Source organism: Ctenopharyngodon idella, chromosome 18 (genome assembly GCF_019924925.1).
Source record: "Ctenopharyngodon idella isolate HZGC_01 chromosome 18, HZGC01, whole genome shotgun sequence".
NCBI classification, from domain to species: Eukaryota; Metazoa; Chordata; class Actinopteri; order Cypriniformes; family Xenocyprididae; genus Ctenopharyngodon; species Ctenopharyngodon idella.
Genome location: NC_067237.1, coordinates 22655681 through 22783934, shown reverse-complemented (window position 1 = coordinate 22783934; position 128254 = coordinate 22655681). Strand labels below are relative to the sequence as shown.

General features: G+C 36.6%; 6 protein-coding genes across 27 annotated transcripts; all 6 read left to right on the top strand.

Moving 5' to 3' along the window:
- The first annotated feature begins 51244 nt into the window (after window positions 1-51244).
- Window positions 51245-59323, top strand: skor1b (SKI family transcriptional corepressor 1b). Of its 5 annotated transcripts, none has more exons than XR_007926212.1 (8): window positions 51245-52619; window positions 53491-55240; window positions 55840-55927; window positions 56029-56139; window positions 56220-56294; window positions 56537-56611; window positions 57913-57983; window positions 58696-59323. XR_007926212.1 is itself a non-coding variant. In XM_051870505.1 (8 exons), exons 2-8 carry the CDS (start codon window positions 53501-53503, stop codon window positions 58788-58790), a joined length of 2262 nt encoding a protein of 753 aa, XP_051726465.1. In that variant the 5' UTR covers window positions 51249-52619; window positions 53491-53500; the 3' UTR covers window positions 58791-59323. The 5 variants fall into 5 exon arrangements, 3 of the variants coding, with proteins under 3 accessions (XP_051726465.1, XP_051726466.1, XP_051726467.1); XR_007926211.1 differs by having other exon boundaries at window positions 58693-59323; XM_051870505.1 differs by having other exon boundaries at window positions 51249-52619; window positions 57909-57983; window positions 58693-59323.
- A 2921-nt stretch (window positions 59324-62244) lies between these two features.
- pias1b (protein inhibitor of activated STAT, 1b) lies at window positions 62245-81112 on the top strand. 2 transcript variants are annotated; one of them, XM_051870509.1, is made up of 15 exons: window positions 62297-62480; window positions 68739-68783; window positions 68878-69322; window positions 72342-72426; window positions 72742-72789; window positions 73163-73253; window positions 73647-73781; window positions 73894-73999; window positions 75571-75644; window positions 75985-76145; window positions 76522-76652; window positions 76802-76976; window positions 77226-77365; window positions 78436-78476; window positions 78673-81112. In XM_051870509.1, exons 1-15 carry the CDS (start codon window positions 62457-62459, stop codon window positions 78988-78990), a joined length of 2019 nt encoding a protein of 672 aa, XP_051726469.1. In that variant the 5' UTR covers window positions 62297-62456; the 3' UTR covers window positions 78991-81112. The 2 variants fall into 2 exon arrangements, with proteins under 2 accessions (XP_051726470.1, XP_051726469.1); XM_051870510.1 differs by lacking the exon at window positions 68739-68783 and having other exon boundaries at window positions 62245-62480.
- A 1566-nt stretch (window positions 81113-82678) lies between these two features.
- Window positions 82679-85624, top strand: LOC127499867 (relaxin-3 receptor 1-like). The gene has a single exon (XM_051870514.1). The coding sequence runs from the start codon at window positions 84397-84399 to the stop codon at window positions 85438-85440; it is 1044 nt and encodes a 347-aa protein (XP_051726474.1). The 5' UTR covers window positions 82679-84396; the 3' UTR covers window positions 85441-85624.
- A 2833-nt stretch (window positions 85625-88457) lies between these two features.
- morf4l1 (mortality factor 4 like 1) lies at window positions 88458-104244 on the top strand. Of its 14 annotated transcripts, none has more exons than XM_051870518.1 (12): window positions 88458-88642; window positions 89567-89613; window positions 90058-90125; window positions 99903-99989; window positions 100156-100236; window positions 100378-100403; window positions 100647-100735; window positions 100854-100955; window positions 102612-102700; window positions 102817-102989; window positions 103653-103737; window positions 103816-104244. In XM_051870518.1, exons 1-12 carry the CDS (start codon window positions 88603-88605, stop codon window positions 103898-103900), a joined length of 972 nt encoding a protein of 323 aa, XP_051726478.1. In that variant the 5' UTR covers window positions 88458-88602; the 3' UTR covers window positions 103901-104244. The 14 variants fall into 14 exon arrangements, with proteins under 14 accessions (XP_051726478.1, XP_051726481.1, XP_051726479.1 ...); XM_051870521.1 differs by lacking the exon at window positions 99903-99989 and adding an exon at window positions 90265-90351; XM_051870519.1 differs by lacking the exons at window positions 99903-99989; window positions 100156-100236 and adding exons at window positions 90265-90351; window positions 90518-90598.
- rxfp3.3a3 (relaxin family peptide receptor 3.3a3) lies at window positions 92264-95463 on the top strand. Its single transcript, XM_051870513.1, has one exon. The coding sequence runs from the start codon at window positions 93996-93998 to the stop codon at window positions 95037-95039; it is 1044 nt and encodes a 347-aa protein (XP_051726473.1). The 5' UTR covers window positions 92264-93995; the 3' UTR covers window positions 95040-95463.
- Window positions 104245-106640: 2396 nt separating the features above from the next.
- uacaa (uveal autoantigen with coiled-coil domains and ankyrin repeats a) lies at window positions 106641-124985 on the top strand. 4 transcript variants are annotated; one of them, XR_007926210.1, is made up of 16 exons: window positions 106644-106938; window positions 107855-107982; window positions 113420-113508; window positions 113666-113730; window positions 114426-114483; window positions 116315-116385; window positions 116528-116634; window positions 118204-118385; window positions 119049-119086; window positions 119651-119713; window positions 119862-119889; window positions 120030-120070; window positions 120994-121956; window positions 122063-122181; window positions 122841-122969; window positions 123841-123860. XR_007926210.1 is itself a non-coding variant. In XM_051870503.1 (16 exons), the coding sequence occupies exons 1-16, from the start codon at window positions 106903-106905 to the stop codon at window positions 124093-124095; spliced, it is 2361 nt and encodes a 786-aa protein (XP_051726463.1). In that variant the 5' UTR covers window positions 106649-106902; the 3' UTR covers window positions 124096-124985. The 4 variants fall into 4 exon arrangements, 2 of the variants coding, with proteins under 2 accessions (XP_051726464.1, XP_051726463.1); XR_007926209.1 differs by having other exon boundaries at window positions 120994-121962; XM_051870503.1 differs by adding an exon at window positions 124024-124985 and having other exon boundaries at window positions 106649-106938; window positions 120994-122181; window positions 123841-123906.
- The last annotated feature ends 3269 nt before the right edge of the window (window positions 124986-128254 follow it).

The following is a 128254-nucleotide window of genomic DNA, read 5'->3' as shown; positions in this document are numbered from 1 at the left end:
TAGGCAACGAGGTACGCATTTATACAACATCCTTGTTTAGTTATTGTCCAACAAAGGGGGAATTCACTTAACACAACCTGCAGAGATTAGTGGGTAATTGTTGCCATAATCGATAAGTCACCAGAGCGTAAAATAAAAGGTGAGGTTGTGTGTGAGAGGGGATCTGAAATGGGTTTGTGTGTTATGGCAGCTATAGATTGCATATGTTCATTTCATATCAGTGCACTAGCCATGTGTCCCTTAATGCAAGCCTGCATTTTGAGTTGAAGCCTGATTTTGGCATATGTATAAGAAAGAGAGTCTATGTATATGTTTGTGCTTGTGTGGGTTCAAACAGTGGGGCTAGGTCTGCTTGGATGAGCCTCATTGTTCCTGTGCGGCCTAGTGACAACGCTGGCGGGCAGATAGGGATGAAACCTGAGCAGGGTGACAGTGATAAATAGCCCTTTTAATAACAGCTGCCCCACTTGGCCAGCCACTCACAGCCTGTGTCCTCTGTGTATTTATTTCTATGTTTATTTATGCATCTATAGCAAGAAGGAAATCACAACCGTAGGGCTCCAATATGTCTTTTTTGGGGGGACTGGAGGGGAGGGGATCTGGTGATTTCACAGATTTGGATTTTTAGAGGGTGTTGTTTCTCAACCCAACCAAATCATTCATCTCTTCTCAGGTCTCCAATGACTTTGTGTTTCTGCATCAAAGCTCTTTGCAGATCCATGTTCTTGCATATTCAGCGTGAATATTGCCTGTGCTTTTCTTTGTATTTCTACAGAATGACTGATAAATTAGTGATTTTTTCTTCATCGTTCTATCGTTCTCTCTTTCATTCTATCTGTCGTTCTTTCTATCTATCGTTCTATCTATCTATCTATCTATCTATCTATCTATCTATCTATCTATCAATCGTTCTATCTTTCATTCTATCTGTCGTTCTATCTGTCGTTCTATCTATCTATCTTATCTATCTATCTATCTATCGCTCTATCTATCGTTCTATCATTCTATCATCTATCTATCTATCTATCTATTGGTCATTCTATCTATCTTTCTATAAATCTATCTATCTATCTATCTGTTGTTCTGTCTATCGTTCTATCTATCTATCATTCTATCTGTTGTTCTATTGTTCTATCTGTCATTCTATCTATTTATCTGTCTATCTATTATCATTCTATCTGTCGTTCTATCTATCTGTTGTTCTATCTATCGTTCTATCACTCTATCGGTCGTTCTATCTATCGTTCTATCATTCTATCTTTCGTTCTGTCTGTCTGTAGTTCTATCTATCTATTTATCTATCTATCGTTCTATCTGTTGTTCTATTGTTCTATCTGTCGTTCTACCTATTTATCTGTCGATCTATTATCATACTATCTGTCGTTCTATCTATCGTTCTATCTGTCGTTCTGTTATCATTCTATCTATTGTTCCATCTGTCGTTCTATCTATCGTTCTATCTGTTGTTCTATTGTTCTATCTGTCGTTCTATCTATCGTTCTATCTGTTGTTCTATTGTTCCATCTGTCGTTCTATCTATCGTTCTATCTGTTGTTCTATCGTTCTATCTGTCGTTCTATCTATTTATCTGTCGATCTATTATCATACTATCTGTCGTTCTGTTATCATTCTATCTATCATTCTATCAGTTGTTCTATCTATCGTTCTATCATTCTATCGTTCTGTCTGTCTGTAGTTCTATCTATCTCTCTACCTATCGTTCTATCTATCGTTCTATCTATCGTTCTATCTATCTATCGTTCTATTGTTCTATCATTCTATCATTCTATCGTTCTGTCTGTCTGTAGTTCTATCTATCTACCTATCATTCTATCTGTTGTTCTATCTATCTATCTATCTATCTATCTATCTGTCATTCTATTACCGTTCTATCGTTCTATCTGTCGTTCTGTTATCGTTCTATCTATCGTTCTATCTATCGTTCTATCTGTTGTTCTATCTATCATTCTATCATTCTATCTGTCATTCTATCTGTCGTTCTATCTGTCTATCTATCTATCTATCGTTCTATCGGTCATTCTATCTATCGTTCTATCTATTTATCTATTATTCTATTGGTCGTTCTATCTATTTATCTGTTGTTCTGTCTATCATTCTATCTGTCTATCATTCTGTCTGTCTGTCGTTCTATCTATCTATCATTCTATCTATCTATCTATCTATCTATCTATGACTCTCTGCTCTATCTATCAAGACAATCTGCTTTTACACCATTTATGTCTCTTCAGCTCATAGTGCATGTGTGTGGCCTGAAGAAGTTCTCTCTTGTATTTAAAGTCATGCTGCTTGCTTTTATGTTGATTTTAACCAAGCCATTAGATGGAGGGCAAGTTCTTTTGTCTGCCGAAATATGACCTGAGGCTTGAATGACTGACTAGCGAAAGTCACGGCAGTATATCAGAGATGTCAGAGCGGGTTCCTTTAGGGCACTGTCTCCCCTGCTCTCATTCAAACCAATTCTCCCGCCTTAATTGGCTCAATTAGTTAAGTATCCATGTACATTATCATCTATGCATTTTTCATGATCCATTTTAAAACCTTGGCAGCATAGAACAGGGCAACTTTCGGCTATGATTTAGCATTTGGTGAAATGTTAATGTCAAAGCTGGTAACTGATTGGGATAATTAAGTAATTATAGGCAGATGTTGGAACAAATGCCAAAACAGGCTTTGCCCTGCAGAAACTTTTCTCTGCGCTGATTTTGACACCCCTGTTGTGTGGGGATATCCCAGAGGTACCTGTAAAATAGTTACAGTTTCACCCTTGTGATTATTCGGTTGGAGTCTTTGATATTGAACAAAAATGGTCTTTTATGTTATTGTGTGGAGAGGAAATGGGCTGTAAAGAGAGCGCGATCGGAATAGCAAATCACAGCACCTAATAGCCACGGCCAGCGAACCACAGCTCTGTCCTGGAGTTAACACTGAAACAAATACAAACACAGTTTTTTTCTTCACAAATTTTACTCTAGATGGATTTCTGATAAAGCCAATATGTATTAATAAACACTCTTAGAAATAAAGGTTCCAGCAATGCCATAGAAGAACCTTTTTTTGGTTCTCCAAAGAGCCTTTCAGTGAACAGTTCTTTAAAGAACCATCTTTTTTCTTAGGGTACGTTTACATGACAATGATGTACTAAAAACGAAAAAGCCGTGTACAGTCGACAGCTTTGTTAAAGTGATCCCTGTTCGCACAGATCCGCAAAAAAGACTTAAAACGCTGTATCATGCATGCTAGGTCAGTAGTTGGCGTTGTCACTTTGTAAAGAAACACTACACGCCTATAGACTGAACACGTAATATGCATGCTCATTATGTCACCTTTTTCAGGCCCCCAAAATGTCGTTGACGTGTAAATAAATGGCCAAAACGCATAAAAAAGTTTTCTGTTTTTAGTTGAAAATGGTGTTGTGTAAACACCCCCCTTAGTATGAAGAACGTTTTAATAATCTAAAGAACCTTTTAAAGAACCTTTTGTGCATTTGAAAGTTTCCATGGATGTTAAAGATTCTTCATGTAACTATTAATGCAAAAAAAAAATCTTTATTTTTGAAAGTGTAGTAGTATAACAGCAAAATTAACAGATCAGACGATCTCTAGTAAGTAAACAGTGTGCCATGACTTCACATCAGGTGTATGGAGAGCCCTTGAATGCTTTTGACAGCTGTCATAATTGGAGTGTGGCTGGCAGGCATTGCAAAGTGTAGATCGATAAGCAGCAAATTTTCCATTAAAGAAAGATTACGTGAACATTGCTGTAAATAGCCAGGGGTGGCTCCATCACTGATAGACTTAAATTGGTCAACATTTTCAACGCTGGAGTGACACGCTAGGTACTAGTGTGTAGGGGAGTAACCAATAAAAGTAGCAATGATTTTCAAAGTAGTACATGACTGTTTTTAATGTCTGAGCTGAAGGAGTAATCAGACACACCTAAATGGTCCTCTTTCTCTCTCTTTGAAATTCATTCTACTGAATCGATTGTTTTTGGATGCTTCATGTAAATGAACAGATTAAAAAATGATTGACTGCTTCGAGTTCCTACTATGTTTTCAACTTGGTTGTGTACAGTAACCTGGGATGTTTTGTAGTATTTAGCATAAATTTACATGTTCAATATTAATACTGTTATGCTGATTGAGAAAAAAAAAACATCTCTAAATTATAAAATTCTGTCATTGAATAGTTGGATAGTATTGAATAAATATGAATTGGTTTGTTCGGATGGTCCTCTCTCATATGTAGCATTGGAAATTCCAATTAAAGGGTTAGTTCACCCAAAAATGAAAATTATGTCATTAATTACTCACCCTCATGTTGTTCCACACACATAAGACCTTTGTTCATCTTCGGAACACAAATTAAGATATTTTTGATAAAATCCGATGGCTCAGTGAGGCCTCCATTGCCAGCAAGAAAATTAACACTTTCAATGCCCAGAAAGGTACTAAAGACATATTTAAAACAGTTCATATGACTACAGTGGTTCAACCTTAATGTTATGAAGCGACGAGAATACTTTTTGTGTGCCAAAAAAACAAAAAAACGACTTTTTTCAACAATATCTAGTGATGGGCGATTTCAAAACACTGCTTCATGAAGCTTCGAAGCTTAATGAATCTTTTGTTTCGAATCAGTGGTTCGGAGTGTGTATCAAACTGCCAAAGTCACGTGATTTCAGTAAACGAGGCTTTGTTACTTCATAAGTGTTTCGAAATTTCAGTGGTTCACCACTGGGGGGGCGTGACTTTGGCAGTTTGATACACGCTCCGAACCACTGATTCGAAACAAAAGATTCGTAAAGCTTCGAAGCTTCATGAAGCAGTGTTTTGAAATCGCCCATCACTAGATATTGTTGAAAAAAGTCGTTATTTTGTTTTTTGGCACACAAAAAGTATTCTCGCCGCTTCATAACATTAAGGTTGAACCACTGTAGTCACATGAATTGTTTTAAATACGTCTTTAGTAGCTTTCTGGGCAGTGACTTGCTGTCAATGGAGGCCTCACTGAGTCATCAGATTTTATGAAAAATATCTTAATTTGTGTTCCGAAGGTTAACGAACGCCATACAGGTGTGGAACGACATGAGGGCAATTAATAACATAATTTTCATTTTTGGGTGAACTAACCCTTTAAATCTAGTGAATTGTTTTCAAACTCAGAAATTAGGAGTGTTGATATATTAAATTAATTAAATGGGATTCATTTTGTGATTCTGTATGAGTTTAGTTTAAATCTCTTCTCTCTTTTTTGGTGTTAAATATTTTAATCAAGCTTTAATTAATTTTTTTTAAATATATAATTTAATGATGGCCCCCTTGTGGAGAACCACTGGTTTAGATGATTCATGGAAATTAACTGATGGAAAAAACACTTTTTTAGTCCCTGTTCAACCATGTTTGTGATTCTGTTGTGTAAATTTGAGTGTTTTCTTGTAGTATACATTTACCTGTTCCAGTTTGTTATTTTCACCCTAATTGAGGAAAATACATCTCTAAATATTATACATTTTATCCTTGTATAGTATATATATAAATCCTCTTTAATAACTCCTATGTCATTAGCTTTATATTTATAGCTTGTAGCACTTTTTCAAAACAAAAGCGTGGTTGTAGTTAAACTACTTCAAATTATGATTAGCTTGTACCTCTCAAGCTACAGTTTCAAAGTAGCTTCCTAGATAGGGTAACACTGTCTCTTTTAGATCAGTCCCTGCTCTATGTATTAGATCTGTATAGCTACATGTACAGTTGTGTATGTATCTATACATGTAGATTAATGTGCATTTATGTTTACCATGAACCACCTAGGGATAACCATAATGAGACAGTAGTTTCATCTGGCTAGCAGTCCAAAATGCCAGAGTGCTCATCATAAACACATCATTACACATAGATCTACAGGCCACCAAGGAGCACAAATCTACAGTTAATTGGCAGAGAACTGTGAGGGATGATTAAGAAATAAAGAACGCTGGGAGCTGGGAAAAAAAAAGACACAAGAAGCAAAAATCAACACTGGCTGCAGGACAATCAATCAAATCTGTCAGCGCCTTTACCACAGTGTGTAATTTATTGGAATTGTTCTTAGGAAATGGGTACACTCTGTAATGTGTAGCTAAGATCACTTTGTAACACCTCGCAGCAGTTGACATTGAAACCAATCTTGGGCTGTGTCCTTTGATCTGTGACTCTGCCCTTTGTTGTCGTTGCCGGTTTTTTAAAACGAGTAGGTGAAATATCTCGGGTGCTGGTAAGTGTTTTAGGTAGCGGTCTCTCCCCATCCAGTAGAAATTATGCACAAATTAAGTATTAGCAAGAACTGACAAGGTGTCATGGGATTGGCAGTTATGATTGAGGTCAAATGCATTATTGTTTTAGACAGAAAAAATGTGAGTCGGGGTCAAATGCAAGTTTGACAGCAGATGATTAGGCTTGTGGAATACATTTCAGAATCTATCAATCCAGTCTAAGCTGACAGTGCACTCACTAGATGATTATCATGATGGTGTATTGCTTAAGCACAGGTCAGGTTTGTGTGTAGGTGCAGTGTTTAAATACGAGTCAGACCCGTGTGGTGTGTAAAACGGCCCACTCTAAGTCTCTCTCTCTCTTTCTCACACACACACACACACACACACACACAGGCTCTAGCAGACCTCTAAATCATGTTTCCTAATTCCCTGAGCCACATCTCAATCATTTTCCCTGCTAATTTGAGAGTCACCCTCATTTCTTTTTAAACGATTCATTTTCAGCACATTTGTACAGTAAATGGCCCCAATGTGTTCTACAATTTAGTCAATTACTGTTTCAGCCACTGGGGCTCCAGGGAGGCCGAGCACACATGGCCTGAAGGTACCATCTCAATAATTGTTTCAGGAAAGTTGGGAATGGATCGGTAACACTGTGTTCTACTTATTGAAATGTCAATTGGAGCCAGGACTTCACACTTACCATTCTCTATTTATACATTTCTATGTTCTATTAAAAATGTATAGATCTCCTTTCCTCTTTATGTGTCTGACCTGAAGCAAGGAGAGTGCAACAGATGTTTGGTTTGTGTTGTTCACATTTGCTTTTCGGTTTAAACCTGCTTTTTTCATTCTGTACTCATATTGAAGGGAAAGGAATGTGCTTTTGTATGGGTATCATAAGCTAAGTGATCATAACATTGTATGACATTGTCTTTCTGAATTTTTCATTTATAGGAATTGCTGCGTTGTGCTTCAGCTGAAGTGAAGTGCTTCAGTGCATACAGTACTTGACTCTTTGATACCTCTCACAAGGTAATTCTTGATTATTTGCATGTACTGGTAACACTTTACAATTTGATTCAGTTTGTTAACATTCAGTTAATGCATTTGGTATCATTAAGTAATGAACAACAATCTTCCACAACATTTAATAATCTAGATAAATCCTGATTTGTAAATATACTATTGCCCATTTATGTACATAATAACTTAATGTTAATTTATACAACTTGAAATGTAAAGGTATGTGTATATTGTGTAGGCTGTTTACATGACACCATTTTCAACTTTTTATGCATTTTGGCCGTTCATTTACATGACAACGGCTTTTTTGTGACCTGAAAATGCAAACTTTTGAAAACGCATTTCAAAGTGCAAGTTTTTGAAAACGATACTGTTGTCATCTCCGCGTAAACTGCAAAAACCCGAATCTGTAAAAAACCGGTAACGGCATGCACATGTGTATTACGTGTTTCATCTATCCACCTTATTTGTTGACAGGAATTAAGGTATTTCTGTAAATGTGTGAGACTTCCGATTTATTAGCCGCTATAGGGAAATAATGAGAAGTATATCAAAGTGCTGTAAACTATAAAAATAAGGTGGATAGGCATGCGTGTTTGGCGCGAATGCTCTGTATAAGAATGTGCAGGTGCGTAGTCTTTCTTTACAAAGTGACATCTCCAACTACTTGTCTGGCATGTGTAATACGTTTAGCGTTTTTAGTCATTTTTGCAGATCCGTGTGAACGGGGATAGTTTTGACAATGTTGTCATCTGTACAAAGAAAAACCTTTTCTGTTTTTAGTACATCATTGTCGTGTAAACGTACCCTAAATTAACACTAACCAAGATTAAATGCTGTAAAAGTATTGATTGTAGGCTACATGTTCATATGTATTTTTGGTATATAATGATTTTTAAATAACAAACCTTATAGGTATTTGATGTTATTTTCTGCTCCGCTCTCTTTCTATTTTGTACTTTCCATCAGTGCACAATTTTTCATTCGTATTATAACTCAGGGACTCTCACTCTGCCTACATGTAATTTTACAAAGGGCCATAAAATTTGCAGAACTTCTCCTGAGGTCCTCTTTAATTACAAATTAATTAAACCAGAATCAATTAAAAAATTAGATCCCCTTAAATGAGGTCTTAATGGGTGTTAATGAGGGGGAGAATGTGTAACTGGACCAAACAGTGTGACCTGCAGACCCCAATTAACAAGCTAATTTTTTACCATTTATCTTCTGTTTGGACAAACGTCATTAAAATTAGATTTCATAATGGCAGCTTGGAGATCTAGTTGCTCTGTGTTGCTTTAGAGGTCAACCTGTAGGCTGTAAGGTCTTATTGAAATTGATCAAGGTATAAGGATGCGATAAACAACAGGCTCCGATCTGATCACTGAATTTTGTTCCCTATATATATATATATATATATATATATATATGGGAACAAAATTCTATATATATATGCGTATTGAAGAAGCACCAAATTACCCTTTTGTTTACACCTTTTGCACTTTCAGGAGGGTGCCCTTAATCTAAAATGCATGTCTTTTGTTCATTCTCTCTTAATGCTGGCCTATTAAACAAGCCTGTTTATTAGATGCTAAGGCTGGTGTGGCATTAAGCAGTCAGTCTATCAGTATGTATTAAGTTGTCACTATGCGGTGATGGAGGGGGACGCAGTGAGCCTGAGCCGGGCCAGTCTGCTGAGATGGACCCAGGCCTATTAACTCCTATTGACAGTGACACACATGTGGCCTCCTCAATGAGTGGTTCCTCATTGATTTTTCTCTCTAGCGCTTTTCACTTCCCCTTTCATGCAGCTGAGGGGAGATCTTTATCTTGACTGATTGGTGATGGTGAATTGTCTCACACATGCACACGAGCTAGGCCCGCATAAAGGGTCTTGTATGACCCAGAGGTTTTGCATATAAGTCTGTTTATATGCTATTAATGTTTATACTAATACAGTAAGGCCAATAGACAGTTTTATTATGTTGTTGCTGAACCCACGCATCAAATAAATCCTGTAAAACATTGGATAAGGCTCGTCACTACTCTCCCAAGCCACAATGTTTCCAGCCTCTGTTGCCAAAATGAACTCTGACAGCAGATATCGACTTAATATCAGGTCAGGCCACTGGGAGAAAAAAATGATTATCCTCTGGTAAAATCAGCTATCGATGGGCAAGCAAGTAGCTTCCACCTCACACCTTGAAGAGATTTATTGATATAGGTTATTTGATACATCTGACACACAGGGGAGGGTACGGCAGTACGTACGAGAACACGGTGGCGTATTGGGTTTGTTATTGGCTGTCTGTGGTCATGTAATATGTCAAACCCTCTTATATTTCACTTAGCTGTGATGTAGAAGGCATTTTCTTTGCATTTGACTCTGTTGTTCTGTCTGGATATGTGGTCTGCAAGAGCTAGATGAATTTGCTATTTCCAACTCCACAAAGGCCTAAACGGTAATCTGTATTCTAAACCGTAAAAAGGCTTAAAATTATAGTACAGGTACCCCCGGTTTCACAGACAAAGCTTAAAGGGGACCTATTATGCAAAATTCACTTTTATAAGGTGTTTGAACAGATGTGCGTCCACAGTGTGTGTAAACAACCAGCCTATAATAGTAAAAATCCACCCACTACTTTTTTTTATAATCTCCATAAATCATAAACAGTCTCTCCAAACGAGCTGTTCCAGATTTCCCCATACTCCTACATAAGAGGAGTCCCGCCCATAACTGGAGATGGAATCTGCCCTATTTGCTTAGCTCCTCCCCTGAGTGAGCTATATACAGTCTGCCATGTTTATCTCCTCGCCAGAGCAAAGAAATATATTCTTATTAAAGCTACTAAAGTTATTTGATCCAGAGCAGTGAGTGAGTCTTTTGTTGTTTGGTTCATATTAACAGCATATACTGCAGTAGGTAGCTTACTCTATCTACAGATCTAATATACACATACAATTTCTTTACACGCTGTTTACGTTCACAGACATAACCGACTGTTTTTGTGAACTTTGTGTTTTTGACATAACCTTGTGTGTGTTTGTCAGTTTAAGTGCAATAAGACTTCTAAGAGAAATCAGTTTAATACTCACAGGATGGCCGTCTGACAGCCAGCTTTCTGTGCGCGTGCTTTGGATGTGTGCGCTCAGAAAACCATCAGAAGTTTAAACTGTTTAAACGCATGCAAATAATTAACTTTCATGATGACGAAGAAATGCAATGTCACATGAGCGTGGCCACGATAGAGATGATAATCAAAACCAAACAGATGTTTTGTTAGTTTTTGGCAGAGTGTCCGAGGCACGAATTGTACAGGCTCCGCCCTCTTCTGGAAAGCTGGTGGGGAGCAGCAGTTCATTTGCATTTAAAGAAATATGCACGAAAATGGCATGTTTTTCCTTACACTCAAAATTGGCCATTTACAACATGGTGTAATAAATGATCTGTGGGGTATTTTGAGCTGAAACTTCACAGACACATTATGGGGACTTATATTACATCTTGTAAAAAGGGGCATAGTAGGTCCCCTTTAAAGGATTAGTTCACTTTTAAATAAACTTTTGCTGATAATTTACTCACCCCCATGTCATCCAAGATGTCCATGTCTTTCTTTCTTCAATCGAAAAGAAATGAAGGTTTTTGATGAAAACATTCCAGGATTTTTCTCCATATAATGGACTTCAATGGACACCAAACGGTTCAAGGTCCAAATGACAGTTTCAGTGCTGCTTCAAAGGGCTTTAAACGATACCAGACGAAGAATAAGGGTCTTATCTAACGAAACGATCGGTCATTTTCGAAAAAAAATGTAAATGTATATGCTTTATATAAACAAATGTTCGCCTTCTAAGTGCTTCCGCCAAAACCGTATTCTCCAAAAAGTTTACACTGTATGTCCTACGCCTTCCCTATTCAACTTACGGAAAAAATGTAACTGTCGCTGCGTTCGTTCCGTAAGTAGAATAGGGAAGGCGTAGGACAAACAGCGTAAACTTTTTGGAGAATACGGAAATGCGGTTTTGGCGGAAGCACTTAGAAGGCGAACATTTGTTTATATAAAGCATATACATTTACATTTTTTTCGAAAATGACCGATCGTTTCGCTAGATAAGACCCTTATTCCTCGTCTGGTATCGTTTAAAGCCCTTTGAAGCTGCACTGAAACTGTAATTTTGACCTTCAACCGTTTGGAGGCCATTGAAGTCCACTATAAGTAGAATAATCCTGGAATGTTTTCGTCAAAAACCTTCATTTCTTTTCGACTGAAGAAAGAAAGACATGAACATCTTGGATGACATGGGGGTGAGTAAATTATCAGAAAATTTTCATTTAAAAGTGGACTAATCCTTTAAGCCTAGTTCCAGACTAATATGCATATTTGAGCTGTCTTAACTGGAAGCAACTTGCACTGACATCAGGATTTCAGGATGCACACCAGTTGTTTTTTTTTCTAAGGAATGTTTATAAAAGCTACTTAAATATCCTAATTGAACTAAGGCCTAATCCTGGCTTAATCTAAGCCCTGTTTTGTAAAACCAGACCTATATGTCCTTTCTTATGGTGACCATCCATCATCTGGAGCAAATAAGGAAGTGGACATTTATTTAGTTTTTTTTTTTTTTTTTTTTTTTTTTACACGATAGGATTTTTGAATATGCAGAAAAAAATAGCTTAATGCAGTAAAGTTACAGTCCTCCAATGACTGCTATGTTTTTTCTTATGGACCGTATGTCTGTAGTCATTGCAACATACACAGCAATGCATTGTTGCTTTAATAAAATTGTTACTTTGATATTTTCACCCGTTTTTATGCAAGAAAAAAAATCACTCAAATTATGTGCTTTGTTTGCTTTGCTTTTTCTTTGCAATTTTATCCAAAAAAAAAAAAAAAAACTATGCATACCCTGTAAGTGAAATGCTTATCAAATTCTCTCTCTGATTTCCAAGCATGAGAGCCTTTCTTATATTGATTTTGATTTTGAGTAATGAGCACATTTCCTGACATGCACAGATTTAGTTTGGTCAGATCATCCTTCTCTATTATCAACAGTGTCCACACCCTAATAACTTTATATGTCATGTTTGGCCCTGTCATCTGGATCTTGGCAATCTCAAGCGCTTTATTCCGATTAAAATTATTGATTACCCTGCTTACCATGAACAATATCAGAGCAATCTTAAGACATGACGTCTATTAATGAAAAAATAACCTTGAGGGATTTCTGCTTGCTGCTTAATGTCATAGACCTGCCACTATAGCTCACTATTGCACTGTGGTCTTTTTATGACAGCATAATTGGAGATGAGCAGAAGCACCTGACTAGCCTGCATTCAGAGAAAGTCAATACTGCAAGCCAAACAACTTCTCACTCAATTGAACTCTACAGAAAATCCATACAGCACAGCACTATCCCTTTATGGCAGTGAGAAATAGCCTTGTCTCATTTAAAGCTGCAATGCCTTGCTTTCCAAGCACTGATTTTATTATTGTTATTTTTTTTTCATTAAAACATTTGCCCCCGGTTTCACAGACAAGGCTTAAGCCTAGTCCCAGACTAAAATGCATGTTTGAGCTGTTTTAACTGAAAGCAACTTGCGCTGGCATATCTTAAAATATGTCAATCCCATTGTTTTGTCACAAGATGCACACCAGTAATGTTTTTTTTTTTTTCTAAGGCACGTTTATAAAAGCTACATAAATTTTTATTTATTTATTTATTTTTATTTAGCCTTTTTTTTTTTTTTTTTTAACCAGGAGAGAACCTCACTGAGATTAAAAATCTCTTTTACAGGAGTGTCCTGGACAAGATATACAAATACACATATAACAAACAACAATACAGCACACAATAAAATATCATTAAAAGTACAGCCGTAGAAGTATTTGCAAATCACTAAATCATTTTCTAGTGCACGCATAAGTGTTTTTGACATGTTAAATCTGTTAAATGCCCTAATTGAACTAAGTCCTAATTCTGGCTTAATCTAAGCCCTGTCTGTGAAACCGGGCCATGATGTAATTCAATTTTACAGATTTCATATGAAAATAATGGTGCTGAAAAGGGGTCATGAATTGCATTGTTTTATTGTTTTATAATGTTTCCTGGGGTGCACTTATAATGTTAGTATGCTTTTTACATCAAAAAATGTCATAATTTAGAAATAAAAGGCATTTTTCCTATCCTGATTTTAGCCCTCTGATTTGAACGCTCTGTTTTAAGGAGCGTGTCTGCAGTGAGACTTCAGTGTAAACGGCCACTGCTGTGATTGGCTGACATCTTTCCATTTGAAATAGCTAAGTATTACTCTCTCAAAAACTTTTAGCATGTTTTTACTATTACAGCTCTATTACTATTACACTATTACAAGGTCAACTAATCGTGAAAAGTGTTGCATACATTTAGATCTATGGCATTATATTTAGATTGTGGCATGAAAGGTTGCAGTGATGTAACTATAACTAGAGTATATAACTAGAGATATAACTAGAGATTTGTTGAATAAAATGGGAGTTTTGGCGCGAGTCCAGAAACTCAGTCACTGATAAACTCATGCTGTTTGATTGACAGCTCCAGCGATTCCAAAGAGAGCGTTCTTTGATCACTTTCTATATATAATTTAATCACCATTTAAATAACAGATTATTTTCATCCTACTAAGAGAAACAACGTGAAGTTGACCTTTTAGTCACTGGTTTGATTTACTGACACATAGACAAAGAACGTCTGACTGTACATGAATCATATCACATCAGGTATTAGAATTAACACAGTTACTTACATGTTGTTGCATTGCTGTCGAGACTATATTGTAAAATTCTGTTTGCAAAGCCTGTGCCGAAATGCGATTGATTTACCAAAGAATCCACAGTGAAATACCGAATACAAATAAATAATGCTCAACTGAGATATTCACATTGTTGAAAATAAATAAACATATTCCTAGCATTAGGGTCTTTTGAAAAGGGAATGTTATTTTTCCATTCCAAAATCAGTCGTTCACTGAGCCTGTTGTCAATAAAAGCTTTTATTGGACTAACAAGGAAGTTTTCAGTTCTGAAACTTACAGGATATTCTTAGAGTATGATGACCTCTTATATATCAAAAGCTCAAGGAAAAGTTGATATTTCCAGATTTAATAGTTAATCTCAAATGACAGCATTTGTGGCAAAATGTTTATTACTACAAATAAGAATTTTGACTCAAACATTGTTTTCTTTATATAAAAAAAATGAATAATCATATAATCATTTTAAAGGGATAGTCCACCCAAAAATGAAAATTCTGTCATTTTCTAACCCTCATGTCATTCTAAACCTCTATGACTTTCTTTCTTCTGTGAAATATAAAGGCATATATTTTGAAGAATGTTGGTAACCAAACTGTTTCAGTTCCCATTGACTTCAATTGTATGGACAAAAAATACAATGGAAGTCAATGGGACGACCCGAAACTGTTTGATTGCCAGCATTCTTCATACCATGCTTCTTTTGTGTTCTTTTTGTGTTTGGAACGACTATTCCTTTAATATTATTATAAATGTATATATTTAAATGTTATTATATGTGCATGGTAATAATTCTGCTAGATCTGTGACTGTGTGTGAGTTTATTTCTGTATTCATACGTTCCTCCAGAGAGTGGCATACCTGAGTAGGTCAGACCTTGACATCGAGCCAGATGTACTGTATTTTCTCTGACGCTGGCTGAGCTCACCCCTGTTGCCATTTGACTGGGCTATAATTTGTTTTTGTACCCCAGTGCTTGTTGCCTGTGATGTAAAACACAAAGCACTCTGAGGGTTGTGCTTGCATGCAGTTATTTGTATCAGAATAGGGCATCTGGGATATGGCCCTATATTGCCTTTTTGGAATATAATTCAACCCACTGGTCTATGGGGCTTTAAACCTGCATTTTTCCTGGCCGTGTCATTACAAGGCCATAACAAGTGTGCATTTTTTTCCTTTTATTTTGACACGCGCCTACACTCACACACGTACTATTTGCGCACTACCTTTTCAAGACAAAGATATTTTGAAGCCTGACACTTCTGTTGTTGGTGATGTGGCTGTTTAATCACTTTCTTACTCTGTAATTAAAGCCCAAGAGTAGCCGTGAAAAGGTAAAAGGAAAGAAGCATTTAGACATAGCCAACGTTATGGCCTTGCTGTAATTGAAACTGCGGATGTTCCTCCGTGCTTATTGTCTTTGGAGTGCTCCTTAAAAGTACCTCATACTGAATACTTTATATAAGCGAAGCCCAGCCGTAGATTCAGAGCTGTGCTCTGACCTGATCGTGGTGGCCGATTTGATACCTGAGGCCAAATGGTATCATACCCTGATGGTGAGCTGATCTGCCTCTCTCTCTCTTTCTCTGAGCTTTTGAGAGTGCAGTAAAGGGTCTTTTAGAGTGGACCATGAATAGTGCATGGCCAAGCTTTCATTACAGGCCAGACTAGATTGTAAATAAGATACAGGAAGACCAGGATAGTGGAGCGCCGTCGCAGGGGTCAGACGAGCCTGGATAGGTAGGAGCTGTCAGTCAAATCTGCATTGCACAAGTCTATTCATTCCCCAAGGTTACCAGGTATACACAGCGGCATGGGTCATTTTCTTCAGATTTCATAAGAAGATGGCTCTATTTAACCAGAAAAGTGGGCTGAAAAAAAATTGCATCCGTGTCCTTTGACTCCTAGTTATTATACATTGCTTTGAATAACTCAGTCGATACAGAAAGTGCTCAAACATGCCATATGATGTTGGAAAAATTGAGAAAATCCATACAAGAGTGGTGTGCCGGCAACACAATCACAAAAAATAACTGCGAAAAAGAGTCAGTAGGCCATCGTAGAAAGGCGGAAGTGCTTAACAGCGTAGTTGCTCAAAGGCTGTATCGGTTTGGCTCAGGAAAAACATCTTGTGCTGACAGAAGTCTAATTACCTTTGTGCTTGCATACATGGAAGAGGGTAATCACTATAAACTGTCAGACACCATAAGGCTCCTTACGCTTCAAAATTAATATCTCTCTCCTCATTTAATTAAGAAATGAAAGTGTTGCTTAACAGGTATTGATTGTGGCTCATAGGAAATGTAACCCATCAGTGCTAAAAGGCCCTTGACTAGAAGTTCAAGAGATAATGCGGAGAGCCCTGTGAGAGGTGGAGGTAAACCTAACCTCACACTGACAGCTTTCATCACTGATGGTCTCCCTGCCATCTTCTCAATAGAATAAGGTGAATAGATCTGATAGGGGTCTCATACAGGACCACTTTAAAGTGATAGTTCACCCAAAAATGAAACTTCTGTTATTGTTTACTTACCCTCGTGCTGTTTAAGACTCGTAGGACTGACTTTCTTTCATAGAGCGTGAATTTTTGAAGAGTATCCTGGCTATTCTTTTCTGTATATTGAAAGTGAATGAGGATTGGGGCTGTTAAGCTCCAAAATGTGTCATAAAGGATCATAAAGGCCTTCTGAAGCAAAGCGATGTGTTTTTGGAAAAATGTATTTATTTTATTTAAAACATTATTAACTGTAATGACTAGCTTCCTGCAGGCAACCATACATAACGATTTGCGGTGGAAGAGTAACCCCTGACCTGACACATGACATAATGATGACTTTCTTTCTTTCTTTCTTTCAGTCATTATATTCATCATTTAAAAAATAAAGTTTAAATTCATGTATTCATTATTTAATTAATTAATCTCAAGTTTAAGTTCAAGTTTATGAGAGAAGTATAAACTTGAGAAAGATGTCAGATTTGTGAACATTCTTTTAAATCTGTTCTTTTCAATGTATCCAGTTCTCAAAATCAGTTGGAATGATTCGTTCACAAATTTGACTGATCCGTTTCTTGAGTTCAACTCACTTAATGCGATCAGAGCAGCATGATTTTCACTGAATAACCATTTAGATTTCATTCTGTTCCTCATAAAAACATATCATGTGGTTTCAGAAGACTTTAATTCACAAGTCATCTGCACCATTTTCATGATACGGTTCTCATTCTCTTTCATTTTACAGAAACGAGTGACTAGTGTAATTTAAATTATAATGCAAATGATGTCAGAATTGTCATTTTAGTTTAGTTTTTTAGTTTAGTTTTTAGAACTATATTCTTTTAATCAGTTGTCTGGAGAAGCCCATCTTTAAATACAGGGAGAGTTGGGTCAGTAATAAAGTTTTTTTTTTTTTTTTTTTAAAGGCCCACTGAAGTGTCTTGGAACGCAAAGCATTATTCAATGTGTTGATGTAATTTCAGCTAAAACAGAAAGACAGGGCAGGATATATCGAACAGCACCGCCCCTTTTTAAAAAATAGCCAATCGCGTTTCATTTATATCACAGCTCGGCCAGAGCCGCTGAGCTCGGTAAAGCTTTGGTTTCCTTCTAATCTCTAACCATTTCTCCTCCTAATCTCCTCCATATCGCTTCAAAACACAGCATTCTGTGCTGAATTCAAATGTGTCCGAACGTTTTGTGGTCTGCGCCGACTCGCGCATATGATCCGCTCTGTGCTCTCATGTCTCTGGACCGGAGCAGACTGCTCGCGCTGCGGTGGTTCACGTGACACTAACGCGAAAACGGACTTCATTCGCATCAATGGAAAGCATATTTACACTGTCTTAATCGTTCCCTATCCTCCATGTAGTTCACTATGCGCCATTCACCATATAAAAACTAGTAAATGTGTGAACAAGTGATCGATTTCAACCGCAGCTTTAGCGTCTGTTTATAGTGTAGGAGGGGCGGGACTTCAGATTCTAGAGAGCATTTGATTGGACAGAAGATTTAATGAGAAGCTAAAGATGTCATGAAAATCTGTGATCCATTTTAGCGGAAGTGAGAGACTGTAAGTTTTGAATGCTTATATCTCCTAAATGCAAATTTTGTCATTGTTTTGGAACACACCGGCTTATTCATAACCTTAAAGCTAACATATTAATACTAAAAGCTAAAAAAAGAAGAATATAGTTTCAGTGAGACATGATGTCCTGTCTGGTGTATTCCACTCCCCAATGCTTGTTAAATGTTAAATGATCATCCTGAATTCTGTAAATGTCTGTGTAGCGTTTCTCCCTCTCTCTCCCCCTCTGTGTGTCACTCTTTGTACTCTATCAGACATCTGATCTGAGAGTCTGAATGAGCCAGCATTATAATTAAATCATCAGCCCCTCTCTTTTAATCTGCTTGTAACCTGATGCACTCTGGGATCTTGTAAGAGAACACTGAGTGAGGCCCGTGTGCTGACAAACTGATGGGCCCATGTTGCCCTCTGAATAGATAAGCGAAGCTTGCCCATAGACCCAAGCTGGCCCACCTAACACCCGACCAGTGCTTATCTGAACATCTCTGAACCGTGATGCTTACTTACTGCTGGAGCACCTTTATTTACTGCCTTATTTACTGCTTCTCACTCACGTTCATTCTCGTAAGCTGTGTCTGGCTACAATAATTCTGCACAATATACTATCATATACTACATAGGCAGTCAACATTTTGGACAAACCTATTCATTTTTGATGATTACTATTATTCTGAATGTTTTGATAAAAATAAAGTGATCAAAGCACAAAATAACACAAACTTGTGTGTATTATGTAGTCAGAATATCTTACACAAATATCCTATACGGTATTAAATTATTTAATAATATTTTTTTATTTTCATATTCATTTTAGTTTAAGTAATTTTGCTATGCTATACTGTCATTTTTATTATTTTTTTTTATTTATATTTATATTCAGCTTTAATTTATTTTTTATTTTTATTTCCATTTTATTTTTACAGATTTTTATGGAAGCTTGTTTCCACCATGAAATAAAACAATTTCAAAGATAATTGTTACTTTTTATCTCACAATTCTGACTTTTTTCTCTGAATTGTGAGATAGAAACTCGCAATTGCGAGTAATAAAGTCAGAATTGTGGGATATAAACTCGCAATTCTGATATTTTTCTTGCAATTACAAGTTTATATATGCAAGTTTATATATAAAGTCACAATTGTGAGTTATAAAGTCAGAATTGCAAAATATAAACTCGCAATTGCAAGAAAAAATTCAGAATTGTGAGATAAAAAGTCGCAATTACCTTTAATATTTTTTATTCAGTGGCAGAAACAAGCTTCCATAGATTTTAGCACTTCAACTTAATGTAATATTTATATTTTATTTTAATTACCAGAAATATTTAAAATAGTTTTAGTTTTAATTTTAGTTAATGATAACAATACTGAATTTATACATACATATTATATTTATTTATTTATTAATTTATTTGGTTAGTTATTCTACCAATTTGAAGTATTTAATCATAAGTAAAAATGGGTAAAAATACAATGAGAAACAAAATTTCAGTCAAGTAACCATTTTGTAACCATTACCAGTAAAGATAGACAACATTTAACTGTAACAGCAATATATTCTTGTGTGTAATTTTAGTACATTTTCGCAACCACAGACAAGTGCAGCAGTTCCACACATATCGCTCTGGAAAGCTTGAAAGCAGTTTATAGAAGCAGAGTCAGCTCTGCGGGGTTGTAGTGGCCGGTGATGGTCATCGTGCCCCTGGTGACTTTTGGTCCACTGGGGGAGAGAGATACAGCAGAGTGTGGGTGATGAATGACTGTGTTTAGTGGGGGGGATTGTAATTGTCCTTCTCTAATTGTTAGGTGAGCACAAAAGGCACATTTTGTAATTGAACTGTTTAACTGTTGGTACTGAGCTAAGAGAGAGCTATTCTGTCCCTAGAATGACCTCTGTACCTTACCGTCTTTCTGCCTCTCTCTGACTCAGTCCGTTGTTTCTCCTACTCTATTGCTTTTTGCGCTGTCCATGGTGCTGACACAGTTCACATTTACCTTTTCAGGCCAAGGACCCTTTAGTAGATAAATAGACTGAGCTGGGATCCCTTGTTGTATATTGCATAATACAAACTCCAATGAGAGAAAGTTTGTTTCTCATATCAAATTTGATAGCTCTGTCTGGAAATGATTGCATGAAATATAATATCTGTACTTCACAAGGTCAGTCATAAATATTTTTCTACTTCATAATTATTTATTAAGTAGTATTTTCAGGCAAGGTATTGCCAAGCCAACTGACAGCATTTGTGTGTGTTTAACTTTTCTGTCTGCCTTTTTAAATCTTTTTTTTTTTTTTCTTTAGCACAAGGATAAGGTCAGTCTGAATGTGAAACGGCTTCACAAATCCACATGCATCCATCCATTCACACCTCTCGGCTTGAACATGTCTGTGTAAAGAGCTGTTAGATGTACCGTTGGTCAGTTTGTGTGTGTTAAAAGCTACATGGGCAGATGCAGTCTGCTTTTAATGAGTGGGGAACCAGGGGAATGGCAGTAGTTAACATCGAGAAATGCTGGGATCATTTAGTCCCCTGTGGCTCCTGACAGTGACTTAATAGTTGCACATTTTTGAGTGCAACCAAATTGCCTTTTTGCCTTACTAATGCATTGGCTGACTCTCCATCTATAAAGACTGCTTAAGACCTCTGACACCTCTCTCCTCTGTTGTTTTCCGAAGAATAGGATGTTTGCATTAACTGAAGTGGAGTAAAGCCAGTAACAGCTAATGGCTCTCACAGTCGTAGTAACAATGTTGACTTATTATAGTGAACTATCATACTGTTGGAAATTATAAATTGGATAGTTCAAGTCCAGCTCTAGGCTTCTGATTGGTCAAAACAGCATTACATCTGTTTTATTATTATTATTAGTAGAAGTAGTAGTAGTAGTAATAGTAGCATTAATAATAATAATTAATCATTCAAAAATATTATTATATATAAATATATATTTATTTATTAACCATTTTATAAAACCAGTTTTCAACACTCATAATTAGGATTGGGAATTGAATACTTAAGGTCAAGAATCGGATACTTGTTATAAAATTAAAAATTTGATTCCTTTTATCGATTCCTTTGTGTGCATTTTAAAATGACTTTAAACCATTCAAGCACAAAAAGACTTACGCACTGTTTTCTGTATATGAGAGAACTGTACTGTACTGTTCTTCTCTGCATCTTTTTGCACTTGAACGGACAAATATACATAATAATATGTCAAAATACCCTTATAAACACAGTCGGTTATGTCTTTACTAAACATAAACAGTTGACAAATAAAACACGTGTAACAGTATATTGGATCCGTGCAGCTCTTAAAGTGACAGCAGTCTAATATTCCTTCTGCCGTCTCTGTAATAACATTTAATAACAAGGAAATTGACTCACTTGATTCACTCGCTGTTCTTGACTGAATAACTTTTGTAACTATATTTTATTTATAAAGTGCAGTGTTATTTTACATTTGATTACAAATTTGTGTACACTATAAACCCGTATAAGTTGGGCTAACTCAAAAAATTTGAGGTAATCAGTTACATCAAATTTTTCGAGTTATGATGTTGAGTTATGATGATTTTAAGTAAGCAGAACTATCAAGTTTTGAGTTTGTAGTACTCATGCATGTTAATTCCTCCTAACTTGAAGTACTGAGTTAGCTAACTCATACATTTTGATGGCAATTAACATAAAATTTTTAGTTAATTAACTTTTTTATTTTGAGTTCAAATCAAATTAGTTATTTACTTCACTGTAAACCCTAAGAAAATACAGAAAATGCCAACTTGCTAATTTGCTAACATGTTAACAATAGCATGGTATAGCACTTACTGAATAAGTACAGCAACTTAAAACATGTAACTTATCTGTTCTCAAACCAAGCCGCATGTGCTACTTGTCACCATGATGGTAACTCTCCAAAGACCCACATTAACAGAAACTCTTCTAAATTAGCATGACAAAACATTAATCACTACTAAATCTCCCTTACCATTAATCTTGCACAAAAAAACATTACATAACACTTAATTTTAGCATTTACTCTCCCTTTTAAGTGCCGTGGGCAAAGCATGCTGGGAAATAGAAATCCCAGAAATCCCATTCAGTTAAACTTAAGTTAGTCTAAATTAAAATAAATGTGTTCACACAACTCAAAACAATAAAACAGTTCAGTTTACTTGAAGTATGTCAGTGCTGTGAACTCAAAAGAAAAAGAAAGTTCTAAATACTCATAGCAGTTAATTTAACTGAACTAATTTGTTCAATTTAAGTTTGTCCTACTCAAACCAATTAAGTATTTTGAGCGTTCGTGTTTACAGTGTACTTGAATATCTGATAATCTTAAAACACTGTTTATTTCAATCATATCTTTGTTCAGTTGTATTTATTTGCACGATTGCTAATTTGTTTACTTGTCTTTAATAATGCTTGAAAATTATATTAGTTAGGCTAGTTGTTTTTGCTATGGTATTTTTAAACCATATAGACAAAAGTTGCTTGTGTAAGTGTTCTTTAGCCTGTTTTTGTTCATGGTATTCAGCTACAATGAAATGTTTTGCAATAAAACGTGTGAATGAAAATAAATGTGAATGATATCAGGAAATTAGGAATCGATAAGAATCGGAATCAATAAGCAGAATCGGAATCGAATCGTTAAAGTTTGAACGATACCCAACTCTAGTCATAATATAGTATCGTCTTCTTGTTTATTTATAAATGTAGCAAGGTTTGAGTTATTATTTGGTAGGTTATGATTAGTAATGCCTTGTTTAATAGTAGTAGTAGTTTTATTAATAATAATAATTAATAGTATAAAAATTGTATATATTAGTGCTGTCAATATAACATAAAAGTTTGTAAATATATATATCTACTGTATACATATAAATATTTATTATTAACAATAATAATAATACTTTTTGTTTTTATTTATATTTATACATTTTATAAAATCAATTCTCAGTATTTATTGCTGAAGGGGTTGCACGCCATGATTATACTCATAATATAGTATCGCCACCTTATTGCTTAATTATAAGTGTAGCATGGTTTGAGTTATTATTTGGTACGATTAGGATTAGTAACGCCTTGTTTTTACAGCATTACTGCGTATCCTCCCATTCTAGCTCACCAAGAGACCTTCCTCTCTATTCTTTTCCCTGCCCTCTGTGGTCCCATCAGTCCTGCAGTCATTAGGACTCCACACTGCATCACCCTGCTTTCCCTCATGGCCGCCCACCCATTGTCTCTCAGCACAAAACTGCCCATGTTGTAATTACCATTAGCACAAACAGGAGAGCAACTTCATTGATATGCTGTTGGTGGCTGGGCAAGTGGCGGGCTGGCACACAATAGCCTGGGCGTAGTGTTTGCACCAGGGACACGGGGCAGAGCTGCCTTCTTTCTGAATGCACCAGGGCTGCCCGAGCCACGCGTCATTCACTACACGCACCAACTTTAATTAATTTTCATCCTTCTTTCTCCTGGTGCTGCTGACCCCCACATCTCAGTCTGAATGGAGCCATCTACCCATCTAGGGCTGTCAGAAGGGCTGGTTCTGGTTCTCCATTTCAAGAAACCGGGCCCCTGAGACTGCACATTGTCTTTAGCATGAGTGAATGTGTGTTTCAATGCAGGTACATGATAATCACTGCAGTTGAGACACTAGTGACAGGCTACTTTTTGAAATAACAGTCTCGTTTTACACTTCAATATGGCAGCCGTGTTCAGCTGATTAAGACTATTGATTCTACATCTGCTCTGTATGGACTTCCTGTGGTGACCGCAAATGGCTTTGCATCCCTCCCATTGCTGTTTATTGATAGTTTGAGACATAATCTTAATTTTATTGGTAATTGATAGAACCATTTGAGAAAAATTCCACACGGCTTGATTTTGCGCTGATTAAGCCGCGTTGCTCTTGGCAACATTTGCGGCCGCTTTGATTCCTAGACATCTGTGGATAAGCCAGATCGTGAGGCTTATAAAATTGCTGTGGTCTTGAACTTTGCCCGACTCAGATTAAGCCCCAGGAAGAAGTGTATCCTCTTGGTGAGTAAGTCTTTTGTCCTTCATGCTGTTTGGGTGTTTGATGGACTGAAATGGCCTGCTGGGTCTTTGTAGGATGAAACAGGGCTTGAACTGTATGTTGTCTCTGAAGTGGTCCGTTGCTCATGATAGCTTTAATATATATAGTGCTCGACCAATGCTCATTGTAGTCACTGCGTTGAGTCGCACCACAGGAGGCCGTAAGGAGGTGATTAACTAATGGTGGTGGTGCTTTAAGAAGAGAAATCCGGTCGTGGGAGCAGAGGTCCCTTCAAAGCCATTGGACGCCTATTAGGAGATTAAACCAGCTGCCCTTCTTCATGAATCTGAGCCAGTCTGCCCAGCAGCAGGTAGCCTGACACCCAGCAGAGTACGGTCAACACCATCATACCTCCCAGGATGGGAAGCTGAGGTGCAACCTCACGAAATCATCAGAGCTGAGTTAAGGCTGGAATACACTACACGACTTTTAAAATCAGAACAGATTTGAAAACACTAGGCATCATACACCTGCTGACTTTGTTAATGGTTACTGAAGGGTTTTCAAACTTTTTGATGCCATGGACCCCTAAACATGATGTTCACTTTATGAGAGACCCCTTTCTTAAAGGGATAGTTCACCCAAAAATGAACATTTTGTCATCACTTACTCACCCTCAAGTTGTTCCAAACCTGGATGAGTTTCTTTCTTCTCTTGTACATAAAAGAGGATATTTTAAATAATGTTGGTAATCAAACAGTTGACAGTAGCCATTGATTTCCCTAGTAGGAAAAAAAATACTATAGAAGTCAATGGCTACCGTCAACTGTCTGGTTACCAGCATTCTTTAAAATATCTTTTGTGTTCAACAGAAGAAAGAACAACATGAGGGTAAGTAAATGATGACAAAAATTTGACAAAAAAACCAAACAACTAGTTGTAAATGAAGTATTTAAACACGTATCAGAGATGTGTCTCTTCTGTATACACAAGAAAATCACAGAGACCTTGCTAGAAAAAAAACAAGCCCAAAATAAAAAAATCAATCCAAATGCTTTAAATTGAAAATAACATCAAAATATTGTGACCCACACCTGCCCACTTTAATAATTTTATATACTTGATCACTTTATGAGCCAAGCCCAAAGACACTTATAGTAAGTGGACATGGCAACACTGCAAAAGCAGCGTTGAGAACATAAAACGTGGCACCTCTGTGGTTTAGTTAAAAATGCAGAACATGTTGGTGATGATAGCCTTGTGGGCAGCGCGCCAAGATATAGCGCCGAGTTCCTTTCCAATTCCCACCCCCCCCCACCTCACTTCCTGTCCACTCTATACTATCCTATCACAATAAAGGCAAAAATAGAAGAAAAAAAAATTTGGGGTACCAAACATGAACTTTGTCAATCATCCCAATTTTCCAGAGGGAGTCGTGTTCCGTACGTACACACACCAAACGATAATTTAGGGAATTCACTCCTGTATTTAAATGCGGATGTCACTTCCCAAACTTTGCAATGTGCATGTGGACTATGAGTTGTTAAATCGCCTTAAAATATCAAACATGTTTAATATCCTCAGACTGGATAGGATCATAGTCTGAACCTAAAAAAAAAAATTGGCCATCATAAACTATGCGATTTCCTGTGAAATCTGTTGACTTTGACTGACCATTTTGACTGATTTGCAGCGATACCTCTTCTCTTCTCTGATGACGTGTTTTTCGGTGCGAGGGCGGGACAACCTGTCACTCACATGAGATTCACAGCAATAGCGAACAACAAAAAATCATTGCATCACCTGCATTTTTTCTTGTTTGAGAAGCCATTTCAATTGGATATGCGTCACAATAAGGAACATCTGTTTCATGCCGACTTTAATCTATACATTTAGTTATTTACCTTAGAAAACTCTGTGGCAAATCACACTGTTGCCACAGAATACCTTCCATCCTGAATGTATAAGTGATAGTTGTTGACTTGCCCGCATTAACATCTTCTCCCCCGCGGCCCATAGCCCGTGGCAGAGTGAAAGCACTGTGCCTGCCTCAGGGAAAACAGATGAAGTGGCTCCACACTCTGTCACTCATAGTCGTAGTGATGGCGTTGAGGCCTGTGCGACTGGCTATTCCCAGTTGCGGTGTGCGTGTGTGTACGTGCGCGCTCTGCCCCCGGCATGTCTCGTTTCAGAGTGCTGTCACTCCCTGCATCCCAGCATCTATTAACACTGCCATTATCATGCTAATCTACATTGTATGATTACATAAAGTAATTTATGCACACTTTTATTGCAAGGCTACACACAGAGAAGCTTCTCTACTGCAGAAACATGTAAGAAAGTGCCTCTGTTAGCTGTCCACATCTTTTTATCACCCAGTTCACTCACTGCTTATAGTTTAATTGTGGACAGAGCTAACTTTAATGTTAAAGTGTGTCTTTTATTGTGCTGAGAAATTTATATATATACAGTCAAACCAAAATGTATTCAGACACCTTGGACATTTCATTCATTAATACAGTTTATTTACTATAGTTTAAAAAAATGGTAATAAAAGATCTCAGAGTTAAACTGTGTCACAAAAAAATAATCTTAATTATGTCAGATAACACTTAAGGAAAACATGGTCAGGTCAAAGTGTCTGAATAATTTTGGGTTCCAATTTTTTATCAATTTTACTGGTAGTCCACTATAAGAAGAAAAATATTTGGGTATAATATGTCTGAATTTTTTTTTTTTTTTTTTGACTGTATATATATATGTGTATATATATATATATATATATATATAAATGTAATTATGTATAATGTAATTATATATAAGTGTGTATATATATATATATATATATATATATATATACACTTCACAAAAATGTAAATTGAAAAAAAATATATATATACATATATATATATATATATATATATAAATGATATTTATATTAATTATATATTTTAAGTATTTATTATTTTGTTTAAATATTAATATATATAGTTCTATATATATTAACATTTTTATATATATATATATATATATATATATATATATAAATGTAATTATGTATAATGTAATTATATATATATATATATATATATATATATATAAATTATATTTATATTAATTATATATTTTAAGTATTTATTATTTTGTTTAAATATTCATCTCTCATGTGCTATATAAAAGTGCACTTCACAAAAATTACCTAAAATTTTACCTAAAGGAAATATGTTCCAAGTAATGTTTTTAATTTGTTTTGGCTTAAGTATTATGACAAGTAAAAGTCAATAATTTAATTTTGGAAGCAACGTGTATTTATAATATCATACATATTAAAGTGGAATCATCATATTTAGGGGTCATTGGCAAGTTTGAAAACTCCTAGTTTACTAGTAAACAGAGTTCTAAACGTCATTTTGTACTAAAAATTTAAACAACAAACAGAAGCATAACAAACTGTAGCCTGAGTGTAAGAAGCCACAGATTCTCTCTATTTCTCATTTAGTCACAGACACTGATCTAATTAGAAATGCAGAAGGCTGTTAAATTAAAATTGTATCACACTTATTAACATTTTAACTAGCAACCCCACCTTCCTCCGGTGCCAAACAAGGACACTCTCACCACCAACACGTGGCAGTCGTACCCCCGAGATGAGAGGCCGATTGTCAGTCGGCCGCCGTCGTGCTTTACGCAGATTATGCTTTACATTGTTTACACACTTTATGCAGGTCGCCCCACGCAAATGGCCTCCTCCTCTATCCGGGAGCATAAAGTGCAGCTTTTTCCCCATTTCTTGGCTCTACGGAAACACTAGTTGTTAATGGAATCCTATTTGTGCTCCTATTGGATGGGCTAATGGTCTCCCTTTGAGGGGAACGCTCCAAATTAAATAGCACAGATTCACATCTGTCAGACAAAACCAGGAGGCTCTTTGTAATCAATGACCCAGACCGGGAGAGGCTCCATGGGGGACTTTTCCTCCATGATGGTATCAAACATGAGGACACACCAGGGACAATGGAATCTCCCCCAGCATGATCTGCCTGCGTTCAGGACTATCTACCGGAGGTAGAGGGGGGCAAATGGGGTTAATGTACATTTATAAAACAGGGGCGTAAAATACTTAAGCCAGGGTCTGATTTATAATACCACAATATGACCGAACTGTAAGAAGAAATCTCTCTCTCTCGTTTTTTTTTTTCATTCTGTGCAAATATTGCCGCCGGTGTTGTGTTAAAGTGTTGAACCCCATTAATTTTATCACCCCCCTCCTTCTCTCTCTCTCTCTCTCTCTCTCTACATCTTTGAATTTTGTTTGGAGGAGAGGTAGAGCAGAGAGCCAAAGCGTGAGAGAGGGTATAGAGGCCTCCTGCTGCTGTGGAGATTTTCTCCTCGTTGTTAATTTTCCTCGCTCCATATGGCGCCACAGACTCCTCACCTGCAGGCTGTAGCAGGCTGGCAGTGGGAAGCGGGTGGAGAGGACCGGAAAAGAGAGAAGAGGCAGGCTGGAGCGGGAAACGCCAACAGACGTCCTCGGGCCCAGCCTGTCATTTATACAGCCCTGTGCATCTGTGTGCGTACCGACCGGCCTCCCCTGTGCGCAAACATACTCACACATGGTGTAAACGTACGTTTGAGTACAGCAGATTCTGAAATGTTTTGGAGGGGGGGTCAGGGGTCAGCAGAGGGGACGGTTTGAGCTATGTTGTCCCTGCACCCCGTTTGGCAGGTGACACTAGCGTTGCACAGGATCTGAGGCTCAGTGTGTGTTTGTGTGCCCTGTGGCAGAGGGACGGATACATAGGGAAGATGTGGGAAGCTTTTCTTTGTTACTGGAGAGTAGAGGAATGGATGGGAGGGTTTCATCCTGGCTTGTCATTGATTAGAGAAGGCTCTTTAATTCCCTCTCACCCCATGGTGTGATTCATTTGCATGCTCTGGCAGGAGGTAATGGAGTTTTGTTTTACGATTCGCTCTGAAAATCCTTGAAGACATGAGACATGATCTGATGCATATGCAGCCGCCAGCGAATTGCCTTCTGATTGATTGTTTCTTTCGCTCTCTCTCTTTGCCTTTCCTCTTCTCCCTCATTTTTTTTTTCTTTATGTTTGAAAGTATTTGTCATAGTATGATACAACTTTGAAAGCGTTATGCTCGTGCTATCTGCGTATACCAATATTGTTTTGATGTTGCATATGCTGTACAAATATGAAGATGTGTTTGGAAAGAGTGACACCTTTACATATGTTGTATGTAAATCATCTGAAAGAGCTGAGAACAAGAAGTTCAGCTCTTGTCTGCAGTATATATACTGTATATATACAACTGCAGGTGTGCGTGTGTGTGTGTGTGTGTGTGTGTGCTCACCAAGGCTAAATTTATTTTATTAAAATACACAAAAAACAGTAATACTGTGAAAAAATATTACAATATAAAATAACTTCTTTATTTTAATATATTTTAAATTGTAATTATTGGCAAAGCTACATTTTCAGCATCTTTACTCCAGTCTTCAGTGTCACATGATCCTTCAGAAATCATTCTAATATCCTGCTTTGGTGTTCAAGTAACATTTCTTATTATAATCAATACTAAAAATGAGCTGCTTTTTGTGGAAACTCTGAGGCATTTTTTCAGGATTCTTTGATGAATTTGAAAGTTCAGCTGAACAGCATTTATTTATAGTTAATATAGAAATATTTTGTATCAATATAATGCATTTTTGCTGATTAAAAGTTTTTATTAATTTTAAATTAAAAGGATTTGTGTAATTGAACTGAGATATAGCCTAGCGCATGTGTCAACATCCCCATGTGACAACTAGCCCCTTTCTCCTTATTAGATGTATTGTATAATAATATTGCAGATATGTTTGTATAATGATCAGTAAAGTTTTAATTGATTGTCTCAGGCAACCACTTTGCTATATGGCTATAGTTTCATGTCTCTCATATCACTCCACTGTCTTTTTTTTTTTTTCAGAGAGAAAAAAATTTGGTAACACTTTAGAATGGGGAACAATTCTCACTTTTAACTAGTTACTTATTAGCTTAAATATTAGCTTGCATATTGGCTGTTTATTAGTGCTTATAAAGCACATATTAATGCATTATTCTGCATGACCATATTCTACATCCCTTAATCCTACCCAATACCTCAACTTAAACGCTACAACAACTACCTTACTAACTATTAATAAGCAGTAAATTAGGAGTTTATTGAGGCAAAAGTCATAGTTAATATGTGTTCCCCATGGCTGATGAGAAAGAACTTTTTCATATCCATATATTTGTAACTATAAAAGGCCCCTATTTTTTTAATTAAAAACATGCTGCACTTAGTAATGAGGCCTGAAGTAATATTCAGCATAGTATAAAAACTGCATCAACAAGATCTTTTACTGTGATTAACAAGTAAAAACACTCTGTACTTACTCTCAGGGACACTGCCATATTATCATCTTATCTGTTGAGTTTGTTTGACTAAAATGTTCATTCAAACTCATATAAATGTTCTGCCATGAAAGACATGTGATATGGGGGACAGTAAGAATGGGAATATTTCACAGCCAAAGAACTTAGTGGTTAGTGGCATTTTGGGGACATTTTTTGGTCCCCATGAGGAAAACAACTTATAAATCATACTAAATTATGTTTATTGAAAATTTAAAAATGCAGAAAGTTTTCTGTGGTGGGTAAGTTTAGGGTCAGGAGATAGAATATACAGTTTGTGCAGTATAAGGGTATGTTTACATGACAACAATGTACTAAAAACAGGAAAGTTTTTTTTCTTTGTACAGATGACAACTTTATCAAAACTATCCCCGTTCACACAAAAAACGCTGTATTACACATGCCAGACAAGTAGTTGGCGATGTCACTTTGTAAAGAAAGACTACACATCTGCGCACATTCTTTTACAGAGCTCTCGCACCAAACGCGCATGCCTATCCACCTTATTTTTACAGTTTACTGCACTTTGATATTCTTCTCGTTATTTCCCTATATACATTCACAGAAAACACCTTACATTCACATTGAAAAATAAGGTGGATAGACTAAACACATAACACGCATGTGCATGATGTCACCGTTTTCACAGATTCAGGTTTTTGCAGTTGACAATGGAGATGACAATGGTAGCGTTTTCAAAAAAGTACAATTTGAAACCCGTTTTCAAAAGTTTGCGTTTTCAGGCCACCAAAACGGCGTTGTCGTGTAAATGAACGGCCAAAACGCATAAAAAGTTTTCCATTTTTAGTTGAAAAATCACCTGCCAAAAATCATTGACGATAGAAAGTCCCCATAAAACATGGAAACCCAGCCTCTGTGTGTCTGTGTGGTCCTGGTAAACCTATATGTTATGGGGACAAGATGTCCCCACAAAAATGGAAATATCCAAAATCCTTGTCCTTGTGGGGACATTTTTTTGTATCCATGAGGAAGCTTAGAAATCATACTAAGTGATGATTTTTGAAAATGTTTGAAAGTTTTCTGTGTTGCTTAGGGTTAGGGATATAATATACAGTTTGTACAGTATAAAAATCATTGTATCTATGGAAAATCCCCATAAAACATGGAAACCCAACTTGTATGTGTATGTGTGTGTCTTGGCATTTAACTCTGTGTGACAGTGTGTGTGTGCCAGAGGCTGGGGTTTCGGGTAGGGTCCTCGGAAAGTGGGCGTGATAAAAAATGTGTCCGCTGCTGAGAGAGGCCATGTCTGAGGTCACAGCTAAACCCATGTGCCGCGGGCGCCGGGCCGGCCCATAATTCCCACACAGATGAACGGAGTGCTAACCTCTGTCCAGACTGAGCTAACTCGCCTGGATTTCATTTCACCCACAGGACTGTCATTTTGATAACAATGGGGCAGAGTAAAGAGAGACACGGAGGGCTTTCCTCTCCCCCTCTCTCATCTTACGTCCTCCTTTACTCTTATCTCCATGGAGACCAAAGCCAAATGCCCTTGCTCAGCACCCAACGTCCTCCCTCAGCTTATTCTCTTCTGAAGTGAATTAGGAGCTCAAAAGCAGCTGTTGATCACAGGTAGTCGCTCAGTTTTTTCAGAAACTCCAAGGTCTGTCAAATAGATGGGTCTTGAGGTTGAATTTGCCTATTTTGGATGGCTGTTTGTGGATTATTTGAAAAGGGAACCAAGACAACATCTGTTGTTTTTCAAGTTTAGCTTAACACACATTGTAGAGTTGGTAAAAGTAATGTATCTATAACTTTTTACATGCAGCACACAAAATAATGCAAAGAATCATTTATTAGAACCAAAGTGTCGAAATGGGCCAATATGGCTGATGAGAAATGATGCGATGAGGAGGAAATATGCGCTTTTATGATTACTTTCAAACTCTACTCTGGAACCTTACCCATAAAGATAATAAATATGCAAATTAAACTGTACCATTCATTCCAGAAACATCTCATTTGAATTTTAACATGAAAAAGCATTGTAATGTGATAAGTAATCAGTCTGCAAAATGTGCTAAATGCAAGTTTGAATTCCCTGTGAGATAAATAAGCAGGCGAAATGTGAGTTTTATTGCCGCTTTTAATGACAGTTCTTATTGACTTGGACAAATGGATAATACACCTAGCAAATGCGCATTAATATTATTTTCCAATTGCTCCGGCATGTGGTTGGCAATTAGAGTTATTTTAGCAATGCAGGAAGAATTCATTATCCACGTCGACTGATACTTCATTTTCCGGCAGCAGAATGGATATTGTGTCAGGTAGGGGGTCTCTAGGTATTAACGTGGGGGGGGGGGGAGTAAAGCCTTATTTGATTTGGAGAATGAATCAATAAATGCATTGTGGCTTTGTCAAAGAGGCCCTGTAAAATGAGCATGTAATTTACTGTGTCCCGTCCAGGAAATAGGGCATTGAAGAGAGCCACAAGGGGGGAGAGAGGGTGCTCAGTGGCATCTCAGGCCTGTCCTCTGATTGATTGAGTCAAGACACAACAAAAGTTTCCGAATTCCTACCCTTTATAACTCTGTTGAAAGTTGTTTTCTGTATTCTTACGTAATCATGCGTTCTCAGTCACACAATTTTTATTCCTCAGTAGTCCAAGATTTGATTGCCAGTTTGCAAAAGGACAGCTTGTCTTCTGCTGGCCTGCTGATTTTCATGTTTTTATGTTTGTTTTATACATACTAAGGACAGTTTAATAGGAAATGTGCTTATCGTTATTCGCTAATGTCTCCCATTAATGTTTTTAGCAGGAAATGCACCAGATATGTGTTTTCGGACTCCTGTCTGATGTGTAGTATTTTCTGGAGATTTTATTTTATTTTATTTACAATTTATTTTATTTTTGATTTTATTTTACAATTTATTTTACAATTTATTATTACTATTATTACCGAACGTTTTGAAGATTTTGACATGTCCTCCTTAACTTTCATTTATAAACATTTTACATATACATAGTCATACATAGTCATAGCCAATACAAAGTAAAGGGCAGAGGAGAGTGATTCAGCATGCACAAACCTCGACTTCTTAAAGATAATATATTGTTAATTTAACCATATCTATTCTTTGAGGAAGAAACAAATTGGATATAGTCGTCATCTCATTTTTTGTGTCTTTTAACCCTGAGGAAACATGTCATTGTGTTATTGCATTTGCACTCTTTCCTCTGCCTGTCTTATGTTGCCTTGATACTCCATTTGAGCATGATCATTGGACATGCAAATGATTGTTTGTTGTGAATTTAAAAAGAGTTGTTCAATCCTAAAAAAAAACAACAACAAAAAAAAAACTTGCCAGGACTTGTTACTTTTTGTTTGTGTTGAGAAAGAAAGCTGTTCTCATCAATCATTGCCATTCTGAAGTAAATGGATAGAGCTAAAATCAATTCTTAAAGTAAAATATACAACATACACTTTGGCACGCTCCCAAATATGCTAATTCCCATTTATGGTTTCATGTCAACTTCAAATTAAATGAGATTTTAATTGAAAATGAGAATTTTTGTGTGGGGCCTCTCTGGAAAAGTGTGGCATGGGAGCGACGCCGAGTTTTTTTTTCAGCCTGAGAAGAACGTCGTCGTAAGAGAGAAATCAGAAAAACAACATTTGCGAATGGTTTGAGCGTATATGTGTGTTTCTTCAACCCTGCAATTCTCCAACAACCTAAGGGCTAGTGAAAGTGCAGTGTGAAATTAACGTTCTTTTCCGTATTCCCCCTCCAAATCAAGGCGCGGGCTATTAACATTTGTGTATTTTCATTATGGAAATGGTGTTAACACATGCCCACAGATTGCCACTAGCGATGCAATAATTTCCTCCCTGTGATCATAATGTGTCCGAATGAGTCGTTTTGATTATGACATGCTAATTACATATTGCCTCTCATCTTTTGTTTTTTTTTTCAGCTTTTCAAATGCACTCCATCCAGGGATCTTTAATAGTGAGCTTTTATGAGTTTGAAGGAAAGGGGAGAGAGAGAGAGAAAAAAATATATCATCATGCCCCATGTTCCTGTCGGCAGTGTGAGACCCACGCTTCACTGGCTCCCTTTAAACTTCCCAAATTGCATTTCACAATGAAGAAATACCCAAGCCCTTAACTGCCTGTATTAGATTAGACACCATTAGACGTAATAGAACATTTCTACCCCTGTGATATTTTCATAAGAGTTTGATGCGTTTGATTAATCTGGGCACATTTTATTGCATTAATGATTTTTCCTCGCTGTTCCACTGTAAAGACATCATATGTAGGCTAATGCTGTTTTCTGCCCCCGCTCTCCCTCCTCTTTCTCTCTCTCTCTCACTCTCTCCCTGCCTCTGTAGCCTGTTCAAGCCTGCGCGTTTATTGCAATGCATTGCTGATGAGGTGAGTCGCCGTCTTATGTGCTTTCACTCCTAAAGTCATTGGTAATGGAGTGGAAAGCTTATATTTTGTTTCCTAATGAAGCACGGTGGAGTTGCAGGCAGAGCGACTCCATCTCGCTCAGTAACACCAGACTCAACTGCCCCCAGCCATCCTGCTCTGAGCTTGAACCGGACAGGCCAGGCAGAACCGCACAGCCGGCCTAAGGAGAAGGGGAGCTCGGCGGGCAGTACGCAGCATGTTACCCGGAAGGGTTATGGCGAGGCACTTTCAGACAAGACAAAACGTGCAGACAAATAGTAACAAGGTAGAATCTTTCATTTGTGGCTTAACGTAAATATTTAACAGCTGATTTTATGAATTGGTCATTACATGCAGCTGTGGTTCTCAACTGGTTTTGTTTTAGGACCAATAAAGATCCTACAATTTACAAAAAGTATTTAATGTAAGTGTGACTGGTCTGTTGTCTGCGTTGTGTGTTTTGTGCGTTGTGTAGTTAGACATGGGACAGCAAGCGGCAGACCAGTTACACTTGGTGGTGTGACCCGGATTCGAGTCCCGCTTAGAGCGGGGCGGTTTGAACAGGAGGGGTTACATTGGTGCCGTGACCCGGATGGTGAGTATAACAGACATAGGCTAGTAAGAGCTGTGTGTGTAAAACCTCACTTCCCTGAACTCAAGAGGTGCTCTAGCGACTGACGCTAGAGACTGCGGTCTTTAGCCTCCTTGTTAGAGGGCCCGATTCCCATGCCAGCGCACCCGGGTTCGAGTCCCTCCTTCGAACAGGAGGGGTTACATAAGCTGAGTCATTCTCTTTTATATTGTGTATTTTTTGCAGGGTTTTCAAGGATGTCACGCAGCTTGTCCATATTGACATCTACCTGATTTGGCTGGCTTTTTCCATGTAACATGAAGTTGTGCCGAAATAACATAGAGTTTCACAACAAAGGATATGGGAAGTGTTTTCACCTTCCTTTTAAAAGTTAATTCTACTTTATTACATGGTTAGTTGTATTTTATTATTTGCATTTATCATTGTTTTTTCCAACAGGCCTGCGACCTGCTTTCTTGGGTTGTGACCCCTCAGTTGCCTTAAAGCTTAAGTTTACAGCTCATAAGTCATCTCCATAACAAATAATTCTCGGTTATGAGCCAGCTTTTACTCAGCGACATTTCATGCAGTGTAACACTTACAGAAAAGACAGTCCGTGGCCTGCCCTGAGACGATAATATTTTTGCAATGCACATAATTTTGCTAGGTGAGAGGAAAAAGATACAGCATTTGAACATTATTACTCTCATATGCCCTGAGTGTCTAAGAGAAGAGTTATTCTGAGTTATTCTGAGCCCAGCTTCAAGAGCAAGGTCATTTTTAAAACACAATCTTTCTGACATTAACTAGGTCACCATTCACTCGTGTTTCTCTCTCTCTTTCTCTCTCTCTCTCTCACTGACTTTCTCCTAAACTAACTTCATGCCACAGCTGATAATTAAACACACTCAATTATCCCAAATTTAATGGGATTTCGGCACCAGTGTTGTATTTAAAAGGTAATGAATAATATTTTAATTGCATACAGTAACTGTGTGAGCCAAGTGTGGTTTTCCGTCACCACGTGTAATTATTAAGTTAAATCCGTCTCTTATCATGTAGCTCTTGTTGAACATGGAACATTTCTACATGGTATTACTCTAAACTATTAGTTTAGAGTTTTAGAGTGTCTCTATTCTTTAAGTTTTAGAATATCTCAGTGATTTGTATGTCGCCCTATTAACAGCAGCACTGAAGCTGCATGATCTTCACAAGTTTGTGACAAATCTGATGATCTCCAGTATGATTTGAGAATGATCCAAAGAGCATCTTGTGCTTCAATAAGAGAAAGATCATCTGACCTTCTGTACAAAGAAGTCAAATGATCAATGTCGCTAATTAGAAATAGCACAGAATTTGAATATCTCATTGTATATCATAATAATTCCTCATTTTAAATGATTCAAAATCCTATTAGGCTTTGAATCCCAGATTTTTATTTTGGTCTCAGATGTTTAGACCCCACTGCATGTGTGTTTAAGGTTACACGCAGGGCTATAGCTGGGGTATCCCAGCCCCGGTGCAAGTTGTTGCTGTGGGCCCCCTGTTCTGGGGCCCCTGGTTACACGACACACACACAACAGCGAAGTTGTCCTTTGCTTTATAGAAGTGTGTAATTAATAATTAAGTAGCTGCACTTGTAATGGGTTGACCTCTCTGACCTGTTCATTACTCAGACGGCAAAGGCATCATTCAAAATCAGTCGCTGCGCTGCCGCCCCTCTCTTTCCCCCTTGGCTAGAGAACACCTATTTCAGCATCTATATTCAGCTGACCAGCGGCCTAATATGGGTCTGGACTGAATTAAAACTCTCAGTTCCACTGAGGACGAAAAGCCTCTAAATCCCACTGAACAGCTTCCTGTCATAATCCTGTTCAGCTTTTACTCTCTGGCACGAAGACAGGGGGAAAAAAAGAGACAAAAGAGAAAAATATAAGCCTGGTCATGTGAGGTGAGAGTCACACGGAACAGTTACACTCAAAATTATTTTACTTAAAGACTTTTACTTAAATTAAAACAATTATTGAATATTTTGACATAATTATGTTGGTTAAGTTTGTAAAAATGCATTTGTACAGTATGAAAAATTCTGAGATTTGCTAAAGATTAGAATTAACAGTGTTATCAATTTATTAGTATTATTATATGGTAGCAATATATTGTGCATCCCTTATCCATTCTTATTGGGACTACATTTTTTTTGTTGTTGTTGTTGACTAACAGTATTACAGAAACTGGACAAGGGATTTTCATTTCTCAGCATATTTTGCATGGGACTGGATGGAGAGAAAAATTATTTTATGTATTTTTGTGAGCAAGATGGGAAAAGAGAGAACTTGTTAGTGTTTAATGCTGGGATATCACTTTTGGGAGTTACTATGACAGAACTTTTGGGATATGAAAAAATATAATTTTCTTACCCAGTGTTTTTTTTCCAGTACAAATATCTAAAACATTCTTAAATCAAAATGCATTTACTTGAGAAGCAAAATTACATCATTGGCAGATATTTTTCCTTGTTTTAAGCATAAACTCAATTTTGATTTTTCAGTAAACAAGACAATATATTTTTGCTTAATAATAAACTTTTTGCAGTCATTTTGCTTCTCAAGTAAATGTATCTTAATTTAAGAATAATTGTACTGTTAGCACTTACAGTGTCCTTGTTACACATGTTACATGTAATTACTATTTAATTACATGCAACTAAACCAAAACCTAATCCTAACCCTATAGTAAGTACAATTATTAGTTAATTATTATTACTTAGTACTTAAATGTATAATTACACTGTAATATGGACACCTTAAAATAAAGTGTAACCAACTCATTTTTGCAGTGCAGTATGTGAGTAGTTTAATGTAAATGTGAAGAAAACAGATGTGTAAAACGACTGTCCACAATCGAATTATGTTCAGCCAAAACTTTTTTAATATATTGACAGTCACTGCGTTTATCCACTCCTCTTTCTGTTTGTGATGACACAGACAAAAAATAATGAGGAAACATTACAAGTATCTTGCATTTAACCATACAGTAATTACCACTTAGCCTCTTTGCTTTAAATCCAATTGAACCGCTGTAGTAATATGTATTTACTAGTCACATTCTGTGGGTGGGATAAGCTGTTATGTGTGTAGCATTTAGTAATGATGAGCATTAGTGTCCTCCAAAAGAGCTTTCATCCCTCTCTCTCTTTTTCTCTGCTACATGAAAGGCTGCTGCCATTATGAATACATGCATGTCTGCTGGCCAGATTGCCTGGCTCAGTAGATGGAGCTCACGCAAGGCTGCCTAGCCTGCGGTGCTGCAGTTAGGAGGGGATGCAGGACTCTGGATAATGATACATTGCTCATCTGAGCAGCCACAGCTTTTCCACCCCCTCTCACCTTAAAAAAAAATGAAAAAGAGGAGAAACGTAGTGAGTTAATTTAAATGGCCGAATGCATTATGGCAGGTTACTGGGGCTGAGGCAAAGCAGCCAAGAGGTGTTTCTGTGAGCTTCAATTAGATTGCGCATGTGAGGGTTGATAGCTTGCACTTATTGCCCTTGTGTTTCGCTTGTGTTGTTGTGATTGTTGCTATGTTCACAGCAACTCCTGGACTGTTTTGGTATGTAACATGAATGAGATTGATGTCACGGGTGAATTATCACTGTATTTTCGCTACAGCTGAATTGAACAGCTCTCTCTGCCATGATTGTAATTTGCTTTGAATTTACAAGGTGAGTTGTTTACTCTTGGCGACCTCAGATCAGATATTTTCTTGCATTACTCCTTTTAAAAAAGTAACTAATTGTGTTACTTTTTTATGGAAAGTAATGGGTTACATTACTTTTGTGTTACTTTTTCTCACCTTGCAAAGCTTGCTTGTTTGTTTTTAATAACAAAAATAGTTATATTTTTGTCAAATATAAAGGCCCTTTCACACCAATAGTGCAAATGCAAAAGGAAATGCAAATTCACGCCTATACAGTAGAGGGCGCAGCTCAACTAAATGTTTTAGCTGTGTTGCCATTCTTGATGGCAGAAGAATAGGACGCAGAAGAAGAAAGTTCTCTTACTTCAGCAATAAATAAAAAACACACAAATTAAACACAAATATGTTTATCTGAAGTAATTTTTACTTGGTTGAATTGGATCATCAAAGGTCAGCAGCAAAGACATTGGTTAATAAACTGAGATTAAGTACATAAAGTATATTTGATCGCATTATTGCGAGTCAAAGTTGTAGTGCCACCAACTGGCAGCAGGAAGTTTGTCACTTTCAAAATGCTTTGAAATCACCCTCTTTATTTTACCCGATTCGCTTCAAACTTCATCAGAATAATGTCAACACATGACAGACGTAAACCTGTGAAAGGTTTCTTGATATCTTAAACACTGTTGCCATGGCAATGCATTGAATTTTGCCATTTTTGGGGTATTTCTGAGGCTATTAGCATGCTTCAAATTGCATGAAACTCGACACACACATCAGAGTAGTCAGCCAGTAGACATTGGCAAAGCCTTAGAAACGGGCGGGGAGGAGGGGCTCTATAGCGCCACCTTTTGACAAAAGTTGGGGGGTTAGTCTTATCTACAGACACCTAACTCGGTACATATATTGTTCTCATCATTTCTAATTTACAGTCATTAGCTCCGACCAACAGGAAGTCAGATATTTTGGTTTGAATGTGGATTTTTTGAATAATTAGGCTCTGAGTTTTTAAGTACTCCTCATAGGAGATTCATGCTATTGCCACCAAACTCAGTCAACATGAAACAAAGTGTCACGAATGTGGCTCTCGCGCCTCCTCCTCCGCACCACCGGAGGGAGCCGTCACCTGAATATTGACTGGTTTACATTCGGACTACGTTTCCCATAGGCCCTCATTCCTGGGACTGATTGCGCACACACCTGCACCTCATTACACTCACACTATTTAAGACACACACACACACTCACCCTTTGCGAAGTCTTGATTTGCCCCGGTGATCACTACTGAGCGTTTTCTTGTGGATTGTATTTCTGTTGCCGTTGGACTGTTTATTGGACTGTGTTTGTTTGCCGCCTGCCTTGACCATTGCCTGTGACTCTACTCTGTTTGTCTGCCGCCTGCCTCGACCATTGCCTGCCCCTGTTTATGTCTCTGCCTTTGCCCCTGTCTGCTTTGGTGTTTATCTTAATAAAGCTGCAAATGGATCCTCATTCTGCCGACCCGTCATTACACAAAGACACTGAATATGCTAAATTGCGAATGATTATAGGATATCTCGAACAGTGTTGCCATGGCGAGGGATTAAAGTAATGACAAAAAAAGGGAAACAGGAAGTGTCTAATATCATGTAAAATCATTGTTTGATTTAAATTTATATTTTGTGTTGCCCGCCATGCACAGGTTTACTTAAGCAACCAGGATGGCGGTGGCGCCATTGTTTGGGCCCGTCATCGCTACTTGCAGCTATATTTTAACATTTAATTGCAGGCTTGCGTAATTTCAATGCTTTTATTCATTTTAATGAATACTGAAACTGTTTTTGTGCAAGTGAGATGAGTAAATGCATGTTCACATTTAGTCTAGAACTACAGTAACCATCATGTTCACACACGGGACACACAACACCTCTGTGCTTACTCCCAATTTCTCTCAACATGGGGACAGGAAAGTAATTTGTGTTACTTATTTGAAAAAGTAACTCAGATATTTGTTGTAAATTTGAAAGTAATGTGTAACTTTACTAGTTACTTGAAAAAAAAGTAATCTGATTATGTAACTCGCGTTACTAGTAATGCGTTACCCCAACACTGATTACAAAGCATAATGTTCATGGAAGTCTGTGCATTGCCTCATATAGACATGTTTTTGAAACCTTATTTTCAGCTATCATGTTGATAAAAATTACTTGCAAGGAAGTGGATGTTAATTATTAAATTCTGGGGCCATATTACAGAAACATCCTTGGTCTAGAATCTTATCTGTTTGGTAACCATGGCGATTTCAGTTAGAACTTGGAAGATCTTAACTTAAAAAGATAGTTCACTCAAAAATTCTAATTCTATCATTTACTCACCCTCATTCCAAACCTGTATGAGTTTCTTTATTTCTGCTGACGACATTGGACCCAGTTGATTTTTCACATTGTATGGACATTTTAAAAAAAAAAACATATCTTCCTTTGTGTTCCACAAAAGTCATATAGGTTTGTAACAACATGGCGTAGAGTCATTAATGTCAGTAAATGATTTTCAATTTTGGATGAACTATCCCTTTGGGCCATATAAAAGAAACATCCTCTAGTGCTTTTTGTTTTGGAGTTACACAGTGCATATGCAATGGTTGATCTTGCTTTGTCTTGGAATGGTTCTTCTTTGGCGAAGGAAATATAATTAAAATAGCTGATCATATTGTCTAAAATTGAAGTTGTTTGATATTAAGTTCTGATGTTCACTACAGCAGCACTCTTACTTATGTAGTTCTGCTTACTTACTGAGGATATTCATCTTAAACACAGAATATTCCTAATGGAGTCAGTCTGGCTGTCTTCTGTTCTCTATAGTAGCACACTTTATATCCATTGTCAGCAAGTAACAAAGGGGGTTCAGGTGCTGGAAAAAAACATTATGTAGACTGTGATTATAACCCAGAAGGGACATGATGGTTTCTGACTACTCTAAGCTCTTAATCAAGGGCAAATCTAAATACTGCCATTATTGGTTTCTGTTACTAACCTGTTAAGAGGTGAATATTGCTCTACTGAATGTGGAATGAGAAGAGAATTAAGACTGAAAGTATGGTTTAAAAAAGATTGGTGTAAATATCATTTATTTATTACTAGAACTTAGACATCAAGGGAATGTGAGACACCAAAGAAGGTCATTGTGTGCATGTGTAACATCTGCTGTTTGTAGACCGCTGGCCTTATTTACACAAACTGGTTGCCTTAAGCATGACATTGGCCTGGTCATTAGAGGACCAATACCCATCTCTCCATAGCTATTTATAGTGTAGCCCTCACATGCATAATTAATCAAATGCTAACAGGATATACCCTAAAATCTCATCCTCTCTCTTCATCATATCACTTTACCCTTTTATCAGGGCCAGTGATAAAAAGATTCAAGATCCATACATGCTACAGTCAGCGTTTTGTGTTCATGAACAATTAGTATTAAAGGGTTAGTTCACCCAAAAATGAAAATAATGTCATTTATTACTCACCCTCATGTCGTTCTACACCCGTAAGACCTTCGTTCATCTTCAGAACACAAATTAAGATATTTTTGATGAAATCCGATGGCTCAGCGAGGCCTGCATAGACAGCAATGGTACTTCCTCTCTCAAGATCAATAAAGGTACTAAAAACATATTTAAATCAGTTCATGTGAGTTCAGTGGTTCTACCTTAATATTATAAAGCAACGAGAATATTTTTTGTCCGCCCAAAAAAACAAAATAATGACTTTTTAACACTATCTAGTGATGGCCGATTTCAAAACACTGCTTCGGAGCGTTATGAATCTTTTGAGTCTAATTAGTGATTTGGATCGCGTATCAAACCGCCAAACTGCTGAAATCATGTGACTTTGGGGCTCTGAACCACTGATTTGATTCGTAAAGCTCCGAAGCTTCATGAAGCAGTGTTTTGAAATCCTTTCACCCGACCTGTGAAAGGTTTCTTGATATCTTAAACACTGTTGCCATGGCAATGCATCAAATTTAGCCATTTTTTCAGGTGTTTCTCTTAGCTCTTAGGCTCTTAGCATGCTTCAAATTGCATGAAACTTGACACACACATCAGAGTAGTCAGCCAGTAGACATTGGCAAAGCCTTAGAAACGGGCGGGGAGGAGGGGCTCTATAGCACCACCTTTTGACAAAAGTTGGGGGCTTAGTCTTACCTACAGTCGTCAAACTCGGTACATATATTGCAGGTTTGAATAATTCTGAGTTGCATTTCACTGCTTTTATTCATTTTACTGAATAATGTTACCCTTTTATCAGGGCCAGTGATAAAAGATTCAAGATCCATACATGCTACAGTCAGCGTTTTGTATTTCATGAACAATTAGTATGAACTGTTTTTGTACTGATTACACTGAATAATGCCTAAGCACATATGGAACACTGTTAGGGGACAAAAATACCATTTACACACCCCCATGTCAGCAGCTAAGACATTGGATAAAGTGAGATTAAGTACATAAAGTATAATTGATCACATTATTGCGAGTCAAAGTTGTAGTGCCACCAACTGGCAGCAGGAAGTGTGTCACTTTCAAACTGCTTTGAAATCTCCCTCTTATTTTTACCCGATTCGCTTCAAACTTCATCAGAATAATGTCAACACACGACAGATGTATATGTACTTGTGTAGAAAAGTGTCTTCAGTTTTTTGTCCATACAATGAAAGTCAATGAGGTCTGATGTTGCTTATATACTTTGATTATTTGGACAAAAAGTTGAAACATTCTTCAAAATCTCTTCTTTTGTGTTCCTCAGAAGAAAGACAGTCATACACATTTGGAATTATATGAAGGTGAGTAAATGATGATGGTATTTTAATTTATGGGTGAACTATTCCTTTAATATGAGTTAGAAAACTTTGACTTTGTATTCACCACTGAAATTTGCTCACTTTTTTCACATTTCCAACCTGTTAGAGATGTCAAGCAGATGGTCACACCTAGATCGCTCAAGCTGTTTGCACTTGATACCTCTGAGAGTATTGAATTCAGCACTTTGGACATTGGCCTCATAAAGAGCCCCGAATATACACACATATTCAATCCCACCTCTTTCAGCATAGAAATTTTACTATTCTAATAGGAGTTAATTCACTGCTACTCCTACAGAGAAAGATGATGAGGATGGAGATCAGATCAAGGCTCTCGGTGAAGATAGCCGATGGCATCACCCCACACAGTTGCTCCTTTCTGCATACATATAACCCCTCTAGAGCCTTTCCATCTGTATGGAAATGTAGCCTCCACAGCTGGAATCCAGCAAAGCACTGTCCTTTTACTAATAGTTATTATCTCTGTGGACTATCCCTCTGATAGACCTTGCAAAACAAGCAAGTCGCATCTTTATGTTAATGCCCTGCTATAGTATACCAGCGCCTCAGGCGGCTCACGGGCCCAGGCGCCGGATTTCATTACTATAATTCCCATTATCGCAGGCTGAGGCTCGTTCTGTGATTGGCACTATTGGCTAACATGCTGAGGTGATGGAACTGCCTTTCTGAGGTGATGCTCTTTTTGGGATATAATAAGCATTTTCTGCAGGCTGCAAAAATCGGTCGAAATGAGGTCAGGTGGTACTTTCTCACCTCTTTAACTTCTACACTCTACATTCTTAAAAATAAAGGTTCTTTACTGGCATCTATGGTTTAATGAAGAATCTTTAACATCCATGGTACATTTCCATTGCACAAAAGCTTCTTTATAGTGGAAAAAGGTTCTTCAGATTCTAAGGATAGTTCACCCAAAAATTGTTGAAAGAAAATTCTGTCATTAATTACTCACCCTCATGACGTTCCAAACCCGTAACACTTTTGTTCATCTTCGGAACACAAATTAAGATATTTTTGATGAAATCTGAGAGCTTTCTGTCCCTCCATAGACAGCTATGCAACTGACCCTTTGACGCTTCAAAAAGTTCATAAAGAGATCGTAAAACTAATCAAGTGGTTTAGTCCAAATTTTCTGAAGAGACACGACCACTTTATATGATAAACAGACTAATTTAGTCTTTTATTCACATATAAACATTCATCAACTCACACATCAGTTGTGGTAAACGGAAGCTTAAGCATGTTTTCTTGACGTGTGAGAACCAATGAGGTTAATTCTCGTGTTACACAGCATGCTTGAGCTTCCGCAAGAACCAATGAGGTTCATTCTTTTGTGTTACGCAGCACGTTTGAGCTTCTGCAAGAACCAATAAGGTTCATTCTTGTGCGTTACGCAGCACGTTTGAGCTTCCTCAAGAACCAATGAGGTTCATTTGTGTGTTATGCAGCACATTTGAGCTTTTGCAAGAACCAATGAGGTTCATTCTCGTGTGTTACGCAGCACGTTTGAGCTTCCGCAAGAACCAATGAGGTTCATCCTTTTGTGTTACGCAGCCCGTTTGAGCTTCTGCAAGAACCAATAAGGTTCATTCTCGTGTGTTACGCGGCATGTTTGAGCTTCCTCAAGAACCAATAAAGTTCATTCTTGTGTGTTACGCAGCATGTTTGAGCTTCCTCAATAACCAATAAGGTTTATTCTCGTGTGTTACGCGGCATGTTTGAGCTTCCTCAAGAACCAATAAGGTTCATTCTCGTGTGTTACGCAGCACATTTGAGCTTCTGCAAGAAGTTTGTTCTCATGTGTCAAGCAGGTTCGGATGAGCTTCTGTTTATGTTTGCTGATCAATGTTTATATGTGAATAAAAACCTAAATTCAATCTGTTCATGATATAAAACGATCGAGACTCTTCCGAAAATTTGGACTAAACCGCTCAATTCATATTGGTTAGTTTTACGATGTCTTTATGAACTTTTTGAGGTAGCTGTCTATGGAGGGACAGAAAGCTGTTCTTTGGAGAACACCAAATGCTTCTTCTATCATTGCTGTGAAACCCCTCTTTTGAAACCTTTATTTTGAAACGTGTAGCTGTTGTAAAACACTTCTTTTAAGTATAAAAGAGCTTTGTCAGTCAATCTGGACTCTATACGTTAGCGTGTGTGTGGCGAGAGCGTGCTGTGCGCATGTTTGTGATTTGAAGAATGATTGACAGCTGTGGTTGTGTGTGAAAGGGTTCCCCTTTCCTCAGGATGCCCTCACTGTCACACTGCCTTTTAGCACCTTTGTTCCCATCTTCTCTCCTGAGAACAGGTCTCCGCAGTGACAGATGAGGCCCCGTTTGTGACAAAAGGGTTCTTGTGCTCTTGGCTGTCGTGAACAGACTCAGACACGCATACGCACGTCGCAGATAACCTCTATAATGCCTTCCACTTCTATACGGGATATAAATTCAAAAATCAATTAAAATCTGGCGAGATAAATGCATGTTATAAATGCATTTTACAATATGACACAAGTGTGTTTCTAAACACTTAGCCCTCCCACAGATAAAACAAGATAAAGTGATGTGCTTTATAGCAAGCAGAAGATGTAAGACAACGTGGTGTTATTTGCAGCAGGTGTGTGTTTGAAAGCTGCTGAGGAAGATTTCTAAGGAAAAAGATGAGCATCAGGCAAGGAGTGGAGTGATGTCTTGTTTACACATTAGCAGGTTGAAGGAACTCCTGCTTTTACTCTCAATACTCTCTCTCCACCACACTCCAGAGATTTCCCTAACATCCCTGTCTGCTGCTGTTCTTTCAAGCGTGACACTCATACACACATGGCCAAAGCTCCTTTGGTCTCCTGTTTGACCTTGACAGGCTGTATGGCTTTTGAAGGGCTGGTGTAAATCTACACTTGGAGAAGGTACTCCACAGCACAATTAGTTAAAAAGAGACATTATTCCCAAAATAATAGAGCCAGTGCTGTGGAACTGAAATTGGCCATGGCCGGCAGTCTGGGAGCTCTGAGCTGCGTTTTACTTTCTTGGGAATAAAACTATTAGTATGTAAATCTGTAAAGTCCCCATTATTATACTGACCCTTTTAGCTACCACTCTCATTCTGCCAATCTACTGTCTCCTATTTCCCCACTTAGCACCGCTTGTGCCTTTCATCGAGTGCATGTCATATCATAATTCATACAGCCCTGTAATGCATTATGCAATGCACATAAACAGCTGCATAGCTATTCTTCCTGTCTGTAATATATGAGTATGGATAGTCTTATGTAAATCTACGTGCCTTTCTCTTTCAGACACGCACGCACACACAAACATGCTTTTCTCTGCCGTGCACAGACACACTGCATCTCCCAACACCATCTAATGAGGTGATGACCAACCACTTGTTATAATTGCTTCAGACTCCTTTTAATTTTCAAGCTTATTAATCATATGTAGAGTTATTTAAAAATGCATAAATTAATCTTGGATTAAAAAGCCGATCAAAGCCTCAAAACAATTAAAGAGTAAGGTGAGATTTCCCTAGGGCTGGCAGTTTTATTTTAATGGAGTGTTCAGGTGATTATCACAGTTTGATGTGCAGGCTGTGATTAATGTAGGAACACTTAAATGAGTTTTTCTTTCCTTCAGTCTTGTAAAGGTAAGCATGATCCACATAATGACCCTCCTGATTCATCTCTTAATAACATTCTCTTTTTCTTGCTGTCATTGTGTAATAATAGAGGCTGGCTTTTTGAGCGTATAAAAAAAAAAATGTTGGTTTAACTTAAAAAAGTAAGTTACATGGTAGCCTTAAAATTTTGAGTTCATTGAAATTAAAAAATTGAGTTAATACAATGAAGGCGATTGGTTTAATCAACAGAAACTCAAAATATTATGTAATCTGAACCACATTAATTATTGAAGTTGATTTGAGAAAAGAAAAAATGTGTTAACAAATCATGAAAATATTTTTTTACAGTGTAGAGTTTCCTTAAAAATGTTTAAAATGTTCAGTTTTCTATCCAGAAAGCTTTTAATCATCTCTTATGCCACAAAGATTAGTTTGATTGAATGTTCATAAATCAACCTAACGTGTTTGTGATTTGCCTTCATTTTAGGAATGACACTTGATTCTTCATTTACTATTTTGTTTATTTCTGTTTTGATACTGTCGATGATTGACCAACCCAAGTGAAGCAAGTATATTAACCTTGCTGTTTTTTTGTTTGTTTGTTTTTTTAAGTCTCTGCAATTTAAAATCTTCTAGTGGAGTCTAAGCACAGTGACCCTGTGTCAAGGGAACCAAGAGTGACAAGTTCGTTTTAAAAGCCTTGTTTGTTTTGTACCTAATTTTCTGAGTTGACAAGTAAAATTACCGTAGCTGCCAGTCACAAATGGGCAGCCTCACTACATCATCAGATGACCCTACCCTGACCCTTATAGACACAGTGGAGGACAGAGACCAAGCAGCATATATAAACTTATTTTTCTGTGCACTTATTCATTTTCTTGAACTTGTGTACATTGTGAGAATTACCTAACCCGCGCCTAAACCTACCCATCACTAGGGTTTAGACAAGAATTAGCCACCTCGTAAAATTGTCGAATTGGTCATGAGATAGAGTTGGAATTACTCAGTTAAGTTACATTCAGGAGAGTCAACCTTTTGTTAGCGATTTTTTTAGGCGCAATTTAGGCCTAGCCTAAGTTTTTTGTTATTTTGATATAGGCATATTTGTCAATATTTTTTTTAGAATATATAGCTATTAGTTTTATATATTTGTCATATTTGTGCAAATAATGACAGAAGCCTACTTATGTTTTGTAGATATAGCCTTCCAATAGAGACGGCGATTAGCGTTTTTTGTTAGGCCTATGTAAACAAACGCAAAGGCGACTTCTGTTCGCGAGCGCTAGCTAGCTACATTTATCTAGCTAGCAGACTGTAATAATTTCTGTGGTTGCTGAAATGTTGAAATACATATAGCATATTTGTAAAATTAATATCTACTTTTAAAACATCCAGCTCATAAATATATTAAATAATTAATAAATAAATAATTAACCCTGACTGACTGCTTCGCCATTCACAGTCACACAGCCTTTTCATTCGCTCATTTGTAGTGCAGCTGTTGCGCCTTTCCTCGTTTGTATTGTGCAGTCTGTGCTGCACAGCCTTCACTTTTCAGTCCACCTGGGTTGACACAGCGTGCCAGTCCTCATACACAACTATTACCGGGGCGCCTTTATCAATGTCCAGTAATTAAAATGTCACCATTTAATTTTCTGGCCACACAGATCCTTTTGGAGCAATCCGCTCTTAATAAAGGATCTAATCGAAATGCTATTTCGAAGTGAAACAAAAAGGCGTTGAAACGCGGCCCAAGTGTGGCGATCGATAAAGGAGAAGAGGATTGATTTGTCTCTAAAATTAAATTTATTGGGGTCATGGTTTTATGCTGATAGCTTGTAGAAATAGTGTTTACTCTCAAGCTCCTTTCTGAGGCGAATTTTATTTAATGTTCATATTTATTTGTTTTGGAATGTAACTTTTAAAGAAAGTTTTATTTTGTCCACTTTTATTTCAAAGGCCATTAACTTGTCCAAACGAGCTGTCTAACAGGAATGAATAGGGTCACTGGAAACTCCCTGCCGCTTTATAACAACACAACACGCTTGCTCCGTGTTCTTGGTCTAATCTGTCGATATGCCAGCACGTGCAATCCAATAGTAATTAAGCTTGAAATATTGCGTTTGGCTTTTTCGGGCTTTTTACTTTTTAAAAAAAATTTATTTATTTTTATTTTATTTTTTCAACATTAGCCTCCTCCGATATTTTGAGAAAAGAAAAAATCATAAATTTGAACATTTTAATTTCTAATATTTAAAATTGTAATAGTTTTAGATTGATATTTAGCCTAAAGGTAATTAATTAGGCCTATTTGACTTTTATTAATTTATGCGTAATTGATATTCTTGATGCCTAGTAATTTAGGCAAATCTTGTTTAAATAGCTATTTTGGAGGGACTCGAATTTGCGTGTTTAATGCTCTTTTGACAACAACTTTTATATTGAAATGCTAAATAGAGAAACTAAAGTAGGCCTATCTCTTTTCCATTAACCGCTAAAAAATATGGTTGAGTTTTTTCCCATTTGAAATCATAATAATAATAATAATAATTATTACTATTATTAATTTAGTCATTAAATTATTACTTTTAGTCATTATTATTGTTGTTATTGTTATTAACTTAATTGCAGTTAACATTGCATATTAAGCAGTTTTCATTATCAATAGGCCTATCACAAGATATTAACCTACTGACATATTAAGTGTTCTTTGTTCTAGAATAGGGTCTCTAATTTCTTAAGGATCAAAAAAAGGGCTAAATTAAATATCGTCTGAGGTGTCGGATTCCCGTACCTGCCCTGAATTTAACCATGATGGGTGAGTAAAAGAAATAATGGATAACAATATGGCATTCAGCTTGGTCCCTGAATAATTTAAAAGAAGTGAATAATTACAGTCCAAAATGGTAATTATTGTTGGCGAGAAAGAAAGTCTCTTGCCTGTGAAAGTCAATAGCACTGGGCTGGGTCGCATTACTCCAAACTCCCTCCCCAGGACCTCCCTCCGCTATCAATATTGCAGAAAGCGCTCGTTTTCACATCACAAGCATTCTGGAGAGACTATCATGAACAGTTAAACTTAGCGAGGTTAAAACATAGATAAAATTCACTCTTCGCTTTAATCATGGAATACACTCTGGTATCGCTTTAAAAGCATTAAAAATAAGATATGGTGGTTTCATTTGATTTATTTCTTGACAGTCATTTGTGCCAAAAATTTCCAGGGGGGACCTATTTTGTAGCCGCAATTTAAGAGTTTATTAGGTTATTTTATTGTGATAATATTTAATTAGTAGTAGACATCCTATTGCTTCTGCATCTCATTCTCCTTTTAAGATGGAATCCACTTGATTTTGCGTTGTATCTGAAATATTTAATGCAGACACGGCTTTTAAACTAAAGCGTAACGTTGTGAATTACGCTTTGTCTTCATAAGAATGATTGCTCCTAAAAGTTAAACTAACCCGTGGGAACTTAAACATATGCGGGCAACAGCACACCCCTAACCCACACCGATCCAAATAGCCCCCGGAGACAATCATTGCTTAGCCTATAAGTCCCCCGGCACCATGCACTTTCAATAACAGTATAGTTTATTTTTAAACAGACACTGAATATAGATGAAAAGGCTCGAGGCCATTCCCCTTTTTCGTTTTTGTTTATGCACTCTTTTAATATGCTTTTTTCTTATGATTCCCAGTACACGTTCCATTTCATAACAAAATAAATTGTGAATTATGCACAAAATAAATGATTTCTTTTATCTAGAACTTCCTTTGTGTGTGTGTGTGTGTGTGTGTGTGTGTGTCTACCTGGTAAAAGACATTACAACAAATCAGTGAATTAATATTGTTTATGTGATAGTGGTCCAGTCAGTCACGATCTCGCTATAGTGTGACGATGGTCATTGACTTTGTGAATACTTAACATCGTAAGCGTTTCTCTGTAGCCTAGATCCTTTCTGCCTTTTTGTTTTGTAAACATTAGGTTTAATCTAATGGACTTAATCAGTTTACGCTTGCTTTCTCCGATTTTTTTCTATTTTTTATTTTTATTTATTAGGTTTTGGTGCGATTTAAAAGCGACAACAATAATATTCACCGAAGAGAAATCTGAGAAAATATTTTATTTCATAAAAAACTTACAACAATAACACACAGCCTATCCGTTTTCTCAGAACGCACCGTAGTAATTCCCACGGAAACTGGCATTTCACATTAAACAAACTTTTTCGTAGCCTACATACAGCATTTATACGACTACTACTAGGGTTGACTAATCTAAAGTCTCCCTAAATGCCACGCGCGCCCCCGCACACACTGGCAGACAAGCAATCACTTTCATGTGTTAAAAGATCACGTGGTGAACTTTAAACGTCTCCAGGCCTCAATGACAGCACTGACTGTCGTCCCCATTGGTCCCGAAGGCAAATAGTTAATGTAAATATGCTGGCGCTAAGTGGGAGTGCCTCGCCATTAGTTTAGCTGTCACTTGAGCGCTGTCGAATGTCTTCAGTGGTTGTGTCGTTGAGGTCCGCACTAGCATGTGGTCACCCTCCGCGCGCACCTCAACAGTAGTCGCGGGAGAGCCGAGTACGATGCAAGTCCACGCGCTCTAATAGGCCTGAAAGAAAACCGCTAAACAAACGCTCGTGGACATTTTATATCAGATCGGCGGGATTCCAAGGCGTCTGATTACCAGAACGCTCTATAGAGGACAGCGCATTTATCCAAAGGAGTCGAAGACGCATTTTCGAATACGCATTTTCCTCCACATATAAAAGGCACTTCGCGTTCTTCTGAAAAAGGTGAGATCATTTGTCCATGTCTGCGATGTAAATTGTTTTTTTAACTGTTCAGAAGCTAAAAGAACTGCGCTGTCTGTATCTTTATCCACAATTTTATCCAAATAATACCCTATAAGTAAACTGTATGCGTAGCCTAATAAAACATAAATATGTAAAATCTGTTGAAATATATAGCCTCTTTAGAGGCTATAGACATAAAATCAAATATCTATTTGTCCATTTGTAAAAAGAAAAAAAACGCATTTTTAAGTTTAACAATTGAAAACTAGAATGCAAACAAGGAGCCTGTCTTAATTATAGTTCACTTGATTTTAACAACAGATCCGATAGCCTACGTAAAGCTCATCTTTTAGTAATTACAATTAAAGTGGCTTAAAGCTTCTTACACCTTTATGCTCTTTGGCAAGGCTCAAGGAATCATTTCCTTCTGCTCTTTCCTTTATAATCACTGGTGTTGACACTACATTTGTTTGCATTTTTCGAAACGGTCTTTTGTATTGCACACAAAAAGTAAACTTGTATTGTAAACAAACGTATAAATACATTAAAAATGGGCTAAAAACGAAGCACGTCCAGAATTTCGATGCAATAAAAGGATGTCAGAGTTAATATCATTAAGACGATAATCTCGGTATCTCTACAAATCTCTTTAGACAGATAAATTCATTCAATGTGGATTAATTAAACCTGGCGGCCATTTCATGAATTTTCAGCATGTACACGTTCTTTATTCCTTTTTTTAATTTTTTTTATTAGGCTATTGCTATTATTTTATTATCGCTATAAAATTCTGTGAAATAATACATTGTTGTTGTTTTTCGTTTCTAATTAAGTATAATAGTGTCCTTAAAAATATTCTCCCTCTTCGCAGATTTCCAGGAATGGAATCTATCCCAAATCAGCTGCCGGCTGGAAGAGACTCCAGCTGTTCGCCGAACTCCAAACAAGACTTGCAGCCTTACTCTGGGCCAACACTCAAGCCGAACCAAGTCAGTGAGACCTCTTTATACGGAATACCGATCGTTTCACTAGTCATAGACGGTCAAGAGAGACTTTGCCTAGCTCAAATATCCAACACCCTTCTGAAGAACTACAGCTATAACGAAATCCACAACCGGCGCGTGGCCCTGGGCATCACCTGTGTGCAGTGCACTCCGGTCCAGCTGGAGATTCTCAGGCGCGCGGGGGCTATGCCCATTTCCTCGAGACGCTGCGGGATGATTACAAAGAGAGAGGCCGAGAGGCTCTGCAAGTCGTTCCTGGGCGCCCACAGCCCGCCGAAATTACCAGAAAATTTCGCTTTTGACGTATCGCACGAATGCGCGTGGGGCAGCCGGGGCAATTTCATCCCAGCCAGATACAACAGCTCGAGAGCGAAGTGCATTAAGTGTTCGTTCTGCAACATGTATTTCTCTCCAAACAAGTTCATATTTCACTCTCATCGCACGCCGGAGTCCAAATACACGCAACCCGACGCAGCAAACTTCAACTCGTGGAGAAGACACTTAAAACTGAGCGACAAAAACTCACCAGATGACGTGGCCCATGCCTGGGAAGATGTCAAAGCCATGTTTAACGGCGGCAGCCGCAAGAGGACGCTGCCAATCGGTGGGTCTGAAAGTTCGTCCTCGCTTAGTACGCAACGACCGGGAGGTCAGACCCAGGGGGAACCGTCTGAGGTGCCTCACAAAACCCTCAGATGTGAGGATGACAGGGGGAACGTGACCATGCCGAGCAGCATCCGCAGTTACCCCGTTATTCCGGTGCCCAGTAAGAGTTTTGGGATGTTACAGAAAATTCCACCACCGCTCTTTCCACATCCATACGGTTTCCCGGCTTTTGGATTGTGTCAGAAGAAGGATGACGGTGTGGTGATGGGAGAGCCAAACAAGACAAACCTGTCAGGAGTGTTCTGGCCGAGCGCTAAGGACAGTGCCTATCCCTCCTTTCCGATGTTTTGGCCTACGACAGGCAGCTTGGCCATGCCAACATACCACCATGCCCAACCTAAACCTCCTTCTGACGTGTTATGCACCAGACATAGTGAACTAGACGCGTCAGAGCAAAGTGACCGAAGCACGAGCACCCCTAAAGACAGTTTACTTGATAATGAACGGTGTTCCAGCACTCAGTCTACCCGGAACGAGGAGGATAAATCTGGGGACGAGAGCAGGTCTATAGAAGGAATGCCAGCCACCACCGCCAGAAAAATAAGCTACATATCTGCATTCAGGCCGGTTGTTAAAGATGTTGAGAGCATCGCGAAACTATACGGCAATAGGGGTCCGTATTCTGCTCCTCGGTCCGGCTATATGTCACCAGACTTCTTGAGTGAAAGTTCTAGTTATAGGTCGGTGTCTCCGGACGTGGACAGTGTGGACGATCCGGATGTGGATGTCGAGTCACATAAGGCGCACGAGGATGAGGAGTGTCTGCAGCTGTCTGTGGATGACCGGCGGAGTCCACAGAGTTTGACCGTAGCGCAGAGTGACGGGGTTAAGGGTCAAGACCAAGAGAATAGCCAGATCCACACTATGAGTGATCTACACACGACAAATTCAAGTGAAACGCGGTCGTCTGATTTGGAGAGTCACGACAATAAACACACGACGCGATTTGAAGTGAGTAACTAAATAGCCTACGGGACCGCGCATAATTCCTCTGATTTTTGTTTAATTAAATTTCTCTTAATATTTTTAAAAAGCAAGGTGGCCTACGAAACATGTTATTTTTAATGAAATTATTCATGATTATAGGCTATTCACAGATATTATAACCTATTATTTTTAAGCTATAAATATAACGTAAAAAGATCTGAAATCAGAATCAAGGAAATGTCTTTAAAAATACGAATCTAATTTTAATAGGATATTTTTTATTTTTCTCTTCAGCTATATTTTTTTCGATTTATTTTTAATTTATGAAGTGTATTTTCATTTTAATCCAATTTAGTACATTATTCGGGTAATTATTGTTAATGTAATACAATTTGTGAAAAAGGTGAATGCATCCAGATTGTGGAGAAAATTGTCGCGATGCTTTTAAAGCTTAATAATGAATTCAGGTAATTTGTTGTGAGTGGATATGGCTCTTCATAATCTTAGTTCGTTAAAAATGTAATTATATCAAAATAATGTTCCAGTCGAATTCTGTTCATCACATTCAAACAAAAAAATGTGAAAGTGGATAATTGCGAATAATTGTCTGCTCAATTTTACAGGTCTATGCGCGGGAAAGAGACGAGCACGTGCATCAAATGAGCACGTCTTATTTTGGTTCAACGACGACGTACCAGCGCGAAACGAGTGGTAGGCCTGTTTTCATTCATGTGGATTTTTTTTTTTTTTTTTTTTTTTTTTTTTTTAACAGAACGTTATTAACATGCCGCATTTGTAACATATTTTTATAGTTAAAGACGTGCATGAAGAAGAACCTTCGTCTACAGTGGAGGAGATGGAACCCAAAACTCAACAGGATCAAACCAGCGTCAACGAGGAGCGCCTGAAGGAACCAAATGATGGTGCGTACCGTTTACAGGACCTCCTGATATTCAAGACTAGTCTGTTGGTTTTCTTCATGCTGTTTTTGTTGTGTGTGCAGATGAGGAAGCAATGCGCAACGACACTGGCAGCAGGGGCTCCTTGATTGGGAAAAACATAGAGAACATGGCCAAAGGTAACTAAACAAAACAATACATGACTGGACATTACCATTAATCAACATATTTAACATAACTGATGAAAAAAATCATGACATCATGAGGAAAATTATGTCACAAAATATAACCTTAATTTGTTGTTACTGGAAATTATGGTTTCCATGATAGAGCGTGGAATAGCATGGTAATAAATGGTAATGAATTGATTATTTTGAAATTTAACATTTGAATAAGCTGCTTCTTTTATTTATTTTAACAGAGGAATTGCAGAAACAACTTGTGGAACAAGTGGAGCTTAGAAAAAAGTTAGAGCGTGAATTCCAGAATCTAAAAGGTAGGATGTTCTATGTTAGTTTTCTTTCTTATGTATTCTTTGCACTTTTCTAAACATATACAAGGCTATCAAAAACTAATTCTCTACATTTACATTCACGTTAATGTTCTTAACAGATGAGTTGTTTTATTTATTAATTGATTGATTGTCACCGAGACAAATTCCTTGGCAAACATACTTGGCAATAAAGCTCATTCTGATTCTGATTTTACTGGTAAAATAAGCTACAATATAAGTAATCCTAAATTGAAATGTGATATTGGTAACATTGTACATTTGTTAACATTAACTGACAATGAAAGATACTTCTAAAGCATTTATTAATCTTAGTTAATGTTCATTTCAACATTTTAATACATTATTATAATCAAAAGTAGTATTTGTTTATATTATTTAATGGACCTGAGCTAACATGAACTAACAATGGACAGTTGTATTTTTTATTAACTAACTTTAACAAAGATGAATAAATACTGTAATACATGTCCTGCTCATTGTTAGTTAATGCATTAACTAATTTTAACCTTATTGTAGTGTTAGCGTGATATATAAGAACTGAAACTTTGCAAACAATAAAATGCAGTTTGAATAGAATTCATGTTTAATGCATTACAAATTACCTTTAAAATGCTGATTAATAGTTGGTCATTTAAAATTAAATAGCTATAAAAAACTCACAGTTAAAGAATCATTTTGTCAAGTGTAAACAAGAGGGAGTCTTTCAAGAGATGCAACACAGAGTCCAATAACTTCAGCTCAGTATAGCTGAAGAGTTCTGCATAACACCGGCACATGAACCAAAATTCATGACAGTAAAAAGATTTTGCAGACAGTTTATTTGAATGTAATGCTGGGGATTAATTCTTGCTGTTGGATGGCTTTTCATCAGCACAAACTGAGCATATTTTAAAAAAAAATTGAGAATGAATGGTACAGAAAATACTGAAATACTGCAACAGAAACAAAATACTTGATCAAGTTTAGCATGAAAATGATTTAAACACAGGGGGGAAAATAGACAACTGATTCATACAACGATCCATTCAAATAAATGTTATTACCCCAAAAGATGTCATGATTGTACACAATTTTAAAACAAATAAAATAAAAAACATAAAACAGCTTCGCATATAAATATATACATATATGAATCACATATAAATAAATAAAAAATGCAGGGTAAATCAGTCAAATGAGAGAATTAATTAAGTGTCAAAACATTTTTGTAAAGCACTATAGTTTTTTATTTTGTGTATATGTATTTTGATATTTAATTTATGTTACATTTTCTTCTTAGACAGTTTTCAAGACCAAATGAAAAGGGAGCTTTCATACAGAGAGGAAATGGTGCAGCAACTCCAGATTGTCCGAGGTAAGCGTTCGACTTCACACGACAGCTTTTGTACTGAAACAACAACACACTAAACTGTTTCTATCAGAACTACTCACCAGCTTCTGTGGTCCTTTTTGGAGTTCACATGAGTTTGTTGAGTTGTTTTATATGCTACTAATCAGTAGGTTTATGCAGTTTTTCATTGCGTAAGGGAGTTGCATAGACAGGGATCCGATGGTTTTTGTCAGCTTCTGAAGTGCGTACATTTGGATGCCGGAAAAGCCCATGCACAAACCAAAACCAGTTTAGATGAGAGGGGAAAAATCCACACCTGAGATATCCTTTGTCTCTCCTGCGCAGACACTTTGTGCAGCGAGTTGGACCATGAGAGAAAGACACGATATACTATTCAGCAGAGGTTAAAAGGTAACTGATTCTGGCAAAGGCAATCAAATATTAGCATTGAAAAGACTAAAGGACGTAGCCTCAAAGGCACAGCATGACCACATTCAGAAGTGTGACCTTGAATATTTTTGATAATGTTCATTTGTTTTAAAATTTCAAATTCAGATTTGAGCCGTACTGCAGTGTATTATATCAGTTATTGTCCTAGAGCACATTTCCCCTCTATACACATACACATACACACACACACACACACACACACACACACACACACACACACACACACCAACACATAATCGTATGCCCGCTTTTGTTTTAAATGATCCATTCACTTTTTTCCCAGAAGCTCACGACGCACTACACCATTTCTCGTGTAAGATGCTAACTCCCCGTCACTGCACTGGGACCTGCACCTTCAAGTCTCCTCTTCTACCACCTTGATGGACACCTATTCAAGACATACATGTTCTTTAGAAATACTGCTGTGTCAAATAAAACTTTACTTTTTTTCCTCTGCAAAACACTGTCAACCTTTAGACCTGGAATAAGCAAGTGTGTACTGTAGTATTTTAGCTCTTACACTGTAATGAAGTCATTTTCATTTGCAAAGGAGTGTTTTCAGAGTCACTGTATGTACTGTATAATTTATATAAAGTTCTAGAAAATTGCATTATAAAAAAAAATTGACATCCCACTTAAACATATTGTCATCAGCTGTAGAAATCACTGGTAATAAGTGGCTATGTGCAATGCATATATTTGTTATGTATCCTGTGCTACTTTTTTTTAGTGATAGGTTAGGACATTTTGTTAAATTAGATGCAACAGTAATTAATGTTTTTGTATATATAATTTATTCCAAGTCCATGTCAGTTGTTTATTCTCATCTGCATATTTGTATATTATTGATGTAAAGCACTTTAAATTGGCAGCCCTATACTGAAATGTGGATTAAATGATCTTGTTTGAGTCAGTCTTTATTTCATCTTTTTTCATAACAATGAACTACATTTGCATGTGTAAGTCCCAAAGAACAACTTAACATTGATATCAAGATCTTAGTTTGAATATTCCTGCATATTCCCATGAATATGACTGTATCATTATGACAGTTTTGATCATTGTAGAAATCCAAAAGGTTTGGCTCTGGAATTCAATTAATACAACATATGCTTTTCTGAATTTTTATAATTTACTACATGTTTTGTACATGTATTCATATTGAAGGGGTGGATTTATGATCCTCATCCTTTTATTATGCCTTCTATTTTGGTTCATTCACTGTAAAAAAAAATAAATAAAATAATAATGCTGCAATTGTGACCCTGGACCACAAAACCAGTCATAAGTCGCACAGGTATATTTGTAGCAATAGCCAACAATATATTGTATGGGTCAAAATTATGGATTTTTCATATCATTAGGATATTAAGTAAAGATCATGTTCCATTAAGATATTTTATAAATTTCCTACAGTAAATATATCAAAAAATGTATTTGTGAGTAGATATGCATTGCTAAGGACTTCATTTGGACAACTTTAAAGGCGATTTTTTTTCAATATTTTGATTTTTTTTTTGCACCCTCAGATTCAAGATTTTCAAATAGTTGTATCTCAGCTAAATATTGTCCTAGCCATACATCAATGGAAAGCTTATTTTTTCAGCTTTCATATGATGTATAAATCTCGATTTCAAAAAATTGACCTTTATGACTGGTTTTGTGGTCCATGGTCACAATTAGTTTTCACAACTTAAAATTCAACATTAGAATAATATCCAGTTTCGACTTAAAAGAGCAAGTGTTCGTGCTGCCTTAAAAATTTAAGATTAATCAACTTGTTTTTTGAGTCATCACAACAAAAATCACTACATTTTGAGTTGCAACAATCATTTTTACAGTGTTGGTGATGTTTACATTTATGCATTCAGCAGACGCTTTTATCCAAAGCAACTAACATTGCATTCAGGGTACATGTAGGATACATATAGAATAAAGACAAATTTATGATTTTTGTTTAATACTCATATAACAGCATTACACGTTGTGAGTGTGCATCTGTGTCTCCTAAAGGTTAACTATGGGTGATGAAGGTCAATGACGCACCACATGTATCCATGTTTGAATTCTGAGCATTTGTAACTTAATATTAGTTTCTATCTCTACATTTTGGTTCAGCTGGTTTGTGACAAGTCTGAGGACAACCTTGAAGATAAGAAGATGCTGTCTGGTTCCTTTCTTAACTTTCACAAAACATGTACTTCATGGACAGCATCTCAAGAGATGCAGCTGCTTCACGTATCAACTCAAGATATTTAGTATGGTAAATACAAATGTTCTGCCTTCATAATTACTATTATTTTGGAGTCAGTTGTATTCAATATGAAAGGTTTAGAACTTTACTATTTTTAACCCATCAGGATTTTAGAATGTTAATAGGTCACATAAATTGATTTTAGCAGTTAGGCCTATTATTATGCTAGTGTTCAAGTCAGTACACTCTATCTTTAGTGGTTTATCAGTTAATTTTTTGCAATTATCCAGCAAAGATAAGCAGAATTATCAGGTGCCCAATATATCATAAATATGGCTTTATTTAAAATAAATAAATAAATAGGCTGCACAATGAAAAAAACTAAATAAAACTATTTAATAATAATAAAACTAAAGAAACAAAAAAGGAAACTATGTAAAAAAAAAAAAAAAGAAATAGGCCTAAATCCTTATGCCCTCCCAAGTTTACTGCAATTTACTACAAGAAAGAAAGAAAGAAAGAAAGAAAGAAAGAAAGAAAGAAAGAAAGAAAGAGTCCACTAACAGAGACGGAGTTGCAAAAAAGGTGCAAGTCTGCCATCTAGTGGATAACTTTCTCATAGCGTATTTGTAATAGTCTCGACATCGTTTTGTTCATGTTATTACACATTGAAACAAATATTCAAAAATGCGCTACTGTATATAGTTGGAAATCAATCCGCTTGGTTCTTTAACTTGCCTACTTTTAAAGCGAACTTGTAGAAAGAGAAACTGGTTACATGTTTATAGTTTTAACAAAGTTTAACGATACAATACACGAATGTTCACTGCAGCACTGTCCAAATTTGGATCGTCGGATCTTTTCATCGAATGAATCAGTTAAGCCTGTTTACAAAAATTGCACAATTGACAATTAAAATTGATGGGATGAAATGTATGGGACGAAAAGTAGGCTATAAAAAGCAAATAGCAGAAATATTACGAATAACTTACTAGAACAAGAAACGTGCCAAGAATATGTTTAGCTAGGCCTCCCTGCTGAAAAAACAGCATATGCTGGTTAAGGTAGGTTTTGGAGCTGGTATGCTGGTTTGAGCTGGTTTATGCTGGTCCTGGACCAGCATGGACCAGCTTAAAACCAGCATAAACCAGCTCAAACCAGCATACCAGCTCCAAAACCTACCTTAACCAGCATATGCTGTTTTTTTTTTCAGCAGGGCTACGTCTTGATTTATAGGACACACACACGATTTTCTAATAAAATTAGCCAAAAGTTGTAAAGGATTTAGGCACTGTTTAATGAAAATGCAAATTATATATGGACTTGAGCTTGACTTTGTAAGATGTATCATGGCGCAACAAACTGCACTTGTAAGGCACATATGAAATTACAACAACACTAAATAAAAACGCTTAGAGCATGTAATATGACACGGTGGAATGCCAGAGTACACGTGATTACAAATGCAGAAACGTAAAAAAAACATGTCACAATCGGAATTGTTTTTAAACAAATTGTTCGAAAGAACTGATTCTTGGAAATGACTCGTCAGCTGACAAAACCGAATCCAAATTTCGTCGGATTTCCCGGAAAATGTACCGATACCATTTTGTTTAATCAATCAATAAACACATTTATGAATTGTATAAATAGATCAACCAAACAAGCGAGCGCGTTTCGTTCCATGAGATCTTGTCGCTGATGTGTAATGCCATGTACTCCATTCAAGCAGCGTGAAATCGCGTAATCCTCGCGCTAATTTTTAAACTTCAGAGGGATTCCTGAGCATTTGAACAAACACACGTCCTGGTCACGTGCCAAGGCTCAGATCACGCTTGCGCCAGAGAAACAAGATGGCGGAGAGTGCGGAATTGAAGGTAAAGTGTAACCCGCAATTTACTGTCAATACAGCCTTTATACAAGACCTTTTCAGTAATGCTTTCCGTCTGACCTCTTTCTGTGATTGACTTTTGTACGAGGCGTCGTTCCGTATTTGATTCAAAATCGCTTTATGAGCAGTTTTAAGCCCGGTTTAAGGAACAGTGTTATTGTTGTGATGGATTCAGTTAGCTGCCAGCTAACCCGCACAGCTGTCTGCCTGCTGCTGTGAAATTATCCACCTTCCCTCTGAATTGATTTATTAATACTGTTAATTGTTCTTTTAACGATTGAATGAGATGATTAAATAATCCATGGGCCGCCAGAGGAGTCGGTCGTAAGTGTGAAGCAGCATGTGGGTGGTGCGTAGGCTGCTAACAGGCTGGAGATTCGGTACTTTGACAGTTAGGACTTCTGTTAACCCGCTGCATTTATAAAAACAGACAACTGCTCAGTATCATAACCTAGATAGCTGACAACCAAGACTGAATTTTGGGCGTCGTAGAAACGTTTGAACATTTTAATTGAGTCTGTGACGTCCAGAAATGCTCTCTGTGTTTGCAAAACACCAGATTTTGAGACGGAGCCATCGACTACGGCCTGTTGCTTTTAGTTTTTGTGTTTTAGTAGGAAGTTCGTGTATGTTTAGCTGGTGCTTAATGTCTTAGGTTTGAGATGTCCTGTGAGATTGTTTGTCCTGCATTGAGACAAGACATGAAGATATTTTAATAGTGTATTCTGTCATTGTTGTTGTTTATTTGATTTGATTGTTTGAATGCCCCAATCACGATATGGATTGCTAGTGGTGATAAGCTGACTTTGGTCAGCTGTTTGTTGTTGTGCTGTAGTGTTACTTATGGAGACGAACATAAAGATTTCTAAACTGGCTGTGACTTAGACAGAATACTGTCAAAAGACAGTTGTTGATTAATTTAAACAGTTTTCCGAAACGGATAACATGGCCATAACTTGTGTATTAGAATTTTTTTCCCCCTTTTTCCTTCACAGAGGCTTTATTTGGCAATAACACATTGTACCTTGATACTCCTGTTGGCAATAAAAAACCAGCAATTTTGCAGAGAGTAAAACAGGACGATAAGCATTCGGTCTAAATCTTCAATGGCCTATACTGCTGATAATCCAGTCAGCAGTGTTTCATAGGTAAAACCGCTGTTGTTTAAAAGTACTTTTAAGCTGTATATTTTAGGTGTGTGTCAGTAGAGAAGGCATTTCCTGTGGTTTTGCCATTTAAGACAAAAATGAGTTTAGAGTTCAAACTTGCTACATAGGAAAATGACAATTTGATGTTAAAAGGTAAATATAAAATATTTAATGGTAACAGACAGTATTAGCATTAACTGAAAATAATTAGTTTTGAATGTAAATTCAGTGAATATGAATTTATTTTCTTTATATATATAATCAATTTGCTGTCTTGGGCCATCTTTTAACTTCCAGAATCCCCTAATAGACATAATCATCATCTTGCCACTGTTCATTGAACCAGAAAGCATAAAAAGAAATGGATATTTTTTTTGCCTTCAGCACTGATTGAAATCAGGAATGTTTTATTTGCTTTTACCATTCACCGTCTGACATAACTCGTCGAATGAAATCCAATTTTGATTTTATGATAAATTGTACACCTGTTGTAATACATCTAATATAATATGTTACTGTGAAATTTTAATACTAGCTTTTACTATTGCATAGGAGACCTGCATCATAATGTTTAGTGTATCGGTCAAAACAACCTTCCTGGTCAAACATTGAAGATTTTAAAACATAAATTAAAAAGTCCCTTTTCTTCTATTGTTTTTGTAAATTATTAGAGACAAGGAGGTAGTTTATTATGAAGAATTCTGCCTCATTTTAACTAGTTATCAATTATTATAATTTATTTAAATGTTATTGAGCATCAACGCATTTGTGGGTTATGCAGATCGGAAGCTTGCTTTACGCAGTTACCAAAATGACATCCTTTCAGAGAAGTGCTTCCTTTAGATTATGTTTTTGTCATAAATGAGTCAAGGCTTATGATAACCACACTCATTGAAACTAAAACTAAATCAGCAACCTCATTGTTGATTCAAGCAGTTGTTTTATTATTTGCACCTTTTCTGTGAAGAAGTGCTATTTAGGCTGTTCTCAGTTCTTTGCAAGGTGATCAGACCATAGAACAGAGCCTATTATTGTCTTGCTCTGATGTTTTTGGAAGTAGTGCTGGAATTATCTGAGGGCCTAAAGAGATGATCTGTCGTCATTCACTCACCCTCATGTTGTTCTAAACCTGTATGCTGTTTTTCTTTTAAAAGAGAAACTCTGAAGTCTGTGATGGTCGCTCTTTTTCAATCCGGTCATAATGAATGTGAAAGCAACCTGCAGGGTTGTCTCGGTCATGAAAAACCATGAGATAGCAGGAAACTTAAAAATTGTGATTTCTATTCTTGGAAAGGGATCATGACATGAGAAATATAGGGACATATAAGGGTCTATGTACCATTGAAACATCCTTCAAGGTTCAAAGTTGAAAACATCCTCTTCATTATAAAAAAGCTTTTATGTAGCCAAGCTTCAAAAATAGTTTGTTTAGATGTTGTGGGACCTGTAATGTCACACAGGGAAATACATTTGCGTATTCAATGAATAGTTTTACATCATTGCACCACTGGCGTTCAGTCACTTAACTAACGTCACGTCAAAAGCAAATGGAACCCATTATAATCATTGAAGCTGCCTACAATATACAGTATAGAAATGTCTGTCAATTTCTGATGTACTCCATTGTGTTTGAGTCTGCTGACAACAGGACAAATTGGAGAATAAAACTACATTTGCTTTGACAAGTCTTCTTTAAACAGCTTGTTTGTCTCTGTGCAGACTTCAGAAGGATCCCAGCATCATAAACAAGTGGTGGTTTATTTTTAATGGTGTCTCAGATCGGGATAGGATTATATGTTTGTTCAGAGCATTTGACTGCAGATTGTTTTGTAAATGAGGGACAGTGTATTTGAGAGTTTACAAAAAAAATTGTTAAAAGATGAAGCAGCCAACCATATTGAATCTAACAGCAGCTACAGCGCAAACCATAAGTAAACAATTTGATGATGCTTTTTACTGTAAATTATGGTTTTATAGGGATAATATTTTCAAAGACTTATTTTTTGATGTTAGCAATCATTACAATGGCCATTTGCTGACAAGCCTTAAAGGAGCCTTCTCTTAATAACCAATCAATTCAGATAGAGGGTTAGAAGGACGGTTGTAAGTAATCATTATTCTGCATATATTTGCTTTTTTTTTTTTTTTTTTTTTTTTTTTTTTTTTGCAAAAAAAAAAAAGAACTTTAACATTTTAAGTGAACCTCAAGGAACAAACTGAAATAACAGAAAAAAGCCATATCATGACAAAAGTTATGTGAATATTCTTAGTCAAGTCACCTTTATTTAAATAGAACTTAACACATACAGATTGTTTCAAAGCAGCTTTACAGTAATAGGAAAATAAGTGTTAATGTTACAAAGTTTTTTAATTATGAAAAGCATATAGAATTTCAGCTTTAAAGCAGCTCTAAAAATACAGCTGTCATTATTCAACTCAATTTGGTTCAGTGTTGTTTCAGTTTAGTTCAATAACAATGTCAAAGTTCATAAGATATAAAAAAAACTCAAATTAAATTCAAATTAAAAGCAGCTTTATAGAGGATAACAGTGTCATTATTCAGCTCAGATCAGTTCAGCACTATATTTAAATGCAATTTTTGGCAATTTCTGCAAGGTATCTTTTTCTTTATAAATGTCATTTTGTTGAATTTCATTATGTCTTCTTGATATTAAAATCTGTCACTTTTAGGAGGGCTTTTTTCATCACTAGTTTCATTCTAGCTGCTTGTTCATCTAGCTTGTGTAGAAAACCTGTGTGCAGCATAGTGCTGTTTGTATATTTAAAGTGTGTGCTTACAGACACAAGAGCCCATTTCCCACAGGGTATCAGTGTCATTGAGAGATGACTTTAGAGTGTAAATTGTCTTTAAAATGGGGTCAGTAAGATTTGAAAGAAATTGGTCAATTTGACCGAAAGTAACAGTGAAGAAGACATTTGTTACAAAAGATTTTTTTCTTTTTTTCAATTAAATGCAGTTCTTTTGGACTTTAAAAAAAAAAAAAAAAGTAGCTGATTTCACCGTTGATAATAAAAAAATGTTTCTTGAGCATATTAGAATGATTTCTGAGGGATCATGTGATTGAAGACTGGAGTAATGGCTGCTGAAAGTTATTTTAAATTGTAATAATATTTCACAATATTAGTATTTTTGATCAAATAAATGCAGCCTGGGTGAGGTTAAGAGACGTGTCGTTTCGCAGAGCACTTCAAACACACTGTTGCACACCGACGTAAAAATCAGGAAATATGAATTATTATTAAAATGCTGTCAGTACCGGTATTATTAAAATGAGAAAGCGTGATAAACATCAGAATTTTCATTAACATTGCTGCAGCTTCTCCAACTTGGTTCACACAGAGATGGATCTTCTTCTGGTACACTTTGTTCCTGTAGCCGACACCGCCGTCTAGCAGTGTAGTTGTATACTTATAGAACGATGCATGGGCACATCACATACGAGACATTAGCGGATGTTGTCACTCCGAATGTCTATGAGATGCTTTGTTTTCTTTGCAAAATAGATAATCCCTATGTGTTGTTAGAACTAAGATGAATCATGGTTTGTTTTTTTAAAGAGAACTGTTACACCCATAGTTTTTACACAGCTCAGGGTCCACTTATTTTTCCTTTGTCTTCACAGGGTTATAGGGCCCTCATGAGGAGGATGAGCTCATCCTAATAACCGTTTAAACTTAGGAGTGTTTGCTCCCTTCACCTTGCTCTCTCAGCTGGATGTTGACTAGAGACTGTTGAACTTGACCAAGAGTATACTTTCAGGTTGTGGGATGTTCATTTGATCTTAGAAGTATGAAAGAAAAAAAAAACTTGCAACGTTGAAACCATGCTGACTATATGATTTACCAGAAAGTTCAGGCTTTCTCATGGGTTCTTCTTGAATCACCAAACTTCTAATCTCTCTAGGTTTACATTGAGGGCTGTTCCTCGCTATAATAGGACGAGAGCAAGAGTCTCATCATCTGTCTGCGCCATTAGTGAAGCCGTTTATTTGTGTTGGGCGGTGGGGTGGGTGGAAATTAATAAAGAGTGTTTGTGTCAGTATTTGTGTGAACAGTCCAGTTGGCACTTGGCAGTATACTGGGGAGGGGACTCTGGTTTCTCCAAGGTGAAGAAATATGATCTTCTGCTGGTCTGTGGTTCTCTTGTTTTCCCTGGAGCTGTGCTCCACTGCTTTTGTTATGAAAACTCACTGGCTTAGGCTCAGGCTTGATCTTCCCTTCCCCCACTATCTCACCCTCTTCACCACTCGGCCTGCCCATAGATTTTAATAGAATCCAAATGCGGGTACCTACCACCAACACAGCCCTTTATAGTCTCAGAATATCCAAGAATGACAGGGGAGGTAAAGTCTGCTGTTCTGCACATGAGAAGTGGCTTTGATCCCACACATGTAGGTGTTAACATTTGCACATGTGCTCAAACTCCGTACATGAGGGACATCACAATTACAGGTCTGCACAATACAAACCTTAAAACCTAAAAATCCCTCAAAAACCTGATATGATCTGCATTTGGCAAACAGAACTGATCGTATTCTCACTGACATCCCTTTTGGCTAACATAACTATGACTTATGGCTTATAATGAATGATAGTCCAAGACTGAGCCTGAAGCTAATTTAGTCCTACATTGTGTATAAGACGTATAAATCATAGCTCTTACCATACTGACTGGATAACCTCATTTTAAACTACCCTCATTAAAAGTGAGGCACCTAAACACTAGTTAACCTGAGTTAGGTTGACTAATGTAGAAAGTAAACAATGACTCTGTGATTTAATCTGGAACTGCCTATTGTCTGTCAGAAATGAAGAAATGGGTTGGAAAATCTATTGAAAAATTAATACTTTTATTCAGCAAGGATGCATTAAATTGATAAAAAGTGACAGAAAACTAAATTGTAATTTGTAAAAATATTGCCTAATGTTACTGTTTCTACTGTTTCTTACCAACCCCAAAGTTTTGAACTGTAGTGTTTTAACTGTTTTTACAGAAAAACAATTTCAATTCTTAAGAGCATTGTTTGAATTTGAAAAGTTTAATAGTTTATTTTCGTTTATTTACTCAACCTTAGGCTGTACCAAACGTGTATGCTGTCTTCATTGATCATCATTTTGGGGTGAACTATTCCTTTAACCTAGTTAAATGCTCTCTTAATTATTTGTTTTGGCAATTGCATAATTTCTCTGCTGTTTCCTCTCTTTTAAAAACAGCAAATGGTGATGAGCCTCCGTGTCTCAGAGCTTCAGGTTCTTCTGGGATATGCAGGTCGCAACAAACACGGAAGGAAGCACGAACTCTTGACCAAAGCGTTACATTTGTTGAAAGCTGGCTGCAGCCCTGCCGTGCAGATGAAGATCAAGGAGCTCTACCGCCGCCGCTTCCCCACAAAGATGGTGTCCCCGACAGACCTCTCCCTCCCTGGCATACACTCCACCTCTGGAGGGGCTCACGCAGGCCTGCCAGCCAGCCTAACACAGCTGGGATTTGATGGGCACGGTTCACCGTCTCTACTACCTGTCGCGCTGCTTGGGCCAAAGCACGAGCTGGGCCTGCCACACCTGCCCTCCGCCCTTCACCCAGTCCATCCAGACGTCAAGCTACAGAGGCTGCCCTTCTACGATGTACTTGATGAGCTTATCAAACCCACCAGTTTAGGTGAGTATAAGGAATGATCTCTAACAGTCAGCTAGTTGATTACGGTTGAATAGTGCTTATACAGTAATGAGTTTAAAAATGTAGCTTGTCAGAGAGTGTTTAGCATAGTAAAGCTTTCTGAATATCTCTAAATTCATCTCATCTGAAACAATTCTTCGTCCTGGATGTGAAAGAAATATTATTTATGGTTATGCTTTAATGTTACGTTGTTACAGTGTAATTACAGTGTAATTACACAATTACTGACTAATAATTAACTACATTCACTTAATATAGGGTTATGGTTAGGCTTAGGGTTTGGTTTAGGGTCATTGTAATTATGCATAATTTATTGTTATTACTGTAGTAAGTACATATAACATGTTACGTGTAACTGTTACCTTAAAGGATTAGTTCACTTCTGAATTAAAATTTCCTGATAATTTACTCATCCCCATGTCATCCAAAATGTTCATGTCTTTCTTTCTTCAGTCGAAAAGAAATTAAAGTTTTTGAGGAAAACATTCCAGGATTTTTCTCCATATAGTGGACTTCAGTGGGGTACAAGGTCCAAAGCGCTCTACATTTTCTAAAAAAAAAAAAGAGTTATACTTTTTAACCACAAATGTTCGTCTTGCACTGCTCTGTGATCCGCCACACATAACGTAATCATGTTAGAAAGGTCACGCGTGATGTAGGTGAAAGTACAGATCTAGTGTCTACAAAGTGAATGTGCAAACATTAACCAAAAGCCCTTTACAAAAAAAAAGGTAAAACAACAATGTCAGATGATTTTGAAGTTGGAGGAGAAAATGAGATAGAGTTTTTCGCCCTACCGCCTATGTCACGCGGAAGTGATTAAATAATGCGTGGCACATCGCATAGCTAGTGCAAGATGAGCATTTGTGGTTAAAAAGAATATTAAAAAAATAAAAAAAATTTTTAGAAAATGACCGATCATTTCTCTAGATAAGACCTTTATTCCTCATCTGGGATCATGTAGAGCCCTTTGAAGCTACATTGAAACTGCAATTTGGACCTTCCACCCGGTGTACCCCACTGAAGTCCACTATATGGAGAAAAATCCTGGAATGTTTTCCTCAAAAACTTTAATTTCTATTTGAATGAAAAAAGAAAGACATAAACATCTTGGATGACTTTTGGGTGAGTAAATTATTAGGAAATTTTTATTCTGAAGTGAACTAATCCTTTAAAAAAGTGTTATCTTAATTATTATATTTTAAAAACCATAACATAGAACTCGCTTTTATGTTTGTCATATATTGCATTAATATATCGCTAAGAAAAGCATCTGTTCGGAGCTTGTGGACATGATGCTTCCTTAAGACTAACTAGACTTTCGGACAACCCATCGACTAATCGATTTTGAAAATCTGTAGATTTGTACATCCCTTGAGTAATATGGGCCTCTCTTGAAGACTTCCCCTCCCCCATTGATGCAAACATAAAGGTGCTCTTCCAGTGATTTATGGCTTATCAGATTGGACATGGGCCACCTGTGCTATATTTAGTCATCCAGCTCATGCTAAGAATAAAAGGCCAATATGGAAAGGAAGTGTGATTAAGCATGAAGGTTGTGCTAGTGCCTTTTTTCTTTGATAGTTCTCTCTTCAGCAGGGTTAAGTGTTATGATCTTTCACTGGTTTTGGTCTTTGTAATGTTTAGATAACTAGCCTTAGTGTTTTCACTTCTGGGATTTTTCAAGTGCAAGCCTGTCATTGTGTTCTTTCAATGGAAATAGCTGCCAAAGTGGGTCCTTAAAATCAATGTATGGAGCCAGTCAGGCCAAACTCCATCAAAAATTGAGTTGCAATGATTCAGTTGCTGAGCAGATGGCAGTTTGAATCAAATCTAGTTCCTTAACCAATAACTCATTTTGGAGTGTGGAAGCAAGCTACCTTATTTCAAGTTTCATTTTCTTACAAGGACTCTTATATAGTTCAGTTTGAGTACAAATTGCTAAATAATAACAGCTTTTTGCTATGCAATGCAAAGGACCCTGTAACATTAAATTGCTTCTCAAGCAACTTCCAGGAAACAAGATGGTCCTTCTTCCATATTGAGTTGAAGCCCCTCGGACTGAACATTCTTTATAGGTCAATCTGATGAATTTTGAGTTGTTTGAGCTGAGAGAGCAACCAGTGTTGATGGAGCTTTAACACAGCAGAGAATTGAGTACAGATTAATCATCTTCCAGCATCTCACTGTTAAACTCTCTCCACTTCAATTGGAATAGATTTTCCTCTTCACATGACTACTCAAGGAAAGCGCACCTCTCATTTCAGTCTCTTTCATTGAGTTCAGCCACCTATGTGTGCGGTGTGGAGTGCCTGTAAAGGTGCTGATAGAACTTCCTCTTATCTCTCTCTCTCTCTCTCTCTTGCTTCTGAAACCCTTGCTTCATTTAAGGAGATTGGGTTATGTAACCTGGGGTTATTTTTGGATCTGTTGTAGAGTTTGGCTTTGAACTAAACTGCGCGAGTGTTTAAAGTGGTTCCGCGGACCAGCAACCTTGTGTCTGTAACTGAGATGCTGCTTTGATAATGGTTTGAGATAATTAACTTTACTTACTGTTGGATTTTTCTTGATGCTGCTAACTAAAGTTCACTTTCAAATGCTATTCTGTTCACTGCTCGGTCAAGGATGCTGTCACGAAATATGCAAATGTATATAACCAAAAGTATGTGGACCAGCAAAAACCATTACAAGGAAGTTGGTCCTCCCTAACAGTTTCCTTTTGAGTAAACACACCAGACTTACTGAAGCATTTCTGTATGATACAGAAAAGGCCCTCTCCAAACTTTTCTAAACTTGGAAGCACACTGTTCTCTAAAATGTGCATTTTATCAAAATTTATGCTAAAGGAATAAAATGGGACTATTCTGTGTGTTGCCTGAACTGTGCTGTTTTGTAACAAAGAGTCATATTTGAATGGTAAACATGATTAAATTCCTTGTATATTTATTTTTTAGTGGATTCTCCATCTTCTATAATCATCTCCTCTCTTATTGTTTTACAGCCTCAGACAGCAGTCAGAGGTTTCAGGAAACATGTTTTGCGTTTGCACTAACGCCTCAGCAAGTTCAACAGATCAGCAGCTCAATGTAAGTGTGGGGGGGATATCAAATTGCATTGTTGGACAAGATAACATGGTTTAAGTGCTTGAAATGCCCCAACTAATTTTGCATTTCTAATAAATTTTAAGCCGTTATTTCAGCCAGAACTGAAACTGGCTGAATTTAAAACAGCTGTTGAGCAGTTTACCTTGTCTTGTCAGATATCTTCTTCTTGTAGTTGCATAGCAGACGATAGTGCTTATCAGACGTGCCCAAGCGAGCGGTCCTGTAGAATGTTTGGTATGCTTTTCTCTCCTACGCTCTATCACACATTCCTTTACTCCCACCCTCTTGTCTCGACAGGGACATTTCTGGGACCAAATGTGACTTCACCGTTCAAGTACAGCTAAGGTATATGACAAGTTTCCAACAAAAGATCTACAAAACTCAACTGGAACTTTTTGACAAACTGGAAACATGCTGCTAAATAGTTACTTTAAAGAGTGTCATTTTACTTGCCACTATTGTTTGTTAATGTTTTGTGTTATCACAGAGTCTTATGATAATGTAAAATGTTGTATTTCACATTTAAAATAACAAATTATTTGCTATTTAAAGTGCTGTGCAGTTAAATATTTTTTATTTGAATGTGCTGTCTACGTTTCGATTGTCTGTTTTTAGGCTAACATACCCCCATCTTCAGAGCTTGCTTTTGTTTAGGTTTCTGAGAGAGTCTTGAAATCTTTCCCACACATTCCTAAAAGAATCTCAACACATTTTTCAGGTTTTGCTTATCAGAGACAAGTTGTCCTCAGGAAGATCATTTCCCACCCAACCTTTGTGTAAAAGTGAATGGAAAACCCTGTACCCTCCCTGTGAGTCTGGCTTTATTTTTGGTCACAAATCAGCAAGAATCTTTCAGCCAATGACAGATAAATTGTTTGAAACAATGATTAACACATGTATATTTAAAGGGATAGTTCACCCAAAAATGAAAGGTTTGGAACAACTTGAGGGTGAGTAAATAATGACAGAATTTTCATTTTTGGGTGAACTATGCCTTTAAATTACTTTTTCCAAAATTGTATGAAACCAACACAAATACAAACATTACATTTTTGAAAGATTTATTTTTAACTTTATCATTTTTATTGTCAGCATATTTGACTCTTATAACAAATTAATGTTTCATATACAAACATTTTTCTGTGATTTATTGTTTCTTGTGCTGGCTGTTTAACTGAATGTCTTTTTGTGGTTGTCCTCAGGGATATCTTCCTCCAACCAAAAATGGAGTGGAGCCAAAGCGACCGAGCAGACCCATCAACATTACCTCCCTGGTTAGGTTGTCTACAACAGTTCCTAACACCATTGTTGTGTCATGGACGTCAGAAATCGGAAGGGTAATGAAAGTGAAATCTGTTTGAAATTGTTTCTTGATTGGTCTGAAATTGAAACATCATTGTCATGTTGCTCAGAGTGCGACAATTTCTAAAAGCTATGTTTTCCATACAGAGCTACTCCATGGCAGTGTACTTGGTCCGACAGCAGTCCTCCTCAGTTTTGCTACAGAGACTACGGTCAAAAGGCATTAGAAACCCAGACCACTCAAGAGCACTCAGTAAGTTTACTCTGAACTTGTAATGGTATGTGCAACAAACTTCCGTATTCCGTAAAACCGGTTGCTTTGCTTCCAGTTCAGGTGTTTTGTATGTACTGTAGCTGTTTTACTCAAGATGCCTTCAGAGAAGCTACCATAGATGTCTATTGCATATGCAGATTGATATATACATATTTTTTGTTTTTCTTCTTCTCACTAACATTCAGATGTTAGAATACAATACCAACAATAAAAAGAACTAGCTAGGTTAGCAGAATACCTTAAAGTCCCCGTGAACCGGAAGTTGCAAACGACCAGTGTTGTGACGTATTTCCAAGTGAAACGGAATATTGAATAGAGGGCAGGGTTTTCCTTTAGCGCTCCTCCTCTCCATCTCTCGCTCATAGCAGACTAACGGTTGGAGAGGTTTAAGTGTTTTCAACCCAAGCCGTCAAACTGACGTCATCAGAGAAGGAGCGCAATTCCAGACCGGAAGTAACTTTTCAGATTTTGATTAAAGATTACCATGACAAACAATTTTTTTTTATTAATTGTTTACCACAAGACTAGTAATATGCACTAGCAAAGTAAATAGGGTCAATTTTGATTTCATGACGACTTTAAAAGTTAATGGATATTGCCGTCAGCAGTGTTGGGGAAAGTTACTTTCAATAGGAATCCATTACAATGTTGAGTTACTCTCTAAAAAAGTAACTAATTGCATTACTTAGTTACTTTTTATGGAAAGTAATGCGTTATGTTACTTTTGCGTTACTTTTTCTCATCTGGGCTGGGCTTGTATGTTTGTTTGTTTTTAACAACAAAAAAGTTATATTTTTGACAAATGTAAAGGCCCTTTCACACCAAAAGTGAAATAAATAAGCCTCAGGCTGAAGGAAATGCAAATTCACGCCTGTACAGTAAAGAGCGCAGCTCAAACAAACCTTACAGCTGTGCTGTCATTCTGGATCACAGAAGAATAGGACGCAGGAGAAGTAGTAAATGATTAAATGTAAGCTCGCATTTAGTCTAGAACTAGTCTAGAATAAGCATCATGTTTACACAGTGCACACAACGCCTCTGCACTCTCGATTTCTCTCAGCATGGGGACAGGAGAGCTGTCAGTCAATAAATGGGAAAGCTTATTTGAAAAAGTAACTCAGATATTTTGTTGTAGATTTAAAAGTAATGCGTTACTTTACTAATTTCTTGAAAAAAGTAATCTGATTACGTAACTCACATTACTTGTAATGCATTACCCCAACACTGGTCGTTAGTTCATACTGCTGTAACACTTCCTGTTGGTTCATATGACGTTCTGCATAAAGCCTGTTGAGCCTTTTCATTCTGAATATTACACACACAAATGCGAATTTCTGCCAGTTTAAGTATTGTGGCATATTTACTTTGGATTTTCTGACATTCACCTACAAATGCTCCCATTTAGCACCGGCAACTATTGTTTTAATAAAGTGATGATCAAAATAAAGTGTTTTTCCACGTTACAAGTCTTATTTGAGCTGCCTGTTCACTGTCAGAGAATATTGCCTATAAAAAACTGATTGGTTTTGCGTTCTGTGCCCTCTCTTCAGTCAAAGAAAAGCTCACCGCAGACCCTGACAGTGAGATTGCCACCACCAGCCTGCGAGTCTCCTTGCTCTGTCCGGTATGTAATGGACCCTCAACCCTCAATATAGTTTTTATTCCTCTCAATGGATTCTGTTAAACCTTGTGACATTCCTTTAGACACAATTGCATTAATCATTTTGTCAGAATAATGAAACTCTGCTTCTTTTCACCAAGGCCACCAGGCCCTGCTTATGACTCTCACATTGTGTTTGTTGTCAGTTTAATAATTTCGAGCTATGGAGAATAAACCACAAGCCAGCAGTTTAGGAATGAGATACAACTGTATAATCATCATTCACTTATAAAGTTTGAAAGCAGCATGTGGCAATATAATGAATGCTAACATAATGTGTGCCCATCTGTGTGTAAATGAACAGCTCGGAAAGATGCGGTTGACGATTCCCTGCCGAGCGCTCACCTGCTCGCATCTGCAGTGCTTTGATGCTACGCTCTACATCCAAATGAATGAGAAGAAACCCACCTGGGTGTGTCCGGTCTGCGACAAGAAAGCCCCATATGAGCACCTTATTATTGATGGGTCAGTACTGGTCTCACCTTTCACACCTGTGATTGTGGGCCATCTGAAATCTACAAAAACGCTTTGTTTTGCTTTAATGTACCAGTCATTGCCTAATGTGTAAGAGCATCTATGTGCTGCTGTTCAAAAGTTAAAGGTTGGTAATATTTTTATGTTTTTGAAAGAAGTCTTAGGCTTACCAAGGCTGCATTTATTTTGTCAAAAAAATACAGTAAAACTGTAATATTGTGAAATGTTATTACAATTTAAAATAACTGTTTTCTATTTTAATATATTCGCTTACTGACCCTAAACCTTTGAACGGCAGTGTGTGCTGTCAAAATTGAAGTCTTGCCAAAGTTGTTTTTTTTAAAGGGTTTTCTTTTTTTTTGTACAGGTTGTTCATGGAGATTCTGAGCAGTTGTGTGGACTGTGATGAGATCCAGTTTAAAGAAGATGGCAATTGGGCTCCTATGAGATCCAAGAAAGTGGTACAGGAAGTGTCAGCATCGTCAAATGGCATTGATGGTATATATTATATATGTTATACAGTTGTCTCAGTCCTGTAGTAAAATGTGTAGATATTTGCATGGTACCGTATTAAACAAAAAATGAGATGGTATTGACTTGCTATTTGATTCAGGGAGGTCTGTTTTTTTTATGCTCCTCTCTTGTAGACTCGTGTCGGTCTGTTGTATCAGACCACAGAAACAGTTCGTCCCACAGTAGCAGTAAGAAAGTGGAAGTAATTGACTTGACGCTGGACAGCTCCTCAGATGATGATGACGACGAGCCTCCACCTAAAAGAGCCTGTCCATCTCTATCACCCACCTCCCCACCTGTCAACAAAGGGTGAGAATTTATATTTTTCTTCATTTTGCACAGTAAGTCTATTGATTTATCATTTAAACCCCAACAAATGTTTTTGTGAAATGTCTTGAAACATTTTTTGAAAAGTGTATTTGTGATTTATTTTTATAAATGGCACTTGGATTCATATTTTGTCATATAATGCAAAGAAATGTGGTTTAAATGTCTAGATCATTTTGAAGCCTCTGTATGTGTTTCTTCTTTTTTTTTTTTTTTTTTTTTTTGCTGTAGAGTGTTGAATCTGCATCATCAGGCGTCTCCACTGGCACGGGCTCCCAGCATGCCGGCAATGGAGACAAATTATATCCCTCCCCCTCCTCCTCTCATCCAGGATTATCGTCATTATTACCACACAGCCAGTGACCTGTCAGGTACCGGCATCATTCCACTAATATAATATTTTTCATTTTTAATAAGAGTGTGCCTACTAGCTCAAACAGCACTGTTCATCTTGACCTCCTTGTTTGTTCATGCTCAGATTAATTGGTTGTCATTTAGCTACGCTTCCGTTCAAAAGTTTGGGGTCAGTAAGATTAAAAAAAAAAATTAGAAGGGCTCTTATGCTCCCACTGCTGCATTTTTTTAAAATCAAAAATAGAGTAAGAACAGTAATATTGTGAAATACTACAACTGAAATACAATTGTTTTCTCTTTTGTGATGGTAGAAATCATTCTAATATGCTGAAACATGTAATTTACTAGAGGTTTTGACAAAATGTTAATTGCTGCAGTCTATTTAAAAATATTTAATTTTAATTATTATTTTTTTAACATTTGAATGAATGAATAAATGACTCAGTCAAATAGATTTGTTTCATTACAGGATAAATCCTCATTTTTGAATTAATCTTTGAATGAATGATTCAGTGACTTACATTATTTGACAGTCACTTGTCGCCACCTACTGGTGTAACGATGTAATTGATACAATCTTAATTTGATGCTTCAAGTTATTTTCAAAAGATGATTTACTCTATTTTTTTACTCTAAAAAGAGATTTTAATCTCAGAGTTTTTTTACCTGGTTAAATGAATAAATGAATTTTGTTTGCTACCGTAGTTTATATCCAAACTATAAACTTTTATCCCAGTACTTCTGTGATAATTTGAATTATTGTTAGACAGAAATAATGATACTGTGTGGTTGAAAAAAAAGCTGTTTCATACCTATACATGATAACTGCTCTCTCTGGGTCAGCGGCCGCACCAATGCAGATCTGAATGTTCGCTGTGATCGTACTTGCACTTTAATAGACAGTCTCTAATTATAATTATAACTCTAATTATAAATCTTTGTACATGAAATCTGGGATTTCTTTGTTGCTTAATCCAATGAACAAAGTTTTAGGTTTTGTTGTGATTTAAAATTAAAAAAAATCTTTCTAGGTCAGATGTAAACAAATTTATACCAAACAGCTTTTTTTTTTTTTCTTATTCTACAGATCTGAATTTCTTCTCATTTTTACAAGGGGACAATCACCAGGTATGTTCACTCTCTGAAACAGCAGCTCATCACTGCTAGAGGGCAGCATTGTTCTTAAACAACATCTGTTTAACCAAATGACATGGATTGAGTGCACTAGGACCAAGATCTGGCTGGGATAGAATTAAAATAAAAAAAATGTATATTATAAAACATCAGCATAGTCTAAAATTGTTTTTCTTTATCCCCTTTGTAGCATTATAACATGGTCATGGCCGCTGCAGCCGCCGCCTCAGCCTCTGCGTCAGCATCAGAAGACCATGAGCTGCTGCTGAACCGCTTCATGCCCTATGGTTCCTCTCAGCTCTTCCTGGAGCAGTCGGGGACGCCGGCGAACAGCTCGTTAGTGCCTGCCAACGGCAGCGGGGGCAGCAGCAGTGGTAGCAGCAGCAGTCTGGTGTCCTCCAGCAGTCTGAGAGACAGCCACCCACATACCAACGCCTCCCGCTCGCGTTCCGACGCCGCCGCCTCCGTAATATACGGCTCCATCCCCGACGTCATATCACTGGACTGACCGCACTGGGGTGCCCTGCAAACGGACAAGCCTTTATCACAAACAGCTGGAGGGCGGAGAAGGAGCTTGGTGCACTCGTGATGGGATTTAGACATGAATGGGATCGAAAGTTTGGAGGAGAAAAAAAAGAGAACAAAGACTTTTGTAAAGAGAAGAATACAATTGCTGTGTACAGAGAAGAAAAATCTATTTTCAGTTTTACTTTTGTATATAAACAATAGGACGCTGCCTACCCAGTGAGTGACTTCAGTTGGTATTTTCTCCATGGATACTGAAGATGTTTTTCACTGCTCTGTGTGTTGTTCTTTGATTATCTTATTGTGTACCTTTTATACTTTTTGCTATTTTATTTCACTTCAAATAATTATTTTAGTCACAGTAATAGAATGGCAGTCATCTTCATCATTTTTATTTCTGAGACTCTTTCCCTCAGCCATTGTTTGATCAGTGAGGGAACACCACATTATTTAATGCCATTATCCTGTGCAGGTAATTTATTATTGCTTTAAGTTATGTAGGATGTATGCTGTACAGAAGCATTCCCTTATGCCAATACAGAATCTAGCCACGACATGCTTGAAGAGTCGACAGAGGTCACGTCTTATTCCAGTTGCACATTCTTTCTCATTCATTACCACATTAAGTATGTAAGAAGAAGCGGAGTTTAAAGACATCAGTGCCCAGATTTGCTGGATAGTACCTGAGGTAAACTCTTGTACTTTTTTTTTTTTTTTCACGATCTCATATCCTTTGTTTTTTTTTGTCTAAACTAAACCTCAAAAGGTGAGGTGAGGTTTGCAAAAACAGCGCTGAGGATATCAGACACTATAGTATACCTCATTTAGTTTGTTGCAAAAATGACAGAAAAATAACCAGAATGATGTTGCAGTAGACGAGTAATTATTTCCTCAAGACATGAAGTGTACCATCCCATACCAGCAGACCTTCAGATTCAGATTTGGTCCCAAGATTTCAGCTATCAAACGGCAATTGACAGCTTTCTGATTTGGTTTCTTCTGTCTCTTCCAGTGGCCATTTTAAATGTCAAGAACACCTTGTCGTTTTCTCAAGGTCTGTGTGGTTTGGGCTACAACTGAGATCGGAACCAACCGTTCCAACGCAACCATCATCTAATTCTAGCTTTATAGGTTTTGAAAGTGTGCTTGGAAGGTGACCTTATTGCAACATAATCTGTGCTGTCTATTTTCATCTGTGTAAAACTGAATTTATTTATTTTATCTATATATTATATTTTTACTATTTGTTTGATCATGCATTTATTTGGTAATTATTTCAAGAGCTCTTAACACTTGCTTTGCATTGTACAAGTAGCTAATTACGTGTCCTTGTCTCTCCCTCTCTCATATTTGTACTATATGAGACATCTGAGGCATTAAATTCCACAATCGTACTTGCTGTGTCAGATTCAACTTTGGTTGAAATTAAGCCGTTTAAAGGATAAAAGCCACATCCTCTGGCTTCATTGTGAAGTGACAGCTGTTTTTGATTTGTCATTGATTGTCCTGCATTAAAAAAAAAAAAAAAAAGGGTTGTGGAACAGCTAATGATGGACCTGGATGAACGTTAGCACATTCTTTTAATCACTTTAATGACAGCCAGTGCACAGTCCACTCACTAATCTTTCTAAATGAGTGATTTTTGTATTCAATGTTGAAAATTAACAATTGGATTGATAAACCCATGCTTGCTTAATTTATATATTTTTACATTTGCACTGAGTTAAGTAATAGCACACAAAATTGAGACGGCCGTCATTTTACACAAATCTCCCATTTGACATTGCACTGAAATCATATATTTCATGTGCCCGCTGAACCGCTACGTCCTTGAAGTAAACCACTAGACAGTCAGTCTGTTATAGCTGTACCAATAACTGGCAAGTATGAACTCTCTGCCTTAAGTTCTTCTCTTACTGTATGGTACGCTATGAGAGAAACCATTATGTACAGGAAACCAATACCAGTTTGTACAAAATATTATATGAATTATTTATTATTTGAATTGGGATACATTGTTTACTTAATGAATGTTACTTGTTTATGTAGAGAGCGGTTTAGCTGTAATAAAACAAATACATTAAATCTTTTCTATTTCTGTCTTATCTGTATTTTAGTCTTTATTTGACCTCTGGTTGCAGAATGCACAAATGGATTAAGGGAATATTGTGTCATAAGCATTAAAATTGTGGATTTTTATTTATGATTTTTTTGGACAGTTTCATAAAATGCTTAGACTAATCTTACAAGTCAGTCATCTAATTTTATTCTTTAAGACTGGTGTTCTAAGTCAACCAATCTACATAAAAATGTAGATTGGTCTTATTTGAATCTGAAAAGTAAGACTGATTACCGCTTGGCTAACTGGTAAGACTAGTTCTGCAGTTGCAGGCTATGGAAAACATGGGATAAAAGAATAAAAAAGGTAATTTCGAGTTTATATCTCACAATTCTGATTTTTTTCTGTTTTGTTAAAATCTTACAAATGTACAGTGCTCAGCGTAAATGAGTACACCCCCTTTGAAAAGTAACATTTTAAACAATATCTCAATGAACAAAAAAAAAAAAAAATTCCAAAATGTTGACAAGATAATATAACATCTGTTTAACTTATATTATTAACCTTACTTTCATGTTATAACTTAGATTACACATTTTTCAGTTTTACTCAAATTAGGGTGATGCAAAAATGAGTACACCCCACAACAAAAACTACTACATCTAGTACTTTGTATGGCCTCCATGATTTTTAATGACAGCACCAAGTCTTCTAGGCATGGAATGAACAAGTTGGCGACATTTTGCAACATCAATCTTTTTCCATTCTTCAAGAATGACCTCTTTTAGAGACTGGATGCTGGATGGAGAGTGATGCTCAACTTGTCTCTTCAGAATTCCCCATAGGTGTTCGATTGGGTTCAGATCAGGAGCCACTGAATCACTTTCACCCTGTTCTTCTTCAGAAATCCAACAGTGGCCTTAGATGTGTGTTTAGGATCATTATCATGTTGGAAAAGTGCACGATGACCAATGGCACGGAGTGATGGTAGCATCTTCTCTTTCAGTATAGAGCATTACATCTGTGAATTCATGATGCCATCAATGAAATGCAGCTCCCCGACACCAGCAGCACTCATGCAGCCCCAGATAAGGACACTGCCACTACCATGTTTCACTGTAGTCACCATGCATTTTTCTTTGTATTCCTCACCTTTGCGACGCCATACAGTTTTGAAGCCATCAGTTCCAAAAACATTTATCTTGGTCTCATCACTCCAGAGTATAGAGTCCCAGTAGTCTTCATCTTTGTCAGCATGGGCCCTGGCAAACTCCAGGCAGGCTTTTTTGTGCCTGGGCTTTAGGAGAGGCTTCTTTCGTGGACGGCACCCATGCATGCCATTCCTCTGCAGTGTACGCCGTATTGTGTCACGGGAAATAGTCACCCCAGTTTGGCTTTCTACTTCTTAAGATAACTGCAGTGAACTTGCATGCCGATTTTCCTCAACCCTTCTCATCAGAAGACGCTCCTGTCGAGGTGTTAACTTCCGTGGACGACCTGGACGTCTCTGTGAGATGGTTGCAGTTCCATCTTTTTTTTAATTTTTGTACCACTTTTGCTACAGTATTCTGACTGATAAGTAAAGCTTTGCTGATCTTCTTGTAGCCTTCACCTTTCTGGTGTAAAGAAATTATTTTCTTTTTCAGGTCTTGTGACATTTCTCTTCCATGTGGTGCCATTGCTGACAGCATGAAATGGGAAGGGGTTTTAACACCCTTTTATAGTCAACTGTCTGCTGTACGCCTGTGTAATGAATAATTAGACTCACCTGTTGAATTCTTGTTAAATTAGACATTTGTAGTCTAAAATTTTGCTTTGCTCCAGAGACTTTCAGTAGGGTTGTACTCATTTTTGCATCACCCTAATTTGAGTAAAACTGAAAAATGTGTAATCTAAGTTATATTATTAACCTTACTTTCATGTTATAAGTAAAAGTCTCTCCAGCATGGTGCAAAAGGCACAAAGTATTTATACAAATACTTTAGCTAAAGTAAAATGTTTTGAATAATATCTAATACGTACTTGTTCAAAACAATCACTTTAGCAAAGTTTCTACTATTTTCAGTTTATTTTGATAAAATAATTTATTTTTATTCAATAAATATATTGTCATTGAAATATGATCCCATAATAATTTAATATAGCTTTACAGTAATAACAATAAATATATTTTATTATCTGATATGATTAATATATTTATAAATATGATGGTTTCATTATAAACATAGTGATTATCTCTGAAGTAAGATAAGATAAGGGTATCTTTGCCGGAAGCTAGCTATTTTAGTTTATAAAGTTTTAAATATGGACATTTTTCTTTAAAAAAACCCATCGATTCGCATCAGAAGGCCTTTATCAACCCCCTGGAGCCGTATGGATTATTTTTTATGATAGATGGATGCATTTTTGGGGCTTCAAAATCTCGACCCCCATTCACTACCATTATAAAGCTTGGAAGAGCCAGGATATTTTTAAATATATCTCCGATTGTGTTCGTTTGAAAGAAGGTTCACCTATGATGGCTTGAGGGTGAGTAAATCATGGGATAATTTTCAATTCTTCCTCAGAATTGCAAGTTTATATCCCGCAATTCTATTCCCCCCCTCAGAATAGTGATAGGCCTAAACAACTCACAATTGCGAGTTATAAAGTCCAAATTGGGAGATATAAACTCGTAATTGCGAGGCGGGAAAAAAGAGTCTGAATCGTGAGAAAAAAATGTTATAGGTTTAAATATTATTTCATGCTGTAACTCCAGGGCTAATACATTATGTCGGATATGAACTGCATATGTGAATATTATGTAGACCTATCAAATTCATGCTTTAATGGTAGACTATCATCCCATTGCGTGATACAAAGTCAGAATTGCGAGATATTAAGTCAATTCTGACTTTATAAAAAGTAAGAATTGTGAGATGCAAACTCGCAAATGCTCGATCAGCGAAAAAATGTCGCTCGATCAGCGTACTTTTGCCATGGTTACCTCAATCGCTAACAGCTATTACTGTTCGTAAGTCTCTTATTGTTCTCAAATCTTTTATTTCGTGCCATAACTTGTAATCTAACTTTTTTGATCACTGAAATCACTTGAAATAAAGTCATAATAATGCATAGGTAAAAAAAAAAAGTGAGTGACTGAGTATCAGTCATAGGCTACATGCCTCTAGCCAATCTTTGCCCCTCATAGGCGGGTAACGCCAATGCGTGTGTACCTCTGGATATATTAGTGGAAGCGCACGGCTGGTGGGCAAACCGCTGAGAGAACTTCTTCAGCCGAACACGGACTGAGGCAGGTAGCAGGTGGAACGCGCCGTTGGATACTCAACTATGGGTGACCCTTTCAACAGCAGCAGCAGGGTGTTTAACCGAACCTCTCAGGGTCATGTCACATTTGGAAATCTGGAGGACATTGACGTAACCGCGGACAGGAGCCCGGTCTTGAGGATCATGATCTCCGTGGTGTACATTCTCGTGTGCGCAATAGGCTTAGTAGGGAATTCGCTCGTCCTCTTCATCATGAGAGTGAAACACTGCAAACAGAGCACCACCATTAATGTGTTCATCATTAACTTAGCTGTCACAGACATCCAGTTCGTCCTGACGTTGCCGTTTTGGGCGGTGGATACCGCTCTGGATTTCAGCTGGCCGTTTGGAGACGCCATGTGCAAGATCATACTGTCCGTCACTGTGATGAACATGTACGCCAGCGTCTTCTTCCTCACTGCTATGAGCATCACTCGATACTGCTCTGTGGCTTCAGCCGCCAAGACTAGGGTCCGTCCACCAGCATCATGCTCTGTCAAATGGGTTTGCGCGTTTTTGTGGGTCGTTGCTACAGTCGCCACCGCGCCAACATCCATTTTCTCCACGGTGACAAACGTGGCTGGAGAAAAGCTCTGTTTACTAAAGTTTCCTGCAGGACAATACTGGCTGGCCTTCTATCATTTGCAAAAAATCCTGGTTGCTTTTATTCTGCCCATGTTGATCCTTTCCGTGTTTTATTTGTTGCTTCTGAGATTTGTGAGAAAGCGAAATCTGAATAACATTCATTCAAAGCACAGGATTCATGTCACCAAATCTATCACAGTTGTGGTTCTTTCATTCTTTCTTTGCTGGATGCCGAACCACGCGATCACATTTTGGGGTGTGCTGGTCAAGTTGAACGTGATTCACTGGGACGAGGCTTATTATATTGCCCATACTTATGTATTCCCCGTTACTGTTTGCTTAGCTCATACTAATAGTTGCTTAAATCCTTTTATATATTGTCTTACGAGAAGGGCATTGAGAAAGAAACTGAAAAATTGTTTGTCAAATATTGCTCCTTGGTTATTAAAGAGGTCTTTTCAGAAATCTACGAGGCGTCCGTGAACCGAGATGTGACACAAATGCATCGATATTAAAATTGCAGATCGACCATTTTATGCTGAAGAGATTCATAAGTATTATGAATCTATTATAATTATTATAATATATTATTAAGTTTTCTTGCATATGATAATTTATTGTTGGGTGCTATTCTTTAGAGACCAGACTGAATTTATTGCTAGACCCATAAAAAAAATTCGAAAATGAATATTGGTTTATAGAATGGTCAAACTGATTATCGGTCTATCTTAAACAATGCCATCTTTTATTAAACTGAGAAGTTCAAAAATGTATGCATGTTTAAAAATGACTATTAAAGCAACAACAACAACAGTCTGTCTTTACAAATACTAAAACATATCAATTGTAAAACACAGGCATATTTCCCGTTGTGAATAAGGTTGACATGAATAAATCATTATAAACAGTACTCTGACCATAACTTCAGTATGCAGTGCTGGGTAGATTACTTAATTGTAGTCAGTACTGATTACAAATTACATGATGAAAATAGTAGTAACATAATGTAGATTACTCATTTTAGGTAATGTATTGTGATTACTTTTAGATTACTTTTGACCTAACTCGTTTATCACTTAGATTTGAATGGGATTATTGTGTACCATTTTGAGATATTATATATATATATATATATATATATATATTAAGAATCACATTATGCCAGGTTTTCCCAAACTGGGGTTAATGAAAGAACTGCAGGGGGGTTGAGTTGATGAAAAGATAACGATTAATTAAATCATAAAAATGTAAAATTAAAATGAATAAATTATTTGAAAATAAAAACAATCAAAATAAAAATAGTGATTGTAATGCAATCCATTCCTTCTATCCTAGGAGACTCTTGCAGGTTGAAAAAAAAATGTTGTAGCATCAAGTAACGTCTAAGGAGTCATATCATTGTTACATTTTCCAAAAATTAATCATCGGTCTTGTAATTTTCATTAAAAAAAATTAAGGTGATAATTAAAAATAGTTTATTAATAAAATAGTGGTTCAGTGTTTTATAGAAAATATTGAGAACATTTCACTAATAAAACCATTTTCCTAATTTTTTTAAGGAAACTTAAGCAGTTTTGAGGCTTGAATTGAGGAACCGATTAAGCTAATAAAATTAAGGAAAGAAGGCTACCTATTTATTTTAAGAGAATTAGCTCAATTATGTGGTTTTATTTAGAGACCTCATTGTTAGTTCCCAATATGCTTTGCATATGGCTGGAAATGGAGAGTAAATATTGAAATTAAGTGTTATTTTATGTGTTTTTGAGTGAAGGGAAATATCTGTTGATGTTTAATGTTTAGTTATGTTTGACATTTGAAAGAGTTTTTGTTTTGTTGAAGATTTGATGGTTACCATTGTAGAGAAGAGTAGAGCTCACGGTTAGGTTGTGGATAACTGTACTAATACTTTGAAGCATGTTGCTTTGTTCAATGAGCAATAACTTTGCTATTGCCAGTGCAATAACAGGTTTGTTTTTACTTGTGTTGTGCTAGCAAAATACAGTCTTTTAATTGTACAACATAACTCAAAGTCAAATATAAACAGGTAATTTTCATTCACTCTAAATCACACATTTTTGAGAGTCAACTTAAAATAAAAAAGGACATTTCACTAAAAATATTAAATTAATTGTGTCATAGACTAAATAATTTAAGAGATTTTACATGATTTATTCATGTAGATTCCATTAAAGAATCAAACCTTAAAAACTACTCAAAAATATCATGTGTAATATTAATTGTTACCATAATTTTTTTAAGTAAATAGCTCATACCATTTTTTACAGTGATTCGATTTTAGATTGGGAGGAAATTCTGATTAATCATAAATAATGTGATTACATACTGTACGTTACTTGTAAGGCACTACTTTACTCGTTACATCAAAAGAGTAATCTGATTACGTTATGCATGTTACTTGTAATGCTTTACTCGTTACATCAAAAAAAGTAATCTGAATACGTTATGCATGTTACTTGTAATGCATTACTTTACTTGTAACACCAGAAAAGTAATCTGATTACGTTATGCATGTTACTTGTAATGCATTACTTTACTTGTAACACCAGAAAAGTAATCTGAATACGTTATGCATGTTACTTGTAATGCATTACTTGTAACACCAGAAAAGTAATCTGATTACGTTATGCATGTTACTTGTAATGCTTTACTTGTTACATCAAAAAAGTAATCTGATTAATTTATGCATGTTACTTGTCATGCGTTAATCCCAACACTGCTAATTCCAGATGAAACTGAAAACACCTGATCTCTTGTTTTTTCCACGGTCTGAAAACATCAATAGATCAATGTATTTTATATAATTTAATTCAATGGTTTGTTAAATACACACAGTATTGCTGTGTTATTAATGTATTATGTTTAATACAGTATCTCTTCAGTTAAAACCAAAAATGCACTGTCCACTCAAGTGGACATCTGAAAATCTCTTTGAAAAAAAATGCGTACAATAAATAAATAAATAAATAAAAGTTCAAATCTTGTTTTTCATGCCCTAGAGCAATAAAAACACACAAGAAAAAAAAAATCCTGACTGAGGTTGTCATAATTCATGCATGAAATGGTTAAATTATTGAAAAATTAACTTAAAATCTTAGGGGTCTCCAAGTATTGTAGGTCAAAGGGGTTTGTCTGAAAACAATAATAAACATGAAAATGGCAATGATATTACACATTCAGAGTTTTCCAGGTTTGATATATTTTTTCCAGACTTTTGTCCAGATCAATAATTAGTGAATATGACTGGATGATGAAGTGTTTCACAGCTAGCCTATATCAGCAGTGTTTAACAGTTTATTAACAAAATTATTAATCTCATACATTGTGTTATTGAGAGTTGCTTTTAAGCGTAAGAACAAAATTACAATAAAAATACTAATAACCTACTTTATTACAAGTGTAAACATTTATATTTTGCATTGCAAATGTCAACATAAATTACAGAAGAGCCGTTTGCAACATCTAAAACAACAAACAAACAAACTGTGATGCTCTAGTCACCTGACAGGGGCGCCAAAAAAGTGCGTCATAGAAACGCAGCGCGACGCCTTCACCCTGTGTGAATTAAATCGGAGCTGGCAATGCCTGGATTTGATTTTCCAGCTATTTTTATTGTTTAATCTGTGAATGGCGCCTAAACAGGACCCTAAACCTAAATTTCAAGAAGGTAAGATACCCTAAAGGAAAGCTTTGTATCCTCTAAAGGAGTCATCGGTTGTTCGGTGTATCCTCTCATTCATCCGAGCAAAGGAAGCGGGCGCTGCCACTGCACAATGGCGCGTGTGTACAGCTAGATATGCATAGAAAAGCAGTTTTTTAGTCAAACACTGCTGATAGCCTATTTTAAAGTGTGCAGAATTGTTTATCAGCAATCAAGTGCATGCATTATAGCACGTCAGTGCTTTCCGTTATATGTAACAGCCTCTATACATGCACGCGGCCGCGCGTTTCTGAAACAAAACATTAGCTGTTGTCTGTGTTAGCCCATTAGCTTACAGCAGGCCTTGTTTACAGGAAGCTCCATTTATAGCATTAAAGTCCTGGCGGGAATAGTTATTTATCGCCATTCATAACATAATGTTAAGTGTTGTTGAATCGTTTCGATTAAACAACTTAGTGACTCATTGAACAGAGTTTTTCGAACATGTCCGATTTGTAATGAGCTGATGGTTAGTAGCATTTGCAGATTTAACCGAGGATTTGACTGATATGGGGTGAGTTTATTAGCCAAACATGTTGTCGAATAAAACTTGGTTTAGTTAAGTAGCATATTTCAAACGTGTAAAAAACATTTTCTGCCAAGACTTAATTTTAGTATTGTTTAATGGAAATGCTAATTATATTTAGGTTCTAAGTAAATTTGAATCTTGGTTGTAATAAACTGAAATCGGAAAAAATTACAATAAACACGCTTTTAAGATATATTTCTTTTTGTTTTGTGACTTATTTCAAATGCATTTACTAAAAATATACATGATAAACAATTGCTCCTGTGCTCATACACGTTATTTAATGCTCATTAAATGCTTCTCCTTTATTCATTGGTCTACCAGTGACGCCGTTACACGTTAATGTTTCTGATGTATTTCAGGTGAACGAGTGCTGTGCTTTCATGGGCCATTGTTATACGAAGCTAAGGTATCTGTATGAATTCATTCATGCCATTATGCATCCTTCAAAAGCCTGTTTGATATGTTTTTACAGGAAGGAAATTTTCTTTTTTTTAGTGTAAATGTAGTACAAGTGTTTGTAGTGGTTTTGTGGATCAGGGTTATGCTTTTGATATCGCTTTCTACATTCAGTGAAAGCACTTAAAATGGACACAGTAGCCATTAAAAGTTAAATGGTTACTGTATCCTTTTTTTAAAGTGCTTTCACTTATCTTAAATTAAAAAAAAAAAAAAAAAAATTGTCATCCTGGTGTGTTTTCTCATGAAGAGGCCTTTTTCCCTGCTTGTGTTGTCTGAATGTAATTTTAATGTTACAAATTACTTAAAACGCGTTAGTTGTCATACTTTTTTTAAACTGTTTTCCTCTAAAAGATGATTTTAATGTTTATACATATTTTATGTCTCTTCACAGTGTGTGAAAATCAATATCAAGGACAAACAAGTGAAATACTTTATTCATTACAGTGGATGGAATAAGAAGTAAGTCTGTGTATTAAAAAATTCAGTGCTAGTTAGGACACCTTTAACATCCCTGTTTTTGTAATTTCCACCAATGACCATGCTATTTGTTTACAGGTTTGGTCGGTTAATTCTAAGAATGTGTTTAATGTGTTTCTAGTTGGGACGAATGGGTTCCTGAAAGCCGTGTGCTCAAATATGTGGACAGTAACCTGCAAAAACAGAAAGAGCTTCAGAAGGCAAACCAGTGAGTAATAAAATTTGTAAACAAGTGACTCCTGACATGGATGGATCTTTCAAAGAAATTAATTTTAAGCCAAATTAATGTACATAACCCTTCCATATCCTTATTTTCTCTCATTGTTTAAACAATCTGTACAAAAGATTTATTGCAGAAACATACTGTTTTTCAGAGACCATTATGTTGAGGGAAGGATGAGGGGTGTCGCACCGAGCAAGAAAATCGCTGCTGTGCAGCAAAAAAATGTAGATGTGTGAGTATTACTTTGCTTGAGGCAAGAAGCAAAGTGTATTTATGGGCATGTCAGCTGTTCATCTAGAATTTTTAAAATGATCTTTCAGAACTGCAAACTCAAATGCATAGGTAACCAAGGTTTTTCTATTAATTTCACTAGAAAAACAAAGAAGAACAAGCAAAAGAGTAAGTTCTATTTTCCCTATGCAATTACTGATGTATTTTGACCTGTTGAAGCTGTTTGATTGTTTATTTAATTAAATAACCATTAAAAGAGTTTTACAGATGGCTTACAAATCTTTCATACTGTTTTCCCATTAGTATTTGTCAGAAGTAGTTGCAGATGCAATAGTATTCAGACATTAAATGTGGCTTGGGGCAATTGATTACTGTTACTGAAAAATAAACTCTGCCTTGTTGACTTCTCAGCACCTGGGTCTGGAGAGGGCACTAGCACTGGGGACATGCCTCACCCCCCACGCAAGAAGAGGGCACGTGTTGACCCAACTGTGGAGAGTGTATGTCAGTTCTGTTTAAAGCAAATTGGCCAATATTTAGAGTCTCTTTTTCAACTGGAGTTTTTACATAAACATACACTAAGGCTGTCTTTGACACCCAAACTGGTTTTGTGTGCAGGAGGAGACTTTCATTAACAGAGTAGAAGTGAAGGTGAAAATTCCTGAAGAGTTAAAACCGTGGCTGGTAGATGACTGGGATCTGATCACTAGACAGAAGCAGGTAACTACAAACCTCATCCCATGCTCAACATAATCAAATTCCTGCATTGCTCTTCATTTAGATATATTGCATAATAATTAAAGTTGCAGTAAGCAATTTCTGAGAAACACTGTTGCACTGTCAGCCCAAGCAAACACACCCCTCCCTTCATTGCTCCGCCCCCAAAATGCACAAACATGCAATGCAAGAGTGGATGTTTCTTTATCATAGCTGAAGCGAAGATGGCGAATGAGTGACAAGGAAGAGCAAAAAGGGAACATACAGTACATAAGAGTATATACAAGCAAGAGTTCATCATTAGTTGCCGGCAGCACACCAGCTCCAGGCAAACAATAGCCCCTTTCACACAGACAGTGTGTTCCAAATGGGATATATTGCCCTCCAAAGGGCACTTTGGAGTGAAAACAATCATGGCCGCCATATTGTCCTTCCAAACCGAAGTGCTTAATGGTCAACCAGCATACACAATGTGTGACGGAGGCGCCTCCTTGATTGTCTTGTTAAGATGATCCAGAAGTGCGTTCCAAAATTTTTTTTTTTTTTGACCCCTTACACCCTTTATCCCTTTGACGCTCTCACTCCAGAGGGTAAACACTTTGAAGGGATTAGGGTATAGGGATGAGCCCTTCCGAATAGAACGCAGGGAGAGTTTCTGGAAAATACTCTGATAATGTGTCGTTCGATTTTGGTTCATTCACACTGCCAGTGATTTTCCGTGACGTGTAATGTCTCCGCAGCGTCTTAAGTTTGCTTGTGATCTGCGATTTCTCTCTCGAGAAACCATGCTCATGCATTTAAATTTTTTTTTTTTTTTTTTTTTCTGTGACTCAATCATAAACTAGTGCATTGTGTACCGAATGATCACAGCTTTAGTGCCATCACTACAACACACCTCTTACGGCATTGGTCCTGCCTTTTGTTCACACAGGGTGCGTTCCGGGACTGATACTGGCAGTGTTACTAGCTCCCCATCCCGGGATCAATCACGGATCAGGTCTTGTGACATTTCTCTTCCATGTGGTGCCATTGCTGACAGCATGAAATGGGAAGGGGTTTTAACACCCTTTTATAGTCAACTGTCTGCTGTACGCCTGTGTAATGAATAATTAGACTCACCTGTTGAATTCTTGTTAAATTAGACATTTGTAGTCTAAAATTTTGCTTTGCTCCAGAGACTTTCAGTAGGGTTGTACTCATTTTTGCATCACCCTAATTTGAGTAAAACTGAAAAATGTGTAATCTAAGTTATATTATTAACCTTACTTTCATGTTATAAGTAAAAGTCTCTCCAGCATGGTGCAAAAGGCACAAAGTATTTATACAAATACTTTAGCTAAAGTAAAATGTTTTGAATAATATCTAATACGTACTTGTTCAAAACAATCACTTTAGCAAAGTTTCTACTATTTTCAGTTTATTTTGATAAAATAATTTATTTTTATTCAATAAATATATTGTCATTGAAATATGATCCCATAATAATTTAATATAGCTTTACAGTAATAACAATAAATATATTTTATTATCTGATATGATTAATATATTTATAAATATGATGGTTTCATTATAAACATAGTGATTATCTCTGAAGTAAGATAAGATAAGGGTATCTTTGCCGGAAGCTAGCTATTTTAGTTTATAAAGTTTTAAATATGGACATTTTTCTTTAAAAAAACCCATCGATTCGCATCAGAAGGCCTTTATCAACCCCCTGGAGCCGTATGGATTATTTTTTATGATAGATGGATGCATTTTTGGGGCTTCAAAATCTCGACCCCCATTCACTACCATTATAAAGCTTGGAAGAGCCAGGATATTTTTAAATATATCTCCGATTGTGTTCGTTTGAAAGAAGGTTCACCTATGATGGCTTGAGGGTGAGTAAATCATGGGATAATTTTCAATTCTTCCTCAGAATTGCAAGTTTATATCCCGCAATTCTATTCCCCCCCTCAGAATAGTGATAGGCCTAAACAACTCACAATTGCGAGTTATAAAGTCCAAATTGGGAGATATAAACTCGTAATTGCGAGGCGGGAAAAAAGAGTCTGAATCGTGAGAAAAAAATGTTATAGGTTTAAATATTATTTCATGCTGTAACTCCAGGGCTAATACATTATGTCGGATATGAACTGCATATGTGAATATTATGTAGACCTATCAAATTCATGCTTTAATGGTAGACTATCATCCCATTGCGTGATACAAAGTCAGAATTGCGAGATATTAAGTCAATTCTGACTTTATAAAAAGTAAGAATTGTGAGATGCAAACTCGCAAATGCTCGATCAGCGAAAAAATGTCGCTCGATCAGCGTACTTTTGCCATGGTTACCTCAATCGCTAACAGCTATTACTGTTCGTAAGTCTCTTATTGTTCTCAAATCTTTTATTTCGTGCCATAACTTGTAATCTAACTTTTTTGATCACTGAAATCACTTGAAATAAAGTCATAATAATGCATAGGTAAAAAAAAAAAGTGAGTGACTGAGTATCAGTCATAGGCTACATGCCTCTAGCCAATCTTTGCCCCTCATAGGCGGGTAACGCCAATGCGTGTGTACCTCTGGATATATTAGTGGAAGCGCACGGCTGGTGGGCAAACCGCTGAGAGAACTTCTTCAGCCGAACACGGACTGAGGCAGGTAGCAGGTGGAACGCGCCGTTGGATACTCAACTATGGGTGACCCTTTCAACAGCAGCAGCAGGGTGTTTAACCGAACCTCTCAGGGTCATGTCACATTTGGAAATCTGGAGGACATTGACGTAACCGCGGACAGGAGCCCGGTCTTGAGGATCATGATCTCCGTGGTGTACATTCTCGTGTGCGCAATAGGCTTAGTAGGGAATTCGCTCGTCCTCTTCATCATGAGAGTGAAACACTGCAAACAGAGCACCACCATTAATGTGTTCATCATTAACTTAGCTGTCACAGACATCCAGTTCGTCCTGACGTTGCCGTTTTGGGCGGTGGATACCGCTCTGGATTTCAGCTGGCCGTTTGGAGACGCCATGTGCAAGATCATACTGTCCGTCACTGTGATGAACATGTACGCCAGCGTCTTCTTCCTCACTGCTATGAGCATCACTCGATACTGCTCTGTGGCTTCAGCCGCCAAGACTAGGGTCCGTCCACCAGCATCATGCTCTGTCAAATGGGTTTGCGCGTTTTTGTGGGTCGTTGCTACAGTCGCCACCGCGCCAACATCCATTTTCTCCACGGTGACAAACGTGGCTGGAGAAAAGCTCTGTTTACTAAAGTTTCCTGCAGGACAATACTGGCTGGCCTTTTATCATTTGCAAAAAATCCTGGTTGCTTTTATTCTGCCCATGTTGATCCTTTCCGTGTTTTATTTGTTGCTTCTGAGATTTGTGAGAAAGCGAAATCTGAATAACATTCATTCAAAGCACAGGATTCATGTCACCAAATCTATCACAGTTGTGGTTCTTTCATTCTTTCTTTGCTGGATGCCGAACCACGCGATCACATTTTGGGGTGTGCTGGTCAAGTTGAACGTGATTCACTGGGACGAGGCTTATTATATTGCCCATACTTATGTATTCCCCGTTACTGTTTGCTTAGCTCATACTAATAGCTGCTTAAATCCTTTTATATATTGTCTTACGAGAAGGGCATTGAGAAAGAAACTGAAAAATTGTTTGTCAAATATTGCTCCTTGGTTATTAAAGAGGTCTTTTCAGAAATCTACGAGGCGTCCGTGAACCGAGATGTGACACAAATGCATCGATATTAAAATTGCAGATCGACCATTTTATGCTGAAGAGATTCATAAGTATTATGAATCTATTATAATTATTATAATATATTATTAAGTTTTCTTGCATATGATAATTTATTGTTGGGTGCTATTCTTTAGAGACTAGACTGAATTTATTGCTAGACCCATAAAAAAAATTCGAAAATGAATATTGGTTTATAGAATGGTCAAACTGATTATCGGTCTATCTTAAACAATGCCATCTTTTATTAAACCGAGAAGTTCAAAAATGTATGCATGTTTAAAAATGACTATTAAAGCAACAACAACAGTCTGTCTTTACAAATACTAAAACATATCAATTGTAAAACACAGGCATATTTCCCGTTGTGAATAAGGTTGACATGAATAAATCATTATAAACAGTACTCTGACCATAATTTCAGTATGCAGTGCTGGGTAGATTACTTAATTGTAGTCAGTACTGATTACAAATTACATGATGAAAATAGTAGTAACATAATGTAGATTACTCATTTTAGGTAATGTATTGTGATTACTTTTAGATTACTTTTGACCTAACTCGTTTGTCACTTAGATTTGAATGGGATTATTGTGCACCATTTTGAGATATTATATATATATATATATATATATATATATATAGCCTATCAAAGAGAAAGAAAATATTTTCAACAACATGAAATGCATTAAGAATCACATTATGCCAGGTTTTCCCAAACTGGGGTTAATGAAAGAACTGCAGGGGGGTTGAGTTGATGAAAAGATAACGATTAATTAAATCATAAAAATGTAAAATTAAAATGAATAAATTATTTGAAAATAAAAACAATCAAAATAAAACTAGTGATTGTAATGCAATCCATTCCTTCTATCCTAGGAGACTCTTGCAGGTTGAAAAAAAAATGTTGTAGCATCAAGTAACGTCTAAGGAGTCATATCATTGTTACATTTTCCAAAAATTAATCATCGGTCTTGTAATTTTCATTAAAAAAAATTAAGGTGATAATTAAAAATAGTTTATTAATAAAATAGTGGTTCAGTGTTTTATAGAAAATATTGAGAACATTTCACTAATAAAACCATTTTCCTAATTTTTTTAAGGAAACTTAAGCAGTTTTGAGGCTTGAATTGAGGAACCGATTAAGCTAATAAAATTAAGGAAAGAAGGCTACCTATTTATTTTAAGAGAATTAGCTCAATTATGTGGTTTTATTTAGAGATCTCATTGTTAGTTCCCAGTATGCTTTGCATATGGCTGGAAATGGAGAGTAAATATTGAAATTAAGTGTTATTTTATGTGTTTTTGAGTGAAGGGAAATATCTGTTGATGTTTAATGTTTAGTTATGTTTGACATTTGAAAGAGTTTTTGTTTTGTTGAAGATTTGATTGTTACCATTGTGGAGAAGAGTAGAGCTCATGGTTAGGTTGTGGATAATTGTACTAACACTTTGCAGCATGTTGCTTTGTTCAATGAGCAATAACTTTGCTATTGCCAGTGCAATAACAGGTTTGTTTTTACTTGTGTTGTGCTAGCAAAATACAGTCTTTTAATTGTACAACATAACTCAAAGTCAAATATAAACAGGTACTTTCATTCACTCTAAATCACACATTTTTGAGAGTCAACTTAAAATAAAAAAGGACATTTCACTAAAAATATTAAATTAATTGTGTCATAGACTAAATAATTTAAGAGATTTTACATGATTTATTCATGTAGATTCCATTAAAGAATCAAACCTTAAAAACTACTCAAAAATATCATGTGTAATATTAATTGTTACCATAATTTTTTTAAGTAAATAGCTCATACCATTTTTTACAGTGATTCGATTTTAGATTGGGAGGAAATTCTGATTAATCATAAATAATGTGATTACATACTGTACGTTACTTGTAAGGCACTACTTTACTCGTTACATCAAAAGAGTAATCTGATTACGTTATGCATGTTACTTGTAATGCTTTACTCGTTACATCAAAAAAAGTAATCTGAATACGTTATGCATGTTACTTGTAATGCATTACTTTACTTGTAACACCAGAAAAGTAATCTGATTACGTTATGCATGTTACTTGTAATGCATTACTTTACTTGTAACACCAGAAAAGTAATCTGAATACGTTATGCATGTTACTTGTAATGCATTACTTGTAACACCAGAAAAGTAATCTGATTACGTTATGCATGTTACTTGTAATGCTTTACTTGTTACATCAAAAAAGTAATCTGATTAATTTATGCATGTTACTTGTCATGCGTTAATCCCAACACTGCTAATTCCAGATGAAACTGAAAACACCTGATCTCTTGTTTTTTCCACGGTCTGAAAACATCAATAGATCAATGTATTTTATATAATTTAATTCAATGGTTTGTTAAATACACACAGTATTGCTGTGTTATTAATGTATTATGTTTAATACAGTATCTCTTCAGTTAAAACCAAAAATGCACTGTCCACTCAAGTGGACATCTGAAAATCTCTTTGAAAAAAAATGCGTACAATAAATAAATAAATAAATAAAAGTTCAAATCTTGTTTTTCATGCCCTAGAGCAATAAAAACACACAAGAAAAAAAAAATCCTGACTGAGGTTGTCATAATTCATGCATGAAATGGTTAAATTATTGAAAAATTAACTTAAAATCTTAGGGGTCTCCAAGTATTGTAGGTCAAAGGGGTTTGTCTGAAAACAATAATAAACATGAAAATGGCAATGATATTACACATTCAGAGTTTTCCAGGTTTGATATATTTTTTCCAGACTTTTGTCCAGATCAATAATTAGTGAATATGACTGGATGATGAAGTGTTTCACAGCTAGCCTATATCAGCAGTGTTTAACAGTTTATTAACAAAATTATTAATCTCATACATTGTGTTATTGAGAGTTGCTTTTAAGCGTAAGAACAAAATTACAATAAAAATACTAATAACCTACTTTATTACAAGTGTAAACATTTATATTTTGCATTGCAAATGTCAACATAAATTACAGAAGAGCCGTTTGCAACATCTAAAACAACAAACAAACAAACTGTGATGCTCTAGTCACCTGACAGGGGCGCCAAAAAAGTGCGTCATAGAAACGCAGCGCGACGCCTTCACCCTGTGTGAATTAAATCGGAGCTGGCAATGCCTGGATTTGATTTTCCAGCTATTTTTATTGTTTAATCTGTGAATGGCGCCTAAACAGGACCCTAAACCTAAATTTCAAGAAGGTAAGATACCCTAAAGGAAAGCTTTGTATCCTCTAAAGGAGTCATCGGTTGTTCGGTGTATCCTCTCATTCATCCGAGCAAAGGAAGCGGGCGCTGCCACTGCACAATGGCGCGTGTGTACAGCTAGATATGCATAGAAAAGCAGTTTTTTAGTCAAACACTGCTGATAGCCTATTTTAAAGTGTGCAGAATTGTTTATCAGCAATCAAGTGCATGCATTATAGCACGTCAGTGCTTTCCGTTATATGTAACAGCCTCTATACATGCACGCGGCCGCGCGTTTCTGAAACAAAACATTAGCTGTTGTCTGTGTTAGCCCATTAGCTTACAGCAGGCCTTGTTTACAGGAAGCTCCATTTATAGCATTAAAGTCCTGGCGGGAATAGTTATTTATCGCCATTCATAACATAATGTTAAGTGTTGTTGAATCGTTTCGATTAAACAACTTAGTGACTCATTGAACAGAGTTTTTCGAACATGTCCGATTTGTAATGAGCTGATGGTTAGTAGCATTTGCAGATTTAACCGAGGATTTGACTGATATGGGGTGAGTTTATTAGCCAAACATGTTGTCGAATAAAACTTGGTTTAGTTAAGTAGCATATTTCAAACGTGTAAAAAACATTTTCTGCCAAGACTTAATTTTAGTATTGTTTAATGGAAATGCTAATTATATTTAGGTTCTAAGTAAATTTGAATCTTGGTTGTAATAAACTGAAATCGGAAAAAATTACAATAAACACGCTTTTAAGATATATTTCTTTTTGTTTTGTGACTTATTTCAAATGCATTTACTAAAAATATACATGATAAACAATTGCTCCTGTGCTCATACACGTTATTTAATGCTCATTAAATGCTTCTCCTTTATTCATTGGTCTACCAGTGACGCCGTTACACGTTAATGTTTCTGATGTATTTCAGGTGAACGAGTGCTGTGCTTTCATGGGCCATTGTTATACGAAGCTAAGGTATCTGTATGAATTCATTCATGCCATTATGCATCCTTCAAAAGCCTGTTTGATATGTTTTTACAGGAAGGAAATTTTCTTTTTTTTAGTGTAAATGTAGTACAAGTGTTTGTAGTGGTTTTGTGGATCAGGGTTATGCTTTTGATATCGCTTTCTACATTCAGTGAAAGCACTTAAAATGGACACAGTAGCCATTAAAAGTTAAATGGTTACTGTATCCTTTTTTAAAGTGCTTTCACTTATCTTAAATTAAAAAAAAAAAAAAATTGTCATCCTGGTGTGTTTTCTCATGAAGAGGCCTTTTTCCCTGCTTGTGTTGTCTGAATGTAATTTTAATGTTACAAATTACTTAAAACGCGTTAGTTGTCATACTTTTTTTAAACTGTTTTCCTCTAAAAGATGATTTTAATGTTTATACATATTTTATGTCTCTTCACAGTGTGTGAAAATCAATATCAAGGACAAACAAGTGAAATACTTTATTCATTACAGTGGATGGAATAAGAAGTAAGTCTGTGTATTAAAAAATTCAGTGCTAGTTAGGACACCTTTAACATCCCTGTTTTTGTAATTTCCACCAATGACCATGCTATTTGTTTACAGGTTTGGTCGGTTAATTCTAAGAATGTGTTTAATGTGTTTCTAGTTGGGACGAATGGGTTCCTGAAAGCCGTGTGCTCAAATATGTGGACAGTAACCTGCAAAAACAGAAAGAGCTTCAGAAGGCAAACCAGTGAGTAATAAAATTTGTAAACAAGTGACTCCTGACATGGATGGATCTTTCAAAGAAATTAATTTTAAGCCAAATTAATGTACATAACCCTTCCATATCCTTATTTTCTCTCATTGTTTAAACAATCTGTACAAAAGATTTATTGCAGAAACATACTGTTTTTCAGAGACCATTATGTTGAGGGAAGGATGAGGGGTGTCGCACCGAGCAAGAAAATCGCTGCTGTGCAGCAAAAAAATGTAGATGTGTGAGTATTACTTTGCTTGAGGCAAGAAGCAAAGTGTATTTATGGGCATGTCAGCTGTTCATCTAGAATTTTTAAAATGATCTTTCAGAACTGCAAACTCAAATGCATAGGTAACCAAGGTTTTTCTATTAATTTCACTAGAAAAACAAAGAAGAACAAGCAAAAGAGTAAGTTCTATTTTCCCTATGCAATTACTGATGTATTTTGACCTGTTGAAGCTGTTTGATTGTTTATTTAATTAAATAACCATTAAAAGAGTTTTACAGATGGCTTACAAATCTTTCATACTGTTTTCCCATTAGTATTTGTCAGAAGTAGTTGCAGATGCAATAGTATTCAGACATTAAATGTGGCTTGGGGCAATTGATTACTGTTACTGAAAAATAAACTCTGCCTTGTTGACTTCTCAGCACCTGGGTCTGGAGAGGGCACTAGCACTGGGGACATGCCTCACCCCCCACGCAAGAAGAGGGCACGTGTTGACCCAACTGTGGAGAGTGTATGTCAGTTCTGTTTAAAGCAAATTGGCCAATATTTAGAGTCTCTTTTTCAACTGGAGTTTTTACATAAACATACACTAAGGCTGTCTTTGACACCCAAACTGGTTTTGTGTGCAGGAGGAGACTTTCATTAACAGAGTAGAAGTGAAGGTGAAAATTCCTGAAGAGTTAAAACCGTGGCTGGTAGATGACTGGGATCTGATCACTAGACAGAAGCAGGTAACTACAAACCTCATCCCATGCTCAACATAATCAAATTCCTGCATTGCTCTTCATTTAGATATATTGCATAATAATTAAAGTTGCAGTAAGCAATTTCTGAGAAACACTGTTGCACTGTCAGCCCAAGCAAACACACCCCTCCCTTCATTGCTCCGCCCCCAAAATGCACAAACATGCAATGCAAGAGTGGATGTTTCTTTATCATAGCTGAAGCGAAGATGGCGAATGAGTGACAAGGAAGAGCAAAAAGGGAACATACAGTACATAAGAGTATATACAAGCAAGAGTTCATCATTAGTTGCCGGCAGCACACCAGCTCCAGGCAAACAATAGCCCCTTTCACACAGACAGTGTGTTCCAAATGGGATATATTGCCCTCCAAAGGGCACTTTGGAGTGAAAACAATCATGGCCGCCATATTGTCCTTCCAAACCGAAGTGCTTAATGGTCAACCAGCATACACAATGTGTGACGGAGGCGCCTCCTTGATTGTCTTGTTAAGATGATCCAGAAGTGCGTTCCAAAATTTTTTTTTTTTTGACCCCTTACACCCTTTATCCCTTTGACGCTCTCACTCCAGAGGGTAAACACTTTGAAGGGATTAGGGTATAGGGATGAGCCCTTCCGAATAGAACGCAGGGAGAGTTTCTGGAAAATACTCTGATAATGTGTCGTTCGATTTTGGTTCATTCACACTGCCAGTGATTTTCCGTGACGTGTAATGTCTCCGCAGCGTCTTAAGTTTGCTTGTGATCTGCGATTTCTCTCTCGAGAAACCATGCTCATGCATTTAAATTTTTTTTTTTTTTTTTTTTTCTGTGACTCAATCATAAACTAGTGCATTGTGTACCGAATGATCACAGCTTTAGTGCCATCACTACAACACACCTCTTACGGCATTGGTCCTGCCTTTTGTTCACACAGGGTGCGTTCCGGGACTGATACTGGCAGTGTTACTAGCTCCCCATCCCGGGATCAATCACGGAATCAATCAATGTTTGCGTTCACACAGAAGGCATTCTTGCAATTTTAGGGCAATTTTCTGGGATCAACGCGCTGTGTGAAAGGGCCTAATGACACTCAAAACTGTCCTACTTATAGCTACCAGTACAACAACAGCATATCTTGGTTCTGTGAAACGTAGCAAAACCAAACCTCTGTGCCCATTTTCAGGCCTTCCTGCTTGGGTCTCTCCAGCGCTGGAAAGCTTTTTTTTTTTAATATATATATTAACATGGATCCTAAAGCTCTTGCCTGATCATAACCCTTCTCTGACCTTTTCTCTTTTATAATGTCTCTCAGCCATCTCTCTTTCTACAGTCTTTCCTCAACTCTCTATTTTGCTCACTCTCTCCTCCCCGATCATGAGTGGACACACCCCCTACTGCTGATTGGCTACAAGTGTGTTGTGCTCGTTCAGATCCGCTTTCAACGGCGTTTCTCAGAAATCGCTTGCTGCACCTTTTAAACTACAGAATGCTGTCTAGAGCAGCAACTAAACAAAGAAGAGGAAAATATGATTAGGTATTTGAAGTTTTACCAATGGCATGTTTGTTGGAATTTGCCTGGATATCTGCACAAATTGGTCATAAAATTTGAGTTTTGAAAGATATGCACTGTAAAAATATTTGTGGTTTTATTTTATTTTTTTAGCTTTTTCACTTGCCTGCAAAAAAGAATGTGGATGCTGTCCTGGAGGACTATGCAAATTACAAGAAATCAAGAGGAAACTGTGATAACAAGTATGATATCTACAATTGATCCATTTTGTTGTAATCGCTGTTGTAATATTAGTTTGTTGTGCAAATCATCCAGTTAATTCTAAAGAGATACTCATACATTCTTGATCTTTACTCAGGGAATATGCCGTGAACGAGGTGGTTGCTGGAATCCGTGAGTACTTCAACGTGATGTTGGGCACTCAGCTCCTCTACAAGTTTGAGAGGCCACAGTATGCAGAGATCCTAGCAAACCATCCAGATACGTCCATGTCTCAGATCTACGGGGCGCCGCACCTGCTGAGGCTTTTTGGTATGAACTTAGTCACCATGAAATTGCAGTATTTATTTATTTATTTATTTATTTATTTTATTTTTTTTAAACTCATGTGCCCTTGTAGTCTTAAATCAAAATAACTTCCCCCTTCCACTTGCAATGACATCTTTTCTGATGATGTCATGAGGGCCGGACAACCTGTCACTCACATGAGATCACAGCAATAGTAAACCACAACCATACAATCAGTTCACAATGGACAAAATTAAGTCATTAACATTTTTTAAAAAAAATTATTATTGGTCGGGTCGTTTCACTTGGATATACCGTACGTCACAATAGGGATGAAAAGACTACTGCAAATTCCATTTCATGCCAACTTTAAAAGCTAATTGTGTTTTGAAACTAAATTGTACTATTAAACGCAAAGTAAACGGTTGATTTTAAGTATTTTACAAGAAACATAATGTTGAATGTGAGCTTTGAATTCTATAAACTATTAAGCCATTAATCCTTGGCAATGCTCATAATTTCACCCTTAAAGCAATGTAATCATGGAAATACAGCAAAGAACATGTAATTAAATTCTGAAAGAGCCATATCACAGAGAATGTTTTAATTATATTATTGGTAATGGCATATTCTTCACAGTATTTGGGGTTTTTGTTAACATTTGGCTGCTTTTGTGTCCTTTGACAGTGAGAATTGGAGCAATGCTGGCTTACACACCTCTAGACGAGAAGAGTCTAGCCCTGCTTCTTAGCTACCTGCAAGATTTTTTAAAGTAAGTAGATATTGATTTTGATATTTTATTTGCAGGCAGTAAATGACTGAAATGTAAAACATTTTGTGCTTGTTTTAGGTATTTGGTGAAGAATTCGTCATGTCTGTTCTGTGCAAGTGACTATGAGGTTGCACCTCCAGAATATCATCGCAAAGCTGTCTGAGGACAAAGCCAGTGAGGATGTTTGGTGCTACGTTCTGATCCTCATTTTATTTTTATTTAAAATCCATTCATCAGTCTTGTGGAAGATTTTAGTGCTCACAACATCAGTCGATATTGGTTAATTTGGTTCAGTAATCTAAGGATAATGTCTGGTATTCCAGATAAGGAATTAGATTAAATCTCTTTGGAAAGCTGCTGGTTTTTGCTCTTTTTATTGATCCATATTTTTGGTTTATGTAATATTGATAAACAGAACCTGCTCATGTATAGTTGAAATGCTGCATTGTTTTAACTTTTTTTTTTTTTTCTTTGAGAAACATGTCAGTCAATAAATTGTCCTTCCCAGTCGTGGCTCTGTTTTGTTGTTCTTCAACCACAGATGGACTCCTGCCAATTTTCATGGATGAGTTCAATAATTTTGAAGCAGAATCATATATTGATGTTAAGAACAGTTAAGGTTATGAAGCAATAGCAATTCATTGGTATGTGGCCACATTAAAGGGATAGTACACAGAAAAATGAAAATGGTCATTTACTCACCCTCAAGTTGTTCCAAACCTGTATGAATTCTTTTCTTCTGCTGAACACAAGATATTTTGAAGAATGTAACAAAACAGTTGATGGGCCCCATTGACTTACATAATAGTTACCCCCTGTATAGTTCCAAATATTTTTGTTTTTGGGTGAACTATCCCTTCAGAGCAGATGCTGTTGACCTAGGGTCAAGTTTAAAAATGTACAGTTTGATTAAAAGAATAAAGTTCAAGTATCTATTTTTACTTTGCTTGCTTCAATATAATACAGATTTTGGGGATTTGCAGTTGTAACTTTTGAGTACATGTTTAAAGAGCATGCAGCATGTTCACTGTACAGAGAGACTGTCATTTTTTTCAGCACACTGCAAAGGTTTAGAAACCATATATCACTGTAACATGATAGTGTAGCTCAGCTTCATATAACATACTGCAGCAATTACAGTTAGAGCACTTGTATAACTGCTTTTTAAAAAATATTTTGGCACAGTGCCATAAATACATAGTACATATTTTAAAGGCAGAATGAATGAGGTCTTTCAAGAGGCTCATGTTTGAAACAGGTTTGTCTACTGGATTTGGCGAGTTCCCAGACTTGAGCTAGAACCATTCAAGCAACATAAAATGGCAGACTTTACCCCCAAGAACATAACCCTGTTTAATGCAATTTTTATTAGAAGTAGCATCCGCAGCATTATTATTGTTCAGTTTTTTGTACTATAACAAAGAAATGAGTCTCTTTTTTGTTTATATGTTTAGGGGGCTATTACATGATACCACAAAGAGGATGTGATTCACAGGATGTGATTCATAACACGCTTGATTGGCTCTTTAGTAAAGAAGCTATAAACGCTTCGGGATATAATTAGGGGTCCAAACACCGAATTGTGTTTCTGCTCTTTCTTCATTATTTTTCTGCCCTAAAACTATTTGGGCTTCAGAGACCGTAAATCAAAGACCAACTGATAATCAAACGTACGTACACACTACACACACTTTCTTCAGACACTAGGTGGCGCTATTAGAAGATAATTATTTATATTTTCATTAATAACTCTGGAACTGCAAAAATATAGTAAATACTATAGTGTTTTTGAACCATACTATAGTAAAGTACTTGAATTAATTTGTTGAGGTAATTCTATCGCTAGTTGTGGTAATATAACAACTACATATAAACAAATGACTTTACCCAAGACTACGAAGTTTTCTACAACTATAGGGTATATTATACTACAAATTACAGTTTACTGTAGTAAAAGCTTATCAAGTACAGTTTATCAGTTCACTATAGTTAATACTACAGTATGCTGTAGCATTAATTAACAAAGTTTTGTAAATACTAATATATACAGTATAATTTACTATAATAAATACTATAGTATTTTTTCATGTGGATGGAAAATGATTGCCTTTTATATTGTGAGCGCAATGACCAAAATTCAAAACATGGTACATATCGACAACAGGACTTTTAAAGAAAAATATAGTTGAGTATATCAACTATAGCCAAAGACCTTTTGAGTTGTGTTTACATTTACCTATCAAATTTTGCATTTTGTTTGTCCTTTTCTGTTTTTTTATTTTTATTTTTTTTATTATTTATTTGGTAACACTTTAGTATAGGGAACACATATAAACTATTATCTACGACTTTTCCCTCAATAAACTCCTAATTTACTGCTTATTAATAGTAAGGTAGTTGATAAGTTTAGGTATTGGGTAGGATGTAGAATTAGGTCATGCAGAATAAGGCATTAATATGTTCTTAATAAGTACTAATAAATAGCCAATATTCTAGTAATATGCATGCTAATAAGCAACTAGTTAAAAGACCCTAAAATAAAGTGTTACCATTTTTTTTTATTTGACAAAGATAATTGTCTGATAACACTTCACATGATATTATGACAGGATAATATGAATAATCTCATAAACATGTAACTTTAATAAAATGTGCCAGCTAAATAAATGAACATCAATTCAGTTTCTACAAAAAGTGCAATATCAGCTTATATAATAAATACTTGTTCATTTAAATCATATGATGATTTTTAAAAATAGGCTACGCATATTTCTAACCAACCACTGATGACGCAACTGTGTTTACAAGTTTGCAAACTGGACAAGCCTGCTGACAGTATTACTCGAGGCTGTATCCAAAACAAACACTCATTGTCGAGCTGCTTTTGAAGGCATCTACAGAGTCTGTGGAATCTGCAGCCCACAAATCATGTGAATCAGCTTTTCCACAGCATGACCTTCATACGGAGACTCCCTGTTCACGCCGATTGGCTCATTGTTACACAGTTTTCCTGACGATTGGTTCATGGGAGTGCGTCAGGTCTCAATAGAGCCTGAACCTTGTAACCGAGGGGTGGAATAAAGTTTACAGGCAAACTTTGACAAGAGACGCAGATTTGGACATCTGGACAAGTGCACTGGGCTTAGTTACTGTTATACTGGAACTATGAAAAGTTTTAAACAACGACTAAAGAAAAATGAGGTAAACTTTAGTGGCTAGATACAATTTTTCACTCTTTCGAATAGCTTGTCAAGACTTTGGACCAAGCCCATAACATGTCCTGAAACTGTGAGAATGGGACAGTGGGTGGTCAGTCTGTGTGGTTGTAGTAAGTTGCATATTGTTTTGCTGAACTCCAGGAATGAATTGTTATGTTTATGGCTAAAGTGATAAGGACCGTGCGTCTGACTCGTGATTGTGTATCATATCTTTAGAAATTACGCGACAGATGATTTTATCGCTGTATTTCACCGTGGTTGACATACTTTGCGCATGAGTGAGACACGCAGAGATTGTTTACTGCGTTGTTGCAAATGTAAACAACTGTAGGAACATTTCACAAATATTGTTTGTAATTTCATCCTAATTGTTTGACCAATTTCTCTTTTTTTTCTGGTTCCTTTGCTGTGATAGACTGTAAGGCTATTTGAAATAACTATAATAATTTCGGGATATCCAATTGTAATGCGGTCAACAGACCTGGAACTACTTCATAGTGCGGTTATTGAGAAATAATCGATAGTTTAAAACTTCTGTGAGCCTATCAAAATCAGGAATTCAGCATCACCTTACCATAAATTACATTATAAAAAGGATGGTTCTAGTCCTGGATGCTGATTGGTCAATACAGCTTTCCATCCTGTTATATTTCATACTAAATATACTGAACTATAATATTAAGATTTCGCATTAAAAATATGATTTGTTTCTCTTAAACATGGAAATAAAGAAAGTTTTAGGGTTTTCAAAAAATAAAAACAAAAGTGTTCATTAGCAGAGCCAAAACAGACAATGATAAAAGTCATTACACTTTCAATAGAGCTGTAAGAGAATAGGTTGAGAAATTAAAGGTATGAATATTGTGTTTTCTGATGTCTTATATTTCATTCCGTCTCAGAGTACAGAATGGGGAAAGTATGATGAGCGTCTCATGAAGGCAGCAGAGAATGGAGATACAGAGAAACTCATAGCCACACTCAAGAAAGGAACCAACCCCACCAAACTAGACCCAGAGGGCCGTTCTGCGTAAGTGCCACTTTCAACATGATGCATGCGTGATGTAAAAATAGTCCATTCTGTCCAATGTACAGCAGTTTTTTGTTGTTGTTGTCTTTACTTAAACTTAACTGAGAATAATTCTCCACATAAGTATACTCTAGATTTTATTCTACGTTCATGCAACAAATCCAACTGACTGACATTTTTGCACAGACAACTCATTTTACAGTCAGTTGCTGTGCACTACTGAGCTCGTTCCTGCACTATGTTTTAAAGTGGAAGCCAAACCCCTCTATGAAGGGCTCTGGGATCAAGTGGTCTTGCGATCTTTGATTGGACGTGAATCTCAAAAACATATCTCTATCCTCCCTGCTGGGACTCCTGTGTCCACTTCTTCTGTATGCATTTCATCACTCGTCTCTTGCCACAAAATACAGCTTTTTAATAAAAGTGCAAATGTCCAGCCAGGGGATGAGGGAAAAAATTTTGATAGCCCTATTTTTTGTGCCCTCATCCTCCTCTGCAATGCACAATGCCTCGATTGTTGTTTAATTTATTTCCAGTAGCGGCTTCTGAATGAAAAGTAGGGAGTCTGTAGCACTCAAGTTTTGTAGTGTTTTTTCTTCTTCTGCATTAGAATTGCCTGGAATCATGATGACTGACACATGCACACTAACCTGACACTTTACTGCTAAACACATTTTGAGGCAATCTCACCTTTAATGCTTTTTAAATCCTTCTTCTGCATTGGTCTACTCTTATATTTTACCCTAAAGGATAAGCTACCTAGAATGCCCTGTTTGCTTTGTAGAGTGTTTTGTTTTGTTTTATTGTATAATTGACAGAGCTATAGTACTGCTTCTGCAATCTGTAATGAGATCTTTCCATGCACTTGTGATGATAAACACTGGTATGTGTAAAGAAGGATAAACAAAGCACAAAATAAATGTTGAAACATGAACCTCCAAGATGATTAGTATACTTTCTTCAGAATCAAGCTAAAATACACTGACATATGTTTTTCTGCAATACTATGTTTGCAGAAAGAATAAAAATTGACCTCTGATTAAGCAGTTTAAAGGTATGCTTTGTAACTTTTTGTTTGTTAAAAACTAAAGCGGCTGTCCATAACTTTTTTGAGGTCAATTTTTGAGCAAGTACATAACAAGCCAATGTTCAAAAGTACCTCCTTACTGATTCACGACGGTAAGCTTGTAATAATGTTTTCTAATTCGAGTGGTACTGGTAGGTTTCCGCAGAAAATTCATCTTTGCATCATTATGTCACGTCTGTTTACATAAAGAAGGAGTCCCAGCTAGTAGGCTGTATGGCATGTGAGGATGCTGCAGGTAGCGGATCATTTATAGCCTTTTCTCACAGCAGCTGGAATAATTAAACTTATAATTTTGATGGCGGATTGTAATCCAGAAAGGTCCAAATGACAATCATCAGTGACAACTGGAGATTCACCCGTAGTCAAAAGCAAAAGACTGTGGAGTGGCCACAGAAATTGAAATCTACAGGTAAAGCTAAAACACAATAAACACACAGTCACGCAATGCTGATGTTGTTAACATTAACAGTTTAAGAACAAAGTATAACAATAATAATAATTTGCATGGTTTGACGTGATCCAAGCTAAGTGATTGTTAGATTTAGTCATTGGTAGCATGATAGCAATTGGTAGTGATTTATTGTAATGTTTTTTTTTTCTCAGTTGGTCAGAACAAAAGTGGCAGATATGTTACTTACTTGTTTAGATGATATTTTCCGGTGAAAATTATTATTTTGGTCATACTTCCAAGATGTAGAAGCTGTGATTCCAAAGTACAGTATCCACACTGATGTGGTGACTGACAGCAAACATTAGATTCATCTGCACTGAGGAGCCGTGCCGATGCACAACCCACGTAAAGATGATAATTCCACAAATAAATGCGATTGCAGATTTTGAACAGAGATGGCAACAAAGAGGTAAAACATACAGACTGCAGCTTTAACTAAATATAAATAATGAGTCAATACATCATCAATCCTCCTTCCAAAATGTGTTTTAGTCTTACCCTTCTGATAAGCCAATTATAAATGTTTATATTTTAGACCTGTCGGGATTGTTTATGGGAAATTGCGTACACACGCCATGCATCTGTGCATGTCTCGTCATATTTGTAAACAGAGAAAAGTTGCTCCAGCTACTTTGTTGCATGTATGTTGTGGGAGTGGCGTAGGTTGTCATAACAAGTGAGAAAGGTTGACATGGAGCACGTTAAATCTCGAACCTCAGGGTAGTCACCCATTTTTAAAGAAGTAAATTTCTCCTCCTTCACCTTATTCAATTTCTACTGAGAAATAATTGCAGTGAATATTTGCTTGGTTATGACTAATGCTCACATGAATTTATTCTAGATCATGGAAATTTTTCTGAAACCAAAACTGCTAAGTCACTGACTAAATTATCTTTTGGACACAAGCAGTGTGTTAACATTTATGTCCAATGTACTGCGAAACTTAGTCGGTACTAAAATTTTTAAAATGTGATGCTTTGAGCGCTGTTGAGCGGATTTGTAAACAACTCTGATTGGCAATTGTGTTCATGAGCTCAACATATATGTCTGTGATTGGCTACAATGATCAACGCTTCAAAAACATGTTGTAAATAGACATCAATGACACTCTTCACCGAGCGCTTACACAGATTCCAAACGCTCCCGCTTTCAAATTCAAACGCTTCCATGTGCTTTCAAACACTCCCGTGCATTGATCATTGTAACCAATCACAGACATATCTGATGAGCGCGTGAACACAAAGGCCAGTCAGAGGTGCTTACGAAATCCACTCAACAGCGCTCAAAGAGTCACATTTTTAAAATTTCAGTACCGACTTGGTATTGTACTTTTGACAACACTAGTCCACTGTTTAATGTTTTACGACTTGTTTTCATTGTCTAATCTAAAACATTTTTAAGAAGATTTATATTGGCATGTAGATGTTTGTGAAGATTTGTAGAGATCTGGTTTGACCTTTTTTGCTTTTTGTGTTGTGCGTTGTTCAAAACATAACCACCCCACCCACCCCCCGAGGACAGGATAAAGTGTGATTGTTTCCAGTTCCATCCCCTCCACTTGCTTCATAGGTAGAATAAGGTTATATTTTTAAAAAGAAAAAGCTCCATACTAGCTTAGAAAACATCCCAATATTAACATTTTCTGCTTCGCTGTCATTTGGTTTAGATAATTATTTTTAAACGAAAGAAAAAGCCTATTACAAGGTTTTATCAAGTGTTTCATTTTTCATACCTGACTAGTTCGACAGTAGCCCGTCACATCACAGCATGATATCCCATTTACATTAAAGCCATATAAGGCATGAAAGAAGTTCTTAAGTAGTAAAACAGGAACATGAGAAGCAGAGTTGTTCCAGAGAGTAAATGTCATCATAAAAGCTTTCTAACAACATAGACGTTTAACTAAATCATAAATGTGCGGCACAGTGATAATATGTTTATGGGAGAGTATTAAGCATGGTGTGTGGTGTTACATGCAGCCTATAATTTTCCTATTTTTCTTCTTTTATCTCTTCCAGTCAGCTGTTTTTAAAGGGGGTTGTTATGTATTAGGTGTGTCAGGCCTCATGACAGGATTTTTGTCATGTTCTGTTGTTGTTTATTATTTCCTACCTTCCAATGTTTTTCTGTCAAATAGAATATATGAATATATGCCAGTAAACATAATGGAATAAAGAAATGTTAAATTTTTTATATTTAGCTCCTTTGCATTTTATTTTCATTCCTTTTTCAAATAATTTATTTTCTGCTAAAAAACATGTTCATACCCATTACCCACTCCTACATCTTGTTGATCCTTCTTTTGTCCTCTAACTATTTCAGCTTAAAAGCAGCAACAGTCTTGGTGATCTAATTAAATCATGCCTGCTTTGTGACTAGGCTCAAGGAGTGGTCGTGTCTATTTTCTGTTGAAACAGGCCTTGGGTGCCATGTTGTTGCATGTTTCTTTTAACGTTTCTTGGCTCTTAATACATAATCGTATTGGTAAATCCCTGGTAAACTCACATATGTTGTAAATGCATATTTTGATTTATATAGAAGTATTATAATATTAACCTGTGCAAATATCTGCTTTTAAATATACATTATTCATGTTGTAAAATAATATTATTGAAACTGACATTAAAGGGTTAGGACACCTAAAAATGAAATTTCTGTCAATAATTACTCACCCTCATGTCGTTCCAAACCTAAGACCTTCGTTCATCTTTGGAACACAAATGAAGATATTTTCGATGAAATCCGAGAGCTATCTGACCTTCCTATGTACAGCAACGTTATAACCAATTGCAAGGCCTAGAAAGGTAGTAAAGACATCGTTAAAATCGTTGTACACACTGGGCGTAAATAGCGTAGGAGACTGGGAAGAGAAGATATTATTGAATAAAGTCGTTATTTTTGTTTTGTTTTTGCACACAAAATGTATTCTCGTTGCTTCATAACATTAAGGTTGAACCACTGTAGTCACATGGACTATTTTAACGATGTCTTTACTACCTTTCTGGGCCTTGCAATTGGTTGTAACGTTGCTGTGTATAGGGAGGTTAGAAGCTCTGGGATTTCATCAAAAACTCTTTAATTTGTGTTCCAAAGATTAACAAAGGTCTTACTGGTTTGGAATGACATGAGAGTAATTAATGACAGAAATTTCATTTTTGGGTGAACTAACCCTTTAATAATGACAACAATATTATTGATGATAATTAGAGATGCACCGATTGCAATTTTCTTGGCTGATTCCGATTTCCGATTTTTTTTTTTTGTTATTGTGATCTGCCGATACCGATTTTTGCCGATTCTGATTTTCTTTCTAAGAACTATAATTGACAGCATATACAAACAAAAATCTTTTCTTCAACTCAAAGTTTATTTTCATAAAAAAAAAAAACCAAGTAAAAAGTCAGTAATAAAATAAGAAATAAACAAATTGAAAACAACAGCACAAATAAATACAATAGAATAAAGAGAGCTATGAAACTTTACGTTTTTCAGGTTATGTAGTTTTCAGGGGTTTTTTTCAGGTCAGAAATACTACAGAAATTAAAGTAATCAAATGAAAAATAACACTGGATAGTCTTCATTGTAAAAATTAAATACAGATTAATGCTTACAATTAAAGTTATAAAACTTATTTAGTCAGAAGCAGAAAGTTATTTTCTTTGTGTTTTGCTCTTTGATTAACATGACAGCAGCAGGAATATTGGACTGCTGTCACTTTAAGAGTTTATGCACGGACCCAATTTACTGTTACACAACATGCGCTCGCTTTCTTAACTATTTAACGTGCCGAACATGCAGGAAATCGGCCGATTCCGATCCCTGGCCGGTCGATCGGTGCATCTCTAATGATAATCGTGCTTCTATTTTATAAATTTACTTGTATATTATTTTTTTTTAAGGTTTCATGTTGCTGCTAGCAAAGGCCTCATAAATAGTCTAAATGTTTTCCTGGATAACAGTGTCAATGTGAAGGCTTTAGATGCTGCCGGTAAGACTTTATGTCTCTGCACTACTCATCTTTAATGATTGGCATCATATACACTCATATAAAAGTATATATTTAAAGTAGGTCAAAATCATGACCATACTGACAAAATGTTTCTGACTTTTAAACCTCACTGTATGTATGTTGTTCCTCTCTGCAGGTAAAACAGCTTTGCATCTGGCTGCAGCAGGCGGTCATTCCATGTGTGTGCAGAGGCTGCTGCAGGTACCTTCCACTGCGTTTTTCCACAAACAATCACAGGAAGACAGACTAATGAGAAACCGCGTTGGAATGTCACATTGTTGACATATAACCAACCCCTTAAGCAATTGCTCTGCCAAAGACAGCTCAATGCTTTCTTTTCTTTCCCTACCCTGTTTTATGTTTAAAGCCCTTGTTTATTTGGATTTTTTTCTCTGGACTTTCCTTTGCTTTTGATCTCCATATGAAACTGTGTGCTTAAGGCAGGGATGGAGCAATTTACTCCACTTTTTTTGTATCATAGCAACAATTCTTTTGCTCCCAAACGCACCGTTAAGAATGTGAGGCGTGTTATCTGGTGTGGAAAAGTGAATTTTCTTTCATAAAGCTTTGATGTAAATGCAGCTATAATTAAATGCAAGTGAAAACGAAGGATATGAATGCAAATGAGTTTCAATTGGCAGTCAATTGCATTAAAGCAAAATAATTAAAACCATGAACAATTTAAAGCATTAAAAAGAAGAATCTTATTATTGAGCCAAATTCCACATATACATTTGTATTTATGATGAGCATGTGCTGAGAGGCATTTATGCAATTTACATTCTCTTCAGTGTTTTACCTCAGTTTACTTTGCTTGTTGAGCAGAGGAATATGTAAATGAAATTAAGCTGTATGATATTGCTCATGCATGTGTTAAATATTGTCTTTTCCAACAGTGTAAATGTCCTGTTGACAGCGCAGACCTGCAGGGCCGTACAGCTTTGCATGATGCAGGTGTGTGGATTTTTCTTTTTTTAATTATAATTTTTTCTTTTTATTATTTATTTTATTAATATTCCATTTATAAATATAAACATTTGCTATTTTTTCACTGACTAATCAACAACAATGCATCATTAAAGCTTTCATAGTTTTTTATTCTTATTGTTAATTCTGGTCAATAATCTCATGACCACTGCAAATAACATCACCGCCAGACTAGCTTGCTTGTTGTTAAGCTTAATGGAGGGCTATTGTATGGAAGCTTTTTTTTTTTTTTTTCAGAATTGCGAGTTTATATCTCGCAGTTCTGACTTTATAACACAATTGCGAGTTATAAAGTCAGAATTATGAGATATAAACTCAGCTGCAAGTTATAAAGTCAGAATTGTGAGATATAAACTCGCAATTCTGAGAAAAAAGTCAGATTTGTGAGAAAAAAGTCAGAACTGTGAGAAAGAAAGTCACAATAACCTTTTTTCTCAGAATTGTGAATTTATATCTTGCAATTCTGACTTTATAACATGCAATTTGGAGTTATAAAGTCAGAATTGTGAGATATAAACTCAACTGCGAGTTATAAAGTCAGAATTGTGAGATATAAACTCTGTGAGAACTGTGAGAAAGAAAGTCACAATAACCTTTTTTTATATCTCGCAATTCTGACTTTATAACATGCAATTGTGAGTTATAAAGTCAGAATTGTGAGGTATGAAGTCAGAATTGCGAGATATAAAAAAAGGTTATATCTCGCAGTCCAATTCTGAGGAAAAAAAGACTGACTTTTTTTTCCTTAGAATTGGACTTTATAATTTGCAATTGCAAAAGTCAGAGTTGCGAGATATTAACTCGCAATACTGAGAGAAAAAGTACGAATTATGAGAAAAAAGTCAAATGCGAGTTATCTCGCAATTCTTACTTTATTTCTCGCAATTGTGAGTTTATATCTTGCAATTGTGAGTTTATAACTTGCAATTCTGATTTTATTTCTTGTAATTGTGTTTATATCTTGCAATTATGAGAAAAAAAAAGTCAGAACTGTGAGATAAAAAGTCGCAATTATCTTTTTTATTTTTTATCCAGTGGCGGAAACAAGCTTCCAGACTATTGCCTAAGTTAGGCTGTCTATATTGAGATGTTTTAATAGTGGTTCAATTTCACAATGGTGACAAACAGTGCCAAAGTTTAGGGAAAACGCTATTGTTACCTGACTGTCACCAATGAAGGCATTTATTCAATCCATTTGTTCCATATCCTTAAAGATGGTTGCTGCTTGGCAGCAGATTCTGTGGTTTTGGGAAGATGGCAAAACTATATCTAGTTAATATAAAGTGCTCCACCAACTGCACAGCAGCAACATATTTTAATGCTACACCTTAATGTTGGACTGTCTGCATGATCTCTAGTGTGTTAGAATATAAAATAATAAAAAAAAGTCTTAGATTTGACATTCTATACAACATGTATGTACACTTTTTAGGATTCTAAGGCAAGAATCATTTTATGAGAATGGTCCTATGTGATATTTTATTGATATAATGTTTAATTAATAACATGCAAATAGTTTAACCGACAAGCCTACAGGACATACCACAATGTTAAAAGGTTTTATGCACAACAGTATGCTTAGAGCTTTTTCTTCCACATTCTGAAACTGAAGTGATAATGAATCCTTTCTTTGCATTTTGGGCGTGCTTGTCAGATGTAATATCATCATTCTTTTTGAGCAGATCTTTCATTATGAATTCTTCAACTGCTCCATGAGGATGCATCAAGGACCAATATAATGTCTAGCTGTCAGAGTTGATCAGACAATTATAACGTTTTGTGTCTTATTGTTTTTCAGCATATGTAGGCTGTAAAGCCACCATCAAAATGCTCTGTGACAGCGGGGCATCTATTGATGCTGCTGATGCAGTAAGTAAAATAGGTTTTGAAACAACTATTCATTTTGCACGCTGTGTATATTTAAGAAGTGATGTAAGAAAGGGAGATAGAAAAAGTGATTTTGAAATTAACACCAAAATATATACATATATGAAGTATGTACCTTTTTCAGGATGGTAGATCACCTTTGTTGCTTGCTGCTAAGATGAGCCAACCAGGAGCATGCCAGTTGCTTGTGCAATTTGGAGCACGCACTGTCCTTCGAGACAAGCAAAACAAGTAAGGGAAAGCATTTGAAAATTATCATATTTTCTGTTGTGCATTAATAATGATCCACAAAGAGGTAGCAAAAATCAAATTTGTATAATTAAAGTATCAGCCAGAAGAGGAAGATCACATTTTAAATTCAAATACATTTTTTATGTTCAGTTCCAGCTTGTATACTAATGTGAATCAGCTTTCAACCTAATATGAAAAAGGCCATCCCAGGTCATCTCAGCTGCATTGCGCTAGTGTCCTTAAAAAATTCATCTTCTACAAGGAAGTCACCTGTTTTCCTTCCATTGAAGTGGCACACATTTGCATGTGTACACTGCAGAAAGCAGCAATAGGAACAAAGTGCATAGCACACTTGTATTGCATCCATTCTCAGAACTAGTGATACCTTTATTTGTTATTTATCAGCATTCACTGATATAGAAAGTGCAGCAACATTTTTTTAATCAACATTTTAACATTTTTAGGGCTGCCAAAGTTAATTTAACTCATGAGATTAATTAAATTTTGAACAGCATTAAATTTATTTAATAAATAATATAATGATATACGGTGTTGGGGGTAATGCATTACAAGTAACTTGAGTTACGTAATCAGATTACTTTTTCAAGTAACTAGTAAAGTAACGCATTACTTATTTTAAAATTTACAACAATATATCTGTTACTTTTTCAAATAAATAACGCAGGTTACTTTTTCACATTTATTGACTGACAGCTCTCCTGTCCCCATGTTGAGAGAAATAAAGTGCAGAGGTGTTGTGTGGGCTGTGTGAACATGATGGTTAATGTAGTTCTATAAATGTGAACGTGCATTTACTCATCTCACTTGCACAAAAACATTAGGTATTCCTAATAAAAAAATAAAACCAGTTAAATGAAATCTCAGAATTTTACACAAACCTGTAATAATTACCTATATTAAATTACACAAATATACTTTATGTATTTAATCTCACTTTATTAACCATTGTCTTTGTTGTTGACCTTTGATGATCTAATTCAACCATACAAATAAGTAATACTAATTACTTTAGATTAGATGTAGAAATAAGACTGTTGAACTTCCTTCTCCGGAATAGCAGCACAGCTGAAAGGTTTGTTTGAGTTGCGCCCTCTACTGTATAGGCGTGAATTTTCAGCCTGAGGCTTTTTCATTTCACTTTTGGTATAAAAGGGCCTTAACATTTGCCAAAAATAGAACTTTTTTTGTTGTTATTAAAAAACAAACAAGCAAGCCCAGCCCAGGTGAGAAAAAGTATCGCAAAAGTAATGTAACATTACTTTTCATAAAAAGTAACTAACGCAATTAGTTACTTTTTTAGCGAATAACGCAATATTGTAATGCTTTTAAAAGTAACTTTCCACAACACTGATGATATAGTTCAGTACAAGTCATGAACTGCTTTTGATGAGTCACTTAGAAAAAGTTAATTCAAGTAAAGATATCTTTATCTTTGCAGAAATAATCATAAAGTGTGTCTGACCTTAGTAGTGCCATACCAACTGATCAATCATTATTTCTGTGTTCTGTTTTGTTATATTTTATGTTCTGTATGTGTGTTTTGTCTAGGACTGCGCTAATATTAGCTTGTGAGAACTCCTGTAAAGAAGCGGTGGAGATTCTCCTGAAGACTAAGGCAGATGTTTCTGCAGTGGACGCTTATGGCCATGATGCTTACCACTATGCCAGACTAAGTTGGAATCAAGACTTGATCACACTTGTACAAAATGCCTTGGAAACAACCACTAAAGGTAACACAAATGTGCTTGTTGAATGATATTGAACATTTGTTTTTCCTGTTTGCTAGCAATATACATGTATACGGTCGGTGGGATTAAATGTTGTTTCAATGTGTCAAAACACCATATAATCTCGTAACCAGCAATGCTGGGGGGTTTTTTTCAGCAAGGTAGTACAAAGTGACAGTCTTGTTATCATCACATGTACCAATTACTGAACCTGCTCATGCAGGCAGCAGGTCAGTCGAGTTTTAAATTTAGATCCCATGTCAACCATCACACTGTTATTATGTCATGTCATTTAAGAGAAGTGTCTGATAGATTCAGATCCAGCTGTGCTCACATAGACTTCTCAGATTCTAACACTAAAAGGCAATCAATTTCTAGAGGTGACCGGTCTGTATTCCTTTTCCAAGAAGTGTCTTATTTAAAGAGAGAGGCTTATTCCAAGCAAATCAGCTGCTTATTCTTAGAAATTCACTTGGGTCCCTGAAAGATGCTTTTCATATAATATCCACCATATCACTAGATGATAAAATGCAACAATTAGTTAATAAAGTGATTGTCATGTAAATCAAAGCACATTCATGGGATATTAAAATGATTGTCTGAAATGTTTTGCATTAGGAACAGAAACATTATGTGCTATAACATTTCCCCCCATTTTGTTTTCAGCTAAAGAGACTGCCAATGTTTCACAGAAGAGCCAACAGGTAACATTGACATTTTACTGACAATTTAACTGTCTGGCGCATTTGCATGCACATTCACAGTCAAGTTCAAGTATTTGCAATCCAAGACAGGAAAGACAGTAACAGCAGACAATAAGGTCATGGGTTTGCTGCACTCAAATTAACTCCATCTTTTTATTGATCTTACTGCCATCTAGAGTCTTAAATGCTAATCGCAGTGCACTTTAATTAGAGCCATTCTAATACCCAGTCACTTGAGAATGATGATGGTGTGCGATCTCCAGCTCTGCAATGATTGAAATCAATTTGATGAAATGTTATGTTCTTCTGCAGCTGTTGATGGAGAGGAATACTGATTCTCATGCTCAGCCATACATGTGTAAATTTATAGCTTTTTACTCCTAACACATATATTCAGGATATGTTTCACTAATTTACTGTAGGGAAATGCATTTATTATTAAAGGATTGTTAGAGAATAGCATTTATTCTGGAAATATAGATTTCTTTCTTTCTGAAGGCCATGTTAACAGAGATTTTTGATAAGAATTGAAAGAATTATTTGTTTTTCTTTCTGAATGCACAGGCTAAACCCTGGACCAAAGCAGGATCAGTAAAGATGGAGAAAGCTTTGTCAGAGCCCCTAACAGTGAGTTTCTTTTAGAGGATGATTTGATTTCATTTGATTGACATTTGAAGTCTGTGCTATCAGGCAGTCATTTTCCTCTCCTGTAGCTGATTGTGGTCCTGTGAACAGTTGTGAATGTCATCATTAAAGGGTTGTGTCTGAATTACAGAGGGAACATGGCAGTCACTCCACTGAAGGTAACTTGGAACATGTTTTTTATATATATTATATATATATATATATAATGGTAGAACATCAGGATTGCAATCAGTCAAATCATAAAAAGCTTTCCAGGTCTAGGTTCTAATGTTTTAAACATATTTTCTGCTCCCTGAAGGAAAAGGTGCCAAACAAGGTCATAATCTGGATTCTACACAGGTATCCTGCCTAACCTGACTAAATTGATCTATGTCTGAAGAGTTTGCTTTATAACAGTATGTATTTTTAGGTTTAGTTCACTTTTTTTTTTTTTTAAAGTATGTGACATTGATATCAATCAATCAATATTGATATCTAATATTGATATCATGCTCACAGTCCTTTTATCAGGCAGTTAAATTAAATTTTATAATAATGTAAAAATAATCATTTACATTATTATATATAATGCTATGGAAGTTTGTTTCCGCCACTGAATAAAAAATAAAAAAAGGTAATTGTGACTTTTTATCTCACAATTCTGCCTTTTTTTTTCTTGCAATTGTGAGTTTACATCTCGCTATTCTGACTTTTTTCTTTCTTTTGAGAAATAAAGTCAGAATTGAATGATAAAAAGTCGCAATTGAGTGTTGTAAATCAGAATTGCAAGATATAAACTCGGAATTCTGACCTTTTTTCTCAGAATTGTGAGTTTATATCTCAAAATTTGGATAAAAAAAGTCAGAATTGCAAGATATAAACTGAAAAAGATCAGAATTGTGAAAAGTCAGAATTGTGGGTTTATATCTTTTATATCTTTTTTATATCAATTCTGACTTTATTTCTCGCAATTGCGAGTTTATATCTCACAGTTGTGAGAGAAAAGTCAGAATTGTGAGATAAAAAGTTGCAATTATCTTTTTTTATTTTTTATTCAGTGGCAAAAACAAGATGCCATATAATGCAGTGCACCAATCAATACAATTTTTATAATGTGAGCACTTTTTTTCTGACAGAATATAGAGATTAAAGGGCCATAACCTCATATATCAGACTTATTTTATATCCTATTCTAATCAAACTGAAAAATGACTTCCGTTGAATTAAAATAGACAAACAAAACAGTATTTCTTACTTCAACATTACCCTTGTAAATTATTCAGGTCAGGCCTGCACAGTCAGCTCCTGTGCCAGTGAGATCTACTCAAATGGAGTTATTGCCCGGTGAGGTGGAGGCCCTTAGGAGAGAACTACGAGATGCACGAAGGAGGCAAGAAGTAGCTGAGGCGGAGGTGCACAGGCTGGACACGGCGCTGGCTCTGCGCTGTCAGGAATACGAAGGATTGAGGAGGAGCAGCGAACAAGCTCTGCATGCGGCCCATAACCGGGCATGGGAGCTGGAGGAGGCCTTGGGCGAAGTGCAAAGGAGGATGGCCGGCTCAGAATCCCGAGTAAGACAGATGCAAGCTCATCTAGTGGCCGTCAGAGAGCACTTGGTGGAGGAGTTGAGAGTCCAGCTTCAAGAAGTCAAAGGCCAGCGGGAGGCAGCCATAGCTGAACTGGGGAGAATGCAGAAGGAGCTCAGCCAGAGCAGGAGGGATGTAGAACAGCAGAAGGAGAACCAGAGCTCCTTGATGCAGGAACTTAGCCGGCTTTCCCAGGAGCTGCTCAGCAGAGAAGAGCAAATAAATACACTGAAGACCAGGTTAGCGGGAATGGAGACACAGCAGGCTGAGATGTTGTGTAAAGAAGCTCAGACCCCATCAGAATGGTGCCCCACACATGCGAAGAGCACCATGACTGACCCCATCACAGAGACCCAAGAACCAACCGTAGATCTGGAGAACTACATCAGCAAGGGTGAGCACACAGTCATAACCAGCTCACTGAACAATGCACTGCAACAGGCTGAAACCAAAGCTGACGAGGCTCTACAGAAGTATCAATGCGCTCAGGAGGAGAACCAGAGCCTGCTGAGAGAACTTAAAGAACAAAAGTCAGAGCTGGACACTATCCAGGAGGCTCTGCAGGCCAGGTTTGTTCCTGTTGTCTTAATGGAGGAAAAGGAGAAAGAGGTGGAGCGACTCAAACTAGCCCTTGAAGAGATGGAGAAGAGACAAAACCAGGCCAGTGTGAGCATCTCAAACACAAAAGAGGAAAGTGTTCAGAGAGAAGAACACAAGCAGCCATGCACAAGTGAAGTACAGCATAACCAAGTATCTTCTTCTACAGGGAGAGCAGAACGTGAAGTCACTAGAATTGCAGTGAGAATCGTGCAGCCAACTGAAATAGAAAGCAAAAGTAGCACAACTGAGGATCAGGGGAGCACATCACCAGATCAAGTTGCCAAGGTTTATGATTATTGCTTGTATTTTTATTATATTCGTGACTGTTTCGTCTCACAAATCATCAAGCCTGCATTGAGACTTTACCAAAATGCAGATATCAATACAGATTCTATTAAAAATAAAACTTGTAATGTATCATTTTGTCATTTACAAGCATATTATTTAAATGTTTTGGAATGCACCAATACTAAAATTCTAATAAATTAAAATGACTGATAAATGGCCGATACTCATATAGATAACATTTTATTTAAGTGTTATTAAATTGTTAAAGGGTTAGTTCACCCAAAAATGAAAATTCTGTCATTAATTACTCACCCTCATGGCGTTCCACACCTGTAAGACCTTCGTTAATCTTCGTAACACAAATTAAGATATTTTTGTTGAAATCCGATTTCTCAGTGAGGCCTCCATAGCCGGCAATGACATTAGATGGCATCAAAAGGTAATAAAATATGGGAAATGAATACTAAAAATCACTAATATCAGCAAATATCCTAACTATTAAAGTACCGATATATTGTGCATCTCTAATTTAAACATACAACCAAGGTGGTTGAGTTGACCACCCAGCAACCAACCAGAACACCCTGAGCACACTCCCCCCCCCCCCCCCCCCCCCCCCCAGAAAAAGGTCTAATTACATGTTTTTTCTATCTCAGTCATCAGTGAAACATGAGGGACAGAGGTTGGCTGAGGTCAAAATATCAGAACCCGTCAGCTCCTGTGAACCATCACTGTCAGACAGCTCCCTCCAGGCTCAGGTCTGCAGCCTACAACAGCAGCTAGAGGTTAGTTACTCACCAATTGCTCCATTCTTTGGGGCTGTTTTTTGAGATTCTGTTTTGTTTAAGCTTTGTTAGACTAGAGAGGTTAGTGCTTTTAGTGCAAATTGAATTGAGATAGGATTCTTTAGTATAGGCAGAGCTGTTGAAAAAGAGTGTTGCAACACTGTGATCTTGCCGCTCTGTGATCACGGCAGTAACTAAAGCCTAAAGTATACTTTGGCCGTCCAAGTTTTGCGACGGTCCATGCACTGTCCATATGACGTAAATGTCGTCATCAGGAGGGTTGGCGGACGCACAATCTGCGTGTAGCCCAATTTTTGTGTCCATGCGGACGGTGCGCGTACAATAGCGCATATGCAAGTGACTTGAAACTTGAAAACAAAGTCCATTATATAGCCAAAGAAGTGTACTTTTGAAAGGCTTGCGCACTCAACTGTACAGTACAGTACTTGTGTAAATGTACTTTTTACGTTCTACCCACTGGAAGCAGACCATGTCATAGGCCCCTTGAGTTGAGTCAAACCTGTTGCTGTTGGAGAGAACTGAAAGTAGAAAGGAAAGATGTAACTGATTAAACTCATACAGGATACACCAGGATGAAGCCATTTTTGCAATCCCACAGAGTAAAATGAGATTTTCCTGTGATATTAAAAGAAATCTGCTGTGACGGTGATCAAAAACAGCACAATCATGTATCACTCTCAAGAGACATCTTAACTTACATCAAAGTACTCGCATTTCCCCCCAATGCTTTTACTGTAATCCAGCAAAACAAAAATCCAACAAATAATGCAAGTGTATGCATTATTCATTTTTCTTTTGTAACTGATGTGAAAACCAATGCATTATGAACTTGTTCTCTTTTTATTGCCAGAACTCTGAAAAGCATTACAGACATGTGCTTTCAATATACCGAACACGGTTGCTCAGTGCAGCACAGGTAACATTTTATTTTTTTATGATGTATATTTTTTTTCTATTATCTAATGCACTTTCAGAAGTAAACACATGAAAACAGCAGTGTTTATGTTCTAGAAGCTGTGGTCTTCTTTTGCAGGGTTTCATGGACGAAGAGGCCAGAGTGGCTCTGCTTCAGATCGCCAAGATGAGAGAGGAGCGTGTGTGCTGAGCATTCATTGTACATAAGCATATATGTATATATACTACTGTTCAAAAGTTTGGGGTTGGCAAGATTTTTTCAAAAAAAGTCTCATATGCTAACCTTTAGGCTGCCTTTATTTGATCAATTGTGAAATGTTATTACAATATCAAATAACTGTTTTCTATGTAAATATGTCATCATTTTTTTTTCTTTCTGTAATGGCAAAGCTGAATTCTCAGCAGCTAGCCTTCAGTGTCACATGATCCTTCATAAATCATTTTAATATGCTGATTTGGTGCTCAAGAAACATTTCTTATTATTATCAATGTTGAAAACAGTTGTGCTGCTTTATATTTTTGTGGAAACCATGATACATGTTTTTCAGGATTCTTTGATGTATAGAAACTATTACTGTCAATTTTGATCAATCTAATACATTCTTACTGAATAAAAGTATTTATTTCTGTCAAAAATACATTGCTGACCCTAAACTTTCGAAATGTAGAGTAAATATATACATTACACTGTGTCTACAATGGACACAATCGCTGTTGCACCATGCCGCAACATTTCAATGCTGTCTACACTGGACACGACGAAGGGACCATTGCAAATCCATTGAGGTCCAGCTACCTCTTTCTGGACCTAATCGGTGAAGCTAGAAGGTCCAACCACACCATAACCATCACCTTAAACCTATCCCTAAACCAGTTGCGTCTGGTGTAGACATGGCGTTAATCACTAATTCTTTAACAGAAAACAGAGAATAAAGTTTTATGTAATTTAGGTTTTTTATGTCCCCTTTCATTAACCAATAGCTTGTGCAAATTAACTGTGGCTCTTTGTAACGAATTTAAACTACAATTAAACTGTAACTATTAAATATTGAAATATATCTAAACTGAAAAAAATCTTAACTCTTATTGTGGTTTTTTTTGGGCCTTTGAGTTTTACTTGTGTACATTTGTGCATATTTGTTTTTGGTGAAATTAAAGGTGAAGTGTGTAATTTATTAGGGGTGTAAATACATTGATATGGATGGATCGATACATCGATCTAACGAACAATATGATGTATCGATGCAACGCTTAAGTAATCGATACCTATAAGAAGCACCTTTATTTTGACACTCTCCACATTTTCACATGTCCATATGCATTAAAGCCAAAGCATGAAATCTCGTTTAACTCACCTGTCAGGGCTCGACAAAATAGGATTATTGTGCAAGGACCTTACAAAAATCTTAAATGCTTGCGATGACTTAAGTCATCATTGGGGAGTTATGCTTTTAACCTTAGAATACTGTTCCAAATAATTAGTAATTAATTTTTGAAAGATTTGATAGGCTAATATTTGAGTCATTAGGCTACTAGAGGGTTACCATGATCTTCACTTTAGAATTAATTATACATTATGGTATAAAAAAAATAGCAGTTACTGATTAGCTAATAGTTAACTTACTAATAAACACAGTTTCTTGTAAATTAATAGTAGTTACTAGAATGTTAAAATAGTGTTACTCTTTGCTCCTGTGTTATTCATTAATGACAGAACAATCAGACCTTTTACAAAGCCGCATGATGTGTTCTTCAAAGTGAAGGGCTCAGACTGCCCTCTTGTGTTCTGTACTACACACGGTTGCCTTTTGATGAAAAAAAAAAATGCTAGGGGATTTTGTTCTCTATGGGTAAATATTTTGCTGTGAGAAGGAATGTAGAGTGCTGAGTAGTAGGCCTATGAAAGCTGTAAGGGTGGTTTCACTACATTGGTTCAGGCTGCAGGATTTCCGAATGACTAAACAAACATTATCATTATGATTGTGTAAAACTGTACATTTCTTGTCTGTTACCACCCACTGCTATTCCAATGACGTAAATAAACGCAGTTAGAATAGCAAAATATGTGGGAGAGCATTGCTAGAGTGTGACGATATTGTATTGCAATAGGTAGCACTTCAAAGTTAATACCGAATCAAAACTAGTTAGTACATCATTTGTAATTGAAAGGGTTTAATGACAAAATCTGGCTATGGCTAGTGTGTGAACACAACCACCCTACAATGATAAAAAAATCCACCCACTCCTTTTTTTTTTAAAAACCCCATTAAAGGGTTAGTTCACCCAAAAATGAAAATTATGTCATTTATTACTCACCCTTATGTCGCACCACACCCGTAAGACCTTCGTTCATCTTCGGAACACAAATTAAGATATTTTGGATAAAATCCGATGACTCAGTGAGGCCTGCATCGCCAGCAAAAACACTCCCTTTTCAATGCCCAGAAAGCTACTAAAAACATATTTAAAACAGTTCATGTGACTACAGTGGTTTAAACTTTAATATTATAAAGCGACGAGAATACATTTTGTGCACCAAAAATAACAAAATAATGACTTTATTCCACTTTATTCCTGCCTGATTCGAAACAAATGATTCATAAGCTTCATGAAGCAGTGTTTTGAAATCGCCCATCACTAGATATTGTGGAATAAAGTCGCTATTTTGTTATTTTTGGCGCACAAAAAGTATTCTCATCGCTTTATAATATTAAAGTTGAACCACTGTAGTCACATGAACTGTTTTAAATATGTTTTTAGCAGCTTTCTGGGCATTGAAAAAGGGAGTGTTATTGCTGGCGATGTAGGCCTCACTGAGCCATTGGATTTTATCAAAAATATCTTAATTTGTGTTCCGAAGATGAACGAAGGTCTTACGGGTGTGGAACAACATGAGGGTGAGTAATTAATGACATAATTTTCATTTTTGGTTGAACTAACCCTTTAAACCAAAGCAGTCTCATTAGACAAGCCGTTTTGATTCTCTGAGTAATGTGACGTCACATTACTCATGCCCCGCCCACGACCGCTGAGTGACAGTCTAGTTTCTGCCCTCAGCGAGCTGTACGCTGTCCGCCATTTTCTCCGCGCTCGAGCAGCTGTAGTGACAATAATGTCTGGTAAGTAATTGAGATATTTTGTTGTTGGATGTAAGAGTTAACATAACATTCTTCATTTACTGACATCTGAGCCGCTGAACGCAGTGTATTAGTTTTATTTTTGAAGGGAATGCGCCACAGAGCTAATATACACATAGGATTTCTGTAACGTTGCCTGCTATTTACGTTCACAGACATAACTGACTGTGTTTATGTGAACTGTGTGTGTTTTTGACAAAACATTGCGTGTATTTGACAGTTTAAACAAAACAAAAAATGTGAAGAAGTTACTCACGAGACTTGACGTCTGACAGGCAGCTATCTGTGTGCGTGTGCTTCAGATAAGTGCCCTCAGAAAACGATCCATTAGAAGTTTAAACTGATATAGCTTTAAAACGAGTGGAAATAATAAACTTTAATGATGAAAGAAAAACTATGCTATCCGTGAGAGTGTTCGCGATATAGATGATAATCAAAACCAAGCAGATGTCTTGTATTTGGCAGAGAATCCGATTGAGGCAGGAACTGTGATCGTAGAGAGGGGGCGGGACACAGCAGCTCATTTGCATTTAAAGGCACATGCGCGAAAACAGCCTGTTCTTGACTGTAGTCAGAAATAGGTATTTACAACATGGATTTATAAATAATCTGTAAGGTATTTTAAGATAAAACTTCACAGACACATTCTGGGGTCACCTGAGACTTAAATTACATCTTGTAAAATGGGCATAATAGGTGACCTTTAAGACTGTGACTGAAACCCAAATGTGAGACATTCAAACTGACCAATCAGCATATAACTCCCCCAGCAGGCCGATGTACACACATCTTGGCCTACAGGCCACTGTCAGCACCTCTCTGCCTTTTCCAAATGGCCCTTAGAGGGGTTGGAACAGGTATGCAAAAGTCTTTGTTGATTTTCATCCTTACACCACCACAGAATAATAATAATAATAATAAATACAAAAAGGTAGGCTAAATACGACTTTTTATCTCACAATTTTTTTTTAACTGCAATTGCATTTTTTTTTCTCAGAAATGTTAGATATAACCAATTCTGAGAAAAAAAAGTCAAATTCTGAGAAAAAAAAGAGACCCACTCCCTTTAGTTACTGTGCCTACGTCCGACAAGCCAGGCCACTCTCACTCAGTGAAAAATACATCGCGGAGCAAAGAGGACACTGACAACGCGTCGACAGACAAGACAGGGCAGGTTACTTTTGATATGAAACAAAGTCTCAAATTTTGTCA

Excerpts from the sequence above, each read along its gene's own strand:
- LOC127499867 (XM_051870514.1), top strand. The coding sequence starts at position 84,397 with ATGGGTGACCCTTTCAACAGCAGCAGCAGGGTGTTTAACCGAACCTCT.
- rxfp3.3a3 (XM_051870513.1), top strand. The coding sequence starts at position 93,996 with ATGGGTGACCCTTTCAACAGCAGCAGCAGGGTGTTTAACCGAACCTCT.
- pias1b (XM_051870509.1), top strand. The coding sequence starts at position 62,457 with ATGGCGGAGAGTGCGGAATTGAAG. Across the intron at positions 76,653-76,801 it reads ATCGTCAAATGGCATTGATG|ACTCGTGTCGGTCTGTTGTA; the intron begins GTATATATTATA and ends CCTCTCTTGTAG. Across the intron at positions 76,977-77,225 it reads TCCCCACCTGTCAACAAAGG|AGTGTTGAATCTGCATCATC; the intron begins GTGAGAATTTAT and ends TTTTTGCTGTAG.
- uacaa (XM_051870503.1), top strand. The coding sequence starts at position 106,903 with ATGAAAAGTTTTAAACAACGACTAAAGAAAAATGAG. Across the intron at positions 113,509-113,665 it reads GAAGGCTTTAGATGCTGCCG|GTAAAACAGCTTTGCATCTG; the intron begins GTAAGACTTTAT and ends TCCTCTCTGCAG. Across the intron at positions 114,484-116,314 it reads TACAGCTTTGCATGATGCAG|CATATGTAGGCTGTAAAGCC; the intron begins GTGTGTGGATTT and ends ATTGTTTTTCAG.
- skor1b (XM_051870505.1), top strand. The coding sequence starts at position 53,501 with ATGGAATCTATCCCAAATCAGCTGCCGGCTGGAAGAGACTCCAGCTGT. Across the intron at positions 55,241-55,839 it reads AACACACGACGCGATTTGAA|GTCTATGCGCGGGAAAGAGA; the intron begins GTGAGTAACTAA and ends TCAATTTTACAG. Across the intron at positions 56,295-56,536 it reads CATAGAGAACATGGCCAAAG|AGGAATTGCAGAAACAACTT; the intron begins GTAACTAAACAA and ends TTATTTTAACAG.
- morf4l1 (XM_051870518.1), top strand. The coding sequence starts at position 88,603 with ATGGCGCCTAAACAGGACCCTAAACCTAAATTTCAAGAAG. Across the intron at positions 89,614-90,057 it reads CATTGTTATACGAAGCTAAG|TGTGTGAAAATCAATATCAA; the intron begins GTATCTGTATGA and ends GTCTCTTCACAG. Across the intron at positions 100,237-100,377 it reads CAGCAAAAAAATGTAGATGT|AAAAACAAAGAAGAACAAGC; the intron begins GTGAGTATTACT and ends TAATTTCACTAG.